Below are 140,292 nucleotides of genomic sequence, written 5' to 3' on the forward strand. Positions count from 1 at the left end.
TTGCTAATCCCCATGCCATGCAGCATCTGCCTTGATGTAGTTTTTGCCTTTATGTGGAAGGAGAGAAGGAAGGAAGTTAGGAAGGAAGTTAGGAAGGAAGGAAGGAAGGAAGGAAGGAAGGAAGGAAGGAAGGAAGGAAAGAAGGAAGGAAGGAAATGCTATCTTTGCTCAATTCCTGGGCAAGCAGGCAGAGTCAGAGGGGAACAGCTGCTATTTTCTTTTCTTCCTTTTTGTTCAACACTGCAGCTTATGAAGAAAGAAAGTAAAAATAGTGCGTTTTATGAAGCTACTCATTAATACAGGGTTTGTCTCTGAATTCCTAGCTGCTGTTCCAATGCCTTGTTTTTCCTGATCTTTCTGGACTCATGATTAGTTCTGTCCTTCAGGATCAGGTGACTGCAGAGGTCAGTAAAATGCAGGCAGAGACACCAGGCCTTGTTTTGAGGCCCAAATAAGTCATCAGTGCTTTTTAGAAAAAGTAGTTTGGGTTTTATTAATTAAATTTTGTTGACAAGGTGTTGTGCAAAAGGGGTACAGTTACATAATAGGGCAGTACATTTCTTGTGATATCTTACACCCTTGTTTTTCTTTCCCTTCCCCAGATCAGGTAGGCATATATACAATACCCAGTGTACCAAAAACATATACAGTATCCATGTGTCATACACCAAAGGAAATTCACCTAGAACTTTAAATATAACGCCAACAATAGAGTTTGCTTATCCTTGTTTTATATGATCATACATATATAGCTTTTGAGCTATTGTGATCCACTGAGAGGTCCATTTTAGACCTTTTTATGTTTAGTAGTTGTTTGGTTTTAGTTACATAATGTAAGGTCGCTGACCCACACCTGTGGGAAATACCATTTGACAAGAAGTTTTTTGTTTCACAGACCTGGTTTCTAGTGTCCCTGTCCCCCCACCCCTCGTCCCCCCCCCCCCCCCGCCCTTAACAGTCATATTTAGGAGATCATGTCCCTTTGTTTTCTGTGTTCTAGGCTTGTCTTGCTCAACATTATTTGTTCAAATCTGACCATTTCCCTGTGAATACCAATATTTTATCATTTTAATCACTATGTAGTATTCCATTGTGTACAGGTACCACATTTTTTGGATCCATTCATCTGTGGAGGGGCATCTGGGTTGTTTCCATATTTTGGCTATTGTGAATTGTGCAGCGATAAACATGGAAGTGCAGATGTCTTTTTGATATCCTGAGACCTGTTGTTCAGGATAGATGCCAAGGAGTGGTATGGCTGGTTCATAGGGTAGGTCTATGTTGAGTTTTTTGAGGAACCTCCATACTGTTCTCCAAAGTGGTTGTACTAATTTGCACTCCCATCAACAGTGGAGAAGGGTTTCTCTTTCCCTGCATCCCCTCCAGCATTTGTTGTTGCCTGAGTTCAGAGTATAGGCCATTCAACGGGAGTTAGGTGGTATCTCAGGGTTGTTTTTATTTGCATTTCCTAGAAAAAGTAGTTTTAATGCCTATTATACTTTGGCCTTTGGTTGGAAAAGGTATGTCCTACTCAGAGAGAGGAGCTGCTCCCAGGGCAAGCGGGACAGTACCCTGACCCGGCCAGAAAGAAGAAGACCGAGACAAGCCATCATAAAGGCTCACAGACTGGTCCTTCATCCTCCCCGAGGAGGGCTCCTGGTTCCTGGAGGAGGAAGCCCCATGGCCCAGTGGTCTCTCCCAGTGCTAAAGGCGCAGTCTCCTTCTCCAGGGCCAGAGGCTAAGTCTAGGGGTAAGAGAAGCCTGTGCTTGTTATAGCTGGCCACAGCCTGGTCACAAGGTTCTTGCACAACTGTTGCCTTGGCCTGGACTTCCTTCCTCAGCCAGGGATGACTCAGCAGGTTTGAAAAGTGGCCCAGGGAATACTCCAACTCCTGGCAAACACTTGGTAGGTAACTGCCAGGATCCAAGTTCACACCTGACTGGGAAGTGTAGATGGTCACCAGGGCTTTGCCTGCCATACCCAGGTGAGGCTGTGTGAATACACAACTGACCCAGGTCCCCACAGGAGGGACAAAGAACGTCCTTGAGACTACAGCCTAGTGTTGTGAAATGCTTACATACATTTAACCTTACTACACACATGATGAAGGCAAAGAAGGAAAAAAAAAGTCAAAATTTAGAAGAACACATGATCAGGAGACAAAGTAGCAGTATTTAAACAGCAATATAATTATGGAGAATGGAAAGAGAGTTCACAGACCACAGAAAGCAGAACCTTAAGTGTGCTGGAGGAGTGTTTGTGCATAGCTAAGTACACACGAGTACCATATACAGTCTAAATGATTCAAAATAGGTTAACTTTTCTAATGTCCCCAAATTCTAGAAGTTTGTATTAGCATTTTGGAGACAAGGCACAAAGAGAGATTCAGCACTGTGTCCTAGGTCACACAGTGGCATTTGGACCTCTGTGGGGTGGGTGTGAATCCAGAGAGCATTCTCTGCACTGAAGTTAGGCATCAACTTGAGTGCTGCTGGCTCACGGCTGTGATTCTAGTTACTTGCAAAGCTGAGATCTAGAAGATTGCAGTTTGAGGCCATCCTGAGCAGAAATAGTCACTATATTCCATCTCTAAAATAACTAGCAAAAAGCCAGGCTGGAGGCATGGTGCAAGTGGTAGAGTGCCAGCAAAGCAAGCAAACTTGAGCAAGTGTGAGGCCCTGAGTTTAAACTCCAAAATTATCTCAAAGGATACTAAAGTAATTTGTTGAAAGTTTGAGGATACATAGGATATTTTCAGTCTTAAAGTATGTCAAATAATACACTGCTGAATTACAGAAGAGAAAACAGTAACTTGGTGGTAAAGAAATGCAGAAACTCCCTTAGCTACATGGCAACAGTTAGCATTACTAGCAGCCAGTCATACTGATATCATGACATTGTGGCATACCAATTGCTCATATGATGCACTGACAAGGATACATTACCACTGTGGTGTTCTTGCAAAAACCTATTTAATAACTCACTGTAATCATGAGGAAAACATCAGACAAATCCCAATTTGGGGACATCCTGCAGAATAACAGCATTCTACAAAATTGTCAAATCATCAAAGATGCAGATTAAAGACCTATCCCTAAGAAGATTCAAAATAAATAAATGAAATGTGGGATCCTGCAGAAATAAAATACTGGCAAAATCCAAAGTCTGTAGCAAGAAAATAGTTGTGTACCTAATCTAATTTCTTAGTTTTCATATGTTAACCAGAAGGGAAATTGAGCAAAAGTATTCAATGTAACTATGAATTGTTTGGCTGCTATTCTATAGGTACAAAAGTATTTCAAAATAAGAAGTACCAGGGGGCTGGGGATATAGCCTAGTGGCAAGAGTGCCTGCCTCGGATACACGAGGCCCTAGGTTCGATTCCCCAGCACCACATATACAGAAAAAACGGCCAGAAGCGGCGCTGTGGCTCACGTGGCAGAGTGCTAGCCTTGAGCGGGAAGAAGCCAGGGACAGTGCTCAGGCCCTGAGTCCAAGGCCCAGGACTGGCCAAAAAAAAAAAAAAAACAAAATAAGAAGTACCAAAAAAAAAAAAAACCCCAAAATTATTTCTAACCTCGAATTTTATGCCCAATCAAAACACAAGTCAGCCATGAAGACAATATTTTTTTTCAGGCATGAAAGAGATCTTGCATCTTTGGTTAGGAAGCTACTGGTAGTCATGCTCATCTAAAAGAATAAATCATGACATGGCACCAAGGCAGCATAGAAACCAACACTAGAGAAAAGCAAAGGGGTTTCTATAAAATGACTATGCAGCAGCCTCCAGAATAATCTGCATAACTGGGAGTAAGAGGCGGAATTGCTCCCAGAAAAATGACACCAAGTAATCAGTCAACAGAAACAAAGACATTTACCTGCCTAGCTGATGATAGGGGTTGGATTATTGATAAGGATGTATGTGGAAAATTAAGGGAGAGGTAGGAGGAGAAAGAGAAAGAGGAGGTGGGGGGAGGAGGAGGAGGAGGTGCTGGGAAAACAAAAGGCTGTGCTGACTGGAAATATAATCATATCACAAATGGCTCATTTGTGAGCTATTTTTATATACTCACAAAACTGCGAATTCTTATACTGGAAGGAGGAATTCGTGTGTGTGAATGAGCATAGGGGAAATGAGATTTAAATTCTTGTCTTCAAAGTAAGAGGACAATCACTGTCCAGTAGGCTCCCAGTCTCAAGGTGCTCTGAGTGCCAGTTTGAGAGACACAAGAAAGATGGTTTGGCAGACGTGAACACCCAGTCCCTGCTTCCCTAGGCTAATTTTCCTGATGGGGAATAGATAAAGGCCAGAGTAGAGTGGGATCAGAGCTGGAGGGTGGGCCAGATTGAGCTGGCTTGGATAAGAGGAGCTCAGGTTCTCTTTGGCTTAGTTGTGTCCTAGGTTAGTGTCCTAGGAGATGCCATCTGAGATACAGTGCAGCCACAAGCTAAGGCAGCTGACAGCAATCACGAGGTGGCCGTGGCCTGGTTTGCTAGTAGGGATCTGTGAAGTACTTGTGCTGCTGGGTATGAAGAGATGTTGACTTGACAAGAGGGCTTCATGTCCCAACAAATGTGGGAGACACTGGGTTCATAGACACTGAACACATTTTTCCACTGTAGGAGGTCTTAGAGCCATCAATCTAGACTTGTACCATAGCAGTTATGAGAAACTATAGCCCTTTCCATACAGAACATTACACCAGGCCAGGAATTATGGACAATATTTCCTAGATGAGGGATGAGGCAGCAGTTGGGGCTGGCACTAACAGGAACAGGATCTGATTACTTGTATTTTGCTACCTTCACCACAACCACCACCACCACTGCCACCACTTAGAAAGGCCTTCAATGCCCACAAGCAAGTGGATGGAGGTTTGAAGGGGCTCTGCCTCCATGGGTAACTAAGATACAAACAAAAATACAGGTAGAGACATGTTTTGAAAGTCTGTGGGCATCCAGCAGGGAGGTAAGGACACAGTAGGCCTGCAGATCTATAGTGGCTTAACGGGTCCACCCTAGAGCAAGATCAAAACCCACCAGCCCTTCGCTACTAGCCCGAGACCTGAGGATCACAGTAGCTGGCCTTGGTCAAGCAAACATTGGGAGGTGGGATGGAGACAGCTCTGGGAAGGAGAAAAATCTGGGGTTCACTCAGCTGATCTAGTGGCATATAAGAGATAACAACTTATACACTCTGTCTCCGCCTTATTCCCTGCAGGAGATTCAGTCACATTTCCCAATTTCTTCAGATGTCAAGTGACGGTTCCCTGTAGCCAACACCTTTATATCCAGGGCCCAAAGACAACCGGCTTCCCGGAAGTACAGGCAAAATGTGTCTTTTTGTTAGAAAGCTAACAAAAGGGGCTGGGGATATGGCCTAGTGGCAAGAGTGCTTGCCTCGTATACATGAGGCCCTGGGTTCAATTCCCCAGCACCACATATACAGAAAATGGCCAGAAGTGGCGCTGTGGCTCAAGTGGCAGAGTGCTAGCCTTGAGCGGGAAGAAGCCAGGGACAGTGCTCAGGCCCTGAGTCCAAGCCCAGGACTGGCCAAAAATAAATAAATAAATAAAGCTAACAAAAGGCTGGGCATGGGGGTGCACACATGCAATTACAGCACACAGGAGGCTGAGGCAGGAGGGGTATAGGTTCCAGGGCAGCCTGGGTTACACAGCAAGACCCTGTCTCAAATTTTAAAATAATAACAATAAAACAGAATCATTATCCAGGTGCTGATGGCTCATGCCTGTAATTCTAGCTACCCAGGAGGCTCAGACCTGGGGAGTTCGGTTCAAAGCTAGCCTGCACAGAAAAATCCATGAGACCCTTATGGCTAACTAATCTCTCTCTCTCTCTCTCTCTCTCTCTCTCTCTCTCTCTCTCTCTCTCTCTCTCTTTCTCTCTCTCTGTCACACACACACACACACACACACACACACACACACACACACAGAGTGGAGCTGTGGCTCATGTAGCAGTGTGCCAGTCTTGAATGAAAAAGCCAATCAAGAGCATGAGTACCTGAGTTCAAATTCCAGTACTGGCACAGAAAACAAACAAATAAATAAATGAATCTGCTTAAAAAAGTATAAAGGTAATATAAACCAGTCTCAGGTGTCCAGGAGCTTCCCAGGTGGTAGACTTTTAATGTTTCTTTTCTTTTTTTCTCTTTTTGGCGTTGGTCCTATGGCTTGAACTCAGGGCCTGGGTGCTGTCCCTGAAAAACTTTTGCTCAGGTCTAGCACTTTACCACCTGAGCTACAGCTGCACTTCTGGGTTTTTTGGTGGTTAAATAGAGATAAGAGCCTCCTAGACTTTCCTACTTGGGCTGGGTTCAAACTGTAATCCTCAGCTGGGACTGTGGCTTAGCAGTAGGGTACTTGCCTAGCATACATAAAACCCTGGGTTTGATTCCTCAGCACCACATACACAGAAAAAGCCAGAAGTGGAGCTGTGGTTCAAGAAGTAGAGTTGCAGGACTTGCAAAAAAAAAAAAAAAAACAACCAAAAACAAAACAAACTATAATCTTCATATCTCAGCTTCCTGAGTAACTAGGATTACAGGCATGAACCTTTGGCACCTGGCTCAATGATTTTTTATTCTCTCTGATGTACCCTACAGAAACTGCAGGTTTCCACAATTGTTCTAATAACTTCCCTGAGCTCCCTGGCACATTTTACAACTAGTCTTGGGATTAGCCCTCACATAAAGACAGTAATATCATCGTACCTTCAGAGCCTGTGCTGTGGACTATTCAAGTTGGACTTATGTACATAAGCATGATTCTGAATAGGGAGGCTGAGGGTCCTGATCTCCCCCAGCCAGGGGCAAACACGGTTCTAAATCAGTGCTGCTGAGCAGACAGCTGGGCTCCAGCCCCTCCTGTCCTGCTCAGGCAGTCTGGTTTCAGGCTGTGCTTCTGTTCTCTGGGCACTGGGCAGGATGCTCACATTTCACAGCCAAGTTCTTTGGTAGAAGACAGCAACCCTGTCCATAGATTATCATAGATTAGTGTGAGGTTGTGTAATTCAGTGCACAGAACAGTGCTGCAGGGCACTAACAGCAACTCAGCATCCCAATGTGGACATGCTTTCTAGTTCATTACAAACTGCCCAAGAAAAGGAAAGGGGCAGACACACATAAGACAGAGCATTGCTTCTATAGTAGCCACCTCCCCTGCCCTAAAAGCCAGGAACCCACAGGACCTTAGGGATAGGCCCAGGCTGTGAACTCAGACCATGGGAAGGCAGATATCCTGGGCCCACACCACTGCGCCCTCCCCCAGCTCTCCCTTAAAGGCTACAGCTGCTAAAAATACTACGGCCACCTGCTGCCCAGGGAGGCTGAAAAACATTGGCCTTCCAGCACCAGAATCGGGGCCAGACCTGGCCTAAAGTGGCAGCGGGCATGAACCCATTGGGTGAGTACTTGTCTACCAGCAGCCTGATGAACTCATGGCCTCCAGGGCAGAGAAAGCCCAGAGGGAGCAGGGCCAAGCTGAAGCAGGGAGACTAGAGTGGGTGTTACTTAGGAGGGGGGGGAGGGGAGGGTAGAGGGTCCAGGGAACGGGTAACTGATTTGGTATATAGAATAAAGTCATCATCTCACAACAAAGCACCAACTGTTGTCTTGCTACCCCAAGGCCACCAGATGTCACTGTTACAAGGAATATATATATTTGTGGTCATATCCCAGGATGGGAGGGAATTTCTGTACTCAGGCCCACATCAGTAAAATGCACTCCCTGTGCCAGTTCTTACCAATTAGACCCCATCCTCATGACCAAAACTAGCTAGACTCCCCAAACATAATCAAGAAATGCTCAAGATTGGCTCATCTTCATTCTCAACACAGTACCGTGAATTACAAATAAGAAACACAGACAAAAGGTGATTTTGTACCAGCACTGGGCCTTGAACTCAGGGCCTGGGCATTACCTCTTAGATTTTTAGCTCAAGACTACTTGTGCCACAACACCATTTCCAGGTGTATGCTAGTTAACTAGGAGTTTCATGGACTTTTCTGCTTGGGCTACCTTCAAACTGCAATCTTCAGATGTCAGCCTTGAACTCATAATCTTCCCACCTTGGCCACCTAGGATTATAGACTTAAAATATACAAGCTAGAAAAAAATACTCTTTTTTCTTCAGTAATTGGGTTTGAACTTGGCTTTACATTTGTTAGCCAAGTGGCTTGACCCTCTCCTCCAGCCCTTCTCAATTTGGTTATGTTTGATATAAAGTCTCACTTTTTCCCCATGCTGGCCTGGACTGAAAACCTCATTTATGCTTCCCTGCTGTGAATGACATGACATATGAACACTACCATCCCAGATATTGATTGAGATTGGGACTTTGTGGACTTTTTACCTAGGCTGGCCTCAAAACCTGGTCTTCTCCATCTCCAAGCAGCTGGGATAACAGGTATGAGCCACCAGGGCCCAAATGACATTTGGAGAAAAGATCTCAGTAACTTTTCCCAGGCTAGACAGCTCTATTTAATGCACTAACTAGAAAATCCATCCTTTTTTTAAAAAATTTAATTTTGTCGATAGGGTTGGGAATATGGCCTAGTGGCAAGAGTGCTTGCCTCGTACACATGAGGCCCTGGGTTCGATTCCTCAGCACCACATTTACAGAAAATGGCCAGAAGTGAAGCCAGGGACAGAGCTCAGGCCCTGAGTTCACGGCCTAGGACTGGCCAAAAAAAAAAAATAATAATAAAATAAAATAATTTTGTCGATAATGGAGATTGATCTCAGGGCCTTGGCACTGTCCCTGAGATCTTTTGCTCAAGGCTAACCTCTGTTGAGTCATAGCATTACTTCCGGTTTTCTGGTGGTTAATTGAAGAAAAGCGTCATGAACTTTCCTGCCTGTGCTGGCTTTCCACGGTGATTTTCAGATCTCAGCCTTCTGAGTGGCTAGGATTACAGACCTGAGCCACCAGCGTCTGGCCAGGCTGAGTGTTCTTAACCTAAAACTCAAAATCTGGAAAGACTCAGAATTTCGGATTTGGGATTTGAAGATTAGAGATACTTCACCCTGCTCATCAGAAATTCTAAGCAAATATTCCCAAACCTAGAAATCTCTAAATCTGAAACACATGCATCTCTAAGCATACCAGATAAAAGATGTTCAACTTGTATCTGTTTGTGAAATTAAATAAATGATGCAATATATACTGCTTTTGTCTGGTCTCTTTCACTTATTACCACTGTGCATTCTCCTATGTTGTTAAATAGCAGGTTAATTTTCCTTATTTTATTTTATTGATACTGGTACTGGGGCTTGAACTCAAGGCCTGGGTGCTGTCCCTTAGCTTTTTTACTCAAGACTACTGCTTTGGAGTAGTGGAGCCACATCTCCACTTCCAAGCAGGTTCATTTTCTTTGCTGCATAGCAGTCAACTGCACATTTTCATTATATGTGCCTATATCCATTTAGGTTGTTTCCAGTTTGGGGTAATTATGAATAACCCTGTCTAGTGGCTATGCCAGGCATGTTTCTGGGCACAGAATACATCATGAGCTTTAAAGTCTAAGAAAAGCAGGTATTGCCAGACTATAATCCTAGCTGAAATCTGGAGGATTGTGGTTCAGTCAGATGGGGCAGAAAAGTTCGAGAGACTCGCATTTAGAAAACAACCAGCAAAAAAAAAGTAGGGCTGGAAGAAATACAGCTCAAGGGGTAGAGGGCCAGCTGAGCAAGCAAAAGGAGGAGGAGGAGGGGGAGGGGGAGGGGGAGGGGGAGGGGGAGGAGGGGAGGGGGAGGGGGAGGGGGAGGGGGAGGAGGAGGAGGAGGCAGATATAAACCAATCATCTGTCTATGTGGAGTCCCAGCATTTACCTGTGATGTTAGCCAACTTACAACTTCCTATTTAAAACCACCTTTTTTGAGGGGGAAGAGGGAACAGGGAAAGGATCTTCCAATGTAGCCCAAGCTAGCCCAGGTTAGTCTAAACTCACAAATACTTCAGCCTCCTGAGAGCTGAGATTACAGGTGTACATCACCATAATCGGCACTACAGTAAGTTTTTGTGGGATTCACAAATTTTAGAAGAGCACAAATAAGCTGAGTGCCGGTGGTTCATGCCTATAAGGCTAGCTACTCAGGAGGCTGAGATGAGGATCATGGTTAGAAACCAGCCTGGGCAACAAAGTCTATGAGACTCTTATCTTGAAAACCAGAAGTGGCACAAGTAGTTTTGTAGTACTAGTCTTGAGCCAAAAAGATCAGAGACAGCACCCAGGCCCTGAGTTTAAACCCCACAACTGACAAAATAAAAGAGCACAAATGTAAAACAGAATCACTCCTTTTTTTTTCTTCTTTTTTTTGCCAGTTCTGGGGCTTGAACTCAGGGCCTGGGCACTGTCCTTGGCTTCTTTTTGCTCAGGGCTAGCACTCTACCACTTAAGCCACAGCACCACTTGGTGCTTTTTCTGTTTATGTGGTACCGAGGAATTGAACCCAGGGCCGCATGCATGGCAAGGCAAGCCCTCTTCCTCTACGCCACATTCCCAGCCCTCCTTCTTTTTTTTTTTTTTTTTAAACGATTCTTTTTATTTTTTGCCAGTCCTAGAGCTTGACTAGACTTAGGGCCTGAGCACAGTCCCCAGCTTCTTTTTTTGCTCAAGGCTAGCACTCTGCCACTTGAGCCACAGCACACTTCTGGCATTGTCTATATATGTGGTGCTGGAGGAATCGAACCCAGGTCTTCATGTATATGAGGCAAGCACTCTTGCCACTAGGCCATATTCCCAGCCCTCCTTCTACTTCTTGTATTCCAATGATAAGTAAAAGAAAATATTCAGTAGATTAAAAGAGGAAGCAACATGTTCTTTGGAATTTTTAAAAAAATAACACAATACATTATAATTTTCTATGATATTGACTTTATTAGTGTAGAACAATTAATACCAGCCATAAAAGTATATAATTAAATGCAATTATTACAAGTTAAAGTTTTATTCTCTTTCCTTGTTTGTGTGTGTGTGTGTGGGTGTGTGTATGTATACCTTGTGCTTGCTATTCAAGCACTCTATTACTGAGCTATACCCTCAATTTCTCCCTTTTCTGTGTATTGTCCTTTAATTTAAAAAATGAAAACAACAAAACGTTGTTACTTCACAACCAATTTGAAACAGGTTATTCAGGAGCAATAGTACAAAAAGACAGTTTAGATTGGAATGCTAAATCTATCCATTATTAAGCAGAATGGCAGTGCTTATGATCTTGAAAATTCACCTCTTTTTCCTCAAATCAGTTCCTTTGTAATGCATTTTCTTGAGTTCTGCCCATGACTGCCACAGTAGCAGTCCTGGGATCAGAACCCACACCCCATTAAAGAATACCAGATAGACCCAGAAGTACAGCCAGCTGTTGGTGTTGAGGTTGGGGCTTCCGATAAGCCACTCTGGGAAGAAGGTCATCCAGCCACCATAGAGTTCACAAACGCACAGTGTGATCTGTATGAAGTGCCTGTCGGAGAGAAGGTAGTAAGGAATGAAAATGCCTGCTGGATACAGCCCACAACCCTGAACTACTGCAAACTACTGCATCCATCCACCCATCCATCCACCCATCCACCCACCCACCACCTACCTACCTTTCTTTCCTTCTCTTTCTCTCTCTTTTGGGGGAGAGTGGTCATTGGGCTTGAACTCAGGGCCTGGGCACTGTCCCTTAACTTTTTCACTCAAGGCTGACGCACTACCAACTTGAGCCAAAGCTCCACTTCTGGCTTTACTTAGAGATTAAATGAAGAGTCACCCAGACTTTCCTGCTTGTGCTGGCTTTAAACAGTGATCCTTGGATCTCAGCCTCCTGAGTAGCTAGGATTACAAACATGACTCACTGGTACACAGCTCACTGCATCTTTTCTTTTCTCCTTCCTTCCTTCCTTCCTTCCTTCCTTCCTTCCTTCCTTCCTTCCTTCCTTCCTTCCTTCCTTCCTTCCTTCCTTCCTTCCTTTCTTCCTTCCTTCCTTACCTTCCTTCCTTCCCTTCCTTCCCTTCCTTTCCTTCCTTCTTTCTTCCTTTTTCTGTCATTTGTGGGGCTTGAACTCTGGGCCTGGGCACTGTCTTTGAGCTCCTCAGCTCAAGGCTAGTGTTCTACCACTTTGAGCCACATTGCCACTTGCAGTTTTTTTGGTGGTTAACTGGAGATAAGAGTCTCACAAACTTTCCTACCCAGGCTGGCGCTTAACTTCGATCCTCAAGATCTCAGTCTCCCGAGTAGCTAGGATTACAGGTGAGCTACCGGCACCCGGCTTGCATCTTTTCTTTTCTTTTTTATTGTCAAGGTGATATACAGAGGGGTTACAGTTGTGTACATATGGCAGTGAGTAGATTTTTTGTCAAACTTGTTACCTCCTCCCTCATTTCTCTCTCACCTTCCCTCCCCCCACCCCCCCCCCCAACCTCCGAGTTATACTGTTAGTTGCATCTTTTCTTTAAGTCAAGTCTTTGCTATAGAAAACCTCTCCAGGGTTGGGATATAACCTGATGGTAGAGTGCTGCCTACCAGGCATGAGGTCCTGGGTTCCATTCCCAGCAACAATAATACTTTTGCAATGTTGGGAGAGGTTCTGTGTTCTCTTGATGAGGTAAGTCAACATAATTAATAAAAACTCTCTTTGGGGCAAGTAATGTTACCTTTTCCATTCTCAGATTATTCTAGGTTTTAGTGAGTCTCATCATGAGCTACAATTGAGATCTACGGATAAAGGGGCAAGGCACTGTATGTACCTAGCACATAGTAAGTTCATGACAATGCACACGTTAGGCATGTTTGAAATAACAAACTCATAGGTATATGTAGTAATCTATAATTAGGTCAAGGAGCCAAAACTATGAGAAGGAACCAAGAAAAAAGTGTAACCTTTTTTTCCTTCAGTACTAGGGTTTGAACTCAGGAACTGGTGTATACTAGCCAGGCCTTCTACTATTTCAACCATATCCCCAGATCCTTTCTGCTTTAGTCACTTTTTGAACAGGGTCTTGCTTTTTTTTTCTCTCAGGACCCTAATTCTCCTATTTACATTTCCTATGTAGTTGAAATGGCAAGCATGTACTACCACATCCAGCTTTTTATTGAGATGGGGTCTTTGCACACTTTTTGCTCAGGCTACCCTCAAATCATGATCCTCCCAATCCCAGCCTCCCATGTAGCTATGATTAGAAGCATGAGCCACCACAACCAGATGAGAATTTTAATTTTTACTGCTATTACTTCTGTAAAATTGGATGAGGAAAAGTGGACCAAATGGCTTTGAAAACCTCTTTCAAATTTGAGATTTTTTTTTTTTAATGCTGAAGCTTTGTATAAGACTTTTTTAGTACAAGATCGAAAATACAATGCAGTTGTGTGCTCTGGACACTGTTTTAGGGACTCACCCTTCCCCCCCCAGTACTCCCATCTTTTTACCTTGGGTAACCAAGATATTTCCCAGGAGAGGAAAAAACTAGGGAAAAAGACAGGAGAGCTGAGACATTTCACTCTGACTCGGAGGATGATTAAATTCTCATCTTTCTTCTTCTCTTAAGCAGCAGGAACTTGCTTCTGAAAACTTCTCTTCCCTTGAATATCTAACTATATCTCACACAGAGAATTCACTTTCTTTCATATGGGAAAGGAGTTTTCTAGAGCTATTTAGAGGATATAATATGGAATATTTTTTTACTCTTTTATGCTTTTACGCTCCAAAATATTAGTGGTTAATCATTCAACACTGTTAACACCATCTTGTCTCCATAGAGACACTGCTGTTCCCCATATTGCATGTCTCCTACTTTTAATTCTGAACGAGCCAAAATTATCCTGGGGCCCCCATGACTGGTATGAGATATCGAACAATTTTCACTTCCATTCTGCTTCGCATCTCACAAATACAAGTGGTCACAATCTACTCTAAATGTTAGGCATGGAAACAACTCAAATTTTCCTTCTTTTTACCTAGACACTAACCATCCTCACTTACCGGTAATATTGCTCCTTGACAATGGCATAAATGAGGAGCAATGCCAGGAAGCCATCTAGCACAACGGTGAAAATTTCCAAAGATACGATATGTGGATCAAAATGGAGCCATCGCACATCAGCTTTTCCATACTCTTTCCCTAAAATCAAATCCTGCCGTCACTCAACTGGGGAGCACAATTACGATAGTTAACCGACATGACCTTTATCCCGGAAGGAGAGCAAAAGAATACTTGTCCCTCTCTCCCCATAATGCCCAACACAGGTATAATAGTAATATCAGATTTGTAGAATACTCAGCAATCTCCAAAGTTCATTCACACATTCTCCCTCACCACCTTTGACTCTTTTCACTTTAAGGAGCAAAATCCTAAATTAATTTAATAGCATCAGATTTTGCAAAGACAATCTTTTTTCTTTCTTTGTGCCGGTCCTGCACTCAGGGCCTGGGCACTATCCCTAAGCTTCTGTGCTCAAGACTAGCACCCACCTGGAGCCACAGTGCCACTTCCAGCTTTTTCTCCCCCCTTGGCAGTTAATTGGAAATAAGAATCTCAGACTTTTTTCCTGCCTGGACTGGTGATTCTCAGATCTCAGCCTTCTGAGTAGCTAGGATTATAAGTATGAGCCACCAGCACCTGGCTGCAAAGGCAATCTTTAACAATGATCTTGGTAAATGCATTATAATTTTGTGCTTTAAATTTTCAACATTGTCGGTTGCTGGTGCCTCTCTCGTAACCCTAGCTACTCAGGAGGCTGAGATCTGAGGATCACAGTTCAAAGCCAGCCCGGAAAGGAAAGTCCATGAGACTCCTATCTCCAATTAACCACCAGAAAACCAGAAGTGGTGCCCAGGTCCTGAGTTCAAGTCCCATGACTGAGATTTTTTTTAAAAATTTTTCTTCAACATAAAGACTAAGTAATTTAGTTGAGGAAAAATTATTACTAAGGAAATTTTTAACTAAACAGACATTTTTCAAGGGGGGGGGGATTCGTTTTATTTCATTTTGTTTGTATGTAGCCCAGGTTGGCCTGAAAATAAAGATTCTCCTGTCTCTACCTCCTGAGTGCTGAGGTCACAGGCAGCAGCTACCATACCCAATTCAAGAAATTTTTTTTTCTTTTGGTGCTGGTACTGAGGCTTGTTTTTTGGTGGTTAATTGGAAATAGGAGTTTCATAAATCTTCCTGCCTGGCTGTTTTTGAACTATACCCTCAGATCTCAGCCTCTTGAGTAGCTAGGATTACAGATATAAGCTACTGGCATCTGATTTTCAAAGGAAAAAATATAGCCTATGAAGTGAATTAAAAATAGACAAAGGGGCCCTGCTGCCCCTCAGTTGTTCTGACTGGGAAGTAAACATAACCTAAGAATCTTTCTAGACCCATGATCAGAATGTTTCTTCTAGAAGCTGGCATGGACACACACACACACACACACACACACACACACACACACACACACACGGCAGAGGCAGGACAATCTCAATTTCAGAGCTAGTCTAAGCCCTGCCTGAAGCCATGCACAGCTGAAATCTGTCCTTAGCCACCTGCTGTGCTTCAATGTAAATGCAGTACCTGAGAAACTGCAGAGTAAGTGAAAGGAAAAATTTCCCCCTAAATTTACAATAGGCAAAATGTACCAGCTGGTGCATCCAAAAATCTAAGGAAATCACTTAGGTAAATGCAAATTCTTTAGGAGCAAAGAGATTAGTGGTGTTCAGACACTGAAAACAAAACAACTCCACCATCCATTCAATCTTTATTCCACAAATGTTTTCTGGGCAGATGGGATTCTCTGCTGGGCCTGGAGAATGCATCAGGCCCCAAAGTGGCTCACCTGGAGGCCAAAATCTTCAGTAAAGCCTAGTGACAGTGGCTCACGCCTGTAATCCTAACTACTACTTAGGAAGTTGAGAGCTGAAGTTCCATCCTAGGCAGAGTCTGTGAGACTCTTTATTTCCAATTAACCACCAAAAAGCTGGAAGCAGAGTTGTGGCTCAAGTGGTACAGTGCCAGTAGCAGTCATTCAGTGATTTTTTTTCCGCCCAACTTTTTTTTTTTTTTTTTTTTTTGGCCAGTCCTTGGCCTTGAACTCAGGGCCTGAGCACTGTCGCTGGCTTCTTTTTGCTCAAGGCTAGCACTCTACCACTTGGGCCACAGCGCCCCTTCTGGCCATTTTCTATATATGTGCTGCTAAGGAATTGAACCCAGGGCTTCATGTACAGGAGGCAAGCACTCTTGCCACTAGGCCATATTCCCAGCCCTTCCCCCTACTTTTTTAAGGAGAGCACATAAAAGTGACAATGACTGAAAAAGACCATGTAAGACATCTACATTGAATGCCATTGAAATGAATCTGGGCAAATCAGTTTCTCTGAGGCCAGGCAGTAAATAGGCTGCAACTTTCTGGGCTCTGCCTTCCATCCTCAAGCAAGGTTTTCACATAAACTCTCACCAACAAGGTGTAATGCTGCTAGGCCTGGGGATGAAGCAGCAGCATGCCCTCCCCAAATTGCTCACACGCCCCGGGTGACCACTGACCTGTTTTCAGAAGCACTGACTGTAGCAGACTCCATTCTCTAGAAGTTTCCTAACACTAGCAATGCACAGGAGAACCCACATAATTCCTGGCTGGAGGACACAAGTGACTCCAAAGAAATGTATTAGGCTGGGCGTGGTGCTCATAGGTGCAGCAGGAGCTTAGTGTGCATGAGGCCCTGGGTTTCCTCCTAGACTGGAAGAGGAGAGAGGGGAGAAGGGAGAGGAGGAGAGAGAGACAGGAGAGGGATAAAGGGGACAGGGGAGAGGGAGGAGAAAAGAGGGAGAAGGAGGAAGGGGGAAGGAGGAAGGGAGAGAGAGGAAAATTGCAGATGCAAAATCTGAGGGCAATCATCTTGAGCAAAGCAGTTTTACAGGTGGCTCATTGGTCTGTCAAAACAGACCACTTGATTGCCTGCTGATTGATTTACAGTGAGGGTGAAGGAGACCGGTAACTGGATACTACCTCAGCAGGACAGGAGGAGATTGGGAGATTATAAACAAAGCTGATACTAAAAGTATAAAAGAATACCCATTTTTAAATACTCCACGCTCTTTAATCTGTGCATGCACACATACATTTTTTTTTTGTTTTTAATCTTTGTTTTTGCAGTGCAGGGCCTCACATATGGTAAACCATGTTCCACCACTGGGCAAAATCCCCAACCTCATATATATATATATAGTGTGTGTGCGTGTGTGTGTGTGTATGTCCAAGCGCGCATGTATGCACGCCAATCCTGTGTGTGTGTGTGTGTTCGTGTCCAAGCGCGCACGTATGCACGCCAATCCTGCGGCTTAAACTCAGAGCCTGGGTGCTGTTCCTAAGCTTTTTGGCTCAAGGCTAGCACTCTGCCATTTGAGCCACAGCCCCACTTCCAGCCTTTTCTGTTTATGTAGTACTGAGGAATGGAACCCAGGGCTTCATGCATGTGAGGCAAGCACTCTACCACCAAGCCACATTCCCAGCCTCCACTTTCAGCTTTTCAGTGATTAATTGGAGATAATAGTCATACAGATTTTCTTGTGAGGTCTCTCTCCAAACCATGATTCTCAGATCTTGGCCTCCTGAATAGCTAGGATTATAGGCATGAGCTACCAGCTCTAGGCTATGATATATGTTTTTAATATACCCCTTTATTGAGACTTAAGTTACATGGCATACACCTTCATCTGTTTAAAGAATGGGTTTTAATGTATTTACAGATTCGAATGACCACAATCTAATTTAGAATATTCTTTTTTTTTTGCCCGTCGTGGGGCTTGGACTCAGGGCCTGAGCACTGTCCCTGGCTTCTTTGTGCTCAAGGCTAGCACTCTGCCACTTGAGCCACAGCGCCACTTCTGGCCGTTTTCTGTATATGTGGTGCTGGAGAATCGAACCCAGGGCTTCATGTATGGGAGGCAAGCACTCTTGCCACTAGGCCATATTCCCAGCCCCTAATTTAGAATATTCTGTTGCAACCCAAGAAGAAACTACTATCTATTAGCAGTCCAATCCCCTACTTCCCCCCAACACTCCTACCCTTACTTCCAGCCCTTCACAACCAATAATCTATTATCTGACTACTGATGGACACATGACACATACATGAAATCAAACAAAATTTGATGTAGACACTCATTTAATCTACAGCTACACTGGTGATTCATCTCTGCCAACATTTCAAATGCAAATGTTTTTAATTACTTACATAAAGATGCAATCAAGCCTTCCTCAGAATCTGCAACATTTCCCACTAAAGACAAGTAGACAAAAGCGCCTTCCTAGAAAGAAGAAAACAAGACAGGCTCCTGTTGATTGGCACAGCTAGAGGAGGGCACTGAAGACCCGCACACTGCAGGGCAGCATCCTCAGTGTTCTGAGTTCCATACCAGCCACAGCTTTGTGGGGTGAGATTCTGGAACCTGGCTACGAGGACTTGAAAATGAATAGGCCCAAAGCTAGTGTGTCAGAAATACCTATTTTTTTTAATGCAAACTAGTATAGCCATTATGGAAATCAGTATGGAGTTTACAGAAAAAGACTAAAACTAGACCTCCTCCATTTATAACCCCCGAATACACTACTGGACATTTAATTAAAGGAGAACAAATCAATACACTAGAAAGCCACCTGCATAGCTGTGTTTACTGCAGCACTATTCACAATGGAATCAGCTGAGGTGGCCAACAACAGATGAATAAAGAAGATGTGATAGAAGAGAACAGATAGATGTTATGTGTGTGTGTGGGGGTATACATATATACAATTGGGGAAAATATAAATATTATATAATATATCTTATATATGTATATCATATATACATATATCTATATCTATTTATCTATACACTGTTGAAACAGTTGGTTAGTAGGGAAGATTGATTGGAATATATTGTAATACTAATGGAAATGAAATCCTACTCTGTGTAACTAATCCTAAGCTAACAAAAATGCTAAATATTAAATAAATACCATTCTTGGCATTATAAAATCATAGATATGTTGCGCAAGAAAAAAAAGCTTCACTGATCTATTAAATATTTCAGGGCTGGGAATGTGGCTTAGTGGTAAGAGTGCTTACTTAGCATGCATGAATCCCTGGGTTCGATTCCTTACTACCACATAAACAAAAAACAAACAAAAAGCCGGAAGTGGAGCTGTGGCTCAAGTGGTAGAGTGCTAGCCTTGAGCAAAAGAAGCTCAGAGACAGTGCCTAGGCTCTAAGTTCATGCCCTAGGACTGGCAAAAAAAAAAGGGAGGGGGGAGGGATATTCCAGGAATTTTATATCTTGGAGAACAATCTCATAGTTTTGTTTTTGTAACAAAAACAACTTCAAACTCATCTTAACAAAAATATTTAATGGCTATACTAAAGTATAAATTGTCCACATGAGGGCACTTTTTAACATTTTTGGTCCTTAAGCTCAGAGCTGGCACTCTACCAGTTGAATCATGTTTTCAACTTTTTTTAAAATCAGTCGTGGGGCTTGAACTCTGGGCCTGGATGCTGTTGCTGAGCTTTTTTGCTCAAGGCTAGCACTATACCACTTTGCACCACAGTGTCACTTCCAGTTTTCTGGTGGTTTCTATTGGAGATAAGAATAGCAGGTACTTTCCTGCCCAGACTGGCTTTGAACCTCGATTCTTAGGTCTCAGCCTCCTGGGTAGCTAGGATTACAGGTGTGAGCCACCAGCATCCCACTTCCAACTTTTTGCTGGTGAGAGATAAGTTCTTTTAATTTGTCTGCCTAGGCTGGCTCTGAACCATGATCCTCAGATCTCAGCTTCCTGAGGAGCCAAGATTATAGGTGTAAGCCACCAGCATGATTCCATGAGGGCAAATTTAGAAAGATTTAAAATGCCTGGGCATTCTCTTGATACTTAGGTAATGAGATATCTACAATTATACTTACAATTTCCCTGTCACTGAAATGTTCCTTTCCCTAAGCGTTAAAGAACCAAGCATCTCACTGGATATCTATCGTGTCGTACCGCTGAATAAACGTTGTTGATGTTCATCATGTGTTTTTAACCAAAACAACTGTTTGTACAACATTAACCTTGTGTGCATGTCCTTTCATTCCTTTCAGTACCACTTCCCGGTGACCACTTCTAGCCACTCCATCTGTCCTTCTAGTGATTTATCTTATTAAGCTCATAATATACTACTTCTTTAGACCAGTCAAGCTCAAAAACTACTTAATTTATATTGCTTTCTAGTCCTTCAAGTTCTTGATAGTTCTATTATTCTTTTTCTGGTTATTTAAGTGTGTAACATAATAAACTGACATTTTCAGGTTGTTTATTCATCAGGTACAGTATATAGACTTACCTTGTAGAAGAAAAATAATCACACACACAAATATACACACACACACCATGGTCCCTCACACCCTTTCCTACTCTCACCTTCTATCCACTGCTTGTGGGGATATTGCTGAGATCGATTACATGTCTGTCCTTGTTTTATAAACATATATGCCTTGCTTGTTCTATGTGTCGATGGATTTAAAAGCAAAGCCATTCAATAGCATTGTGACTATAGAAATATTGTTCTCTTCAATGGGACATAATTTCTTTCTCTACAGATCCAATATCTTGAGCCCTGTGTCACTTAAGGGGAGTGCCTTCAATGGAATATCCTCTTACTTCAAGAACTTCCCTAAGCTATACTCTTGTATTACATCTGGGTCATCATCCATAAGTTACTTGTAGTACATTGTTTCACTTATAGTTTGTAATAGCCTTTTTCCCCCCTGATCAAGAGAAGAAAACTTCCAGGTGATGGTGGCTCATGTCTGTAATCCTAGCTACTCAGGGGGCTGAGATCTAAGGATCACAACTTGAAGCCAACCAGGGCAGGAAAGTTTGTGAGCATATCATCCCCAATTAACTACCTACCTAAAAAGCCAAAAGTGGAGCTCTGGCTCAAGTGGTAGAGCATTAGCCTTGAGCAAAAAAAGCTCAGGGACAGCACCTAGGTCCTGAGTTCAAGCCCCAGGAACAGCACCAAAAGGGAGGGGACAGCTCATAAATGTCTTCTAGCTTCTTATCCATTTAATCCTGGCTTCACAGAGTCTTTGAAGGTTTATTCTTTATTTATTTTCAGGCCACCAGTACCTGGCCGGAAGGTGATTTATTTTATTTTTCCCTCACCATCATCATAAGCACTAAATTGTATGTATGAATGAATATGTATGAGATATGTTCATACAAATAAATGCCCCATACCATTTCCTTCACTTGGTCAGGGAACTTTCTAGACAAAGTAACACTGACCTGGTCTGAAGAGGCAAAGGGGCTGGGCTGAATTTGAACCTCTTTAGGCCTCAGGCCAATTTATCTGTAAGATGAAAGGCCTTCTAAAATTAGATAGTGGATCTCATCCAAAAACTGGATGTGACTTCCACTGACAACCTTGCTAACTGAGCAAAATATAGATTCCAGTGCTGGACTGGGGACCTCTCCTCAGAAGGAACTCTGTGGGTAAGGGTGAAAAAGTGACCTGGGGATGAATTATATGCAGGATCTAATGAGTGTCTAACACATGTATTCCATTTTATATCTGATTGAAGTTCTACTCCTATTTCAAATCTTAGCTCAAAACCTCCTTCTTCCAGGAATCCCATGAAGATTCATTTCTCACCCTGCTCTATCTCCATGTTTCTAGCTTTGTGTTACTGTAATGACCAGTTGCCATTAGATCACACATCTCTGGGGGCTGAAATCCCACCATCATCCTCAAAAACCTAGGAAGATACTTTGTGTTGAGTATACAGGCTCATATCTGTAATCCTAGAGGATTGAGGTTCAAAGCCAGCCTGGCAGGTAAGTCCATGAGACTCTTCTCTCCAATTAACCATCAAAAAGCTGGAAACTCAGCTCAGCTCAAGTGGTAGAATGCTAAGCTTGATCAAAAAAGCTCAAGGCCGGTGGTTCAGGACTGCCACCAAACACCACAACAACCAAACAGGCCCATGTGTTGATTACATGCAATAAACAGTACATACACATTTGGTGAACTTCTACAGACAGCCTGAGACTAGTTCTCCTGACCAGCTATCCTTGAGCCCTATAGTACTAGCTGGGTCACATGATGGCTTTATTCTCAGGGTTTTTTGTTGGGTTTTTTTGGTTGTTGGTGGTAGTTATGAAGTTTGAACTCAGGGCCTGAGTGCTGTCCCTAAGCCTCTTTGTGCTCAAGGGTAGAGCGCTAGTGCTCTATCCTTGAGCCACAGTACCACTTCCAGTTTTTGAATGGTTAACTGGTGATAAGAGTCCTCAGATTTTAGCCTCCAGCCTCGTGAGTAGCTAGGATTACAGGTGTGATCCACAAGCACCTGGCTTGTTTTGTTTGAACCTACAGTAGAGATGGAATGGATTCTTTCAGAGTTTTCAAAGGACCTGGGCTAACCCTGTGCTTCATGGAGAAAAAGCTCTCTGTGACAGGAGATTTAGGACCACTGCAAACATGGTGCCGGGCTGGCATTAGCCAGCATCTGCTGTTTAGATCATGTTTTTCCCACAGAGTACAGTGGCTCTTCACAGGGACACTGCCCTCATGTTTTATGTACAAGAAGCTAAACCGACTCACAGACACTTGGCTTTTCCCCCCCTGCATACAGCAAGCAACCACTAGAAATGGTATGAGCCAGTCCTCAAAACAACTCTGAAAGCTTAACCCTGTCTTATGCCATCAAACCTGTCTACTTTTCTATTATTCCCTGTTTCCTGACTATAATCAAATATCTGAGACAAGCCAACTTTACCTTACAAAAAGAAAAAGCTCACACTTAATTGTTAGGTCCACCCAGGGAAAAAGGCTCCTTTCCCATTGTTCTCCCTCACTCACATAGTCCCTACTCTAGAAGTCACCACCCCAGCCCAGGTAACTGGCATACCTGGGGTGCAGTGGGAGTTCTCCCAGGCTCTGAGGTCTTTACTATGGCCACACCTCCTCCCCACCCTTTCCTTATGTATCATCTCTGTTAGGAAAATGGAGGAGAATGGAAAAGGAATAACTGGACTCGACTGTCAATAGGCTAGGACTGTTTATTGCCAGTGAGGGGCACAGACCTTCCCACAGGTTTGGAGGTTGTGCAAGGGACTGGATTTGGGGACTGGGTTGAGATGGGTCTTAACAGGGAAGCAGAAAATAAAAAATGGGCTTTGGTCTCTTGGGGTCAAGGGCAGCGTCCCTGGCCAGGCCCACATGGAATGAGTAAGCACGTACCTGGTGTTGTGTTTGACCTGGGGAAATAAACCAGGAGTCAATCCTTCAGTCTCTATCATTATTAGTTCCATCCCTTTTTGCCCCTGGCCCCCTCGCAGCCTTTCCCCTGCCCCTAGCCCCCTTTCCCTTTCTCTGCAGCCCTTGTACCCCCTGCATGCTTCCATATTGTACAGGCCAGATACATGCTCGCCCCACAATAAACTCTTTTCTGCCTGAACCAGGTGGCAATCTCTTTTAGCTGAACCTCACAACCCTTCTGAAAGCTGCAAGACCAAATGGCAATGGTACAGGCTCTGGCCTCATGCTGGACAGTGCAGCCTGGATATACAGAAAGGATCACAGGCCAAGCTAGAAAAGGGAGGAGGGGAGAGAAGAGGGGGAAATGCAGAGGCAGCAAAGGTAGGAAGTGCAGAAAATATTCGACCTGTTCCCAGTCTCTCTTCATTTGTGAATATTTGAAATTGAAATCTAATTAGAAAGCTGCACAGCAAGTTGTTAAAAGTGCAAAGGCAGCTGGGCGACCATGGCTCATGCCTACAACCCTAACTATTCAGGAGGCTGAGATATGAGGATCACAGTTGGTAGCCAAGCCTGGGCAGGAAAGCCCGGGAATTAACTACCAAAAAAATATTGTGAAGCTGTGGCTGAAGTGGTAGAAAACTAGACTTGTGCAAAAGAAGACCAGGGATAGCATCTAGGCCCTGAGTTCAAGCTCCAGGCCCACACACACACACACACACACACACACACACACACACACACACACACACGTTCAAACCCAGTCAGAGCTCACAGAAAGGAACCTCTATCCTTCATTCCAAACTAGAGATTGAATTCCTGTGTGTTCTGATCCTGGCAGGCAGGCAGCTGGGACCAAAGTGGTGGGAAGATTCTGAGTGCCCAGCTTTGCTCCTCCCAGGCTAGGTGAAGCCAAGAAGCCTGGATGACTTGGTGTGTAGCAGTCTAACCCAGCCCAGGAGCCATGCTGACAGTACAGGAGGAGCAAGCAGTCCTTTGCAATACTTCTGCCCTACATGTGTTCTTTTCTACCTCACAAGCCTAAATTTCATCAGTCAGCAATACCAAGAGTCCCTGGTTACTTGAGTCCCAACAAACCACAGGGCAAATGTACTTACGTTCTGCAGGCACTCCTGCCAGGAAAGAGGTACTTAAATATACAGCCTTTTGTCATTCTAAGTGCAGGTGTGCAGATACTGAAGCTTGGCTTCAACCTAGTGGCAGGTTCCAACACTATTACCAGGAGCCAAGAGAAATTTTCATATTGAGTTTGGCAACATGCCGAAGATTAAAAGTCACTTGTGAGAAGAGCTTGCAATAATCATCAATAAAAATTAAGAAAAACGTGTCTTCTGAACATGGTGATGCAGAGCTGTAGTCCCAGCATTCAGGAGGTGGAGGCAGAGCACCTCAAATTCAAAATCAGTGTGTGCCACACAGTGAGACCTTGCCTAAACTTAAAACTAAAGCAATCAACTTTTGGGAAATGACCAGGCATCATAATGCCAGCCCGTGTTTGCTGGGTGACATGCTAGACCTATTTCCTCTTGCTGCTCCAGAAGACTAGAGAAGATGGCAAAGAGGTGGGCATTTTATTCACCACAACATGGGTGGCATTCTTGTTTTTTTTATTTTTTGGTACCAGTACAAAATTTGAACTCTGGGCTTTACTACATCACTCGACATTCTTGCTCACAGATGGTTTTCTACCATCTGAGCTATTCCTCCAGTCTGGCATTTTGCTGAAAACTTGTAGACTTTTCTTCCCAAGCTGGCTTTAAATTACAATCCTCAGATTTCAGCCTTCCTATGTAGTTAGGATTATGAATGTGAGGCATCAGTGCTTGGCTGCAATTTAAAAAATATGAAATAATCCATGAGCAAAGTGTGTGTGTGTGTGTTCCAATGCCAGGGCTAAAATCAGGGCCTGGGTGTGATCCTTAAGCTTTTCTTTTCCCTCAAGGCTAATGTTCAACCCCTTGAGCCACAGCTCTACTTCTGTGTATTTTTGGGTGGTTAAAGTGGGCATAAGAGTCTCACAGACTATCCTGCCCTGGCTGGCTTTGAACTAGATCTCAGCCCCCCAAAGTAGCTAGAATTATAGATGTGAGCCACTAGGGCCCAGGTCCAGCTAATCCTAAAGTAGGTAGTAAACACACAGATACAGTTTAGTGTTTTTATACTATACATGTCTAGAATATATTTTATATAATTTTTGAGTGGGCTTAGCAACCTGTTTAACTTCCCTGTTCAAGAGATCCTGTGTTCAAGTAACAGCTTAGAGATCACTTCTATAAACAAGTTAAGAACGATAATCACTATCTCCACACATTCTCAGGAAAAGCAAATTACAACATTCCAGCAACACTTGTTATACCCACATTCGTAATTGTGTTTTCTTCTTCTTTTCAACATTATGGACTTTGATTTTGAGTCAGCATAGAGTAGGGAAAAGAAAGCATGGGAAATAGCTAGGAATTCAGAGATAAATACTATATTAATAACTTGATTCATAGTATTGTTTTTGCTTTCAGCCTTATACTTGCTTATAAACTGCAATATTTAGTTATAAGGAAAAAGAAAAGTCTTTGTCTCTCTCTGACCCTGCCTGCTGCCTCAAATAGTTAGTGTGCTCTGGGAACTGAGGTAGGCTTTCTAGGAAGGAAGGAAGGAAGGAAGGGAGGGAGGGAGGGAGGGAGGGAGGGACATAGAGAGACAGAAAGACAGGGAGAGAAAAATTATCCAGGGAATAAGGGAGAAAACTTATCTTAGAGATGGACACCCATCTTGGTTGGAGCATGTGACTAAATCAATCCTTTTCTTGAAAGCAAGGAAGTCCAACCATCAAAACCCAAGTTTAACCAGTTGGCCAAGCTCCATAAATCTGGCTCAACTGATAAAATTATGTTTCAGAGTAAGGATGATGCAATGTACCATGTGTTGGATCAAAGGGAGTGCTTATATCTAAGGTAAATTTGAGTCAAACTGCAACCTACTTTTCAAAGCATTCACTGCACCTGTTATCAGATGGGCCAGCATCAATGTCTAGGTTGTGTATGATCTATCTTTCCTTCACTTTGCTTTACTAATAAACTTTCTTGGTTTCTACCTCAATATGTCCTCAAAGTCTTTATAGTGCAACATCGAGAGCTCAATGCCCAATGGCCAGGCAGATGCCTCCTCCTGGGAGTATCTCTGGTTACCAATCTAGGGTTTGTCTAGATTCAAAGCTGGTGAAAGTTTACCAAAAAAAAAAAAAAAAAAAAAAAAAAAAAGAGCATGGGCTGAATTTTTAAAGCGTGTGTGTGGGGGGGGGGGGGGGGAGTTGGTCGTGGAGCTTGAAATCAGGGCCTGGGAGCTGTCCCTGAGCCTCTTTGTGCTCAAGGGAGCACTCTACCACTTGATTCACAATGCCACTTCCGCCTTTTTCTGAGTAATTTACTGGAGATAAGAGTCTCACCAAACCTGATCCTCAGATCTCATGTCCTGTGCCCAGATCCAAGTGTGTTTCTTAAAGCTTAGAGTAATGAACAGTGCAATCTTTAAAGTCAGGATTAAAAAAAAAAAAAAAAAAAGCACTAGGACGGCGCTTAATATTTCAGGGCCTTTTTCACCTCTATGAAATAGGGACAATAACTACTAGCTTAGACAGTTTAAGCACAATATTGTGTCTGGTACATTGAAGGAATGGTGGTTACCACTGAGGTACAGGATTTTGTTGTGGCCAGCCTGGACTTTGTGATTACACACACACACTTTGTGATCACACACACACGCACATACACACACACACACCAATCTCAACTCCCAAGTTTTTGTTCTACTCAACATTTAGGTGCAGGTTAACAGAGGAGATGATGTTCTTGCCACTGGGTAGCTTGTAATCAACGACGTCAACACAGGCAAAAATGGGGGGGGGGGGTAAGTTTAACAAAGGAATGAGCAGCACCTGAGGCTAGGTGAACTCGGGGTGTGCGGCCTCCCACCACAGTCTCGCGTGCCCAGGCCTCCAGTGCCTCCCGTGTCCCCGCAGGCTCCCCGCCTCAGGGAGGCGTCGCGAGACCACCCAGGCCTCCGGAAACCCTCCGGGAAAGGCCGGGACGCCCCATCCCCCACGAGGCACTTACCAGCACGAAGTGCACCAGGGCGTCGTAGCAGAGCCAGGCCAGGGCCCCGCGGTCGGCCGCCCCGCGCCCACGGCCCAGGCGCAGGCCCAGCGCGCAGCCCGCCAGCAGCAGCGCGGAGCACAGCAGCAGCGAGCGGCCCGCCGAGGCCCCCAGGTCCCCGCCGGGTTCCATGCCGCTTGCGCGGACACGAGGAAGGCCGGGAAGGTGAGGCTGCGGAACTGAGGCGAAGGCTGAGCAACCTCGAGCCCCGCGGAGGGGCGGGGCGTCCAGGTGGGCGTGGCGAAGCCCTACCGCAGACGCCCTAGGATTTGCTCGCTCCCGGGATGCTGGGTACCCTGACTATCATGGCTGAAGAATCCTCTTAACGCCAGGCGCCGGTGGCTCTCGCCTGTAAGTCTAGCGACTGGAGAGGCTGAGATCTGAGGATCCCGGTTCAAAGCCAGCCAGGGCAGAATAGTCCGCGAGAAAACCGGAAGTTGCGCTGTGGCTCCAAATGATAAGAGTACTAGCCTTGAGCAAAAGGACAGCGCCCAGGCCCTGAGTTCAAGCGTGTCCCCTTGCACCCCCACCCCATTATTCGCTTCAGCCAAACCTGTTTCCAGACCAAACCCAAAGGACTGAAAACTGGAACCACATCTATCAGTGAGGTTTGACTTCTAACAAGACATGGCAGGGTGGTGGAAATTTGGCCAATGGAAGAGGCAGTAAATTCTGGGACATAAAAAGGTGACAAGTCTTTCCTTACAAGGCTTGCCTGAGAAGGGCAAGGCAAAGATGTTTTCTGCCACTACTAGACAACTTAAAGCTTGTTTAACTGACTAACCATAATCTCATTTCTTAAAAACCCAGAAATATAGCAAAAGCCTAGTGGAAAGGAGTTCTAGGACATACTGGCTTGATGCTAGGTGCTTTTAACCTATTTCCTGTGATATTTTGTTTACTTCACAACCCTGTGGGATCAATGAAATAAGCAAGCCACAAAAAACAAATACCATATGATTCCACCTCTGAGGCATCTAAACTAGTCAGATTCATGGAAACAATCTGAAGATGGGTGAATAATAATGTGAACATATTTTTTGTGAGGTGTATTTTCATCAATTAAGAAATTGAGCCAAGTGCTGATGTTTTACACCTGTAATCTTAGCTATTCAGGAGGCTGAGATCTGAGGATCATGTACTGAAGTCAACCTGGGCAGGAAAGTCTGTGAGACTTTCACCTCCAATTAACCACTGAGAAGCTAGAAATGGAGCTGTAGAGCATTAGTCTTGAGCAAGAAAGATCAGTACCTAGGACTGGCAAAAGGAAGAAAAGGAAGAATAGGAAGGGAGGGAGGAAGGGAGGGAGGGAGGGAAGGAGGGAGGGAGGGAGGAAGAAGGAAGGAAGAAGGAAGGAAGGAAGGAAGGAAGGAAGGAAGGAAGGAAGGAAGGAAGGAAGGAAGGAAGGAAGGAAGGAAGGAAGGAAAGGAAAGGAAAGGATGGATCAACAAGTAACTAGAAGCCTGGAGTTGGTGGCTAATGAATGTAATTAATCCTAGCTACTCAGGTCTGAGGAACTGTTTCAAGCCAGCCCAAGCAGGAAAGTCTGTGAGACTAATTTCCAATTAACCCCCAGAAAACTGGGAGTGGCACTGTGGCTACAAGTGGTTGAGCACTAGTCTTGAGCTGATGAGCTCAGGGACAGCGCCCAGGCCCACAGTTCAAGCCCACGACTGACAAAAAGAAAAATAACCAAAAACCCTTTGCCCTAGTCATTTCCTGTATCTTTCTTATGTAGCTGATAAAATCTGATGATAAAATCTGTTTACACATCTATTGCTAGTCTCTTGCAATTAGACTATAAACTCTCACAGGAGCTTGTTTACTGCCATTATCTCAGGCACATACAGTTTGGCATATACTCACTGTCAAGATAACTGCTAACTGAATGAACATGGCCCATCCTGAATCTATGCCCTGGATAGTTTCCCGTAGTTAAGAAAAATTGACAATTATTTTTGAATATTAAATATATTCTCCACCCCCACCTCTTGCTTGCCAGTACTAGGGCTTGAAGCCTTCTGCTCCTGCCTTGCTTTTTTTGCTCAAGTGGTGCTTTACCATTTAAACCACATCTTCATTTCCATCTTTTTGCTGAAAACTACTTGATTGGAGATGAGTCTCATGGACTTTCCTGGCTGGGCTTTGAACCCCATCCTCAAATCTCAGGCTCCTGAGTAGATAGGATTACAAGCATGAGGCACTAACACCCAGCAGTGTATTTCTCAATTGTAGTTTCCCTACTAATTTGGTTACATCATCCTTTAACAGCTTGTCCTCTTCCAGAACAAAATAAAAACTGGACTAAAACAGATTATACATTGTCTTCATATTCTACTTCTGTTCCTCAGTCCTTTCTACTCTAGAATATCTGCTTTCATTTTCACACTGATATAACTCACTAAAGTGACTCTTATTAGAGTTTGTGTTCTTATCTTGACTATTAACAGTACCACTGGACCCCGATTTCCACTTGGTTTTCTGACAAGATTCCAAAGAGTTTGTTTCCACATCTTGTTTCCTTTGTAAGCACATGCTCCACTCCATGCTCAGGGAATGTTGGAGCCCTGTTCTCACTCCAAACCTGTGCACTGCCCATAGATATAGGCAGAACAGTCAAATCTCGATGCCTGATCTCTCCAGAAAGCTCCAGAAAAGAGATTTTCTTCTTTTAGAGTGCCAATCCTGGGACTTGAACACAGGGACTAGGTACCATCCCCTTTTGCTCAAGGCAAGCACTCTACCATCCTAGCCACAGCTCCATTTCCAGCTTTTTGGTGGTTAACTGGAGATAACCGTCTCACAGGCTTTTTTTTCCAAGCGGTTTTGAACCACAGTCCTTAGATGTCAGCCTCCTGAGTAGCTAGTATTTCAGGCATGAGCCACTGGTGTCATTTTCAACTGCTCTACTTGACAGTCATTTGGTTATCTCAAGTTCACCATCTTCCACTTTCCATACCTGGTCCTGTTTCCTACTGCTGTTCAACTGTTGTAATCAAAACACTTAGGAATCATCATTCGTAATTCCCTCTCCTCAATGTATCTAAGACATCACCACCCTCATTCTGCATTTGTGGCCAAACATCCCTTCATTTCTGAACATCAAGGACCAACTGTTTACCATCTCTTGCTAATATGACCAATTGCCAGCAACCTATCACTTAAAGAGACATTTTCCTGTTTTTGTGTGTTTAACATATATATGAATGTGTGTATATACACACACATACATATATGAATGTTTTCGTACTGGGGCTTAAATTCAGTGCCTAGGCACAGTCCTTTAACTCTTTCCTAGCCATGTCTAGCTTAACAAAAGATGGTGTGGTACCATGTACAGTTCCCACAAATGATTTGAGGAGATAAGGCTAAGGGTATATCTTTTTTCTTAAAATACAGAAAGAAAAGGTATCTTTGTTTTGTGTGTATGTGTGCAAGTGTGCACATGCCGCTGGACCTTGAATTCAGGGCCTGGGCACTATCTGTTAGCTTTTTTGCTCTACCACTTGAGCCACAGCTTCACTTCTGGTTTTGTGGAGATAAGAGTTTCACAGACTTTCCTGCCTGGGCTGGAAACTATGATCCTTAAAGCTCAGCTAGGATTACAGGCCTGAACCACTGGCACCAGGATGTTTCCTCTTTTATTATGCATCTGGGTAATACAACCTGAAACTGTTCACACAGTCATGATTTAGACTGCCTCATCATTTGGGTGATGTTTTCTACAGAATTTATTTTGGCCAGTCATTCAAATCCAGGAAGGTTTTGGTCCCCAGGGGACATCTGGCAATGTCTAGAAGCACTTCTTGTGTTGACTGGGGAGGAGGAGGAGGGACCACTACTGAATACTACTTAGAAGAGTGCAAAGATTCTGAAACATCCTGCAGTGCAATGGGCAAACTTCACACAAGAAAGTTATTTAGACTAAAATGTCAAAAGTCTAGGGTTTGAATTTCTACCTGAATACTCTGTTTGGTAGATGGATTTGGCATGGAGTACCTAAACATGAAGTATTTCTAGTCTCTTAACTCTTTCATTCCATTCCTCACTATAGTAACATAAGAGTTATACAGAGATTATAAATACTATGTATACAAACTACACAAGTTCAGACTTGTAGTACACAGCAGGTAAGTAGGTACAAACTAACAGTATTTTATCTTTGGAATTGATTCCCTCTACCCCAAGGCCTATGCTTTCAACAAATACCATATGCCATTATTAAAACCAACGTTTGATGAAAAAGTAGGGTTTCAGAACCCCCCAAGTGGTCCAAAATTAGTTGAGGCATTTCTTGAGAAACAAATTGTTAGAACAGACTGCATTCTATATTCCTTTTCAAATACTTTCTCCTGCTACTATATATAAAATACTTTGAGAATCATTTTCTCACTGTTTTCCATTATCTATTCAAGTATAGTACTTAAGTGAAGAGTTGCTTTTAAACCTAGGACAAAATGATAAGTAGAAAGAATATTAAGTCATATGCCTTAACACTAATAGCTTAATGTACAAAAATTACACTTTCTTTCTCCAAGTAAATTTAATTAAAATTCCCCAGAGTTCAACCATGGTTAAAAAAAAAAAAGTTAACAAATAATCCCCTGAAAAAGATGCCCCTTCTAAATGAAATGATGGCAAGATTAAATGAGTACTATTACATTTATTTTTTTATACACTGACTTCTTTCAAAAATAATTTGAAGTGGCATTATACAAAAGTAAAAATATTTCTATACTCAAAAGTTTGGCTGTTCCTTTGTTCTTTTAATTAATCGAATTTCATTTAGCGCCACAACCTCTAACAGGCTAAAACTTTCAGAGTATACTTCAATTACTAGTCTCTATGCTACAAGTTACACATTTTCAAGGGTTAGGTAGGCCTTAAAATTTGATTAGACTACTTGATTCAAAAGTCATCATACAACCCTCCCAAACAGCCCCCATTTTTGGGAAGGGGGGTGTTGGTGGTACTGTGGTTTGAACTCAGAGCTTTGCACTTGCTAGGCAGGAACTCTACCACTTGAGCCACATCCTCACTCCAAACAGAATTTTTTTTTTTTTTAAGTTACAGTGTCTAACTCTGAGATACATGAGTATAGGGCCATGGAACGGCAGGCGGAGAATTGAGTAATACAACCAACAAGTCAAGGAACATGAAGATTACCAAGAATCTGAGAAGAGAGAGGCACGGGCAAGGAGAGTGCCTAAGCTGGCCCAGTATCACTTGGGAGCTCAGACTTCTAGACTATAGAACTATACAATAATTTCTTCTGTTTGAAGTAATCTGGTTTGTGGAACTTCATTACTGCAGCTTAGGATATTAATAAAGATGTCGGTGCTTAATTGCCACTTTAACATAGTTAGTGATCATCCTTGTTTGTTATAGTATGAGGGACATGTCAAAATGCAATGAAATTTTAATTTCTGATTGACTACCATTGTGGCTAACTGAAAAGTAATTCCAAATTTAAATTTAAACATACAGAAAATGAAGCTAAGTAATAAAATTATTTTCAGAAATAAATCTTTCAATGTTTTTATCATATTTGATAGCAGCTTTTTTTTATTGGTTACAAAACCTAAGCCCATATACAAAATTAGGAACACGTTTAGATGCCTCTTTTGAAAGAACGTTTTAGTTTTTTTAACTGAGTTTAAAAAAAATAAAAACAATGCAATTTTAAAACACTGTTTTGAAAACTTAAAAGTGCAGCAATATACTTAGTTTCCTTTATCTACGAAATGGTGCAATTCCAATTCAAAACTGGTAAGGTCACAACAAATTGAATCAAGCAAATGCATACATATGTCTGCACTACTTGATGCTAATGTTCACTTAAATGTTAGTTTGCACTTAAAACATCAGAGGAAATAGGAATCATCACAGTAGAGGCCCAATTTTAATCTCAATGTGTGCAACATTTAAAAGGTAACTGTCAGTTAAGTATAGAGAGTGGAAGAAACTAAACTGGAAGGGGGACAATTCACAATATCAAGAAGATTTGGACTTTCAGGGTTTCACCGAAGTTTGTGACCTTAATTTGCTTTGACTTTGTTATTCCTACTTTTAGTGAACACCACACAGTTTCAAAAATTTAGACAACAGTGTTTGAACAGGATGCAGTTACCATATGAAGCTTCAACTCAAAATCTGGGTAAAGAAAAAAAGGCACAATGAACTTCAACTCAATTTTATGTGCACAAGAGTTGAAAAATCTGAGCCACCTTAAAGAGAAATTGATTCTAAAATTTATAAAACCTATAAATAATCAGAGGCCAAACCACTATATTAAAACAGATTCTCTAGCAAGTAAAAATCTTGCAGTTTAAACATACGCTTGTATCCACTTAAGATACAAGACAAAACTCACTCTTTAAAGTGGCTCCACCTTGGCAGATACATATATTTGTAATGAATGCACACCTGCTATGTGTTGTTTATCAGTGAAAACACCCCAGCTGATTCACAAAGCTCTGATGGCAGCTATCTCATCTTCATCACAGTAAATACACCCCCTGTCCAATAACTAACTTAAGTTTAGATTTTCTAACCCTTCACATCAATGCATTGGGAAATTATACCCAGTAAACAAGAGCAACAAAACCATTTCTGTGACAGCAAAAATTTAGTTTAAAAAATTTCAAATCCACATCCGTTCATTAATAAATGGGTCAGACAATTTACCAAAAGCAATGACATATTAAAGCCAGATTTTGCAGAATTAAAGATCACTGAAAATCAGGCTTATGTTAAATAGCTGCAGATTATTCCTCTACCCAGATCCCTCTTTGAATCTTTTAATATGTGCAGATGCTTTTAGAATAGGATCTGAATGAACTTTTCCAATACTCAAAGAATGAAGTCTTATAACACTTCTAAGTAGTTGCTGGTTTGTTGCCAACCACATTATCAAAAGCACTGGTTACTAAGTAAAAAATGTTTTTAAGACTAAATTACAGTAAACATGAAAGCTCCACAGTTTAAACCCAATATAAATCAACCATATCCAATTATCAAATTAAAACAAAATATATTAACTCCTGAAAGCTGAAAGCAAGATTTTTTTTTTCAAAAAAAATCACTGAGTACTTCAGACTTTTGCTATTTTTAAAATGTAGTTTTGTTTTTTGCATTTGTGTTTATTTTTTATTTGTTGTCAGGGACTCTTGCTTTCAACTTAAACAGAAGTTCAAGTCTGTAACAGGTTGCAGCTCAGGTAAAATACCATGCACAGCATTTGATTACTTCAAAACAGCAGGAACACACAGGCTGAAGTGAGTGGTCAAATAGGGCTTGCTGTTCTCAAAAATTAGGTATAATGGCAAAAGCATTACCATCGATATCTAAAGTTCTCCAACCCTGGCTTCTGAGGCAGATAATAAACACATCAATTACTGGTAGATGAAGTACAGTTTTTTTTTTTAACTTATCTGTTTAATCAATAACCAAGTTTCTTGTTTTTAAGTTACTTTTTTGTGTGTCAGTTCCACCAATGAAAAGCATTTGGCTTGTAATTTAAAATCTATTCTTCCACATAAAGAATATGAAAATATGTTTGTGGAGGACAATGATGGAGGCTCAGATCACACTGCACCTCTTTAGTCTTCCAACGTGAATATGCATCATACCAAAGTGTCTTGATCCACAGTGCACCATTTTCCAAAGGAATATCAGTGGGCAGCTGACATGCCACCACTATGGAATATTCTAAACTGGAGACTGCAGTTGTCAGCAGGTGGCACCAGGGAACGGGGAAAATAGGATAGTTGAGATTGTTAAGGAGAATTCTAAAACAGTTCAGGAAATCATGCATATGCATTTACAGTCCATGTGAGAGTGACTTTTGGCAACTGCAAAGTGACTGAGACATGGCTTGCTTTAGAAGCATTGAAACGAAGAGGCATGTGTGTTGGGAGCCTTTTGTTGCTGTTGTTCTTGTCATTTGGTAGCCATCTGGTGGTGCTTCATATTGAATGTGAGAAAGATGCTGCACTCAGTTGACCTTAAAAATTAAATTCTTTTGTTTGTAGGTTGGCTGTTGGGTCAAAATTGTAAGTACCTCCTTGTGTTGCTTCAGGAATGAGGCTAGGATCTTCATCAATCTATGAAAAGGAAAAACAATATTATTATATTATAGTACTATATGTGAGGATAAATTTTTTTTTTTTTTTTACCTTTTAGGAGAGAATTCTGTATGAATTACTTTAATCGCCTAAAAATATTTGGGTAGGGCTAGGAATGTGGCTTAGTGGTAGAGTGCTTGCCTAGCATGCAGGAAGCCCTTGGTTAGATTCCTCAATACCACATAAAAAGAAAAAGTGGCAGTGTAGCCCAAGTGGGAGAGTGCTAGGCTTGAGCAAAAAAAGCTCAGGGACAGTGACTAGGCCCAGGAGATCAAGCCCCAGGACTGACACGTGTGTGTGTGTGTGTGTGTGTGTGTGTGTGTGTGTGTGTGTACTTATTTATATTTGGGTAAATCAAATAATAACTTTATTGGGAAATGTGGTAATTTTAAATAGAATGTGCACTTAAAAACTGCCCATTCTTCTTAAAAAAATTATTATCTGAACATCATTTCTTTCTTTCCAGTTAACAGATTATAGATGCAACAAAAATTGTTTTATGATTTTGTTTCATGATGTAATTTTGGTCAAGCCAAGCACTGATGAGGGTTTTGTTTTTTGCCAGTCCTGGGGCTTAGACTCAGGGCCTGAGCACTGTCCCTGGCTACTTTTTGCTCAAGGCCAGCACTCTGCCACTTGAGCCACAGCGCCACCTCTGGCCTTTTCTATCTATGTGGTACTGAGGAATCGAACCCAGGCCTTCATGTATAAGAGGGGAGCTCTCCTGCCACTAGGCCATATTCCCAGCAAGCCAAGCACTGATGGCTCAGCCTGTAATCCTAGCTACTTGGGAGGCTTAGATCTTGAGGATCATGGTTCAGAGCTAGCCTAGGCAGCAAAAAAATCTCAGGGAGAACACACAGACCCCAAACCCAAGCCCAGTACCAGTACAAAAACAAAACAAAAAACCAAGCAATAAAACATATATATAATCTTTAACAAAATATTTAAAAGAAGAGGTTGGTGGTGTTCCTAACAGACATGCAGAAAAAACTTAAATCATATTAATAAAGGGGAAACTCCATATATTTATAATACACATACATTTTAATTTACATGCAGACATACCATAGTTTAATATACTTACATCATCACCAGAGAAATATTGATCTATGATTTCAAATGCTAATTTATATATGTCTTCATTTTCATGTTGTTGCAAAACTTCAATTTTTTCCAAACCTGATAAAAATCAAAGTAATTAATGAGATACTCATCATAACTGTGTTTGTTCCAATTATGGAAAATCCCTATGGATCTCAGCGCATGCCTCCACCCATTCAAAGATGACATAAGTCCATGGGACTCTTCTCTTCAATTAATCACGAAATAGAGCGTTGGCTAAAGTAACAGAACACCAGCCTTGAGTGAAAAAGCTAAAGAACAGAGTTCCGGCCCTGAGTGCAAGCCCTACTATCCCCCCCCCGCCCAAAAAAAAAAAAACAACAAACAACAACTAATCTCTAAGAAGGTGATCTTCACAATCAGAATTAATGTTTTCAGAAAAATCTTCTTAGAATGTTAAGATAGCAAACAAAGAACAGCAATGTATTGTCATTTAATAACAATGTACTCTATTAATTTTCTTTCTAATCAATTGACTTTAGAGGAACTAGTATTTTAAGAGTGCCAAATTTCAATGTTCCATTACTTTTCTACAATCAATATACTCTTACCTCCACATTCTTCTATTATTTCAGCTATTGTGCTTGCTTCATCTCCAGCCATTATCAGAATGTTTTTTAGACCATCTAGAACCACCTGAACCACTTGAGAATCTTTTACTGACAGTAAATTACAGAATGGTGGTATTACATTCTGTTGTACAAGGTACTCAACCTACAGAACAAAAGAAAGGAATTATTTTCATTTAAATAATTACCTTCTCCCCAAGAAGAATACAGCATAGCGATTAAAAACAATCAGTAATTCATAAATGTAAGAAAGTAGTGTACTTTCCAAAATAATAATCCTAACAGTTAATATATTTTCAAACTCACTTGATCTTTTCTGCCACTTATCGTTAAGTTGCTAATTGCCCAAGCAGCTTCTTTCTGGGTTCCAAAGTCCCCCTGAAGGTAAAAAAAAAAAGAAAAAATGATCTTTATGCAAAAAGTCTCAGTTAAAACAGATTCAGGGGTAATGACTCATAATATAACTGACCTTAGCAAGCTGATGAATAATCATAGGGATTAATCCAGCATCTATTACAGCTTGAACTTGTTGCTGGTTGCCTGCTGTTATGTTGGATAGGAACCATACTGCTTCCTATAATTGAACAAAATTAAGCACTTTTATTTGAAAAACTGCAAGTTTAATGTTTTTATGTTTAAAAAATTGCATGTATCACCTGACTTGTGCTAAAGTAATGTCTAAAAAGCAATTTGGTTATATAAGATCTCTCCTTTTAATAAGGTTACAAGAAAACTTTTTTATTCATAATACTTGCGCCACATTAACCTAGCATTAATCTATTAAAAAATACACAAGCCTTCTGTAAAGCTTGGCATAATTAGGCAATGGTGACAAAGCAACAAAAGATATCAAAATCCTTATTAAGTAGAGCTTACATTTCTGTGCATTAGTTCCCTCTAAAAAAACAAGCAGAAGTTTACAGTGGCTCACTACTGCAAACCTAACTACTTAGGAGGCTAAGAGTGGGAGAATTGAAGTTTGAGGCCAGCCTGGGCAAAAAAAGCTCTCAAGACACTAGCAGCAAGGAACATAAAACAGAAGGGCTGTGATTTAGGCTGGCCCAGACAAGAACTGAGACCCTCACTCAAAACTAAGCAGACTATAAAAAGGGTTGAAAGTGTAGCTCCAGTGGTAGACCATCTCACTAGCAAGTATAAAACCCTGAGTTCAAATCTTAGTATCACCAGAAATAAACAGAGCTTGCTATTAGAGGCTGATTTCTGGAGGAGCCAGATTTGAAGCCAGCCAGGTGATAAGTCCATGAGACTCCATCTCCAATCAATCAGCAAAAAAGCTGGGTTAGGCTGGGAATATAGCCTAGTGGCAAGAGTGTGTGCCTCATATACATAAAGCCCAGGGTTCGATTCTCCAGCACCACATATATAGAAAATGGCCAGAAGTGGCACTGTGGCTCAAGTGGTAGAGTGCTAGCCTTGAGTAAAAAGAAGCCAGGGGCAGTGCTCAGGCCCTGAGTCCAAGTGCCAGAACTGGCTTAAAAAAAAAGAAAAGAAAAAAGCTGTGTTAGACACATGGCTCCAGTGGCAGTGGCAGCCATAAATAAGCAAGCTAAAGAGCATACCAACCTGAACAGAAGGCCCTAAGCTCAAACTCCATCAGCAAAGTAAAATAAAAAAGGGGAAAGCCAGGTGCTGTTGATTCATACCCATAATCCCAGCTACTCAGGAAGCCGAGCCAAGATTGACCCAGGGAACAGAGTTCCAAACCAGCTCAGATAGAAAAGCCCTTAAGGCTAAGACATTCCATCCCCAAAATAACCAGCCAAAAAAACAGGTACTGGTGTCTCACGCTTGTAATCCTAGCTACTCAGGAGGCTGAGATACGAGGATTGTGGATTTTCAGAGCCAGTCCAGGCAGAAGTCTGTGAGGTTCATCTCCAATTAATAAGCAGCAAATAGGAGGTGGTAGCATAGCACCCTTAAGTGGAAAAAGCCAAGCAAAAGCATAAGGCCATAAGTTCAAGCCCCAGTACTAGCACATATATGTGTATATATACACCAGGAAAAAGCTGGACTGGAGGTGTAGCTCTGGTAGTAGAGTGCCAGCACAAAGCCTCCAAGTTCAAACTCTAGTACAAGCAGGAGTGGAGAGAAGAGGTAGAGCAAAAAAGAGCCAGAGGTGAAGCTCAGCATCTGAATGCCTGCCTAGCCAAGTATAGGTTTTGAATTTAAGAAACAGTAAATTAAAACTACTATGGGACACTACTTCACACCAACTAGAATGGCCACAATAATACTGTAATGGAAAATTGATGCTAGGGAGTTAAATTGCTGGTGGAAATGTAAAACTGTGTAGACACTGGAAAAAACTAATAGTTCTTCCAAAACCTACCATTACCATAACCCAGCAATTCCTAGCTATATATACATTATATTCTAGTGTTCATTACATCATTACTCATAACTGCCAAAAGGTGAAAACAACCCTGTAAAAAGGAATGAAGTTCTGATACTACCAAATGGAAAACACACTATGTGAACTAGGACATGAAAAGACTTAAGTACCTAAATTACACAAGGCATAACAAATTTGTATATCAAGCTTGAAATCTGAAAGAGAACAATTTTATGATATCTGAATTGAGGCACTCAATTTTAAGATAATGCATCAGCTGGGCACTGGTAGTTCATGCCTGTAATCCTAGCTACTCAAGAGGCTGAGAGCTGAAGATCATGGTTTGAAGCAAACATGGGGAAGGAAAGTCTGTGAGATTCTTATCTTCAAGTAACTACACAAAAAGCCAAAAGTGGAGCTGTGGCTCAAGTGGTATAGCATTAACCTTGAGCAAAAGAAAATCAAAGACAGTGCCCAGGCCCTAAATTTAAGCCCCAAGATTGGCACACACACAAAAAAAGATTATGCTTAAAAGCCCGTACCAAGCCAGGTGCTGGTGTCTTATACCTGTACCCCTACCTACTCAGGAGGCTGAGATGTGAGGATTGTGGTTCGAAGCCAGCTCAGGCAGAAAAGTCCCCTCAAAAAATTTTATTTATTTTATTTTATTTTATTTTTTTTGCCAGTCCTGGGCCTTGGACTCAGGGCCTGAGCACTGTCCCTGGCTTCCTTTTGCTCAAGGAAAGCACTCTGCCACTTGAGCCACAGCACCACTTCTGGCCGTTTTCCATATATGTGGTACTGGGGAATTGAACCCAGGGCTTCATGTACACAAGGCAGGCTCTCTTGCCACTAGGCCATATTCCCAGACCCCCTCAAAATTTTTATCTCCAATAAACTACTCAAAAAAGCCAGAAATGGTGCTGTGGCTTAAGTGGTAAAGCCTAGCTTTGAGCACCCACAGGCTCAGGGACAGTACCCAGGTTATAAATTCAAGCCCCAGGATGGGCCAAAAATAAAAAACACCCTACCTAAGACTATACTTTCAGGGATCATTTCTATAGTATGTTACTAGAGAAAAATACCCCCAAACAAAAATGACAACAATAAACTCAGCCTCTCTCATGGGGAATTTTATATGTTCTTTTGCCTAATAACTATTAATTTAATGGTTGTTGCTACTACTCAATCAATAAAACCAAAGTAGTCTAATCTTTTCTTACTTTTTGATGAGCAGAAAAAGTACTAATAAGAAACAATTAAAAGTTGAAACAAATCAATTACAGATTTATTTCAAACAATTCTCATTTTAACTCTAGTAGTTTTAAAGAAACACACAGGAATTCATGAAGCAACAGAAAAAAGGGGACAGGTTAAGAAGAATACATACAAAGTGAGGACCATTACATGCCTTACCTTATTTATTTTCTCTTTTGGGTGTGATAAGAGATTTGGGAAGTGTGACAGGACATCACAATTGAGAACAACCTGGGTCTGTTCATCAGTGCCAGTCACTATATTGCCAACTGCTCTGAGTGCTGCAGTCTGGGTGGAGATAAAACGTTTTTCTATCAGTTGTTTTTTTTTTATAATAAAACAAATTCTGTGTTTTTCACAGTCATGGGAAAATGTATAAAATGTAAAAGGCAAATGATAAACATGTGTTTCACTTTCCTGGACAAAGCAATAAGTAAATTCAGTAATTCTGAATTTTAAACCCAAGTCTTCTGCGAAGAAATGGAAGTTCATGGAGACAAGGGGAAAAAAAGTTAAGGAGATTCAACCTCTATATATCACCTTTATAATAACAACTTAAAAAATTTAATAAAAAGAGACTCAAAAAATAAAAGCATATTAAAATAAATATGATAAAGTTGTATTTTCTTAACGTTATTTTTATCCTTTACTAAATTGGTAGCATAGAAAGATTTTTTTTTTTTGGCCAGTCCTGGGGCTTGGACACAGGGCCTGAGCACTGTCCCTGGCTTCTTTTTGCTCAAGGCTAGCACTCTGCCGCTTGAGCCACAGCGCCACTTCTGGCCATTTTCTGTATATGTGGTGCTGGGGAATTGAACCCACGGCCTCATGTATAGGAGGCAAGCACTCTTGCCACTAGGCCATATCCCCAGCCCCTAGAAAGATTTTTTTAAAGGCCTGAAACAGGCCTACATTTTCAATTCCAGAAATGTGATGAGCAGATTTAACAGCACCTACCTAATAAGAGCAGGAAACAAAGGATACATAGTTAGAAGGCTACTATAATTATTTGGGGGACAGAAAATAAGTCTGAAACAAAATCGGTGACTCTCAACAAGGACAGACAGATTTGAAAGCTCTATAAAAACTGAAAGGGAGCCCAACGTATGATACTGTAACCTCTCTGTACATCAGTTTGATAATAAAAATTTGAGAAAAAAAAAACTGAAAGGGATTGCTAACAGAATGAAAAATGAGAAGAGCCTAGACCAAGCTGTCCACTGAAAGGGGTACAGTAGGTAGAGGAGTAAGTTTGTAAGAAAAGATGATCAATTTCCATTTTGTTTGGCTGAAATGACAATAAAAGGCTTCTTACCATTTCTTTTTCTTTTTTTTGGCCAGTCCTGGGGCTTGGACTCAGGGCCTGAGCACTGTCCCTGGCTTCCTTTTGCTCAAGGCCAGCACTCTGCCACTTGAGCCACAGCGCCACTTCTGGCCATTTTCTGTATATGTAGTGCTGGGGAATCGAACCCAGGGCCTCATGTATACGAGGCAAGCACTCTTGCCACTAGGCAATGTTCTTGGTGGATATCTCTAAGAGGCAATGTTCTTGGTGGATATCTCTAAGAGGCCAAGAACAACTAGCTGAAACTCATCAGAAAATGTCTATAAGTAAAAAATGTGGACATCAACAAAATCAGGCTCAGGAAATTAGCTGTTGCTAGTAGACTTAACTAAAACTTCATTGACTAAGCTATTAATGTATCAAAAATAATTGCATAATACTGAGGAAAAACTAAAATTACTTACTTGGACTTTCACTTCCTGATGGCTCAGAAGGGGCACAAGGAATGGCACAACACCTGAATCAATAACCATCTGGATCTGTTCATTACCTCCATCTGTCAAGTATGACAGCGCCCAAACAGTGTCTACAAGGATCTACAGGAAATAAAGAGAATAATTTATTGGCTTGTCTTCATAAGACTCACAACATATCTCAAGAGTAGTGGCAGAAAAAGTAACCCAATTTTATGTTTTAGCTTGATGGCAAGGATGTTTGTGAGTAATGTGGTAATGGAAGGTACTTCTCCATTCCAACCCCTTAATCACTCTTCACCATCAGAAGACACAGAAGTCTGGGATACTTCTACTTAAGTTCTGAATTTATGTGTCAGATGGATAAATTTGAAATAAGATAGAAAAGTAATTGTTTAGCCCTCAAAATTTGATACTGAATAATTAAATGAAATACTCATATACATTATAAGGCCAATACACTATGTTGCTTTAAATCTAGAAGACAAATTAAGAATCTTTTTACTCTAGTGGTTTTCAACTTTTTTCAGCAGTGTAATATTTCAGACTAAAACAAGAAGCATGACCATGACTTGGTATTTTAACTTTTGGGGGAAAAAAAAACTGTTAAACTTACTTTTAAGACACACTACCAAATAAAAAATATGCCCTTGCTGGAGGTGTGGCATAGTAATAAAGTACCAGCCTTAAGCAAAAAAAAATGAGCAAGAGCATGAGGTCCTAAATTCAAATCAAGTACCAGCAACAACAACAACAAAATCCACAGATTCCAACGACATTTTCTACATCATAAACTTTATTCATCTAACAGATGACCAGGGAAATATTAATGAAGGACTGATAATAAACATTTAATAAATTAAAAGTGTATTAGATGAAGGACTAATACAAACCTGGGGATAGAGTGAAAAATAATTTGTGAATGTTCTGGAAAAATACAAACACTGTAACATCAAAAAGGGAAGGATAAAAGTTGTGCTAAAGAGCTCAGCACATCTATCACTCTATTCAGCAGTGAGATGGTCATCTTGCAGAATGTCTCTCTATAGCTGTTTTGAGGGTGGAACTGCTACCATCTATTCCAGCAGTAATGAGTAATAAGATTTACACAGAAACCAAAGTCTTATAATCTAATCCCCAAATGAGCAGACTACAACTGAAAATAACTTGTCATGCTAAGAACCAGGAAAATCTTAACACAAACGACTGTCAACAGAAGCTAATACTGAGATAAATCTCTGACAGGTACTGAACAAGGACTTTAAAGTACCAACTACAAAAATGTTTCCATGAGCAAGTATGAACATGTTTGAGACAAAGAGAAAAGTTTAAAAAAGAACAATATGATGGTCGGTGGGAAAGCTGGGTGTGTGGGGGGAGACCAATGAACTCAAAGTTACAACAATAGCAAGAAAATATGATATATCACACAATGGAATTTTACTCACTCATTAGAAAAAAATATTGTGCCATTTGTAAAGAAATGGAAACATGTAGAAAAAATTATGTTAAGTGAAGTCAGGCCCAGAGACAAACGATGCGTATTTTCTCTTGTATGTGGAAACTAGATTTAGCTTTATAAAGTTATAAGTAAATGCACTGGGGGGTATGTAAGTGCATACAAATGTATTTAATTGAAATATGATAGATTCAAGGGGAAACTCAAATAATGAAATTCCTTAGAAAGGCAAAGGCAAAATCCAGCAAAATAAACACCAGGAAGTAGGTACTTGAAAGGGGTGAGATGGGGAAAAGTGTAGATGAATAGTGAGAAGAGAGAGAGATTTCAATCAAGATTTCAATGTATATCTTACAAAATTAAAAAGAGGGAAAGGTTAGAGAGGTTAGAGAATTTTGAAAGGGATGACATTGATCAAGATACATTGTATTCATAAATGGCTTTGTTAAATGGCAGTTACTTTGTACAACTACTTAAAGATAATTTTTAAAGTTTAGATCAACAATTTAATCTGAATAAGAGAACAAACAATATTGAGCAGTGAATAGCACTTCAGAAATTTGCAGAAAAGAATAGATCTTTTATTTATATCATCAGAGTTCCTAGATGCAGAGCTAAAAAATACATTCGAAAATAGCAGAAAATGTTCCAAATGAAGGGATAAAGCATGAAACACTAGAATAAGTTCACTGATCACTACAAAGGTAACAGAAAGGAATAAAAAGACCCATTTTAAACTGTAAAAAAAAAAAGTATTGTCAAAAGTTAAAGATAAAGGCAAACAAAACATTAAGCCTCCCAAAATACGAAAAGAAAATTTAAAAAGAGAGAGAAAAAAGAAACTAGGTAGAGAATCAAGCATATAGGTCATTATAGAAAATGTCAGTTGAAAGGAAATACATCAACCTATAGATATAAATGGACTTTCAATTGGTATTCAAAGTGAAACCCCAAACTATGCTTCACACAAGACATTATCAGCCAGGTACCAGTGACTCATGCCTATAACTGTAGCTAGTTGGAAGGCTGAACTCAGGAAGATCATGGTTTGAGGGCAGACTGAACAGAAAAGTTGTGAAACTATCTCCTCTGAGGTAAGGGATGCAGTGATGTGAATTTATGACCCCAGCAACAACAAAAAGCCTAAAGGAGGTGGAATGGGGCTCAGGTGAATACCTAGGCAGGAAATAAGGCTTCATCTCAAATACAATCAGCAGAAACCAAGGCTAGTGGCATAGCAGAAATGGCAAATGGTGAGCCCAGCAAGCTCAATACTCTGAGTTCAAACCCCAGACCCTCTTCCCCATAAAAAAATGACAAACCTAAAACAAAGTAATTTGGGAAGTCTAAAAATAGTGGAAAGCACAAAAATACACCAGTTAACTGATAGAAAGAAAGGGATGTGATTCTGTTAAAAGACAAGTAGAATTTAGGAAAAGCATGACAAAGAAGAAAGGATAATTCATAAAGTTTATAAAGTTAAATGCACAATTACAATGGAGATACAACAGATATAAACACCCTTATCATGGACAATACAACCACATATCAGCACAAGAATTTTGTTAGGTCCAAAGAAGTATCAGTAAATTAATCAGAAATATTACATACAATTCTCAGAAGGCAATAAAAGCAGATATGAATAAAATAAGAACTAAAAAAACCTTTTTCTATATGGAAATTTAATAGACATATTTCACAGGTCTAAATAAAAGGAAAAAGTACATAAAAAACTTCCTATAAAGTTTCTAAACATTATGACATTACTGATCAAACTCCATGGGGTTTATCGAAAACAATGATCAAAGGAAAACTCATAGCCTTAAAAATCTTATTAAGCTTGTCCGAATACATAGAATGTATATGCCAAGAATAAAGTACAATGCAAACTGTGCATCTGTGTTTATATGTGTATATTGGTTACTGTGTATTGATCTTTTAGCTTCCTGTATGCTAGGCAAGTGCTCTACCACTTGGCCATGAGTATCACAGACTTTTCTGCCCAGGATGGCTTTGAACCATGATCCTCAGATCTCAGCCCCCTGGAGTAGCTAGGATTATACTTGTAAACTACTTGTGCCCTGCTACTTCCATCATTTTGCCTGTTAATTAGAGATATGAATCTCTTGGATTTGTCTGCTGGGCTAGCTCTGAAACACAATCCTCAGAACTCAGCCTCCTGAGTGGCTAGGATTATAGGTGTGAACCACTGGCACGCCACATGCTCTAATCATTTTGATCTCTGGGAAGGTCTGTAGACTATGTAATTAAGGTCAATTCAGACCACCTAGCTGACCCTCCAACAAAACTTCTGGACACTGAAGGTTCAGGAACTCCCTTTGTCACCAAAACTTCACACATCACAGATCATTGCTGGAAAATTAAGTGTTGTCTCTATGAGTCTACAGGGAAAGTACAACTAGACATTTACACCTGGCCTTTCCTGAATACCAGTCTATCTGCCTTTTGTCTCTAGCGATTTTAATCTATATCCTTTCTCTGTAATAAGCAAGCATGAATCAAATAGCTTCTTGAGTTCTGTGAGTCCACTTAGCCAATTGTTAAACCCAAAGATGTTATTGGGATTCCCCAATATATTTAGCACCAACTGTCACTATCAGGTGTCAGCACATAATCGATCTGCTAAAACTAGTAAATTACATTTAATACCAAAAGAAAATTAAAGCTAGATTTATTTCAGATATTATTAGCCACTGGAAATTGACTAGTCTTCTCAAGCATGGCTGCATAACTTCAAAATGAGCAAGAAAACCAGATGTTCCAGAATTAATGTGATTGCAAATTAACTTTCTACAACAGACAGAGAGTAAACCAATGTTGACTCTAGTGGCTCATGCCTATAATCCTAGTACTCAGGAGGCTGAGATCTAAGGATCTTGGTTTAAAGCCAGACCATGTAGAAAACCCCATGAGACTCTTATCTCCAATTAATGAGCAAGAAGCCAGAAGTAGAGCTTTGGCTCACATGGTAAAATGCCAGCCTTGAATGGGAGGTTAGGGAAAAGCCAAGTGAGAGTGACTTTGGAGCCTTGTACTGGCAACAAATAACCTCAAAACAACAACAAAAGTACCACAGCAATACTTCCTTATCTGTGAGGAATTCCATGACATATACCACAATCTCAGGTAGATGCTGAAACAGCAGATACTGCTGAATCCTATATATGCTATTTTTTCCTACACATACCTATGGTAGTTTAATTTATAGGTTAGGCACAGTAAGAGATTAACAATAGAAGTAACTATAACAATATATTTATGAATCATTTCTGGAATTTTCCATTTGTTTTCACACTGCAGTTGTCTGCAGATAACTAAAGCATAGGAAAGTAAAACTGTATGGAACTGTTGTCTCTAACAATGAAACAATGTAACTATAATGTAATAGTATTTTTGCTTAATAAGTGATTTAAGCTACAAAACTAATTTATCCTTAATCCCATTTTCAAAAAGAGTAAACAAATACGGCAGTGGTACTCACTAGACACTGTATTAAAAGTGAACTAAACAGGGCTGGGAATGTGGCTTAGTGGTAGAATGCTTGCCTAGCATGCATGAAGCCCTGGGTTTGATTCCTCAGCACCACATAAACAGAAAAAGCCAAAAGTGGCACTGTGGCTCAAGAAGTAGAGGGCTAGCCTTGAGCAAAAAGAAGCCAGGGACAGTGCTCAGGCCCTGAGTCCAAGCCCTAGGACTGGCAAAAAAAAATAAATAAATAAAAGAGGGACCTAAATGACTCGTGGGTGAAGATGGAAGGGAAAAACTGAGAAAGGGTGGCACTGTCCACCTGACTTATATAACTGTAACCCCTCTGTATACCACCTTTATAATGATACTAAAAAATTTTTAAATTCAGTGCTAAAACAAAAAAAATACATACACATTACGGAGGCTGACACATTGATAAAATCTATTGACACTTGTCTAAAAAGCCCTTTTCAGTCCTATCAAGAGTTCATTCCACATCTTAGCTCATGTTTACTTACGTTTATGTCTGTATGATATATGAGGACACATAAAGCTGGCAAGATCTGAGGAAAGAAGATAAATAATAAGTAACACTAGAGTTGATGGATATGACTTTTTAAAAATAAACAATGGTGACAAAAAAAGCAGTAAACACTTTGTAGGGCAAAAAAACCCATTAAATTTGTTTGAATATCAGAAAAATGAAAGGCTGATAAATTAAATCTAAGAAACCAAAAGCCTATTTCAAATGTCCAATCAAAATATTCAAATAAATCTGGCAGAGATTACCTTACAGGAAAACATATGTCTTCAATAACTTTCTTTATGACATAAAGTGTCAAGTGGGAAGAATGGAGATGCAAGTATACAATTATTGCTATTTAAAAAAAAAAACTACTGTCATTGTCTCACTTACCTGATTTAAAATAAAAATACGATTTTTAATGAACTATATGAGCCATCTTTTAAGCTTTCTGTGTGTGCTGTTAGGGTTTAAACTCAGGGCCATGTGTTTGCTAAGCAGGTGATCTACCAGTTTTGTTATGCCTCCAGCCCAAATTAAAGCTTTTGATCTTAGTTTTAATCAAGATATTATAACCAATGAAATATAAGGCTTTGTTGAATTCAAGCCTTATACATCTTTTTAAAAAATCTGATATTTAAAAATCACACCCATAAGCCCTTGTGCCACATAGCTTGGGCCCATCCTTTCCTTTAACAGCACACTTTCCTGTCTTTTTCTATTTAAATTTTTGCTCTATATGTACTTGAAAGTATTGGTTGGCAATACTTTGTCACAGATCATTGTGATAAGGATGGCAACCTTATATATGAACAGATCCTTTCCAAAAATCTGCAGTCATGATCACTCATTTTGCTAAAATCAATCCACTATCATTACTACAAACTCTTCCTACATTCTCCAAGTCCAAGAAAGATGAAATTTTCTTTCTTTCTTTTTTTTTCTTTTGGGGGCGAGGGCAGTCGTGGGGCTTGAACTCAGGGCTTGAGCACTGTCCCTGGCTTCTTTTTGCTCAAGGCCAGTACTCTGCCACTTGAGCCACAGCGCCACTTCTGGCCGTTTTTTCTATATATGTGGTGCTGAGGAATCGAACCTAGGGCTTCATGTATACGAGGCAAGCACTCTTGCCTTTGGGCCATATCCCTAGCCCAGATGAAATTTTCTTAACCACATGTTTTCTCTTGAGCAACCTACCTCAAGCTCCTGTTTCCCTTAATGGTATATTTCCCATCTATTAAATTTGCTTTGCCACTTAAAAATTCCTCCCAGAAAATTACACTAAGTACTTTTTCATAAGAACAGAGGATAGTAGACACTGGCTAAGGAAGTGAACTGGAAAGATACATAGTCAACAATTCTCATTAAAGTCATCAGTGTACTCACTAATCATATCTGAAGCAACTCCAACTTTTTTCCCCCTGTGCTGGTACTGGGGCATGAACTCAGGGCCTCAAGTTATTCCTCAATTTTTACACTCATGGCAGCCCTCTACAACTTGAACCACACTTCCAGTTTGAGCTTTTTGCTAGTTAATTGGAGATAAGAGTCTTATGGATTTTCCTGCCAAGGCTGGCTTGAACACTGATCCTCTCAAATTTCAGTCTCTTGAGTAGCTAGGATTATAGGTGAGAGCTACATGGCTCCAACATATATTTTTGTAATATTCAAGAGGCAAAACAGTAATAAAACGTGGAGATTCTGTTCTCCTTTTGTATTTTTCTTTTCTTTTTTTTTTTGGTGGTGGACCTGGGAGTTAAACTCAGGGTCTTGTGCTTGGTAGACAAGTGCTATACTAACTACTAGAGCCATACACAAGTCCCTTCCCTTTTGAATTTTTTTCTCTTTCAAGTTTTTCTGTTTTCTTTTTATGAAAATAATCATTAGAAATGGATATTAAGAGGGAATGACCTTCTTTCTGATAGTGTACAATACCCAACTTTTATTTCACAGGAATCAATAATTACTTATAGTATGTTACTTGCAATATAAGTAGAATATACACTATTTCATTCCCTGTGCATGAACACCTAAAGTATAAACATAAGGAAAATATTCCATCTGGCCTTTACAATTCTTCATTTACCTCCTGAACTGTCTCCATAGGCGGTGGGGGGTCCTTATTCCTGCAGAGATTGACAATGACCCATGTGACGTTCCGAAGGAAGGTGATGGGAATGGAGGGATTGATGAAGGACAGAAGAGGTTTGACAACTCCCAGTGATATGACATAATCTCTACATTGAGGACCATCACCTACAGAAATGAAAATTGTATTTTAAAAAAAATTACATTCAAGATGAGAAAGTTTGAAATGTATGCAATGGCTTATGTTGGGACACTGATGTTTCTATGTTTCCTCGCCATTACTCAAAAGCATCAAGTGCTGTTTGTCATTCTTAATTTGGGAACACAAATTTAACTTACCACTACTGATACAAATTGTATCTTTCTATACCTTTACACTTAAGAAGTACCACCTTAAGTTAGTTTTTTATGAGGCAAGACTATAGTCAATGCACATTAAATTCAGAGGAAACATAGTAGGTAATGGCTATGCCAATGTAGGGAAAAAAGTTAAGATTCTTAATTTAAGTCTTTTCATCCTTAAATTCAACTTACCTATAATATTTCCCAAAGCCCATACTGCTTGTTCACAAACATTCTGATGTGGTGAATGAAGAAGTCTCAGAAAAAGAGGTACTGCATCTGTTATTAAAAAAAAAAAAAACAAACACCAATATTTACACTGGAAAAATGTTGACAAATTAACAGATTTCAGCCTAAATAGGTTAATAAAATATACAAGTCTGGCACACTGTAATACAATTATAGTTCGCTGGATAAATGTGGAAGGAATTGATACTTTAAGAAATAACTAATATCAGTGTTTCCCTGTAGTACTATTTGAGTAACATATCAATTGACAATGTATCACTGACTAAAAGAAACCAGTAGCATGAAATCTTTCCAATAGTTCAATGTAACTTTATTTTTATAACTGTAATTCCTAACATAGGATTACCAAAGATCTGATTAATCTCATATCAGTTCCACTTTATAAATAAGTTCCTTTTTAAAATAAGGAATCATTCTTAGGTGTCTCATTAGCATAGTAGGTAGAATGCTAGTCACTAATTTTCACTTTCCACATAGCTTACACACTTTATTCATTTCTACCAGAATAAGCTAGGTCACTTTGTCTTCAATTTAAACTCTATGTTAGTCCCCGGGGTATTTTTGCTCAACACCTGTGCTACATTATTAAAAATGATTCATGGAGTTGGGAATTTGACCTGGTGGTAAAGTGCTTGCCTCGCATACATGAAACCCTGGGTTCGATTCCTCAGCACCACATATACAGAGAAGCCAGAAGTGGTGCTGTGGCTCAAGTGGAAGGAAACCAGCAACAGTGCTCAGGCCCTAGTTCAAGCCCCAGGACTGTCAAAAAAAAAAAAAAAAAAAAGATTCATATCTTGCTAGGGCACCAATGGCTCACGCCTGTAATCCTAACAATTCAGGAGGCTGAGATCTAAGGATCACAGGCCAGCCTGGGAGTTCTTAGACTTTTATCTTCAGTTAAATACTCAAAAAGCAAAAATGCTAGAGGTGGAGCCATGGCTCAACTGGTAGAGCACTAGCCTCTTAAGCAAAAAAATAGATAGATAGATAGATAGATAGATAGATAGATAGATAGATAGATAGATAGTTAGATAGATAGATAGATTTTAAGAATTAAAAAAGCTCAGAGGGAATGCTCAGGCCCTGAGTTCAAGCCCTAGGATTAGCACAAAGAAAAAAGATTCATATCTTAAAAGAATTCATCAGTTGTAAGTATAGCAAGCAATGCTTTTCAGCACTATTACAGAGAGTTCTGCGATCATTGCTACACTCAAACTTACATTTCCACCATCTTCCTACCCTATACCCCAAGAAATCTCACATCTATGGCAATCACTCCTAATTTTCTCCTTTGCTACCTGCTCCCCAGTCCTAGGTAATCATTAAATACCTGCTCTCTACCTTTCACATTTGCCTGTTCTGGACATCTCAGATAAATGAAATAAAACTATGTATACTTTATTGCTTCATGGTCTAGATACCTTCACTTATTAACATAATGTTTCTAAGTTTCATCTATGTTATAACAAGTATCAGAATTTTATTCTTTGGACTTCTGAAGAGTACTCTACTGTGTATACATTTTATTTATCCAATCATCATCTAACAGATATTTAGGTTATATATGAATAACGCTGCCATAAACATTTGTGTACAGCCATTATGTGGACACTTCCACCCGTTCTGTTTTGTCCAGGAGCAGAACTGTTGAGTCATGTGGTAACTCTTACATTTATCCTTAGGAGATGCTTTTTCAAAATAGCCACATTTTATTTTTGAGACAAGAGGCTCACTATATTACAGCTCAGGCTGACCTTGAACTTATGATCCAACTACATCATTTTACACTACTACCAATAATGTATGAAGGTTTTAACTGACTCATTTCAATTGACACATTTTTGTTATAACTAATTTCATTTACTTTTGTAAAATAAAAGACTAGTATCATTTACAAGTAAGAAATAAACAGGAAATAAACAATGAAAGGAAATATTTTTAAGTTTTACATCCTACATCTATTAAAGCACTATTTTAACTGTTAGCCTTTCTTAGAAGTAACACCAAACTAGAATCTATAAAAACCTGGGTCCATTTCTGTCACATACCATATTAATTGGCCCATCTTGAGGTAAACAAACTTTTAACAATACAACCTAAACAGTATAATCTAAAAGGAACAAGCCATTCAGCATACTTTGAAGATAATAAATATAAAACCTTTAATTAAAAAAAAGAAATTAGCCAGGTGTCAGTGGCTCACACATAATCCTAATTACACATGAGGCTGAGATCTGAGGATTGAGGTTCAAAGCCAGCCCAGGGAAGAAAGTCACAAAACCCTTATCTCCAATAAACTAAAAAAGTTGGAAATAGAGCCATGGTTCAAGTAGTAGAGTGCTAGCCTTGAACAAAACAAGTTCAGAGACAGCACCTAAGCTCTGAATTCAAGCCTCAGGACCAGCAGGCACACAACAAAAACAAAAACAAAAACAAGCCAGGCACTGGTGGCTCATGTCTGTAATATTAGCTACTTAGGAGACAGATCTAAGGATTGTGATTCAAAGCCCTCTCAGGCAGACAAATCTAAGAGGTGCTTAGTTCCAATTAACGAGCAAAAAGCTGGAATTAGAGGCATGACTCAAGTGGAAGAACACCAGCTTTGACAAAAAACTGAGCAGAGCATAAGGCCTTGAGTTCAAGCCCTAATATTTATCTGCATGTGTGTAAACACATGCGAGCGTGCACACCTTTAAATCCTGTTATTAGAAAATAGTTTTTACCCTGAATGTAAAATTCTACCTCATTTCCAGTAACTGAAACTAAAATTATTTAATGACAAGTGAATGACAGTTTTTGGAAGGAGTTCAATCATTAAATAACAGAAAATTCACCAGTTAAAAATATTAGCTAAGATTCCGTCTTATATAAAATCTTGACTATCATTAAAATAAAAAAAATTCAGAAGGAATTTAATTGACTTACTAGACTGTACAACAGCTTGAGTCTGTGCAGAAGTTCCTGATGCTATGTTAGTTAGTGCCCAAGCAGCTTCAAACTGTAATGAAGGACTGTAAAAAACAATAAAAAAAAAAGTCGTTTTAGACACTTAACTACCACCTAAATTTATAAGCCTCAGATTTATATCTCTTACACTTGAATTAATTTTACCTTGTTATATTGAACTGCCTACTATACACTTCTGTCTGAATGTCTTACTGCATCTCAAACCCAGTCATTATAAACCTGTATTTTTTTTTAATTTTTAATTTTTTTTTTATTGGCCAGTCCTGGGGCTTGGACTCAGGGCCTGAGCACTGTCCCTGGCTTCTTTTTGCTCAAGGACAGCACTCTGCCACTTGAGCCACAGCGCCACTTCTGGCCATTTTCTGTATATGTGGTGCTGGGGAATTGAACCCAGGGCCTCATGTATACGAGGCGAGCACTCTTGCCACTAGGCCACATCCCCAGCCCTAAACCTGTTTTTTTATGTCCATTGTTAGATGGAATGTTTAGCCTATCACCATATCCCCTGATGTCTCAATCCCACAGATTACAGATCTAATCAGTCATGGCCATTTAACCTCTTACATATTTCTTGCATTTACAGAATCATCTCTAATGTAACTATACTAGTTGAAGTCCTTATAATTCCACTTGATTCACTGTCATAGCCTCTAGATCGTTCTGAAAGCTGGGACCCCCATCTTATTATACAACATGGTCTGTATTAAATGTTAGAGCTATTTTAATGCTGCATAATTCTGTAAAAAGTCGAGGTCATTACAATTTGGAATAGTATAGAAGGCCTCACAAAGTGAAAACTGAATTGTCCTTTCAAAAATGGATTCTCAAAGATAGGCATTAACAGCTGTAATTAAAAAAAAAACTATCACAGGTAGAATGCTGTATATGGATGGTATGAAACAGATTTAGAGAATTAAAGCCAAGGAGATGAGAAAAAATATAACGTATATGACCATGAGAACGTCTGTGTTTTAAGGTTTTGAGTAGGAATGAGGGGAGTGTATTTCAAAAACTATGCTTCAGAACTTGGAATTTATTCCAGAGACATACCAAGTACAGGGTGCTATTGAAAAGGAGAGTAAAGGAAATGTTAGTCAGATAATAGGCAGAATGGATTTTTAAAAAGGTGGCAGATGATATAGGAGAGGTTGTCAGAAGGGAATTACATACAATAAGTTAGGACAGGTAGATGAAAAAATACAATATCAAAAAGAATACCAGAGGAGAAATAGGAATAGCCCACAAAAACAAAAAACTAAGTTGAACCTAAAGCTAGAGAATTGGAAGAAAAGTCTGTGAACACTGAAAATATTAATGAACTTCAAGAAATAATATATTTTAGGGAAATTAAATAGCGATGTAACAAGCAATGGGGATGGAAAATATATTGTGCAGGTTAAAAACACAGTGTAAATGAGAAAATGCAGTAGCCAAGAAGAACTTATAAGATAAATTCTAGTAGAAAGAAGAGAATAAGTATCAGAGATAAAAGATGGATAAAAGGACAACTGAGTTAAAAAGGTCTAAGATGATACTGGGAAGGGGAGAGTTATTAAACTGGTTGGGAGGTCTAACAAATACTGGAAAGGAAAGCCATAAAAGAGAAAATAGAAAGGTATAAAAAAGTATAAATTTGGGGAAAGGAAAAGTGGGAGAAAATGAGGGAAGGGGGTAACAAGTTTGATAAGAAATGTACTCACTACCTTACATATGGAACTGCAACCCCTCTGTACATCACTTTGACAATAAAATTACATTTTAATTATTTTATGAAGTCAGGGAAAGTCTTCTACAAAATCATGTGAAAATGGACAAGATACACTTAGCATAAAAGAAATATTAATATTAATTCCATTCTTCACAAGCACCTAAATTTTATACATGAGGTATCTGAGGGTTTACAAAACACACACTTGGGTTTTAGTCAACAGCAAATCCTGGATTAAAACCAGGGTATGTGGCTTCCAAGTCTATGTATGATTTTCATACTGCAACACAACTTTCCATGAAAAAAATCCATAAAGTCACATATAAACCATTTCTGCTCTTGAGCCTTGAGTGGTTAAGTCATATTTAAACCATAGGTATATTCTACTTCTGCATTGAGTATAGTTATATAGGTCTATGTCTTATAATTATTCATCAAGCTGTATATATTTTAGCGTATTTTTCTGTGTAAGTGCTGTTTTATAGATAGACCTATGTAAGTAAGTTTATGCTAAAGGTTGGAAAGAAGAAAAGATGGGGAACAAGCAATCAAACCAATAAGCAAACAAGCAACTACACAAAACTCCAAAGCAGAGACCAAGAACAAAGTAAGGTCTTAAAGGTGGCAAGAGGATAAAATTTATTTGTAAAATAGCTACAATAAAATTTACCTTAATTTAAATAAATATTGTTATAGAAATTACAAAAAATATATATTTTAAAGTTATAGGTGCCCACGATTAGGGAGTGGGGATTATAACATATGGTAGAAACAGAAGATATTTTTAAATACCAAAAAGGCTTAGTAGCAACATTTATATACTACTATTTTTATCTAGTCAACTAAAAATTTCCTTGGACAATGCTTAGAAAACTATCCCATGTTCCAGTCCAAATATTCTTAAATATAAAAATAACATTTGTTTTAAAGAATTTTGGAGTTCACATTTATATTTTTCTCCACTTAATACAAAATGACAAAGTTTAGAGACAGTCCTTAAAAGCAAATGGAAATGGAGCTAATACCTCAAAAAATAGCAAGTTGCATTTTCCCCTTCTCTTCTGGATAAATTCAGCCTGCCCTCTTATCCTAACATACCACAGAAAAAAAAACATGATGTAGGACAACTGATGGTGGCTGGATTTCTATGATAGAATACACAGAAAATCAGTGGTCAGCTAGCATACTCCCAGGGTACAGAACAGCCACTTAGTTTGGAAACCATGTTGACTTGTCACGAGGTTAAGCTATAAATAGAGTCATGAGCAAAGGATGACTCAAATACTATTTAGGATGTTTTAAAATATTCCAAAGAAAGAAACATAACAAATAAAGACTATAAATAATTAAGATTAATTAGAACAGTCAATACCCAGAGAGAGTTAAGTCTTTCCTTTAAAGTAAACTTTAGACACTAAAAAGAGAGGTATTTTACCTCTGCTGAATATGATCCCAAAATAAGAAAAATACATTAAAATGCATGTTGATTTAAAAAGGTCAGGTGATAGAGCACCTGAGTAACATAGGCAAGGCCTTGGGTTTGAGCTCTAGCACCACAAAAAGATAAAACAAAAAGTAAATACAAATTTAAACTGAACTGAACCTCTTGGGTAAGTAACAATCCTAAGTCTTAATTTAACCCCCCAAAAGGGAATTAAATCCATACTTACTTATCATCCCTTTCTAGACATTTTACTAGAATTGGTAAAATCCCAGATTTTATTAGGTCATCAATTGGTGGGTTTCTGTCACTGGATAATAGTTTTCTATAAAAAGAAACACAAGAAATGAATTGCTATAATTTTCAAATTATGAACACAATAGTACGCTGCTTCTAGACTGTCAGCTAAAACATTCTAGGTAGAACATAATTATCTCTAGACAAATTAGTATTTACCTTGCTGCCTGAACAGCACTCAACTGGACCACTGGGTTATCACTTGTGGCATTCTGCAACATCAAATGTAAGTTTTAGAAGTTTTAAAAAAAACACAAAACACCTCTATATAAAACACTTCAAAATGAGAATATTAAAATAACATACCTGCAATATAGCTTCTAGTGTTACATTTTGCTTAAAAAGAAAAAAAATGTAGTTCAGCAGAGTTTAATTAACAATATTTATTGAATAGTTTTTATATGCTAAAGTTAGAGCAAATATACCTCAATTATCATTAAATTGACTTAATTACCTTAATATTAAAAATGAAGTTCTCCTGGCTACTGTAAAAAGTATTTCAAAAATTATTTTATAAAAAACGGGCAACTTAGTTGGGCTCCGGTGGTGCACACCTGTCATCCTAGGTACTCAGGAGGGTGAGATCTGAGGATCGTGGTTCAAAGCCAGCCCAGGAAAAGTCCTCAAGAGACTCTTATCTACAGTTTAAACACTCAAAAACCTGGGGCTGGGGATATAGCCTAGTGGCAAGAGTGCCTGCCTCGGATACACGAGGCCCTAGGTTCGATTCCCTAGCACCACACATACAGAAAACGGCCAGAAGCGGCGCTGTGGCTCAAGTGGCCGAGTGCTAGCCTTGAGCGGGAAGAAGCCAGGGACAGTGCTCAGGCCCTGAGTACAAGGCCCAGGACTGGCCAAAAAAAAAAAACACTCAAAAACCTGTAGTGGTGCTGTGGTTCAAGTGGTAGAGTGCTAGTCTTGAGCACAAAGAGGTTCAAGAACAGTGCCCAGGCCCAGAGTTCAAGCCCCACAACTGACAAAAAAAGAAAAAAAGAAAAAGAAAACAGACGACTTACTGCTTTAAAATCAGCATCAACATCTGAATCTTCTAAACTTTCTTCTTGGGGAACATTTCTCTTTTTCAATAAGTGTTCGTCTCTTTTGTTCTGAAAGGCAATCAATGAATGTTTAAGAACTCATACAGGTTTATTGTTAATGGAAAAGCCACCAAAAATCATCACAACTTTATCAATCATAAAAAACATAACATATATATGGATAATATTATTACATTTAAATGTGTACAATTGCAAACCAATGACAAGTCCTCACTTGGGCGTTGGTCATAAATTTTGCTAAACTATACAGCTTTTATATATAGAAAAGATTCATTAAGCACCAACTGTTTGACCAATGTTCTATAGTGAGGATTTAAATTTAAATCTGGGGTGAGGGTAGGGATGGGAAGGTTAGAAAAAAGAGAGAACGATGGAAGGGGTAACACTGATCAGGAAGTATTGTGCTCATAACCTGACTTATGGAATTGTAACCTCTTTGTATAACTACCTAATAAAGAAAAATTTAAATTTGAGAATGTATTATTATTATTATTGCTCCTCAAGTATATATCAAAAAAAAAATTGTTTTGCTAGTCCTGGGGCTTGACCTCAGGGCCTGCGCACTGTCCCTGGCCTCTTGTTGCTCAAGGGTAGCACTCTGCCAACTTGAGCCACAGCGCCACTTCTGGCCTTTTCTGTATATGTGGTGCTGAGGAATCGAACCTAGGGCTTCATGTATACGAGGCAAGTACTCTTGCCACTAGGCCATATTCCCAGACCTAGTATGTCAATTTTTATCTACTTATTGCTAACATTTGCTTGAAGTAACTTATTAAAATGTCACTTAACCAGAAGAGTTTAAGGTGTGTACATGCTTGTTGGGGAGTACAGGGATTCATTAACATAAATGCCACCAATTCACCATTGACTCAGATTAAACCCTTGCTATCTGGCTCTTATAAATAATTCTCTGCAGTCTACATTTTGTGGGACTTAAATATCTTGAAATTGTAACCTTTCAGACATTATGTAACCTTGAGCTAATCACCAATTTTTCTCTAAGTTTTTTAGTTTGGGTGTTAGAATTAATTAAAAAATAAATAAATTAGAAGCTGGGTTCCAGTGGCTCACACCTATGACCCTAGCTACTCAAGAGGCTGAAATCTGATTTGAAGCCAGCTTGGGCAGGAAAGTCCATGAGGTTCTTATCTCCAATTACCACAAAAAAAAAAAAAAGCTGGCAGTAGAGCTGTGGCATAAGTAGTACAGTGCCAACCTTGAGAGAAAACACTAAGGGACAGAGCCCAGACCTTGAGTTCAAGCCTCAGTACCCATACAAAAATTTTTTTATAATTAGAAACAAATAAATATATTAGATCAACAGATTAGATGAGATGTCAAATGTGGTGGAACATGCTTGTAATCTCAGCTATTCAAGTAGAAGAGACAAAATGACTACAAGGGTGAGACAAACCAGAGCATGGTTAATAAAAGCCCATTTCAAAAACTAAAATATTGCTAGGCACAATAATCCTAGCTAGTCAGGAAGCTGAAATCTGAGAATCGAAGCCAGTCTGGGCATAAAAATCCACAAGACTCCTATCTCTAATTAACTACCATGTAGCCAGAAGTGGAGCTGTGGTTCAAGAATTAGAAGAGTGCTACCATTGAGGGGGGAAATAAAAGCTCAAGGACAGCACCCAGGCCCTGAAGTCTCAGCACTAGTACACACACACACACACACACACACACACACACACACACACACACACACCCCTACCCCTAAAGGACAGCACCCAGGCTTATCTATATGACACCCATTTTTGTTCTTTTTGTGTGTTTGTGTCAGTACTGGCGATTGAACTCAGGGCACAGAGCACCTGGGCACTATCCCTGAGCTTTTTTGGTCAAGGCTTGCACTATCACTGAGCCACAAGTGCCACTTCCCGTTTCTGGGAATAAGTGTCCCACGAACTTTTTTTTGCCAGAGCTGGATTTGAACCATGATTCTCAGATCTCAAGCACCTGAATAGCTAGGATTACAGGTGTGAGCCACCAGTGTCTGGCCTGGCTTAATTTTTGTTCTTAGTAAAAGCAAGCAAGCACAGCATGAGGGTGTGGCTCAAGTTGTAGAATACCTGCCTACAAACACAAGGCAGAGTTCAAACTCTACTCCACTAAAGCCAAGCATGTTCAAACAAACTGATGCCCTCACCACTCTCCCTATATACAATACTAATCATGAGTTTACTAACTCCCTACTATTTTCATACCATATTTCTAGTCATATTCAAGTAGCCAATTTTTAATCATTTTCAAAGTAATATTCAAAGAAATATCACAAATATTCAACCTTTTTATAGTACCACTACTGGGGCTTGAACTCGGGGTCTAGGCACTGACCCTAACTAAGCCTTTTTGCTTAAAGCTAATACACTATACTACCACTTGAGCCACAGCTCCACTTCTGGATTTTTAGTGGTTAATTGGAGATAAGGTTCTCACAGACTTTTCTATCCAGGCTGGCTTCTAAATAAAATCTTTAGATCACAGCTTCCTAAGTAGCTAGGGTTATAATCAAAGAGTCACCAGCATCAAGCAAAATTCAACCTTTTGTACTGATATCTACATAATAGCAAGTAGCTTTCCCACATAACACTTATTCATTTATAAGGCAAAAATTTGGCAGATGGCATTCTTGACCAAGTAACATCACTAGCAATGAGTCAAATCAACAGTGTGTGTTCTCTGGTCTGGTACACTGAAAAATCATCATTTTTATGGTTATTCCTGACAAAAATAAGTAAACTGAGAAAACTGGACAAACCCCAAACTATCATTCTACATAAAATAGCATTCAAAGATGAAGTCAGGAAAGATAAAGACTGAACAGCTCCAGAATGGAAGAAACTAAAGAAACACGACAACCACATTCTATGTCTTATCTTCAGTAGGATTATCAGTTTATAAAAAAAAATTACTGATGCCAGGGCACTGATGGCTCATGCTTTGTCCTAGCTATTCAGGAGGCTGAGATGTAAGGATTCGTGGTTCAAAGCCATCCCAGACAGGAAAGTCCATGAGACTCTTATCTCCAATTAACCACCAGAAAAGCAGAAGTGGTACTGTGGCTCAAAGTGGTAGAGCACTAGCTTTGAGCAAAAGAGCTCAGGGTCAGGGCCCAGGCCCCAAGTTCAAGCCCTATTACCACCACCAACAACAACAAAAAATTACTGGGAACAATTTGTAAATTCTGAGTCCACAAATTGGATAATAGAATTTTTACCTGTGAGAGATACTCTGAGTAGTAATGACTAGATTATTCACAGTAGATAATATATGAAATACAACATTTAAATGCCTTAATCCACAAACTTTATCTAACAAAACCATGTGAAGGGCTGGGAATATGGCCTGGTGGTAGAGTGCTTGCTTTGCATACATGAAGCTCTGGGTTTGATCCCTCAGCACAACATAAACAGAAAAGGCCAGAAGTGGGGCTGTAAAAGCCAGAGACAGTGCTCAGGCTCTGAGTCCAAGCCCCAGGACTGGCAAAAACAAACAAACATGTGAAGCCCATATATATTTAGAAACTGATTTTGTTAGTATAAAGCTGAGATCATTTAATAAGGCTGAAATTATGTATCCAATATCTGCTTTACTTTTTAATTTTTTTAGTGCCAGGACTAGAAATTCAACTCTACTCACTGTTGGCATTCCATCTGCTAGCTTTTTGTTGACTAACTGAAGTCTCACTGATTTGTCTACCTGAGCTGGCTTTGACTTTCAATCTTCAGATCTCAGCCTTGTGCCTATTATCCTAGCCTAGCTAGGATAATAGGCACAAGCCACTGACAGTGGGCTACAATTTTTTGTGTGTGCCAGTACTGGGGCTTGAACTCCAGGGCTAGGTGCTATCCTTTAGCTTTATCCACTCAAGTTTAGCACGTTGTCACCTGAGCCACAGCTGCATTTCTGACTTTTCGCTGGTTACATGGAGATAACAGTCTCACAGGATTTTTTTTTTTTTTTTTGCCCAGCTGGCTTTGAACCACAATCTTCATAACATAGCCTCTGCGTCTCTAGGATAAGCATGAGCCACCAGTGCCCAGCTCTTTCCCCCACCCTCCTTTATATATGACTACTACTTTTCTTTTACAAGAGGGGTATAACAGTATATTTTTGGTTGATATTAATTTGTTTATAAATCTATTTATGTTTTTCTGTGTTCTTAATTCAGTTGGGCAATTTTGTTTTCCTCCTACCAGGAAACTGCTACTTCACCTGTTTTCAAATTTGTTGACACTGAAGTTGCTCATATTGACACTGTCCTGGTTCTTTGCACAAATGGTAATAATTTCCCCTCCCATTTCTGTGCTTTGGGGTAGTATAGTCCTGCACTGATCATAACTCACTGTGTGGCCTGCTTTGGCAATGAGATATTAAGCAAGTCAATCTGAAAAATGCTTACACAAAGGGGAATATCCATCCTCTCTTGCAGTGTTTTTTCTGAAAGCAGTGACCCAGTGAATGTGGTAGCTATGTGGAGGACAATCAAGGTCCCAGACAACAGCCAGACATTTACACACGACCATCACAGATTGTCAAGTCACCAATTCACCCACCAAATGACCAGAAACAAGAGGAAACGCCAGAAGAAAGGTAAACTCTACCAGAGCAGAGAAACCTTCTACTGATAAAATGGCCATTATTTTAAACCACTTACATTTATTTGACTGATGCACTCACACTTCAAAATTTGTCATATTTAAATTAATATTCCTTTAAAATTCCTAGTATTCATTTAATCTCTCTACTTGCTGTCACATTTTGTAATAAAGTATCATCTTAACTGCATGAGATTTTATTGATTAGAAGTGCTTTGAAACTTCACAGCTATAAAGGTGTAATGGTCTTATTCACTGATTTCTAAGTTAATCAGATTGTGGTCAGAGAACATTGTATAACCCACTGAAGTGGTATTTGCTTTATATTAGAGACTCCCCAATTTTCTCAATCTAGAGTAGGTCAAAAGAACAGTTTATTTTATCATGCAAGTAGATCCAAAAACTTAATAGGGGGAAAAAAGGAGAACATATACCATTTGAAAGGCAAAATTATTGTAATATTAGAAAAAGAATGGAATACAGAGTACTCCAACATTCAAAATGTAAACTACTCCAAAATCTAATTGTCCCGTGATGGCTTCAATCCACATTCCTCAGATATCAGCCTCCTGAGTAGCTAGGATTAGATCATTTGGTTCACTCCTAAGAATGGTAACATCAATCTTTCCCCTTTTTTTTTGGGGGGGGGGACTAAGTTTTGAAGTCAGGGTCTCACATTTGAATGGCAGATACTCTACCACTTGGACCATACCTCCAGCACCTTTTTGTGCTGGTTATGTTGTCTAAGCCACCTGAACTGAGCTCCTCCTACTTATACTTCACCATGTAACTGAGGATGACAGGTGCACAACACTATGCTCAGTCACTGTGATTTCCTTGTAGCTATGATAAATTTAGTAAAGGGAAAGAAGGGCTGGGAGTGTGGCCTAGTGGCAAAATGCTTGCCTCGTATACATGAAGCCCTGGGTTCAATTCCTCAGCACCACATATATAAAAAGTGGCAAGAAGTGGCGCTGTGGCTCAAGTGGTAGAGTGCTAGCCTTGAGCAAAAAGAAGTCAGGGACGGTGCTCAGGCCCTGAGTCCAAGGCCGAGGACTGGCCAAAAAAAAAAAAAAAAAGAAAGGGAAAAAAGAGATCAATCTGGTCCAGAACAAAGCCCACAGAAAGAGATGCTGTGAAACTTATAATGATGGTAAAGAACTTCTAACAGCACCTACAACCATCAATAAATGGAAGTATATACCACTATAAACTATCTTAATGGTGTATTTTATGCTAGTTTTAGGAATAACCTCTGTAAAAATTTGTCACAGAATTTTTATTACTCAAGTGATACAAAATTTTAACATCAGAAAACTTAATTCATTATCTTAAATGCATCTCATCCTTACCTTCCGCAGTTCAACTGTCACTTCATTTCTATGTCTTCGCATTGTCTAAGAAGAAAAATAAAGATTACATAAGAATCAAAATATTGATACTGTTAGTAAATAAAGTCTTAAGTGTTTGAGACTTACATATATGTTTGTTTGTTTTTGCCAGTCCTGGGGCTTGAACTCTGGACCTGGGCACTGTCCCTGAGCCTCTTTGTGCTCAAGGCTAGCTCTCTTATCATTTGGAGCCACAACACTACTTCCAGCTTTTTTGGAGTAGTTTATTGGAGATAAGAGTCTCATGGACTTTTCTGCCCAGGCTGTCTTTGAACTATGATCATTAGATCTCAGCCTGCTGAGTAGCTAGGATTACAGGTGTGAGCCATTGGCACCTGGCGCCTTTTTTTGGTAATTTTTTTCTTATCTTTAAGTAGTTGGACAAAGAACTTACTATTCAACAAATCAGCTTTTAAGTACAATGTATCTTGATTAGTTACCAACACCTTTAACCAGTGTAACAAAGGTGTATCTCTCTAAACATTTAAAATACTGCTTATGGAAATGAACTGCAAGAAATGGAAACATGGGGTTTTTTTGCTATTGTTATTGCTGTTGGTGGTAGTGGTATTTATTTTTGCTTTGGGTGTTTTTTTTCCTCTTGGGGGGGCTAAAGAAGGGGCACATAAAAGGAGGGAGCGAGGAAGGATAAACAAATGCAGTCATGCTATTCAGTATACACTGTTGTAGCTTGTTGGCAGGGATGGGGAAAAACCAAAGGAAGGGGTGACATTGTTCAAAAAAAGAAATGTACTCATTAGCTGACTTACAAAATGGTAACACGTCTGTATAACACCTTAATAATAAAATTATTCCTACAATATAATGCAGGAAAAGAAATATGAGGTTTTTCTTTTTCTCCTGTAGAGGTAGGCTTTGCTATGTAGCTACTCTGACTTTAAATTCCCAACCAACTTCCCAAGTGAAAGCATCACAGGTGAGTGCTACCATGACCCGTAATTCATCCACTTATTTACTGATTCATTGTGATAATGGGATATGAACTCAGGAACTTAAACTTACTAGGCAGGCACACTACCACTTATGATTCTCCTACCTATGTACCTGTTCAACTGAGCTCACAGGCAGTGAATATCTGGTTTATTGGGCAAGACTAAGGATGGGCTAACTTTAGCACAGGTTGACCTTGACTGCTGGTATGTATCACAGAAGCCAGCTAGATCAGTTTATTTTAAATGATGAATCAATTAACAAGCCAAAACTCTGTTTAGTGAATATCTGTTGATTAATTTTGTGAAAGGAAGAAAGTAGGGTTTGGCTGCCATCCTCCTATTCTAACTGCACTCAGGGTTTTATTTTTGTTTGGTTTTTAGATAACTATATCCTTCTCACTGCATATATAGTCTTTATAAAACCTCAAGTGCAATAACTTCTCCTAGACCAAACAATACCAACAGACTCTCTATAATAATCCTAAACAGTGTGAAAACTTGCCCATTAATTTCTTAAGAATTTGCAGAATGAATAATGCCTCTATGACTTGCTCTCTAATTCCCAATTTTTAATCTACAAGTTAACTCATTCTTCCAACAAATTATGGTTTTGTGTAAGTCAACCAGAACTGGAATTTTTTTTAATGCTTACAACCAATAAAGTTTACCTCTTAGCTACTTATGTTCTTAAAAAGTAACTAGTTGCCAGGACCTTAAGCCATATGAAAATGAGTAAGCTTTTGTACCAAAGATAAAGAAGTATCTTTCTAAGTTTGAAGCTCCATCAGGTATACGATTCTTTTCAGTATGCCTTATCAGAAACTACTGGAATAATTACACCTCTTTCCCTCTGACATTATGCTATGCTAGATTCTTTTATTACACATGTATGATTACACTTTTATGTATTTAATAAAGGCTATACACTCATGATTTATTTATCTTTATTATATTGCCAGATACCATTTTCCATTACTTAATCTTCCAATTTAAAGTCAGAGACTGGTAAAATAAAATTTAAAAGCAATTCATCTATATGACAACACAAGCAAGTTGAAAGCATTCAACACATTTTTGGGGGGAGGTTTCCAACATCCTTGAAATAAAAAGCCAAATGAACCTCAAATAAGAAAGAACTAACATGCATGAAGCCCTTGGTTTGATTCCTCAGCAACACATAAACAGAAAAGGCTGGAAGTGGCAGTGTGGCTCAAGAGGTCTAGAGTGCTACCTTGAGCAAAAAGAAGCCAGGGACAGTGCTCAGGCCTTTAGTCCCAAGCCCCAGGACTGGCAAAACAAACCAAAAACAGAAGCTATAATTAAGGATAGAAATTGAAAACAGAAAAAAAGTTGTTTCTTTGGGGGGAAAACTAACAAAACTGAACAAGATAAAGGGAAAAAAAAAGAGGCAAATGATCAGTATTAGATATCAAGTGGCTATGACTACAGATACAGAAGACGAAAAGAGCAATAAGGGAAGAATTACAAATAACTCTAAATAAATAAACTTAGAGGAAATACACCAACTCCTTAAAATGTAAACTACTATGTCTTACTACTATGTCTTAATATTAGATATTTTATATGAACAGTAATGAATAACAAAATTTATAAAGTCCCTTACAAGCTCAGATTACCTAAATGAAGAATTGAAACCTGAGAGAATTGTACACATTTTTTAAGAAACAAAATTATAAAGCTAGTATGACTCTTATAATGAAATCAAGGAGTACAAAGAGAGAAAACTGCAAGTAAAGCCGATATTCCACATGAATATAAATGCCAAAAATCCTCTGCAAATGATTATCAAGTAAAATTCAATACACCTTATTTTCCTTATATATAATTTTGCTTTCCAAGGCTTCCGTTCCTATTTTCAATTGCAGACCAATTTTTAAATAAAAAGTAGTAACTCGTAATCTTAAATTGCGCAACATTCAGAGAATAAAATCTCATGCTATCCTGCCCAAGAAATGAATCACCCCTTTGTCTAGTGTCTTCTTACTACACACACTATCGGCCTAGTAATTACTTTGCACCATCAGGAGTAATAAAGTGGTTGTGTTCAAATACTTCTTACACAGTAGTCCCATGATACATCACAACGTATGTCTTTCACCTTACTTCATCTTAACCATGTATGCACGGAATCACCTCAGATCAGAAAAATAAAATATATTTGGAGGGACAGCTTACTAATTTTTGTGACATCTGTTTTATTATTAGTTATTATTGTTAGTCTCTTACTGTGACTAATTTGCAAGGTAAACTCTATTGTAGATATACATGTACAGGAAAAAGACAAGTGTTTAGTAATACCCACATTTCAGGTAACCAGTAGGATCCTTGGAACAAATTCCCCACAGATAAAGGAGAAATACTATACAAAAGAACAGGAGGAAGAGAAGGGGAAAGAGGATAAAGAGGAAGAAGGAGGAAAAGGAAGAAGATAATAATCATGTTAATCATTCAGAAAATGCCACCACAATACATTCAGCTGACCATTTTTAATAACTGTTCTGTAGGACTCAGGATGAAGGGTCATCTGGTAGGCAAAATAGAGGTGACAACCAAGATGCTTAGTCTTCTTGGACAGGGCATGTATGCAGAGAACTACATGATATTGATGAAAGAATTCAATGAAGGTATAAATACATATACTGTACTCGTGGACTAGTCAATTCAACCTGGTAAAGAAATTAAGCCAGATGGGCACTGGTGATTCACACCTGTAATCCTAGCTATTCAGGAAGCTAAAATCTGAAGATTTTGGTTCCAAGCCAGCTCTGGCAGGCAAATATGAGAGAACCTTATCTCCACATAGCCACCGAAAGGCTGAAAGTAGAGGCATGGCTCAAGTGGTAGAGCACCAGCTTTGAATGACAAAGCTCAGGTGCAGTGGCCGGGCCTTGAGTTCAAGCCCCAGGACAGACACCAAAACGATGTGAAAACCAGCTACCAATGTTTCACTTGAACTAAGAACCAACTAGAATAGGTCCTGAATATTTTATATTTCATTCAAAAATGATAAAATGATCAACAGTTTATATGCAAGTGGTAAGATTTCCATTGAATACTTCTGCACACTGTTCTTTCCTTTGAGGATTCCCTGTCTGTAGCAGCAAGATTATGAGGACTTCCCTGATCCAATTTAAGGCCTGGACAATTTCCCATAAATTAGTCATTCGACCAATTGACCTAGATTCACAGACTACTTAAATTCCCTAACTCCTGATTTTCTCCCCATCTATCAACGTCTTTATGTTTGGGCTTCCTTTTTAATGTAGTCCTCATACTTTTAACAGCTCTACCTCCTTTACTTATATCTTGTCATCCTGGTTTATTTCAACTCTTACTCCCAAGTTGGGCTGTGAAGTGTTACAGTAGAAAAAGAAAATTCAGGGGCTGGGAATGTGGTAGAGTGCTTGCCTAGAAGGCATCAAGCCCTGGGTTCGATTCCTCAATACCACATAAACAGAAAAAGCCAGAAGTGGTGCTGTGGCTCAACAGGTAGAGTACTAGCCTTGAGTAAAAGAAACTCAGGGACAGTGCTCAGCCCCTGAGTTCAAGCCCCAGGAATGGCAAAAAAAAAAAAAAAAAAAAAATCAATCTTCATTATGGGTATTAAAATTTCTGTCTTTATTCACCTCAATCAAGCTCTCAATGCTCTCAATGCTGCTGTTTAGAAAGCTTTCCAGGCTTCCTTGGTTAGATTCCTGCACAAATGGCTATGATTCTCAAGCCCCTTTCCATATCCTTTCCTCTCAGCAGAAGACCAGGCCTCATATTCATTGAGAAAATAGCAGTTACTCAACTTGGTATCAGAAACTCCAAATCTCCCCAATCTCACTCCCAACAGTTTATATCCTTAAACTCCCTGTCTCATTCCATCCTATCAAAACAACAGTGCAGGGCTGGGGATATAGCCTAGTGGCAAGAGTGCCTGCCTCGGATACACGAGGCCCTAGGTTCGATTCCCCAGCACCACATATACAGAAAACGGCCAGAAGCGGCGCTGTGGCTCAAGTGGCAGAGTGCTAGCCTTGAGCGGGAAGAAGCCAGGGACAGTGCTCAGGCCCTGAGTCCAAGGCCCAGGACTGGCCAAAAAAAAAAAAAAAAAAAAAAAAAAAAAAAAAAAAAAAAACAACAGTGCAAATAAGTACCAGCAAAGGTGAGGGGGTGGGAGGGTGTTGGGCCAAGGGGAGAGGAGAGATGAAAGGAGGAAGTAAAGGGGGAAAATGCAATCAATAATTCATTGTATATACCACAAAGATAAGAAAACTAAGGAGTGGGTTGAAGGGGGGTAAACAGATCAAGATGCATTGTATACATAAACTGCTTTGTTAAATGGGAGAAGAAATTCAATGTATACCCTAAAAAAATTTTTTTTAAAGGGCCTGGGAATATGGCCTAGTGGCAAGAGTGCTTGCCTCCTATACATGAGGGGAAACAGTGGGCTGGGAGGGTTGGGTGAGAATGTTGAAATCAGTGATAATGATCAAGATGCAGTGTGTTCATTAACTGCTTTGCTGAATGGCAACTATTTTGTACAACTACTTGAAGATAGTAACATTTTTTAAATACATAATGAATATAGTCGAGTCAACTAGTGTAGTTGCTTGCCATCATGATGATATTGATAAAGATAATAATAAACATTTGCAGAATGAAGGGAAAAAAAGAAATGCAAAAAGCTATTTTTCAGTACTGGGTATTAAACCCAGGACCTCAAGCTTAGCAGGAAAGTAATCTACTATTTGAGCCACACTCTCAGCCCTTTTGGGAATTCTGTTTCTGGGATAGTTTCAGTAAATTTTCTCCACCTGCCATATCTTGCCTCTGCCTCCTCAATAGCAGGTATTACAGCAAATACATACCCGATAACTGGCTATTTCTGGAGATGTGAAGTTTGAACTCAGGAACTTGTGCATGCTAGGCACTATTTGAGTCACATCCCAAAAACTTTTTTGCTTTCATTGTTTCATTATTTCTCAGGTAGGGCCTCCCCTTCTTGCCAGGGGCCAGTTTCATACTGTAATCCTCCTACTAAGGCCCCTATGTAACTGGGATTGCATGTCCAGATTGAGACTGGGTCTCAATTTCTTGCCTGGTCTACTATTACGGTTTTAATTCATATAGTTCTGCTGACTAATGATGTTTGGCATTTTGCTATATGCTATTACAGACCACTCATATATCTTCATTGTCTAACATCTAATTTAAATATTTGGACATTGAAAACATTAGTTTTTGCCAGGCCAGAGGCTCATGCCTGTAATCCTAACTACTCAGGAGGTTGAAATCTAAGGATCACGGTTCCAAGCCAGATGGGACAGACAAATCTGTGAGACTCTTATCTCCAGTTAACCAGCAAAAAAGGCAGACAAATCATGAGACTCTTATCTCCAATTAATCAGCAAAAAGAAGTGGCACTGTTGCTCAAGTTGTAGAGTGCCAGCAATGAGTAAAAAAGTTGAGCAAAAGCTTGAAGCTGAGTGCAAGCCACAATACTGACACACACACAAGTGTACACACACGTGTGCATATATATATATCTTACATATATGTGTATAATTTTAATTAGGCTTTATAAACTTCAATTATTAGTTTAAAAAATAATCTGAATGCAAGTTCTCTGTCATATACATGGAAACATTTCCCCCATCTTTGTTGTCTTCATAGTATTCTTTTTAAAAAAAAAAAACGAAAGTTTTGCCAGGCACCAGTGGCTCACATCTGTAATCCTAGCTACTCAGGAGGCTGATATCTGAGAATCCCAGTTTGAAGCCAGCTGGGAAAGCAAAATCCATGAGAATCTTATCTCCACTTAACCACCAGAAAACCAGATATAGTTCTGTGGCTCAAGTGGTAGAGCATTTGCCTTGAGTGAACAAGCTCAGAAATAGCATCTAGGCCATGATTTCAAGCCCCACAGCCAGCAAAAAAAAAGAAAATGTGTTTCACTTTTGAGAGTTATTTTACCCCCATTTTTCTATTATGGCTCATGTTTTATGTGTTTTACCTAAGAAGTATTAACTATCTCTAAGTTTCTGTTATGTAAATTTTTTCCTATATTATCTTACAAAATTACATATTACTTTATGATGGCATTTTCAGTTTATATAGCCAGAGTAGCATACATAGTACCTTTTCTCATATAACAAGAAGACATGGACAAGATACATTAATTTAAAAAATAAATTTCTGGATGTGGTGGTTCACATGTGTAACCCTAACTATTTGAGGGTGGAGGTCAGAAAGTCATGGTCAGTGGTTGGCCAGGACAAAAAGTGGTAGTCTCTACCCTAAGGTCAAACCCCAATACTCCCAATTTAGCAAACCACTGAAGAGATTAAAGGCAGACAGACACCTGGATAACCTACTCTTAAAACATAGCTACCTGGTGAAATAAGAAGTTGATAAGATTTTGTCTGAGTGTATTACATAACCCTCTTGCTACTTGGAGTAGAAGACCACAGTATTAGTGGCTTTAAGTGTAAGTCTAGTACTAGTCAAGAGAACAGACAGACATTTAAGGGAAAAAATCTTGGAAGAGAGTGAAATGTAGAAAAAAATGAGTCTAAAATTGTGTATCATATCTGCCAAACCCCTATCAATTTGCAAATGTATGCAGGTAGTAGTGGTGGGTGTGCATGTATGTACACAACAGGTATGCTGGGACTTTTAATTTGCCTCTAGTACTATCATATTAATTCTGAATAGATTTAAAGTGAAAAACTGCAATCTCTAATAAGAAAACTAAGATTCAAAGATAAACCTAGAAAGTCAACAGAGAAATCAAATGAAGTATTTGAAAACTTCGATTATTCTAAAAGAAGTCAGGAAGAGAAAAAAAATGCCAGGATAGGAAACAATAATAGCACAATGAATGATATTAATTTGAATTATATCAATAGTTATATTTCTAGCTTTCAAGTAAAGCCAAAGACTGTCAGATGGGATTAAAAAGCAAGGCCCAACTAAACACTCACTATCGGTGACAGCAGCATTTTAAATACTACAAAGATTCAAGAGTTTGAAAAATAAAAATGTACAATACAGGCATGCATAATTTAAATTTTAAACATTCTTGCCAGGTGTTAGTGGCAAAAACTTATAGTCCTGGTACGTAGGATGTTGAGACACAAGGATCATGAGTTCAAGATCCTGTCTCAACTCTGATCCTACCTCCTGCAATTCTTTTTTTGTACTAGCTTTTAACTTGCTAGGCATTCTAATGCTAAGCTATGCCTTCAGCTTAGCTTTTCTTGTTTGTTTGTTTTTAAGATGGTCTTTACTCCTGCCTAGGCATCTTCCTGGACCATGATCTTACCTGTTTTAGGTTTTCTGTTGTTGCTGGCATGATAGGCACATACCACTGTGACCAGCTATGGGTTGAGGAGTCTCATTAACTTTAGGCTAGCCTGGAACCAAATCCTTCCAATCTCAGCATCCCAAGCAGCTAGGATTATAAGTGTGAGCCATCAATGACTAGCTCCATTTTGTTGTTGTTGACAGTCTCACTAGCCCAGGAAGAGAAAAGGGAAATGTACTTCATGCTCTTGTTTCAAAATTATAAAACACACTGGGAAATAAATCTACTGTAGGTAATACAAAGACACTGAAAATATTAATCCTAAGGCTAAGAAATTCAACAGTAAAAATACGAGAAACATTATAAAATATCTTTTAAAATGATTGAGTCAGAAGGAACAAAACACATAAGGAAGAAAAAAGGTAACTGGTTAAAAACAAAAACTAAAGTCACTTGTTTTTAAAATGTCGTGGACAGGAAAAGCAATGCAGGTTGCAGCCTATAAGCAGAAAAGGGAAACGAACATTGATGACCACCTACTTTGTAACAAATTGTGCAAGGTACTTAAAGATGTCTTATTACTTAATTTTTGTGAAGTAGTTTCCTACTTTTCGAGATTACTATTATTTACAGATAGGGTAAAACAGTAAATGAAGCTAGATCAGTGGTCAGTGACCACCTCCGTTTTTGAATATCATAAGGAACTTGTAGGGATTTCTGGGAGAAGTGTTCTGGAAGGCACTTCAGCTCAAAAGAGAGATCTAAGCTTAAAATGTTAAGCTTCTTAAATTCCCAAGATTGTCTGGTTTGCAGAATACACCAAAATCTGTTTACTTACAAATACAAAAGTTTAGCAGTCGGGCTGGGAATATGGCCTAGTGGCAAGAGTGCTTGCCTCCTACACAAGAAGCTCTCGGTTCAATTCCCCAGTACCACATATATGGAAAACGGCCACAAGTGGCGCTGTGGCTCAAGTGGCAGAGTGCTAGCCTTGAGCAAAAGGAAGCCAGGGACAGTGCTTAGGCCCTGAGTCCAAGGCCCAGGACTGGCCAAAAAACAAAAAAACAAAAAACAAAAGTTTAGCAGTTTAAGATGCTGACTAAAAGAAACTATAGTTAAAGGGTGAGTCAAGTCTGATAACTGAAATTTTCTATCTACATTGGCAAATCTGTAGAGACTAAAAGTAGATTATTGCTTGTGTGAGACTGAATTGGGGTTGGGTAAAATAGGGAATGACTGTTAAAAGATACAAGGTTTCTTTATATAGTCGTGAAAATATTCTAAAATTGACTGTTTCTAAAAACCATTGAATTGTATACTTTGTTTGTTTTTGTGGCTTAGGTTGGCCTAGAACTTAGGATCTTCCTACATAAGCCTCTTGATGACAATCTACCATGTGCTACTTGATGACTATCTACCATGTGCTACCAGTCTGAATTATATAATTTAAATGGGTGAAGTACATGCTAACTTAACTATATCTCAAAGAAACTCTAACAAAAAAGCTTTTTTGTATTTTTATATGTTGATTCATCACAAACAAAACTATATATACAAGTTAGTAAGACAATACTTCAATGTCAGAAACAAGTATTTCTGCGTATTTGAAGATTAACTAGATGGTTCCTAATACATGTAATTAAGTATTCTCCTAACTAGGCAGCATAATCAGGATTCATGAGTAAATATCCACAAGGTCAAAAGTTATTAGTATGTAGTTGTATTTGAAGCTATGGAAATATTTATGATAACATGGAGGCGAGGCGCTGGTGGCTCACTTCTGTAACCTGGCCTCTCATAAGGCTGAGATGCAGAGGATCATGGTTTGGTCAGCTGGGCCAGCAAAGTCTAAGACTCTATCTCCAAAATAACTAGCAAAAAACTAGGCTGGATACATGACTCAATGGTCGTATGCCAACCATGGGCAATCAACCAGAATGAGTATGGGGTCCTGAGTTCAAGACCCAGCATCAGCAAATTAAAAAGGTTTAGTGGGCTATGGACAAAACCTGGGGAAGAACAACCTGGATAGATGGAGGGGAAAAGCTAAACCAGGTGCTAGCTTATACTTGTAATTTGCTGCTACTTGAGAATCCTATTTTGAGGCCAGCCCGGGCAGAAAAATTTGTAAGATCCTATCTCAACCAGCAGCTGAATGTGGTGTGAAGTGCGATCCTCCCAATTCCCACTTCCCAAATAGCCAGGATTATTGAGCTACAGAGTCTGCCTCAGGATGTCTTATAAATATATTCTAGCCACTTCTGACAAAAGCTAAACAATATACCAAAGAACAAGAAACACACACACACACATACACATACACACACACGTCAGATGAGGGGGCAACAATGGGGATTGAACTCAGGGCCTTGTGCTTGCCATAGAAGTGCTATGCCACTTGAGCCAAATGCCAGCCCTTTATACTTTCTATTTTAGCTAGTCTCCCTTTTGTCTGGTGCCAGTCTGGGACCACTGTCTTACTGTTTACACTACAGGCACTGCACCTCCACCTCAGGAAGAAGAAAAATAAAAAGTAAGCTAAGATAGTGTTTGTCATTCCTTGGAAACCTGGCATGTACAGATAAAGTTTATTACAGAGCATATTTAGATAAAGGTACAGGCTACCATCCAGGTCCCCAGCGGACCACCTCTACAACACACCAGAATAGAAATACTGATACAACAGACTCTCACGTGCTAATCTCTAAGTCACCAAAATAAAAGGAAAAGTTCATCCTTATAGTTGTATACTATCACAAGTAAACTAGCTTAACTAAAAGAAAAAAAACACTTATTCCTGCTGTTCTAATCTACATGTTTTTCTCAAACCTTGACAATTCAGGTTTAGCCTCCAACTAGAGAACTTTCTGTATCTTCCTCCTCAGGGCTGGGATAGCAAATATGTACCACCATACCTGAAAACCTTCTCAAATCCTTAACTCACATCTGTAACTCCATGTTTCCAACCACGTTTATTTAATTTTTGTGCTGGTTCTCCCAAGTAACTAGGGGCTTGAACTAAGGTCCTAACACTTGTTTATTACCTTTTTTGTTCAAGGCTGGTACCTCTTGAGCCATACCTCCACTTTCAGACTTTTGCTGGTTCATTGGAGGTAAGAGTCTCTTGGAATTGTCTGCGAGGGCTGGCTTTGAACTCTGATCCTCAGATCTCAACCTCCTGAGTAGCTAGAATTACAGGCACAAGCCAGCAGGGTCCAGCCACATTGTCTTATAATTACATATTCTAACTATATTATTCACCTACTTATTTACCCATATTATTTATTCATTTAATACATTTTTAAAAAATTTTTCTGAACTTCCAAAGGTTGTACAAGGGAGTTACAATGTAACACATCCATTTAAATGAACAGCTAATCCATTTTTATTTCATTCTCTTCTTCACTATTATTTTAAAAAAGTAATCTGAATATTATTGTTTGTCCAATCTGAACGTGGAGTCATATTCAGTAACAATGCTGTTTGTACTATACCATAATCACAGTATTTTCTGTGTACTTTCTCCTTCTGTGTCCCAAACTGGACTTAATTTAGTTCCAAGTTTCTCACTCCATTTCTCCAAAGTCCTAAAAGTTCCAGAGAAAATACACAAATATTTCTATCAGACCCACATCCAAAAATTTAGAAAACAAAAAGTGAATGGCTAGCCTTTATAGAACTTTAGTATTCAAGCACTAATTCTTTTCTCCAGGCAAACTATAAGTAGTTAGCCATAGTCACTGGTAGTAATTTTAAATTATCCAGGGAGGATTTGGAAACATTTTAAATGGTCTTCATTTCTACTCAAGTATTCCAGCCAATGGAAATTTATAACCTTACATACAGGAAAAAACTTACCTTTCTATCTTTAAGTGACATGATAACCCTAGTTGGGACCTGGTAGTTTACAAGGCTCTCCTTAAGATCTGTGAATATATTTAAACAGAAGACTTTCTCATATAGAATAATAACTTACTTTCATCTTCTCTTTCCTTTTTTTTGTTCCCTGACCGGGAATTGAACTTTTAAAAACGATTTAACCTTTAAGTACTAGTAAGTACAATAAATAGAAATGTAGGGGCTGGGGATATAGCCTAGTGGCAAGAGTGCCTGCCTCGGATACACGAGGCCCTAGGTTCGGTTCCCCAGCACCACATATACAGAAAACGGCCAGAAGCGGCGCTGTGGCTCAAGTGGCGGAGTGCTAGCCTTGAGCAGGAAGAAGCCAGGGACAGTGCTCAGGCCCTGAGTCCAAGGCCCAGGACTGGCCAAAAAAAAAAATAAATAAATAGAAATGTAACTAGGTGAACAGATACCTAAATATCAATAGGCAAATATTTTCCTGAAATATTCACTGAAAGCCAAAAATGGTGGTACATGCCTATGCTGTAGTCTCAGCTACAAAGGAGACTAAGGTAGGAGGATCATTTTGGCTCAGTAGTTCAGGGCTAGGCTGGGCAACATGGTGAGACCTTGTCTCAAAAACAAAACAAAAAACATTCAATGAAAATATGCTTCTATTCCTTTCATATAGTTTTCTAACTCTTGTTTAAATACAAGGTGCTAAAATAACTAAAATTTAAACTGGGCTCTGATGGCTAGCACCTGTAATAATCCTAGTTACTCAGGAGGCTTGGATCTGAGGATCATGATTCAAAGCCAGCCAGGGCAAGATAGTCCATGAGAGACTCTTATTTCCAATTAGCCACAAAAAAGCCCAAAGTGGAGCTGTGGTTCAAGTGGTCTTCAGCATAAAAGGTCAGGGATGGCACCCAGGCCCAGAGTTCAAGTCCCAGGACCAGCCCCCATCCTCCCCAAGGAAAAAGTTAACTCAAATTTATCTAAATTATCTATTTTAAATTATCTAAATATAAAAGGACTAAAAAGCCTCAAGTCATTGTTCTTAATGATACTTCAAGTTCACAGAATGAGTTCAAGTTTAGGAAAGAATACAACCTGTAATGTCCTTGGCTTTCTGTAAGCTAGAATACTTTGTATAAGACTTGAGTTTCTAGGGATTTTTTTCCTCCATCATATTAAAAATATTATTTATCGCTACTTAAAATTTTCCCCCAAGGAGTGGTTTTTCACAATCTGGTCCCTATTTACTTACCCTATCCAACTTTCTAATCACTCCATCTATAAGAAATAATTCTATTATTTTAGAGACCCCAAATATACCATGGTATCTCTTACTCCAGGCCTACCCAAGATTTACTACCAAGAAAACACCTGCACTTTGCTGTACTTTCAGCTTAAGTACAATCATGTCCATGGAGCCTTTCCTTACACACCTAGGCCACCTTGGGTAAGTAATCCTTTCCCTCTAAAAGCAAACTGCCCCTAACAGGTGCACACTTTCATTTTAGCAAGTATCTCGTTTTTTCAACAGTTCCAAACTAGTCTACACAACTCTCATGTAAGAACCCTGAGTCAGAAGTATATTAAGAGCACGGGGTTTTAAAGTTGGAAATCTGAGCATGAATGCCAGTTCTCCTGCCCCGCCCCCCACCCCCCCCCCCCGCCCCCCGCAAGAGTAAGGGGGAATCTGAGGCTTGAACTCAGGACCTGGTGCTGCTACCCCTTATCTTTTTTCCTGAAGTTAATACTCTACCACTTGTGCCACAGCTTCACAGATTTTTGGTGGTTAATTGCAGATGAGTCTCATAGATTTTCCTGTCCGACTTGCTTCAGACTATAATTCTCAGATCTTAGCTTCCCAAGTAACCAGGATTATAGATGTAAGCCATTGACACCTGGCCAGTTGCATTTTATTAAGCAAATTACTTACTCATTTTTCACCCATATTATTTAAAATTGTTAGGATTATTTAAAATTATTCTTATGGATGCCTTGCATATAATGAAGTATTCAATAACTATTGGTTAAAATTATTTCATTGTTTTACCTTCAAACTTAGTTCAGGATTCAAATAACTGCTGAGTAAAATAACTTTCGTTGCTAACTTTAGCTAGTCTATTTTCAACTGCATTTCTTTCTAAACATTTGGATTTTAGAAATCATTATCTTTATGTCCAAACGATTTCCATTAGAGTGACCAACTTGTCAAGGTTTGCCCAAAGCTTCTGGTTTGAACATTTGAAATCATGAACCCTGGGAACTCCCTCAATTCCAGGTAAATTAAGTCAGTTGATCACCTTAAAGTATCAGTGTAAAACAAGAGAAACTGAGTTAATTTAAGAGAAAAAGGAGGTGGAAGGTACCGGAATTTCCTGGAAGGATACAATTCACAGAACTAAACAAGAAGCTGAAAAATCAGGTCAATGAAAATACCGGGGTGAAAAAGCAACTCCCACAGGTATACATGAAAGGATTAATGTGTGGACACATCTTCAGGGTAGTTCTAACAGGTCTAAGTATCAGTTCATTCAAGATTTAAATACCAGAGACAGAACTTTATTTGCCAAGTTTGTATTAACCAGGAAAGGGTGAGACATTTTGAATAATCAAAGGAGGCAGAAGCAGCATCTGGATTTTTAAAAAATCCCACCAATGCAAAACCAGATCTAAAATACACCAGGACAAGATAAATTACACAGAATTCTAGGTATTCTTAGAGGAGGAACACAAAGGTAAAATTGCCTATGTGCCTCTGATTACATAAAATAATATTTACCAAAATAAACTTCAGGAAATGGAAACAAATGGTTTTTTCTTTGTTGTTGTTTTCTTTTTGTCTTGTTTGTTCATTTATCTGTCTTTGGGAGGCACAACAGAAATGGAGGAACAAAGGGTGAACAAATGCAGCAGTAGTACTCACTATACCCTATGCTAAAAATGAACTACACAACTAGTAGATGGGCAGGGGAGAGAAAAACTGGGAGACAGCAAGGGAATGGGTGATATAGTCCAAAAAGAAATGTACTTTATTACCTGACTTATGTAACTATAATCCCCTTGTATATCACCTTTATAATGACAATAAAATTTTAAATAAAAAAGAGATAAAAAAGGAAAAACTAATTTAAAAAGTAAATATATACATATTTTTTAAATCCTAGCAACAAGCCAGGTGCCAGTGGTTCACACCCGTAATCCTAGACTGTCAGGAGGCTGAGATGTGAGGATCATGGTTTGAAGCCAGCCTGGGCAGGAAAAGTCCATGAGACTCTCATCTTCAATTAACCACCAAAAAAACCAGAAGTGGGGCTATGGCTCAGCTAGCCTTGAGCAAAAAGCTCAATGACAGTACCTAGGTCCTGAGTTCAAGCCCTCGAACTAGAGGGGGGGGGAGGTACATGATGCATGCACACGCATGCACGCGCGCACACACACACACAATCCAACCAACAATAATGACAGAAAAATACTTCCAAGAACAAGAAGAATGGTGTTTCCAAAAGAGAGAAATGGGTAAAATACCAATATGTAATTTGTTGTTCACATATGCCAGGACAAAAAAGACCAAATCATCACTGTAACAATGCCATTTTTTCTTTCTGATTGGGCAAATCCTCCTTTAAGACCTTAAGCATGACTTTCGGTGCAAAAAGAAAAATTACTTGATTTCTTTAGGTATGATCAGTCACTCACTTTCTTTATACTGCCAGTCCTTACAAATGGCATACCTGTAATATAGAACCGATCATATTGTATCATTTGTGTGTATGCACATGTGCATGCATGTCCCAGTACTGGAGCTTGAAATTAGGGCCTTTTGCTCTAACTCAGCTGTCTCTACTCACAGCTGGTGCTCTACCACTTGAGCCAAGCTTCTGGTCTGAATTTTTGCAGACTAACTGGACTTTTCTGCCCATGCTTTGAACCATGATCTTCAGCTCTCACTATCCTGAGTAGCTAGAATTACAGTCATAAGCCACTGGGAGTAGAGAGCAGTTGGTAGTGGGGTTTGAACTCAGAGCCTTGTACTGTTTTAACACTCAACACTGATGATCTACCAGTTGAGCCACACCTCCACTTCCTGCTTTTTGCTGGTTAAATAGAGATAAAGTTTCTTGAATTTGTCTGCACAGGGCTTTGGACCTCAATCCTCAGTTCTCAGCCTCCTGAGTAGCTAGGATTGAAGTAGCTAGGCATGAAGCACCAACCTTCAGGTCATTTAGTATATTCTGACACAGCAATCTCTCCCAACTGAAATGAAATACCCCTGATCAGAAAAAAAGATTTTCATACTTATAATCCTCATGACCTGTCTGCCGAATATATAGAAAGCACTAAATAAATGCCTGTTTTTCAGTCACTAGGATATGTGAATCATCAAATAAAAAAAGGAAGATGAGGCTATTAGAAGCAACTGATGGTATCAACGAGAAAATGGATAGACTTAATGAAGTACAGGCCAAAATATTATGAAGAGCGAAAATTCCACATCAATAAAAATTAGGAGAAAAAATTTAACTAATCTAAGAACCTGAGTCATCACTTATTTAAACAAAATTAAAAAATCTCTCCAATATCCACGTGCATAACTGCTGAAAAACCCAAGAAAACACCAAATATATTCTATTTAAAAGGGCAGAGAAATGTATAGGACACTTTTAGAAACACTAGCATTTCAAAAGAAATGTTAGTATGTTAAAAAGTTCCATAACCCAGAAAACCTAGCAATAGTCATTCCTTTTCTCTGACAGTACTTTGAAAATTATATACCTGTATTATAGAATACATTGTGCCATATATACTTTAAGCACATGCTCAGCTCTCAGTATATAACACTAAACGGAAATTCCTAGATCAGAAAAAAAACTTTTATATTTTTCATCATCTTATTCATTCAAAATCTTCAATTCAAGCCAGGTACCGGTGGCTCCTGCCTGTCATCCTAGCTACTAAAAAGGCTGAGACTGAGGATAGTGATTCAAAACCAACCTGGGCAGGAAAGTCTGTGAGACTCCAATAGAAACCATCAGAAAATTGGAAGTGGTGCTGTGGCTCAAAGTGGTAGAGTGCTTGCCTTGAGTGTAAAAGCTCAAGGACAGTACCTAGGCTCTGAGTTCAAGCCCCACTGCTGACAAAAAATAATTACAATAGGGGTTGGGAATATGGCCTACTGGCAAGAGTGCTTGCTTGGTATACGTGAAGCCCTAGGTTCAATTCCTCAGCACCACATATATAGAAAAGGCCAGAAATAGTGCTGTGGCTCAAGTGGCAGAGCGCTAGCTAGCCTTGAGCAAAAGGAAGCCAGGGACAGTGCTCAGGCCCTGAGTTCAAGGCTCAGGACTGGCAATAAGAATAACAACAACAATAATCAATTCCAAGTGAATAACATCACAATTTATTTTACCACATTGTAGATGTTAGTATTGGCTAACTTGTAATAAATTTTTTCTTTATCTCTCAGATAAAGAAAGACTTAGAAATGGTAACAGTCAAACCTTATGCTAACAAAATAAGTCAATTTAAGAAGGATGTCAATCATAGAAAGAGAATACCATTGACTCCAAAGTTACAGACTTTCTAGAAATTCATTTTGTAACTCCTTCAATGGATACCAAAAGGTTATGTTACTTTTTTCCTTCAAATGTCATCTAGTATGATACATCCCACTTAAATAACAAATTCATTTTAGCAAATATAAATTTGATATTCATAACATTAAAATATTTATCACATGAACCATCTGATCATTTAGTTTCTTTTAAATTTCTTTTCATTAAAAAACTGCAGCTAGGGGGCTGGGGATATGGCCTAGTGGCAAGAGTGCCTGCCTTGGATACACGAGGCCCTAGGTTCGATCCCCCAGCACCACATATACAGAAAACGGCCAGAAGCGGCGCTGTGGCTCAAGTGGTAGAGTGCTAGCCTTGAGCGGGAAGAAGCCAGGGACAGTGCTCAGGCCCTGAGTCCAAAGGCCCAGGACTGGCAAAAAAAAAAAAAAAAAAAAAAAAAAAAAAAAACTGCAGCTAATCAACCTTTATTTTATATTTTGTGTCTATACTGAGGCTTGAACTCAAGTGTCTAGGTGCTTGTCCCTGAGCTTCTTTTGCACAGAGTTAGCACTCTACCGAGTACTTGAGTGCCAGCTCTCCTTCCAGCTTTTTTGGTAGTTAATTGGAGACAAGAGTCTCACAGACTTTCTTGCCTGGGCTGGCTTCAAACCACAATCTCAGATCTCAGCCTCCTGAGCAACTAGGATTAGAGGCATGAGCTGTTGGTAGCCATCACAATTTTTATTTTTAAATTAATCTTTGAACTTAACTTCCAAGGCAAGAGGCATGGCTTAGGTAGCTGAATACCACCTAGGAGGTTTGACTCTCTGGTTTTAAATCCAAGTACCACCCCCCAAATAACTAAAATAAAATAATTTTAAGTAACGGAAAATTATGATGGTGAAAAACAAAAGGAAAAAAATAGCACAAATAAACAGACAAATGCTGTAACCAGGACCTTCTATTAGGTTAAACTAGATGAAATTATAGAAATAGAAATTTCACATGGTATAATATAAGAAAAATGATGTTTTCTTTTTTTGCCAGTCCTGGGGCTTGAACTCAGGGCCTGAGCACTGTCCCTGGCTTCTTTTTGCTCAAGGCTAGCACTCTACCTCTGAGCCACAGTGCCACTTCTGGCTTTTTCTATTTATGTGATGCTGAGGAATCGAACCCAGGGCTCCATGTATACGAGGCAAGCACTTTACCACTAGGCCATATTCCTAGCCCCTCATCTGTTTTCTTTAACAAATTAATGGCTTTTTTTAAATGATGGGAAAGCAGGGCCTGGTGGTACAATACTTGTAGTCTTAGGAGACAGGCAGGAGGTCTGCAAGCCTGAACTCTATATTGACACCTTCACTCAAAAAGCAATGACTGAATGAAATGAATGACAACAGCCAAAAGTAGAAAGTAACCCAAGTATTCCTTGATGAAAAGATGGATAAACAAAACGTGGTATATACATAAAATGAAAGCTTGAAGGAAAAATTTAATCCATGCTACAACATAGATAAACTTTGAAATATTAAGCTAAATGAAAATAAAGTAGGTTCAAAAGGCTGTGCCTTAATCACTAACCTATTATGTACATAACTTAATCTCCCAATACTTTGTTATAGTAAGAAGTCTGGACTTAATCTGGGATGCAGTAGGAAAAGACATGGCAAGACTTAAAAGTTTCAATTCTAAAATACACTGGAAAAACTGCACTAGTGGCAACTAGTATAGTATTCAACGAATATTTTGGTGCTTTTGTTCCAGCAACTACTAAACAACAAACAATGAAGACATAGTATCTATACCCTCAAAAGACACAATCAAGTATGAGAGACAGACAAATATAATTAAAATGCATTGCCATAAATGAGAAAGATCTACTTAAGGGTTCTTTCAAAAGCAAAGAAAGATACCCAACCTAGAGTTCAGTATTTAAAAGGGACAGGAATTAGCTTCGTAACAGGAGGCGGGGAAGGATACTCCAGTCAGCAGGATAGCCCTGAGAATAGAAATAGCACTGGCAAGAAGGGGTGAGCAGGATTCCAGATTATGTATAAGCATATAAGAAGTTCAGTGTTGCTAGAGCTTAAAGGGAGAGAGAGGGAGACAGGTTGAATATGGATAAACAATCAAGCATCGGGTTTGCTCAGAAACCTCATAAACCAGAGGAGGAACCACTTTGAAGGCAATTTTTAAACTGCCAAGTGATGGGTAACAAGGCCTCAAGTTAAGATGTTAACAGAACATCGGAGAAACAGGGTCCAAATCCAGAGATAGTAAAGAAATTTGAGCTACATGACTTGCATCAAACTGAATGTGGAAGATGATGGAGTCCAAAGCAGGTCTCAAATTTCAAATTTAAGTCATAGTTAGGGCACCAATATCATCAACAGGGAAAAGAGAGGGGAAACGGGAGGAGAGAGGGCAAAGGAAGGGAGGAAACAAAGGGAAGGAGGAAAAGGAGGAGGGGAAGGGGGGAAAAGGAAAAGAGAGAGAAGGGAGAAGGGAGGAGGGAGACAAAGGAGGAGAAGAGAGAAAGGAAGAAAAAGAAGAAAAGCAGCATATGGCTTGAGAAGTTATTGAGATGTTTTATACAAATAATAATTTCCAACTGACTAAAACAAATATAAACACAAGTATATAGGCTGGTGCACACACATCCCTCAATACCATAAAAAAAAAAGATAGCTTAAAGCTAAGAGAACTGTTGACATGAACAAGAAAACATCTACAGAAGCATCCCATCACATGCCTACACTGAATGGGTAGAAAGAATTGCAAAACCAACTAAGAAATAGTTACCCAAATATTAGAAAGACTAGAAGAGGGCATATGGCCCTCTTAGTGATTTCTAGGAAAATCACTGTCTTCTATATAACATTTGGATTCCTGAAATTTTTCATGTTTTGCATTTAGGAGGAAAGAGGTAACACATTAGGATAGTTGCGGCAATAGCATCTTTTAAAACATCACATCTGATTAAATGGAGCCAGGGGCAGGGTATGGATGAACAACAATGTAAAGTAAAAACAAATTATTATCTTAAAACAATAGTGTTCTGTCATCTCTAAATGCATAGTTTTTAGACTTGTCACTAAATGACCAATGGCATCTCAAAATTCCTACCTTTACTAGGTTCTTTTTTGTTTGTTTTTGCTCAAGGTTAGCACTCTACCACTTGAGCCACAGTGCCACTTCTGGCTTTTTCTATATGTGGTGAGGAATCGAACCCAGCTTCATGCATGCTAGGCGAGCACTCTACTGCTAAGCCACATCCCCAGCCCCCTAGGTTCTTAACGTATACATATACATATAGAACATGTCATATAGTACAGTAACCTAACTCAAACAGGTGAACTGAAGGAAACAAAAATCTCTTAGGAGGGAAAAAGAAAAGCCATTGATAATAGGAAATATGCCACCAAGAAAGGCTACATGGTGAAATATTTTGTTGTTTCTTAATTACACTAAAATGATATGGAAGAATTGTAATGTTGGTATTATAGAATTGTAACCATGGTATGAAGGAGTCTAAGCAAATAGTTTTCCACTGTGAACCCCAAACAAAAGACAGACAAAAAAAAAAAAAAAGCACATAATAAAACCATTGAAGAGAAAACTGTACTGGTTACTCAACCATCTCAAGTACTTTTTTTCGGGGGGGGGGGGGAGGAAGATAGTTTCACATCATTGTCTAGACTAGCCTTGATATCTCAATCTTCCTGCCTCAGCCACCTGAATATAGGTATATATTATAGGTATACCACCATGTAAAGCCATTTCAACTACTCTATCTGACGTTCCTGAACTTTTTTTTTTTTTGGCCAGTCCTGGGGCTTGGACTCAGGGCCTGAGCACTGTCCCTGGCTTCTTTTTTTGCTCAAAGCTAGCACTCTGCCACTTGGGCCACAGCGCCACTTCTGGCCATTTTCTGTATATGTGGTGCTGGTGAATCGAACCCAGGGCCTCATGTATATGAGGCAGGCACTCTTGCCACTAGGCCATATACCCAGCCCCGTTCCTGAACTTTTTTCCTCAGGTAGGCTAGTACTTTACCATTTGAGCAACAGTTCCAATTCCAGCTTTTTGGTGGTTAATTAGATATAAGAGTCTCACAGACTTTCCTGCACTTCAAACCATGATCCTCAGATCTCAGCCCCGAGTAGCTTGGATTACAGGTGTAAGCCACCAGCACCCAGAAAACTTGTTTTTCTATCCTGAACAGCAAAGCAGCATAGAAAGATTTTAGAAAGGCACTGGGGCAAGAAAACACTGAAAATAGGAAAGCTACACAATTACATTTGCAGAGAAGAGAATAATAAAAGCTAAATTAGGAGCAGTGGTGAGAGGGCTGGTAACAAAGGTACAAATATTAGGTAGGGCCTTTTGGATGACTGAATAATACTAAGAATGGGAAGGAAAGTAAAATATCAACAATAAACTTGGAAAGTCAGATCATACCACTTAACCAACAAAAGTTCCACAAAGAAAAGTTGAAGAAGCTAGATGCCAATGACTCACACCTGTAATCTTAGCTACTCAGGAGGCTGAGATCTGAGGATCATGGTTCAAAACCAGCCCAGGCGGCAAAGTCCCAGTGAGACTCTTATCTCCAATAATCTACTAAAAAAAAAAAAAAAAAAAAAAGCCAAAGTGGCAGTACGGCTCAAGTGATAGAGTGCAGCCTTGAGCATAAAGAAGCTCAAAAACAACACACAGGCCCTGAGTTCAAGCTCCAGGACCAGCAAAAAAAAAAGTGGAGAGTACTCGTTGAATTTTGCAGGGGAGAAACTATATTTCATCACTAGTATTAGAAACTGAAGTATAGATTATTGGGTTTTGATAAAAATCAACTATCCTTTTTGTTAATTAAAAAAACTTTTCAAGAGTAAAGAAAGGGGGCTGGGGATATGGCTTAGTGGCAAGAGTGCTTGCCTCGTATACATGAAGCCCTGGGTTCAATTCCCCAGCAACACATATACAGAAAATGGCCAGAAGTGGCGCTGTGGCTCAAGTGGCAGAGTGCTAGCCTTGAGCACAAAGAAGCCAGGGACAGTGCTCAGGCCCTGAGTCCAACCAAGCCCCAGGACTGGCCAAAAAAAAAAAGAGTAAAGAAACGGCAAATATATCAGATGTAAGTAGTATTTTAATAGCAAACTTCTAAAATTACCAAAATAGTAATTTCTGTCATATCATCCAAGATTTCTTCAATATTTTCTTAAATTATAAACTCCCCCTTAGTGGAGGACAGCAGAATGAGCAAGAGGCCTGCAGAGTCATAATGCTCTGACTTAAGTCCTTACTTTGACCCTTACTGTTCTGTGACTTGACTAGTTACTTAAGAATTGTGGGCCTCAAGTTTCCTCAACAGCAAATGGGGATAATAATAGTTCATACTTCATAGACTAATAATCTATATAAAGTACTAAGTAGCATATTGCAAATACTCAATAAGTGTTCAGATTTTTGAAAAATTATTACTTCCTGGTCAAACTGCCACATCCTTGAGAAACACAGGAACAAAAGAAAACTGAACTTGAACAGTTATCTGAATGTTTTCAAAATATTCTTTAAGCAGAATATTTCTGTTCCACACATTTTCCTAGAAGTGCATTGAAAAGTTTTAAACATCTTTTTTGAGAAGGAGCAAACTTAAGAAAATCAATCCCAGAGCCAGGGGGCAGGAGGATCTTGGTTCAAGGCCAGCAAGGACAAAGTTTGTTAGAGACCCAAGGTCCTTGATCAGATCGGGCCCGTTGATCTGCTAGTCACATCTCTAGCACTTTCTTTTTTCCACTCCTTCTTCTCTCTGTTTCTCAATCACAGCAGTTCCCCCTATTATCTCTGAATCCCTCAATTAGCACTCTTCCCCTTCCTTTCACTCTTCAGGACCTGCTTACTCCCACTCATCTATTAGGCAGCAACCGGGACATGTCACCGGACAGCTAACTTTAAGGTAGTATAGTTGCATGAATTTTCACCCAGCTACTGAGGGCTTACACCTGAAATCCTAGCTACTCAAGAGGCTGAGATCTGAGGATCACAGTTCAAAGCCAGCCAGGAAAAGAAGTTCTGAGACTCTCATCTCCAATTAACTACCAAAAAGCCAGAAATGAAGCTGTGGCTCAAAGTGGTAGAGCACTAGTCTTGAGCACAAAAACTCAGGGACAGCACCCAGACTCTGAGTTCAAGCCCCAGGACCAGCACACACAAAAATGTCTCTATCATTAACATTTATTGATGTATGGAGTTGCGGCTACCACCCCCATTGGACTGTAAACTCCTTGAGGTTGTTGACTCTTACTCCAAGACCTAACACTACTAGACCTCCAACAATTAGTGAATGAGTTCTCATACCCTTGCACAACATGCACACACTACAAAAGTGCTCTGTATTTTCCTCTGGTAAAGTGGAGATAGCTGGGCACCAGTGGCTCACGCCAGAAGGCTGAGATCTAAAGACTGAGGTTCAAAGCCAGCCCTGGCAGTTAAGTCAGTGAGACTCTTATCTCCAATTAATTACAAGAAAACTGGAAGTGGCACTGTGGCTGAAGTGGTAGAGCACTAGCCTTGAACTGAAGAGCTCAGGGACAGCGCAGAGGCCCAGAGTTCAAGCCCCACGAAAGACAAAAAGAAAAAGAAAAAGAGATAATGCCCTGTCTAATGCATAAGGTTTAAAAAAGATTTCATGAGGCTTGTTACACAGCACAGTGTCTGACACAAAGAACTTCCATCTGAATCTCTGCTATTTTGTGTCTTAAGTTACCCTAATGTGTCCTTGGAAATGTAATGTATAACCAGTATGAGGCTGATGGATTAGCAACCATCCTCTTTTTCATGCATACAGAGGTCACTAGTTACCTTCTGAGAGGCAGCTAGTATTTGCTGTGTACCTATTTTATTATATGCAGGAGTCCTTGCTAGATATCACTAAGCTCCCCCCAGAACACAAAATAGAAAGAAAAAAACAACCCTGTATTAATATGCAAGAAAGAATGTTACATTTTCTGTTTAATCAATGAGTACTCCTCAAACGACATAAATGTTGCTTATAAGAGTAAGCTTAAATTAGCAGTAAAGGGGGAAAACTCCAATATTAACTTTTGTCATCAAATGGAGCAAGAACAGGAGGCAGTTCTTATTCCTAAATTTCACTTTTGTTCACAAATATTTCTTACAGAGAGGTGATCTTTGTCTTACTCAATTGGGATTTCCACATATATTCCCCTAGGATCTTCCCAATTAGTATTTAATTTTGTAGTTCTAAAAAATGGCCCGAGTTTGCTGTTTTTCCACAAGACAGAACACTCAACGGTGTATTTACCCCATGCTCTTCTCTAAGACTGGATAAAATAAACAGTAGTCCCACAGTAAAATACAGTACTATAGAACTGTAAATCATGTCACCTAGTATTAAGACTGTAGACCTAAAACCATTTGCCCCTTCAAATTCAGAGGTCAGAGTCCCAGAGAAGTTTATGTATTATCCTACATTGCTTTTACTAGCTGCAGAGAGACCTCTAGCGCTACCTCAATAAGCCGAGTTTGCAAATAGTAGCTGCTAATGTCACCTTAATGAGACAATGGCAACATGCTGAGTAGCAACGAACTGAGTGACCACAATGAATGTTTACAGTTTGCCACCACTGGAAAAACTAGCAGCCTGGTGCACGAGGTATATATACCAAGACGTGGGAATGTATGTATCCGGATTATTTTCAGCCAAAGAAATTATTATCCTAACACACACACACACACACACACACACACACACACACACACACACACACACACACACACACACCCCACTCCAAGAAGGGCTAAGAAATTCTGTCCTAAAAGCGGAGGTCGGAACAACCTCTTTTCGAAACCCTCAACACAATGGATGGTAAACTATTGTCCACCTCCAGCTCGCTCCAAAAGGCAGCAGTAACAGGAGCGTACGCTGGAAGAGCTCAGCACGACCGGTCCAAAGGATAGCATTGGAATACAAGAATATGGTCTTGGCGCATCCTACCCTCCCCCATCCACCACCCTCAAACAAGTCAGTTACCCGGCTGGTCCCCACCCCCCTCTGCGGGCTGCCACCGCCCGCCTGGGCCCCGCTCTCAGAAGGTAGGCGCGGGAGAGCAAGAGCCCGGGCTCCATGTGCGGCTGCGAAGGGAGGCACAGAGGGAAGCCGAGCCGGGCGGAAGGTTGCACGGGTTGCGAGGGCGAGCGGCGACCAGTGCCTTCGCTGGTGCGGTGGGTGGCCCGGGGCGGCAGCATCTCCGCTCGCTCGCCCGCCCGCGCGGCCCCGGCCCGCGGACCCCGCCTCAAGCTCCACATCCCTTCCTCGCCGACACCAGGCCGCGCCCGCGTGACGGGGCCGAAAGCCCCGGCATTTCCCGGTCCCCGCGCCGGGAAAGCCCGGAGGGCGGCTGCAGCCCGGCCTTCGCATCCCGCGGTCCACAGCGACCAGCGCCGGGGCCACGGTGACCGAAGGCGGCGGCCAACTCCGACTGACCGCAAGCCGGCGAGAACCAGCCCGGCGCTGGCCCCCCGCCCCTCCCCGCCGCCGGCGAGCCGGCGCGGCCGGGCGGGCCCGGACCGCGGAAGCATACTCACTTCCACATCGCGGCCCTTGTTCTTGAAGCTCTTGATGCGGTGGTTCTCCAAGCTAGGGTTCTCGGCCATGGCTGCGCGCGGCTCCGGCGGCGGCTACTCCTGCGGCTGCGGCGACGGCGGCGAGTCTCGGCGCGGGAGGGGGGGGGGGAGGCCGTGAGGGAAGGGAGGGGGAGGGGGAGCACGTTCCGTGACGCCTCCGAGCGCGAGGTGGCAGCAGCGCCAGGGGAGGCGCCGGCCCACGGGCGGGGCGGGCCGGGCGGGAACGGCGCGGAGCCGGTGTGCTCCCGGAGAAGCAGGGGACGCGTTACCAGAGGCGGCGACCGGCCTGGCTATTCGCCCTGCCGATTCCAGTGACGACCCTTTCCCCCACCCCCCAGAAAGGCCTCCCTTCAGGGCCGCAAGTCACGTGCCAGAAATGGACTTAGCGGCTTTTACGCGACCCTCCCCCCCCCCGACGCGGATCGACAGGCAGGAACTACACTTCCCAGCCTGCCAGGCGCTCGCTGGAGTAGTTTTCCACACCCAGAGAAAGCGAAGAGCATGCTGGGATCGCGGTGCGCGCGCTTTCTACGCGGCTCCCACCAAGGGCCGGGAGGTGCAAGGCCCGCCTCTGGGCGTGAAGAAGGCGGGGCTTCCTGCGAGACGGCCTCTCGCGCCTATCCGGGTGGACGGGCGGGGCTCTTTGGCGGCGCACTTCGTTCTCTGCAGCCTGGAAAATTAGAAAAAGAATCACGGCGGGTGCTTTGCTCTTTCGCCACTTTGGGGTCTCCTCAAATAGCAGCCACCCTCTCAAACACGGTTCCTTTGCAGTGCTTCGGTTTTATAAGTAGCATTTATTTCCACTCCACATGTGCATATGTGTGACATGCGTGTCGGTGCATGTGGTGTCTCTTTCCTGCACTGGAATTTTATCTTTAGTTGTATGAAGGGGTTGCGATTCGACATGTCAGTTTTCCAGTACAATACATCTTAATAACACCCTTTTCATCCTTCCCCCATTTTCCAGTGTCATAGGATGTGCATTGAATCTTATTATGAATGTTGGGAAAATGGAGAACAGAAAAGAAATAGGCCGGATTCAATCCTCAACAGGTGAGGACTGTTTATTGAGGAACAGTTAGTGGCACAGACCTTCCTGCGAGATTGGAGGTTGTGCCTGGGACTGGATTTGGGGCTGGGTTTATATAGGACTTTACAAGGAAGCAGAAAACAGAAAATGGGTATGGGTCTCTTGGGGGCCCAGGGCAATGTCCTTGGGCAGGCACACAGTGGCATGCTGCACCTGGGGTGTGGGGCTGTTGTCCCCTGGGAACCAAGGGTGGTGTCCTTGGTCAGGCCCAGATTGGAGTAACCCGCCTGCAAACAGGCATGTGGTCTAGCCTATTCGTGTGCACCTGTTGTCTTGCTTGGCCTTGGGGAATAAGGCAGGAATCAATCCTTCAATGATTACATTCTCCCCAACACTTTAGTGCCTGAATTTCTGTACTTTTCCCCCCAAGCTACACTTCTTGTACCACTATCACACAATCTTTGCCTTCAGGCAGCAATTAAACCCTGGTTCAGGTCTCTCCAGTTTGCTTCTCCCTCTAGGCTCATCAAAGCAATGACATCAGGAAGTTTGGGAAGCTAACACTAATAGCTGTTTCCCGGGCAGGTGGGCTGCATTTGATTATATGGAAAATAATTCTGTTTCGGTATCTATCAAAGATATAAGCAGATTTGTGGTGCTATGTTACACATAATTTCACTGAGCTGAGGTCAAAGGTTGGTAGAAAGGTATTATAAGGATTGAATTTAGCTAAGGCAATTTTCAAAAGAAAAGAGCCCAAGGTCCCAGAGTTAAGAATTCCAAGACTTTGAATATCCAGACTACTTCACTGACATTTGTTGTGTGAGTAGTGGCTGGCCTCTTGGTAAACACAGGCCCATTTAAAGTCTTCAGACCATGGTAATCATACTGCATTGTGATGCACTGATGCCAGAAAGGACAATTTTTCAAGGGTTTTTTCCCTTGAAAAGGCTGCATTCTTTTTTTTTTTTTTTTTTCCTTTGCTGGTCCCAGGGCTTCAACTCTGAGCTTGGGCACTGTCCCTGAGCTTTTGTGTTCAAGGCTAGTGCTCTACCATTTGAGCCACAGCTCCACTTGCAGCTTTTTGTGGCTAATTGGAGAGAAGAATCTCATGGCTTTTCCTGCCTGGGCTGGCTTCAAACTGCCATCCTCAGATCTCAGCCTCTGGACTAGCTAAGATTACAGGAATGAACCTCAGGCACCCAGCTCAAAGGAAAAAAATTTTTTTTAATGAAAAATCCCTCCTGACTTACAATAAAGTCATTGGCTCAATTCTTAGTTCTTCAGAAGACAGAACTTTTGTGTTTGCCATTCTCTTTGATTAACTCTGAAAGGAATTCCAGCTCACTACTCAATTTCCTTTATAATTTAGTAGGTATTCTTCTGCCAGAATGTTGTACCCCTTCTACCACTTCCATATTGACAACCTCAAAGACTTTTCTGCCCAAGCTGACCTGGAACTGAAATCTTCCTATTCTTAGTTTCCCTGCATTACTTGAGATGATAAGCACATGCCACTATGCACAACTATGAGTTGAGAAAGCATCTTGGGAACTTTAATTCCCTGGGCTAGCCTCAAACCTTGATCCTTTCATTCTCAACCTCCCGAGTAACCAAGATTACAGGCCAGAGCAACTGACACCCAGCTTAAGTCTTTCATCACAATTTTTTAGACATATTTTGTGAGCATTTACCATATGTCACTCATTGCACTAATGCTAGGGTCCTTTTTTAAACAAGGTAGTCTGAATCCTGCCTTCACACCCTGTGTGTGCCAGAGACAGACAATAAAACATGTAGTTACCCAGAAAGTGTGAAAATTGTTAAGAAAATAATCCAGGCAAGGTATCTCAAGCCTGTAATCCTAGCTCTTTGGGCCAGCAGATATAAGGGGATTGTGCAGATATCAGGGATTGTAGTTTGGGACCAGATTGATATAAAAGTTCTTGAGACTCCAGCTAAACCAATGGCAGGGCATAGTGACACATGTCTGTTGTTCCACTTGCAGGGAATGCACAAATGTGTGTTTGAAGTGACACCATCCCTCATCCCCAGTGATACACAGAAGTCTAAGTAGGAAGATTATAGCCTAAGCATAAAGCAAGACCCCACCTTAAAAATAACTCCTTAAAAAGGGACTGGAAGCATAGTCCAAATGGTAGAGTACTTGCCATGGAAGTGTGAGGTCCTAAATTCAACCCTCAGCACAACCAAAAATGGGTAATAAAAAAAAAAAAGGATGGGAATGTGGCTGAGTGGTAGAGTGCTTACCTAGCATGCAGGAAGCCCTGGGTTTGATTCCTCAGTACCACATAAACAGAAAAGGCTGGAAGTGACATGTGGCTCAAATGGTAGAGTGCTAGCCTTGAGCAAAAGAAGCTCCGGGACAGTGCCTGAGTTCAAGCCCCAGTACTGAGAGAGAGAGAGAGAGAGAAGAAAGGGAGGGAGGGAAGGAGAGAGGGAGGAAGAAAGAAAAAGAAGCCGGGCAATGGTAACTCATGCCCATAATCCTAGCTACTCAGGAGGCTGAGATCTGAGGATTGTGATTCAAAGCCAGTCTGGGCAGTAAAGTCTGAGAGACTCTATCTCCAGTTAACCACCAGAAAACCAGAAGTGGCTCTGTGGGTCAAAGCAGTAGAGTACTAGCCTTGAGCAAAAGAGCTCAGGGATAGCATCCAGGCCCTGAGCTCCAACCCCACAAGAAAAGAGAGGGGGAGAGGGGAGCTCAGAGCTCATAGGCCTTTCTAACGTACAAATTCTTTGGCTTTTTCATGTCTGAAGGTCTACAGATCACATATGTATTTAATAGGTATAAATCAAACATAAATGTATTCTAACAATTAAATATTGACCAATGTACCTTAACAACTTGAAAAATCTAGGTTTTAATTTAAATTTCCTAAGTGCTGGGAGTTCTGCTTCAGAATGAGGCAGCATAAGACCCAAGTACCAGCCTGCAACCCTCTGGTTCTCTTCTCTCCCATGTCCTACTTCTATTCACACTGGATTAGACCCTAAGAACATGTATGCCTATCTCTACACACAACAGCCAAGTACTGTCCACTCCATCCCAAACTTCTAGCTGCATTCCTACCTCAAAAAGTACCTATTGACCACTGTTCAGGCATAAGGGTGTACAAATCAGTGGAATGGTTAGGTCTCCAGGAGGATAGCCAAGCAAGAGGTCCGAGAAGACCCCAGGAACAGGATTGGCCAAGTGAGCAGAGGTTCCTGGGGCTCAGATACCTAGAAATCATTCTGTAGCCACCAACTCCAATGGTATGATTCCCGAATCATTGCTGACATTTACTTCAGGTACATGTTTTGCAAATGTTTGTATATGTGCAAGAGGTCTATAAGCTGTCTAAGCTTGACTTTTGACTACTGAAACAAAATTTATGCCCCTCCACTTTAGCTTAGAAATAAAGCCTATGCAAGTTACACATCCTTTAATTTATCCAATCAGCTCTTCAGCCCTGCCCACTCTCCTTCCTTTAAACCAATAAGAGACTGTAATAGTATCTGAAGCTGAGCTACAGAGCTATGGATAAAGTGCTCCCAGATCTTAATTCCTGATGTCCTCTCTGAGGGGAACAGTTATTGTTAGGAATGCCAGCAGCCAAAGCCAGATAAGTCCAGAATCATTCAACCCCAACTATGCAAAACAGCCCAAATAAAAATAACTAGGACAAGCTGGGTACCAGTGGCTTATGCCTGTAATCCTAGCTACTTAGGAAGCTGAGATGTGAGGGTGGGTGGTTCAAAGCCAGCCAGGGCAGGAAAGTCCTCATGAGACTTTTATCTCCAATTAATCACCAATAAACCAGAAGTGGTGCTGTATCTCAAATGGTTAGCTCAAATGTAGCTCAATGGTTAGCATGCTAGCCTTGAGCAAAAAGAGGCTCAGGAACAACATCTAGGCCCTGAGTTCCACAACCACCACCAATAACAACAAGAAAAACCAGGACAAACTGAGTAACTACAGCTCATCAAGACTTGAAAGCCATCCACATCATTGCTAATGTCATCCTTCTTTGGATAGCTTTGTTTTCCTAAACAATAAAATGTGCAGACAGATGCAAGATTATACAATGAGCCAGATTCTTGTGGTTCATGCCCATAATCCTAGCTACCTAGGAGGAGGCTGATATCTGAGGCCTACACTTCAAAACCAGCCCAAGCAGGAAAGTCTGTGAGACTCTTATCTCCTAGAAAATAAGAAAACCAGAGTAGCACTGTGGCTGGAAGTGATAGAATGCTAGTCTTGAGCAAACATTGCTCAGGGACAGCACCCAGGCCCCAAGTTCAAGACCAAAGACCATATATATGGAGAGAGGGAGACAGAGAGAGAAACAGAGAGATGTTAAAAAAAAACCTAGATTACAAAATGTACCAATTAAAGAACCCTTTAGGTTGTATCTCTCCTAGGCCTTCAGTTGTGCTGAATGCCAGTTTTCCTTCCTACAAAAAAGTACACATAAAAGGATTTATACTGTTGGAAGCCCAGTAGCATCAAGAAACACATGAAGACCAGTGAAAGCACATGACTGAGTGATGTCAGGATGTTGTCTGATCCACAATATGTGTGAATACAGTTCTAACCACTCTCATTTATACAGAATTATCTGCACCAAGCTAACCTCTATTACCTAAAATAATCATGAAAATATGTCTTTACTAGCGATCATCTGATGACTACAGAAATGAAAATAAAGCAATAAAGCTGGTCCTGATGGCTCATTTCTATAATCACAGCTACTAAGAAGGATAAGATCTGAGAATCCCAGTATGAAGCCTGCCTAAGCAGACGAATGTATGAGAATCTTATCTCTAATTAATCAGCAAAAATAACTGAAGACATGGCTCAAATGGTTGGTAGATAAAATACCAGCCAAAAGTGAGGACGTGGAGTAAGAGCTAGAAACCTTCAATTCAAACCCCAGTACCAGCATCAGAAGAGGAGGAGGGAGAAGAAGACATGACAACAATAACGGCTAAAGTTAATTGCATTAAATGGGTGCCAAATTTGCTCCAAGCATTGTTTTAAACGATTCACATGTATCCTCAACAACACTACACAGTAGGTAGAGAATATCACCGACCGCGCCCCCCCCCACCCCAAATCTACAGATGAGTAAACTGAAGCATGGAGAATTTAAACAATCTGCCTCTACTAACAATCACACAACTAGTAGTTGTAAATAATATATATCAAGGGGCTGGGAATATGGCCTAGTGGCAAGAGTGCTTGCCTCATATACATGAAGCCCTGGGTTTGATTCCCCAGCACCACATATATAGAAAATGGCCAGAAGTGGCGCTGTGGTTCAAGTGTAGAGTGCTAGCCTTGAGCAAAAAGAAGCCAGGGGCAGTGCTCAGGCCCTGAGTCCAAGCCCCACCAGGACTAGCCAAAAAAAAAAGAGACCAACACACACACACACACACTCACACACACAGCATGTATACAACACTCTCTCAAAGCAACTTCCCTGTGTAAGTCCAAGGCTGAGATATCAGCCCAGTCTTTTTCTAGTCATGGAGAATCCAAACAACCATACTCCAGACAATCAGACTTCTGTTGAACCTAATTTTGGTTGTAGACTTACAATCGAGGAACAGGAAGCCATCCATCTGTCTCATCCCTAGAGTCCCAGTAGCTCTGCTGGGCTTCCTATATGCCAAGCATGCATCCACCTTCTGGGGCTGACACCATTGGGTGCTCAGCATTGTGCTTTCTTCATCTTCAGTTTTTGAGCCACAGCTCCACTTCTGTTTTTCAGGTGGTTAATTGGAGATAAGCGTTTCATGGACTTTTTTGCCCAGGCTAGCTTGGAGCTATGATCCTTAGATCTTAGCCTCTTGAGTGGTATTACAGGTGTGAGGATTGCAGGCATGAGACATCTCTTAAGGACAACTACTCAATCCAACATCCCCACCAAGAGCCTCTAATTTCTTTCTCTTCTTCAGATAACAAACAGGAACTCAGATTTCCACACAATAAAAGTAGCAGTGTTTATAGCATACGCCTACATTAGGTATTTCATAGGCACGACCTCTAATGCTTTGAATCAGGTACCATATTTGATGTTGATCTTAACCCTTCAAGATCCCCAGAACAATCCATGGGCACCTAAAGTATTCTTGGATCAGTTCAGTTTCAACAGCTTCTCCAGAAGGCACAGAGCAGCGAGCTATGCTGTACACTCAACCAAAGCATCTTGTCTCTGGTTTCCTCTTCTGCTTTGCTACCATCCAGTCTCCCCTACCCATCACCTGCAAGGCCTAGTCTCTTCCATTTTATGTTGAAAGCATAACAAAGCAATGGGTAATGGAGTATGTAGCAGAATATGGCTTATGTCTGGGAATAGCATTTTCAAATTTGGTTAGTTCAAAGGCACTCTAATATTATCATACACCCAATCAGGTGCTTTCTACTTTTCTTCCTCTTTGCCATCCCCAGTCTTTGAGGCTTCTTTCTTTCTTTTTAAATTCTGGTACTGGGGTTTGAATTCGTGGACAAGAGGCCCTCCCTTAGATTTTTTTCACTTGAGGCTAATGCTCTAGAACTTGAGCAACACTTCCACATTTTGTTCTTTGCTGGATGATTGGAGATCAGAGTCTCATGGATTTTTCTGCCCAGGCTGGCTATGAACCTCCATTGTCAGATCTCCGCCTCCTTGAATAGCTAGGATTACAGGCATGAGCCACATGAGCTCTCTGAGGTTTTCATCCTCAGAGTTGTTCCTCATGGTCATTAGAAAGCTGCCATAGCTCTGGATTATAGTTACCTCCAAATAACTGCATCTAAATGTAGGAAGAAAAGCATGTCTTCTTACAAGCCACCATGCCCCCATTAGAAAGATAATCCTTTTCTAGAAACATCTCAAAAGATTTCCATGTAAATCTACTCATTCAGGCTAGATTTATGTTTGTGCTTTAATAACAAAAGTACTTTACCCTTTAGAGTACGGAAGTGGGTTTGGGTAGCAAGGATGAACTATTGTGAGAAAGGCTGATGGGAAGGGAACATGAACCTCAGCCACTTGGAAAAGCTTGATAACCTACTCCCTTCTAAGTGCTGTAAAGTGAATGTCCTGCCGTTAATAGACTATGCTGTAACAGCTATCTAATATTATGTAGGAAGGCTTCATAGATTCCAACCTACCCCCTGTCCTCTGCCCACTGCCTGATGGGACTGTCACAGCAAAGGATATCAAAACTCCTCCTTATAGAGAGGTCCAAAAATAGCTTTTCTTGTCACCTCTCACAGTCCTCAAGCTAAGAATCACCCTAATTTGCATGTTAAAAAAAAACATTCAGGAGACATAGAAAGTGACTCTCAGAGTCCATGATTGTAGCTCAGAGCCTGAACCCAGGGCTGCCAGACTTGGCAATAGAACAAATCCAAACACAGTGAGCCAACAAAGACAGAAGGGCTTAAAATTCTCCAGCAGGAAAATAGCTTCTTGACCCTCTAATTGTAATGGAAAGCTAGCCTAAGATTCTTAAGAGAGCTGCCATTTCTGTCCTTGGCCACAGTGGGAAGATGAAGTCCAACATCCCCACTTGGCTGCTGACATGCTTGTGTTGAGGCATCTGAAGCACCAGCTGCCAAGGTCCGGTCACCCAGTCCATAAGTGCGGCCTAGAGACTCTCAGCCCCAGACACTTGGGAGGATGAGCAAGGGTGCCTGCTCCCAAGCCATGAAACTGGATAATTGGTGTTAGTTTTTTTTTCTTGGCCCGGTGTGGCAAATGCTATTATAGATGTGTGACTTGAGGTTTTGGACATACAAGTGGGCTGAGGGACAGTGAAGACGGCTGTTAGGAAAGTCCCTGCCTGAGGTCAGCCTGGATTTCAGGGCAGTACAGTTACTCAGGCTCAAAACAAGACCCCTGAGTCATGAGAAAAGAGCTAGATAGAATTCAGTAGATCCATTAAATATGGAAGAAGATGGGATGCTGGAAAGGTGACCTTTCACTTTTCAGAATGGTTTACAGAAAAACATTTTGGCAATTTGTGTGTGCATGTGTATGTGTGCGTGCACACGCGCACACACGCACACACCGGTACTGGGGCTTCAACTCAGGGCTGGGCATTGTCTATTAGCTTTTTCACCCAAGGCTGGCTCTACCTCTTGAACCAAATCTCTATTTCAAGCTTTTTCTTTTTCTTTCTTTCTTTCTTTCTTTCTTTCTTTCTTTCTTTCTTTCTTTCTTTCTTTCTTTCTTTCTTTCTTTTCTTTCTTTTCTTTCTTTTTTCTCTCTTTCTTTCTCTCTCTCCCTTCCTTCCTCCCTCCCTCCCTCCCTCTTTCTTTCTTTCTTTCTTCTTTGTGGTTAAAAGGCCTTGGATTTCATCCCCAGAATCACAAAAAGTAAAACAAAATAAAACCAAAACACCAAATCAGATTTTTTAAAATCACCAAAAGTAGTAATAAACATTGCATGCCCTGTCAGTAGGGCAGAATCTTTCCTACAAAATTTAGATTGTCCAGCACTCTACAACACATTATTGAAATTGAAATGAAGACTTCACTGAAGTTTCTGTAATTTACTATTTATTGAAGAATCTGTATTTAATAAATTTTACTGCCTTGATCATTTGTACTGTATTTTTCTATAACTTAGGTTTCATAATAGTAACCAACAACACGGAGTTTGGAGCCTTCTACTCAGAAACTTATCTGAGTCCTGATTATTGCTCATTAGAAATGAATGTCCTAGGCAGAGCACTGGTGGCTTATGCCTATAATTCTGTCTACTTAGGAGGATGAGATGTAAGGAATTTAATCCAAGGCCAGAGTGAGCAAGTAAGTCTGTGACACTCTTTGCTCCAAGTAATCAGCAAAAAGCTGGAAATGGAGGTAAGTCTCAAGTACAATTGTAGATATTTGGGAAGTGGAGATTGGAAGGGTCTAGGTTCAAGATCAGACAAGGCAGAAGTTCACAGCCCCCACTCAACCACTACAAATCTGGTCATGGTAGAGATACCTCTCATCCCAGCTATATAGGAAGTATGATTAGGAGGAATGGTGTTCAGCCTGGCCTTGAGGATTGGAGGACATAAGACCCCAATGAAAAATAAGAAAAGGTAAAGGTTCTGGACACCAGTAGCTCACACCTATAATCCTAGCTACTCAGGAAGCTGAGATTTGAAGATCTAGGTTCAAAGTCAGCCTGGGCAGGAAAGTCCATGAAACTCCAATTAATCACACACACACACACACACACACACACACACACACACACACACACATACACAGAGAGAGAGAGAGAGAGAGAGAGAGAGAGAGAGAGAGAGAGAAACACAAACACACAAAGCTGGAAGTAGAGCTGTGGCTCAAGTGGGAGACCTTTTAAGTCTAGAGCAAGAAAAGCTCAGGAACAGTGCCCAGGCTCTGAGTTCAAGTTCCAGCACCAGCACACATACAAAAAAGTCTGATGACATGGCCTAATGATAAGGCACACAGCAAGTTCAAGGCCCAAAGTTCAAACCTGAATCAAAGAGAGTGAGAGAGAGAGAGATGCATGTCCTTGGGCCTCTCCACAGACCTCCCATAGGAATGTGCTATGTTTGAGCCAGAACTTGTGGTTATTTGTATGCACATTAAGTTTGAGATGCTTGCTGCTCACAGTAGACACCTCTCCCTGGCAGCTTCCTTCCCATCATACAAAATGTTCTTAGAGTCTCTGTAAATCAAACACAAGCAGCAGGTCCTATTGTGGGCTGCAAAAGACTAATTTTACATCAAGCAACTGAAGTTTGTTATGTTTTTAACTGAGTTTAACTTAATTAATTTATACTTCATAGATTTTAGGAGGATTTGTGGTCATACACAAAAGAGAGGAAAGTGGAGCTGTAGCCTTGGGCAAAAGAGCTCAGGGATAGCTTCTAGTCCCTGAGTTCAAGCCTCAAGACTGACAAAAAACAAACAAAAAAAAACCCTAACAATAATCAAATTCTGTCACCAGTGGCTCACGCCTGTAATCCTAGCTACTCAGGAAGCTGAGATGTAAGGATCACACAGTTCAAAACCAGCCTGGGCTGAAAAGTCCCCTTGAGACTTTTATCTCCAATTAACCACCCCAAAACAGGGAGTGGCGCTGTGGCTCAAAGAGGTAGGGCACTAGCCTTGGGCAAAAGAGCTCAGGGACAATGCCCAGGCCATGAGTTCAAGCCCCACAACCAGCAGACAAAAAATAAGGAAAGAAAAGAAAAAGAAAGGAAGAAAGGAAATAATAGTGGAAAATAAATCAGTAGGAAGGAGAAGGAGAGGGTTTTCTTCAATGGCACAAGTGGCCCCATCATGTGACCCCCTTCATGTGGTATCCCATTCCTTCAGGGGTCAAGTATGAGGTCCAGCACTTGGCTTGCCCTCTAGGTTACATGACAATTAACAATGGCTCCACCCACTTAGGACTGGTTGCTATTTTGTAAATGTTTCAAATGCTTTGCAAAGCAACAAAATGACAGGTGGTGAGTAGTCTCATTTTATATTAATAGAGCAGCATAGATCCATCCAGGTCCCTGAATACTTTCAATAACAGAACACCTCTCCTTGCGGAGGGTACATTAGCTACTTTTTCTCCTAAGTGTGACAAAAATACCCGATAGAAAGAGTTTAAAGGAGGAAAGATTTATTTTGGCTCCTTGCTACAGAAGGTTCAGATCATGGTTGCTAGGCTACATGCTTAGACAGAACATCATGGTGGGAGAGTGGCTGATGGAAGAGCTTCTTCACCTCATGGTGGACAGGAAGCAGATTGAGAGACAGTAGAGTACAAGAACAACTTACCCTAAAGGACCCACTCTGAATGGCTTACTTCAACATTTCCAGAACCTTGCAAAATAGTACCACCAGCTGGAGACATGTATCACACACACAGCCTAATGAGGGATATTTCATTTCACATCTAAATTATAGCAGAGAAGAAGATACAGCACATTGCACCACAAGATATCAGGCAAGAAAAGAGCCCTTTACTTCAGACTAAGTTCACTGGCCTCTTGCAGATGAAAATTCAGCTCCCTTAGGCTACAGAAAGGTGGAGGAGAATAATATCTCTATTAAATCATTGGCTTTCATCTGTGTAAAGAAAGAACTAGAAGACATAAAGATTGTTTGTCTTTGGCTTCTTTTATTTGTTATTATTGAAGACTGAAATCTGGGCTTTATACATGCTAGGCAAGTGATTTGCCACTGAGCTATATCATCAGCCCCTTTGTTTCTGTCTTTAAGACAGAGTTCTTGACATTACATTTGCTTGAGGCTGTCCTTGAACTTGTAATTCTCTTGCCTCTGCCTCCAGTGGCTTGATTACAGGCATATATGCCCAGTCCAACCTCTGCCTTCCTTTATGTTTAGTTCTTTCTATGAAAGAAAGGTAGAGATGTCAGAAGATTGGAAAAATATAAGCTGCTTTTAATTCTAGGATTAGCCAATGGTTTAATATCAGTGATATCAAATAGAACAGAGTGTGACAACACCACCAACTAATGAGGACCAGTGCCAAGAGTATTTTCCACACCCAATAGAACTGCAAAAAACCAAGTACAACCTGTGATTACAAAGACATTCCCTTTGCTGGGGGATTTCTTCAAGATGCATAGCTAGAAACAGGGATGTAAGATAGAAACTGTAATGATTATATATCTTAGCCAATTATAGTATCACTGGAGGAAAGATGAAATATTTTGATGAAGGAACACTTCTCAAGACTCTTTCAAAGCATTTTTAATCTCCCAGAGAAAAGTAATGCTTTCTTTAATATTATTTAACATTTGCTAAAGCTGAAATGGGAATTCCTGCCCCAATTCTTTAGTGTGGAATACATGGAAGTTGCTGGAAGGGAGTTATTAGAAAGTAAGTTTCCCACAAGTCTCTAGAGTAAGGAAGCTAGCCTAGGACCCAACATATAGCCATTGTGAGTGGTGAATGCTGACATAGGATGGAGGGATGCATGAGGTTAGGTAAGTCTACCCTCGACCTTTTATTTGAATCACTGAACTTATGATTAATTTTCTTTTGTGAAATGGGATGGGGCACAGGGTATATATTCATAGTCAAATACTCTTTGGGTTTCTGTGAGGGTGTCATTGGATAACACTAACACTGAAATGAGGTCCTTGGATGAGCAGATATGCCTCCTTAGTCCAATGAGTCCAAGGCCTGAACAGAAGAAAAGACTTCCATCCCCAAAGCCAGACAGAATTCTCCCACTCAATGATCTTCAGACACAGACTGTAACCCTTGGTCTTTCTGAGTCTACAGCTGTCCAGTCCACTCTGAAAATATATTTTTTAGTCTCTTTTTTTATTTTGGTGGTACTGGGTTTGAAGTCAAGAACTTGTGCTTGCTAGGCAACTAGTGTTTTGCCACTTGAACTACACCCCTAAATCCTCGACTTCCCAATCTTCCTAACAGAGAGAGCTAGCTCCTTTTTAGTCTTCTTTTTCCTTTTTTTTTTTTGGTGGGGGGGATGAGTGGTCATTCAGCTTTAACTCAGGCCCTGGGCACTGTCCCTCAATATTTTTTTTTTCTTAAGGCTAGCGCTCTACCACTTTGAGCCACAGTGCCACTTCCCATTTGTTAAGTGGCTAATTGGAGATAAGAGTCTCACAGACTTTCCTGCCTAGGCTAGCTTTGAACTGGGATCTTCAGATGTCAGCTTTCTGAGTAGCTAGGATTACAGAAATGAGTCAAAAGTGCCTGGCTTTAGCCCTTTTTTTTCTCTATACATATTCGATGCCTTCGGTTTTTCTGGACATGAGTAATGCAGACCAGATTGCTACTTTTTAGAAGAAATGTTTACTGAATGCCTTCTATGGACCCACCTGCAGCCTCTTCTTACACAGTTGCACAGACATACAACATTTTACATGTGGCTTCCAGGGAATCAGTCATACAATTCTGCAGCCCAGCCGTGGGCAGCCTCCTTCAGAGTAATCTCTTTGGGCCTCTTGCTACTGAGAGGAGTATGTCTGATTCCTTCCATCAAAACAGAGAGAGCAGTTATACATGGTGAGTGGAATAAGGAGTCTACTGCACAGTTACACAAATGCCTGGAAAGCATTCAACCTAAAATCTCCCTCTCCCTCCCTCTATGACAGCCAGGAATTCCTCCTCTGAGCATCAGGTTCCCAAATCAGCTAGTCAACCTTGCTGGAATAAAGCTTGGCTTGGCTGAAACCAGCTGCCTGCCACTAAACATCTTTGTGGTCTGTCATTTCCTCACTGGGCTGGGAGGGCAGGTGATGGGTATCAGCTCCAGTCAGAGGTCATTGAGATGGGGATATCTTTTCATGCTCTGTCTTCCCTTTCAGCAAGTCTCAATCTTCTCTGAGTGATGACAGAGCCCCAGAAGTAAGGGACATGAAAAAAAAAGGGGGCCAGCTTCCCTTCTTCCCTTGCCCTATATTGAACTAGAAATAACCTTTTCATTTTGCTAAATTGCAGAGATCTCCAAGTTGTTTGTCAGCCAACCGTGACTAATACAGAGAGTTTGCCCTTAGGATATTACTGGGAATATTAGGTAAATACCTATTTAAAGATCTGAGATGATTCAAGCTATTGTCACTCATGACATTTGCAGATATTAAAGGAGGGTCCCACGGAAACAGCCCTGATGAGAAGTGAGGAGTCCAAATGCAGAGATGGATGGGGAGGCTAGGCCCTTGTCGCTGCTGCCATCCTGCACCAATTGAAGGGTTCTGTTCACACAGGCTCTGTTGTCCTCTGAAGTTGGGCAGGGCACAGCCTGTCCATCTGAACAAGGCAGACCTGTCCCTGAGAGTGGCAAAGAAGTACAAAAGAACTAGAAAGATTGAGAGAGGGAGAAGGGTGGCCCAAAGGCACCCTTGTCTTGACAAGGGTGGGCATCTTCATGGCTGAAGCCTTAGAAGGGCTCAACTAATAAGATTCCAAGACAAAACTCCATGAGTCAGCCATTGTGTCCATGGAAAGAAACATTATCTTCCCTGAAATAGTTCTTCTCTGGTCTTCCTTCAATTATTGGTTATTAAAGTAACATCATACTTAAGGGTGACCTTTGTGTTAGCTCTGCAGTTGGAAAATAGAAACTATTGACATCATTTGTCAGGAACCATTCTTTAGGACGCCTGTGTATGTTCTTCAAATCACTCCACTCTCTTCTTCTCCTCTTTCTTGCCTCCTCCTTCCCGCTCCTTCATTTCCTCCTCTCCCTTCTCTTTTTTTTTTTTTCATATCTGTCTTAGCATTAAATATTTTAATTCCTCAAGGCCTGGATGCTGTCCCTGACCTTTTGTGCTCAAGGCTAGTGCTCTACCACTTGAGCCACAGCTCTACTTCTGGCTTTTTGGTGATTCATTGGAAATAAGAGTCTCATCGACTTTCCTGTCTGGGTTGGCTTCAAACCACATTCCTTAGAACTCAGCCTTCCGAGTAGCTAGGATTAGAGACACTGGTGTCGAGCCTATAGGTCTTCTTTTTAAATTGAAAACACATGAGAAGCGTCAATAATGTAGTTATCTACACGTGGAAATCCCACGTCATTTGTTTCTCCCCACATTATCCAGCCCTGACTTCCTATGATCTCACTGGATTATTTTGACATCATGTCATGTCATTCATATTCATTTTAATATGTAGCTAAAAAAGGCTCTATTAAAAAACATAACTAGGGGGGCTGGGGATATGGCCTAGTGGCAAGAGAGCTTGCCTCGTGTACATGAGGCCCTGGGTTCGATTCCCCAGCACCACATATACAGAAAATGGCCAGAAGTGGCGCTGTGGCTCAAGTGGCAGAGTGCTAGCCTTGAGCAAAAAGGAAGCCAGGGACAGTGCTCAGGCCCTGAGTCCAAGGCCCAGGACTGGCCAAAAAAAAAAAAAAAAAAAACATAACCAGGGGCTGGGAATATGGCCTAGTGGCAAGAGCGCTTGCCTCGTATACATGAAGCCCTGGGTTCGATTCCCCAGCACCACATATATAGAAAATGGCCAGAAGTGGCACTGTAGCTCAAGTGGCAGAGTGCTATCCTTGAGCAAAAAGAAGCCAGGGACAGTGCTCAGGCCCTGAGTCCAAGGCGCAGGACTGGCAAAAAAAACAAAAACAAAAACAAAAAACATAACCATAATTTGTTATTAGCACACCTAAAAATTCAAATATCTGACGAGCACTGGTGGCTCATGCCTGTAATCCTAGCTACTCAGGAGGCTAGATCTGAGGATTGAAGTTCAAGGCCAGCCCAGGCAGGAAAGTCTGTGAGACTGTTACCTCCAATTAACTACCAGAAAACCAGAAGTAGTGTTGTGGCTCAAACTGGTAGAATACTAGCCTTGACTGAAAAAGATCAGAGACAGTACCCAGGCCCTGAGTTCAAGCCCCACAACCAACAAAAAAATTAAATATCCAATCTGTTCAAATATCCCCCAATTATAATTATATCTAAACATGATCCACAGACTGCTGTTGGCTGATAATGTTTGCAGACTCTCTTTAATTTACAAGCTTCCTCCTCTGCCCTCTTTTCTTTTGCCTTCCATTTTATTTGTTGGAGAAACTAGGTCATTTGTTCTGTGGAGTTTCCTACATTCTGAATTTTGCTGGTTGCATCCCTGTAGTGTCATTCAGTGTGTTTCCTTAAGCTCTACCTTTTCTGAAATGTCCAATTAGGTCTACAGCCTTGATCAATTTGATTCTTATTTTTTTGTGTTTGTGTGGTTGTCGGAAACCCTTTCACCCTCGTGCGTCTTCCGCCCCGTCCCGCTGGGCGGAAAGCTGGAGTGCGGCCCAATGTGCAAACCTTGGCGGTGTGTAGATGCGAGAATGCCCCCCCCTCCTGCCCCTGAAATGAAGGACACAGGACACCCAGGCATCTTGGGGTAAGCTTCTGGAACTTCCACCGGTTTACTCAGGGGAGGGGTTTATATGACAGTAATGGCGGCAGGAAGGGGAGGGACCTGGAGTCACTAGTGATGGGCTGATCTGGACTGTCCATCAGAGTGATGTCACGGAACTTCCCCCAGAGGCAGAGATCACAGCCCACAGGACCTTGGGCTCCTCTCGGCACCATTATGATATCCATGTGCTCCAGACAGGAAGTGGGGCTGGTTTGGGCAGCCTTTCCAGTTCTAGACCCTGGGAGAAGGCAGGAGTGGATAACAGCCATGCAGCCCCAGGGTGGGAGAAGGGGCGGTCTCTGCCAAGCTGATCCCCAACATGTGGTAGCGTTGGTATTTGAACTCAGGGTCCTGGTTTGCTAGGTAGGCACTTGACCACTTGAGACATGCCCTAACACTTTTTACATTGGTTGTTTTTCAAATCAGATTTAAATTTTTCCCTGGGCTAGCCTTCAACCACAATCCTCTCTATATAATTGTGTGGCTAAGATTACCTCTGAACAGCTTATTTGTTGAGATGGTGTTTTACTAATATTTTTTATCCAAGTAGGTCTCAAACAACTGTCTTCCTAATCTTTGCTGGGATTATAAGTGTGCACTACCCTGCCTAGCTTGGGCATGATTTTTGTTGTTGTTGTTTGAAACCATAATTCCTAGGTGGTGCTATAACCTTCTGGCAACTTCACATCAGGCACATCTGGTGTTTATTTATCTCTCCTTTGTGATATTAAGATTAATTAGTGGGCTCAGGTAGTCCCAGGTGGGTTCATGAATTACTAAGTCCCCATCAGCCTATCCCTCAATATTTCCTCATTGATTGTTACTCAGATCTATTGTTGTTGGTCATTATAAAATTGTGGCATTCTAATTCCACCATTCCTCCTCCACTATTAGCTGGAATGGTTCTAAAAGAAGATCTCCTCAACAACAGTGCAGCTACCCTGAAATACCATCCTTATAGAAAAGACAAATGCTTGATTTTCTCCCCTTTTTAAACCAGTTTTCAGAGCAATGAGTTGGTTCCCTAGCAACCTATGAAGGTGACCTATGAGAGATTTTTTTTCCTGGTATAATTATAAACTCATGGATTTTTAACATATTTGATGTATTTCAATCCATTGCAGATGCTCAAATGATTTCATCTTTGGACAGTGAGAGGCTGTTTCCATTAGTTCCTAACTTTTTGATACAACCCTTTGAAAGCTCTCTTGCATTCTGGTTTCTTGTTCCAGGTCAGGAATCAGTGATTTCCCAAGGAAACCCTGCTTCCCCTTAGTGATGGATGGGATTCCAAGACCATGGGTGGTGCTGGATTGCCCACTGTTCCTGGGGTGCTCCTCCAGACCTTGTTGTCTGAGTGCCTGTCCCTTCTGGCCTCATCTCTGCTTTGGCCTCTACTAGCCTTCTCTTCTGGCTTTCCCTGTCCCTAAAGGAAGAGAGCAGGCAACAATTTTTCTTGCTCTCCTCTGTCCCCCAACACACAACTGTCTTACTTCCTCCTGTCCTTCCGTCTTCATCTAAATGCTGCCTGCCCAGAGAAACTGCTGCTGGGCCCCTCACCTCAGAGCCTGTAGACTCTCCCCATCTCCCTTTGAGGTGCCAGACTTTGAAGTCAGGCCCCACCACGTGAACCCCATTTTAGAATTAAACCCTGAGCCAATCAGATTTGTACCTGTGTCCTAATCTTGCCTGCACACCTGATTGTTGTAACCTTGTTCTTTGCCTTTATAAGCCCTGTGTAATCACAGCTCGGGGCTCCCTCCTAACCTCCGCTGTGTCGGTGTGTAGGACGAGGCCCGAGTTGGCAGCTCGTTAAATAAAGCCTTGCCTTGCTTTTGCATTTCGGAGTGTCTGAATCTCCGTGGTCTTCTTGGGGGTGGTCTTGCAACTTGGCACAACACCTTCCTGAGTTTTCTCTGAAGCACTTATTCCCCATTGCTACATAGCTCACTTGCTAAGTGTGTGTGTGTGTTTGTGTGTGTGTGTGTGTGTGTGTGTGTGTGTGTGTGTGTCTTGGGCATGAACTCAAGGCCTGGGAAGTGTCCTTGAGCATTCTTTGTTCAAGGCTAGCACTCTACCACTTGAGCCACAGTTCTACTTCTGGCTTTTTTCTTTTTTGGGTGGTTAATTGGAGATGAGAGTCTTAGGGACTTTCCTGACCACTATTCGCACATCCCAACTGCCTGAGTAGGTAGGATTATAGGTGAGAGGCACTGGTGCCCAGCTACTTGCTGACATTTTGTTTGCCATCTCTTTTCCTCACTGGAATGTCATCCTTAGAAGGAAGACTGTGTTTTCTATGTCATTCAGAGCTAGATGCTGGGTAGCTAGAATGAGGATGGACATAGAGAGTGAACAGAGAGGGAATGAAGCTATTGTGACCAACCTAAGCCCATTTGGTTGTTAAATCCCTTTGGCAAATACCTGTATCCTACAAAATTCCTTAGTATGTCCGGAAACATGGCTAAATTCAGTTATAGACACATTAGCATCATAGGTTTTTATAAATATTCGCTATTTTAGGCTGAGATGGTACATGTAAGAGAAAGAGTCCAGGGGGATGGGGGAATGAGGGAGGAGGTAACAAACAGTACAAGAAATGTATCCAATGCCTAATGTATGTAAATGTATCCGTTTGACAATAAAAATTAAAAAAAAAAGAAATTTCTCGTGTTTAGGCTAAAAAAGAAAAAGAGAGAGAGAGAGAAATAGTCCAGAAAAACTCCAGGGTTGTTCTCTCTTTCTCTTTTTCCCTCCTTCCCTCCCTTGATATCTCCCTCCCTCTCCTTCTTTCATGAGATAAGCAGGTTGTGAGGGTAAATTAGAATCATAGACCAATGATGTGTTGGATTGCCAAGTGGGCAATGTGCTAGAAGACCCAGAGAAAAAGGCCTGCCTAGATACACATATTTAGGAGACATCATTATAGAAGAAAGATTTAAAGCCATAAGCCTAGATGAGAAGAAAAAGAAAGAGGATTAGGGTCTGTAATGCCAACTACTCAGGAGGTAGAGATCAGAAGGGTCACAGCTTAAAGCCAGGCCAGGCAAAAAAAGTTAGTGACACCCCATCTCAATTAGTAAGCCAGAGTTAGTGGTCTGTGCCTATCATTCCAGCTACTTAGGCCATAGGTAGGAGCTGCCTCAAGAAAAAGAGACTGAGGAGGGAAATGAGGGAGGAGGTAACAAATTGTACAAGAAATGTACCCACTGCCTGACATATGAAACTATAACTCCTCTGTACATCACTTTGACAATATATAAGTAATTATTCAAAAAGAAAAGAGAAAAAGAGACCGAGCACAAGAGAGACAGAGACAGAGAGACAGAGAGAGACCTGAATGGATTGAGGATATGGTTCAAGTAGTAGAGAGCCTGCCTCGTAAACACAAAGCTTGGAGTTCAAATCCCAGGGCTCCCAAGACAGAAAGAAAGGGATGAAGGCTTTGAGACACTTATACCCTCAAAGGTCAGGAAGATGAGGAGCTGGTGAAGGGGGCTGAGAAAAGAGGCAGATGGCAAAGAGAGCTGTGGTGCCTGCGATGTTGTTCCAAGGAGGAGGGAGGGACTGCTTTCTCCACTGTCACCAGGTCATGTAAAATGACCCCTGGATTAAAGAAGGTGACCCCTGGATTAAAGAAGGTAACCTCTGATCTATGATATGAATGCAGATCTACTCACACATACCTATCACATTCCTCAGGGCCCCGGCACTGTCCCTGAGCTTCTTTTGCTCACAGCTAGTACTCTACCACTCGAGCCACTGCCCCACTTGTGCCTTTTTCTGTTTATGTGGTACTAAGGAATGGAACCCAGGGCTTCATGCATGCTAGATAAGCACTCTATCATTAAGCCACAGCCTAAGCCAACCAATCTCTTTAAAGCAAATCGCAGACATTAAGACAAAGCACAAGACAGAGTTTGTCTGGGGTACCCCTTCCTGGATGTGGGAAAGGGAGTGCCAGATGACAACACAGTCCTCCTCTGACTTGGCTGGAGTCAGCAGGCTCTGAGGTCTGCAGGTAGCATTTAGGACAAAGCAGGCAATGGAAAGCCGGAGGTTCCCTCCCTCCAGAGGGAATTAAAATGCCTTTCTTATTTGAGAAGCACTTCTCCCAGGTCTCCTCCCCCCAGAACGTGATAAGTGAGGTAGAATGTGCTCTTCTAGGGTGAGGGCGTGGCACTACCTGTCCCCCCCACCCACTTCAGGAATTTGTCTGCATCACAGCTGAAAGGAAATTGAGACTTGCAAATAGTCTTGTCTTGATGTGAGTGCGGATTGACAGCTTTCTCTTTGAGTCTGTTCCCTTTCCCCTTGGGCAGAAGGACTCTAAAATTATAGGTCCCCAAACATGGAAGTGGGAGGTGAGATCAGGATGTAGCTTAGTGGCAAAGCACTTGCCTACCAAGTGCAATGTCCTGGGTTCGATCCCCAGTACCAAAAAAGAAAAGACCAAAAAAAAAAAATAGAGTTAAAAAAAAAAAACACCTCAGTTCCTCTATATATGGTCAGACACAGTGGCTTATGCCTAGCAACTCATGAAGCTGAGATCTGAGGATCGAGGTTCAAAGCCAGCCCTGGCAGGAAAGACCTTGCGATTCTTTTTTTTTTTCAAATTTTTATTATCAAACTGATGTACAGAGAGGTTACAGTTTCATATGTTAGGCATTGGATACATTTCTTGTACTGTTTGTTACCTTGTCCCTCATACCCCCCTCCCTATTCCTCCTTTCCCTTCCCCCCCTGAGGTGTTCAGTTCACTTACACCAAATAGTTTTGCAAGTATTGCTTTTGTAGTTGTTTGTCTTTTTTTACCCTGTGTCTCTCAATTTTGGTATTCCCTTTCAATTTCCTACTTCTAATACCAGTATACACCGTTTCCAATATACTCAGATAAGATTACAGAGATAGTGTAGGTACAACCACAGGAAGGTGATACAAGAACATCATCAATAATAGAAGCTACAGATACAGATGGGACGTTGAAAGTAGTTACAACTGTGATATAACAATCGTTTCCATAGCATGGAGTTCATTTCACTTAGCATCATCTTATGTGTTCATAAGGGTAGACCTTGAGACTCTTATCTTTAACTACTAAAGAGCCAGAAATGGAGCTGTGGCTCAATGTGGTAGAGTGCTAGCCTTGAGCACAAAAGCTTAGGGACAGCACCCAGGTTATGAGTTCTAGCCCCAGGACCGGTACAATCAATCAGCCAACTAATCAATCAATAAAACCATAAAAAAAAATACAAGCAAAACATGCTCGCCATCACAGCTGCTTCCCTGATCATCTTGCAATCAAATGTCTGTTGGAGTATATATCTCTGAGCACTTTTGCCTGGAAGATTTTATCCATACATTTAGTGCATGATAGTGAGATGTATGATCTAAAGTCATAGGTTGGAGAGATACCTAAGGCATCCCCCAAATGCAATGTTTTTGTAGCCACAAAAAAAACCCAAAAAACAAAAACTTTAGATTGCTGGATGTTGCTGACTCATACCAGTCATCCTAGCCATTCAGGAGGCTGGGATCTGAAGATTGTAGTTGAAAGCCAGCCTAGGCAGCAAAGTCATGAGAAGCTCAAGGACAGCGCCAAAGCCTTGAGTTCAAGCCTCAGGATTGATACACACACACACACACACACACACACACACACACACACACACACACACCCTTCAGAACCTGCTGGGTGGTGCTAGTTAGCCTTGAGCAGAAGAGCTCAGGGACAATGTCCAGGCCCTGAGTTCAAGCCCCATGACCAAAACAAACAAGCAAAAGAAACCCTTCAGACCTACCTCAATAGGAGAGGATCCAGCAGGTAGACTTCCTCAGGTGAAAGTATTTATTATGTTATCAGTGTGTCAAAGGGAAAAAGTGAGCTTGTATGACAATGTACATTGCTGAACCTGTAACAAATGGTAGAGAAGTAGAGGGAGACATTTGAAAATGCATGCTTTTATAATGAAATAAGCTATTGGTAAAAATTAATTTTGAAAAATCTAATGAACGAGGTGCTGGTGGCTTGTGCCTGTAATCCAAGCTACCCAAGAGGCTGAGATCTGAGGACTGTGGTTTGAATCCAGCCTGGGCAGGAAAATCTGTGAGACTCTTGTCTCCAATTTACCAGCAAAGAGCCAGTAGAGCTGTGGCTCAAGTGGTAGAATGCCAGATTTGAGTGGAAAAAGCTAAGGGACAGCACCCTCCCCTGCCCCAGGCCCTGAGTTCAAGCCCTAGTACCAATATATCCATACCCCACTCCTAATGAAAACATCAGAGAATCACTAGTGTCCAACTGATGGACTAATCTCACTTTCTAAGGAGATCCATAGAAGGATTAGAAATTCTGTTTTCCAGCAGACTGAAAGAAATGTCAACAGAGGCCGTTATGCTGGGAAGAATTTGTGAATTTCTGACACCTAGAAAGCTGTCCCTTTTTCTGTGATAGCATTGTAAACTGTGCTTGTTGGAAAGCCCAAGGCATCTGGCCTTAGGCTCTGGAGCCTGGCCAGTGAGAGTCTCCTCTCCATGCCTGGAAGGGTTGTGTCAACTTCATCCACATCTTCTCAATGAACATGCATCTTTCTCCAGCAATACAGTGAAAAAACACAAAGATTTAGAGTCCAGGCCAACATGGCTTTGAACTGGGGAGGATTCTAACACCTTCTCTCTGGTATTTGCCCTCTGGTGGGGAGTGGCAAAGAGGAAAGAGCTTGGCTTATTCTTAGAGAAATGTCCAGAGGAGACCTGTAGTCTCAGGTCATCCTGAATTTGGGATTTGGTTCTAATAAGATTCTGGATTTTTTTCCTTCCTTCCTTCCTTCCTTCCTTCCTTCCTTCCTTCCTTCCTTCCTTCCTTCCTTCCTTCCTTCCTTCTTTTCTTCCTTCCTTCCTTCCTTCCTTTCTCTCTATCTTTTTGTTGCCAGTCCTGGAGCTTGAACTCAGGGCCTGGGCACTATCCCAAGTTTCTTTTTCTCAAGGCACTCTACCACTTGAGCCACAACACTACTTGTGGCTTTTTCTGTTTATGTGGTACTGAGGAATCGAACCCAGGGCTTCATGCTTGCAAGGCAAGCACTAGGCCACATTCCCTATTCTCTTAGAATTCTATCTGCTGTGATTTCTTTTCTTTTTTGTGTTTGGTCATGGAGCTTGAACTCAGGGCCTGAACACTGTTCTTGAGCTCTTTTGCTCAACCACTTTGAGCCACAGCTCTACTTCTGGCTTTCTCATGGTTAATCAGAGATTAGAGCCTCACAGACTTTCCTGCCTGGGCTGACTTTGAACTATGACCCTCAGATCTCAACCTCCTGAGTAGCCAGGATTATAGGCATAAGCTACCAATGCCTTTGTGTGTGTGTGTGTGTGTGTGTGTATGTGTGTGTGTGTACAGCACTAGCCTTGCACACAGAGAGGCTCAGGGACAGAGCCCAGGCCCTGAGTTCAAGTCCCAGAATTGGAAGAATCTCAAAGATTTTTCTGCCCAGGCTGGCTTCAACTACAATCCACCTCCAGGTCTCAGTGTCCTGAATAAATAAGATTACAGACATGAGCCACCACTACCCAACAGTTTTTATTTTGTTTTAAATATTGATATAGAAAAAATAATTTTATTATTAAAACTTTAGAAAAAACACAAACAAGAAATTTCCCTTTGTACAAAAGGTGATCTTAAGATTTGTATCTAAAACTCAGTGCTTATATATTACTAAGTAGTGTTGTTTAAATTTACTTTTGGCTTATAGAATAAGTCATAAATTCATCAATATAGAATTACTCATAAGATACAGTTGGTCCAATTTTTACTTGTGAGCATCTTAAGTTTGTAAGAGGAGACATTTCAAATTCCTATGGCCATGAAGCATTCCTCAGCAACTCTAGGTGAATGTGATCACTTTCTCAACACTGAACTAATTTTAGACAGGCCCAGTGGCTCACATCTGTAATCCCTACTACTTGGGAGGTGGAGGTAGAAGCTTGTGGTCTGAGGCTGGTCCTGGGGTGAAAAATGGGAGACCCTATCTGAAAAATAAGTGTGAGGACCCGGAGTTCAAAACCCCAGTACTGGGTGGCTTAGTGGGAGAGTGCTTGTCTAGCATGCTTGAAGCCCTGGGTTTGATTCCACAGTACCACATAAACAGAAAAACTCCAGAAGTGGCACTGTGGCTCAAGTGGTGGAGGGCTATCCTTGAGCAAAAGAAGTTCAAGGATAGTGCCCAGGCCCTGAGTTCAAGCCCCAGGACTGGAAAAAATAAGTAAATAAATAAAACTTTCCAGTTCCAAATAGAAATAATAAATAAATAAAATAATAAATAAAAATAGGTATACTTTATTTTTTAGAAATTTTACAAAATACCAAGATAGCACATTGTTCCCACAGGCTCTCCATTTAGCTTTTCTTATTAGTATCTCACATGAGGATGATTAGTGTCACACTTAACTATTATTGACACATCATTATTAAGTTCATATTTTATTCAGATTTCCTTAGTTTTCACCTACTGTCCTTTTTTCTTCCAGAGTATATTGTATATAATTACCCCATCTCCTTGCCTCCTCTTGGATGTGAAAGTTTCTTAAGGTTCTGCCTGTTTTTGATGACCTTGACAGTTTGAGACATACTGCTTTGATTGGGTATTTTGTAGCTGGACCTCTATTAGTATTTGTTTGACATTTTTTCATGATTAGATAGGGAGTTATGTTTGGGGTGGGGGTGGGGATAAAAACACATATGCAGCCAGGTGCTGGTGGATCACATCTTTAATTTTAGCTATTCAGGAGGCCAAGATCTAAAGATCATGGTTTAAAATCAGCCAGGGGGGCTGGGAATATGGCCTAGTGGCAAAAGTGCTTGCCTCCTATACATGAAGCCCTGGGTTCAATTCCCCAGCACCACATATATGGAAAATGGCCAGAAGTGGCGCTGTGGCTCAAGTGGCAGAGTGCTAGCCTTGAGCGGGAAGAAGCCAGGGACAGTGCTCAGGCCCTGAGTCCAAGGCCCAGGACTGGCAAAGATAAATAAATAAATAAATAAATAAATAAATAAATAAATAAATAAATAAATAAAATCAGCCAGGGCAGAAAAGTCGGACTTTTTTTTTTTTTTAAACAGCTCCTTGGGTAGGCACACTGACCACTACTTTCCCAAGGAGGGTTCTTGTTGTTTTTGTTTTTTTCTTATTTCTGTTTATGTGATGCTGAGGAATTGAACCCAGGGCTTCATTCATGCAAGGCAAGCACTCTACCACTAAGCCATTTTCCTAGCCCAGGAGAGACTCTTATTTCCAATAACCTACCAAAAAACCAAAAATGGATCTGTGGCTCCAGTGATAGAACACCAACATTAGGCAGAAAACAGAAAAACAAAAAACAAATAAGAGCATGAAGCCCTCAGTTCAAATCCTAATATGGCAGTAAAAAAGCCTCCCAAAACTACAGATGCAAAATGTCATTTTCATTATATCACATCAAATGAACACACAAAGATATCATTACTTTTCATTTTGACCTTGGTCATCTAAGGAAGTGTTTGCTAAGTTCCTCTACAGTGCCATGCCTTCCATACTCTTTGGAAGGAAGTCATTATGCCCAGTCCAAACTCAAGGAGTGGGGGGGTTCTTTCCACATGCTTAAAATATCTGCATAAATAACCATAGTCATTTGGAATTCTGCATGGGATATTTGTTTCATCTTCACTCTTGCATAATCATCTACCTGCTTAATCCTAATCATATAACATGTAGACAGCTGGGGGCCCGTGGCTCATGCCTGTAATCTTAGCTACTCAGGAGGCTGAATCTGAGGATCCAGCCCTGGCAGGAAAGTCCATGAGATCCTATCTCCAATTAACCACCAGAAAACCAGAAGTGATTCTGTGGCTCAAGTGGCAGAATGCTAGCCTTTAGCACAAAGAGGCTCTGGGACAGTGCCCAGACCCTGAATTCAAGCCAGTATACTTTTAGCCCTTTGTCTGAAAATGGTGTTCCTGGTTACTTCCATGACCAGAGCCAACCCTGTGGGTGGAGCACAGAGGCTGCAGAAGTTTCACTCCTCACATCAAGTCACCAGTTTCAGCCAAGGATTCCTTTCCCAAAAGGTACATTTCAAAGTAAACATTTCCAGTGTGTAGACTGTAAACTGATGAAAAGAATGAATCCACATAATTCATCAAGGCATTATCATTTAATATGAAAGGTCTCCCCCAGGTTCATGTGTTGAACATTTGGCCTCCAGTTGGTGGCTCTACTTTGGGAAGTTCTACAACCTAGGCAGTGGGACCTCACTAGAGAAAGTAGGTTTCTTGGGGCAGATCCTTGGAGATGTTTTGTCCTTGTTCCCTTCTTGTCTCTCTCTCTCTTTCTATGCTTTCTGTCTGCCATGAGGTGAACAAAGCACAAAATGTACTAACACCAAAAGCATTACTGTTATTATTCTCATCCTTATTTTAAGTGCATAGGCAAGAGAACATGTCTGCAGCCCCCAACGAATCTCATTTTAAACCCAATGCTTCTCTGCCATGAGTTCCAGGTGATCACCCCCAATCCATGAAGACTTTTCTCCTTCTCAGTGCTCAGCAGAACCAAGGTGTCTATGGCTCAGGGTTAAAAAAAAAAAAAAAGACAAACAACTACAAAAGCAATACTTGCAAAACTGTTTGGTGTAAGTGAACTGAACACCTCATGGGGGGAAAGGGAAAGGGGGAGGAAGGAGGGGGTATGAGGGACAAGGTAACAAACAGTACAAGAAATGTATCCAATGCCTAACGTATGAAACTGTAACCTCTCTGTACATCAGTTTGATAATAAAAATTTGAAAAAAAAAAAAAAAGATGTCCATGGCTTCTGCTTCTGGTTTGTCTCTGTCTCTCCTGCACTTCTTCTTTCTGTGCCTCATGCTAAACAATTCTTTTTTTGCCAGTCCTGGGCCTAGGACTCAGGGCCTGAGCACTGTCTCTGGCTTCTTTTTTTTGCTCTAGGCTAGCACTCTACCACTTGAGCCACAGCACCACTTCTGGCCGTTTTCTGTATATGTGGTGCTGGGGAATCGAACCTTGGGTTTCGTATATACGAGGCAAGCACTCTTGCTACTAGGCCATATTCCCAGCCTTAAATAATTCTTGAGTATCTACAAGAGTAGAGAAGATTTTGCTGTCACTAGGAAAAATGTAAAAGGTAATATTAAATGTCAGTCCCTCGGCTTGCTCCATCTTTTTTTTTTTTTTTTTTTTTTTTACAAATTGTTGGTACCTCATACTTCTTCCAGTACCATCCTCTCAAGACTCTAAGCCTCTTCCTTTCTCCTAAGCCATCCTCGATGGACCATTCCTAAATGAAATATTCACTTACATGTTCACAGGCACTCTTACAAATGAATTATTTATTTGCCAGGCACTGGTGGCTCATGCCTGTAACCTAGCTTCTCAGGAGGCTAAGATGTGAAGATCATGGTTCAAAGCCAACCCAGACAGGTAAGTATGTGAGACTCTTTACTGAAAAACTGGAAGTAGAGCTGTGGCTCAAGTGGTAGAGCACTAGCATTGAGTACAGAATCTCACCCAAGCCCTGAGTTCAAGCCCTATGACCAACAAACAAAAATCAACAACTGTGTAACAGTATGTATCCTACTGGGCTTTCTAAGAACAAGCAGTTATGTTAGATAACTTGGATAAAAATTTCAACTTGTTATCCTTCTCTGATGACTTGTTTAAGTTAGTCAATACCTGGGGCTGGGAATGTGGCTTAGTGGTAGACTGCTTGCCTAGCATGCATGAAGCCCTGGGTTTGATTCCTCAGTACCATAGAAGCAGAAAAAAACAGAAGTGATACTATGGCTCACTGTAGTCGAGTGCTAGCCTTGAGCAAAAAGAAGCCAGGGACAGTGCTCAGGCTCTGAGTTCAAGCCTCAGGACTGGTGAAAACAAAACAAAACAAATGCAATTTTCTCTAACAAGTACTCTAACAACTGTCCTGGGAAGAAAACGGTTTTAAATTAAACACTATGGAAAGAAAGTTCTATCCTTCTAAGCAATCAGAAACCCAGCTATATGTGGTCCCAATGCAAATATGTTTAACTTAAATTTTATGGTAAATAGTATGCAAATGTTCACAACCTTCTCCCTGACTGCTTTGTACACTCAGGGCAGTTATACCAATTGTTTCTCATTGAGTGTTATTTTAACTTTAGGCATAAGTTCAACAATGGTATAAACTCTAATGGAATCAAAGCATTTGAAGAGAGCTGGCTTTAGCCTTTCAATATTCCAAATCCAGCCTTGTCCCCCACCCCATCCCCAACCCCCAGCCTAAAAGGAAGCTTCGGATTCTGAAGCCTGAGGAGTAAAAGGCTGGCATCCAGCACAAGGGCATGAGCAGTACGAGCCAATGATACCAGCTGGCAGCCCAGAGGCTGGACAGGGCACACACACTGTTTTATTTGTCTTTATTTCAATTAATGGCCTACATTGAGAAGTGAGGAGTTTTACAAAGAGAATCAAATTTTTGGCTGCCCTTATGTGGGGGTGGGGAGAAGTGGATAGCTCTTTCAACCCTGAGCTTGTAATCCTGTATGATGGTAGAAGCAGGTATCAATGGCCCCTCCCCCAGCAATGCCCTCCCCTGGGGTTCTAGAATGGCTCCTATGGGAAGTTAGAGAATGTGACCAAGAACAGATCAAAGAACACACACACACACACACTCACGCATGCAGCCATAGCACCCTTGCATTCTGAGTTCCAGCTATAGTAAAGTTCATTCCCTGAGTTCTTGTAGCTTTCTTTTTGTTTCTTCTCAGTCTTGGCTCAAGTCATCAACATGGTTAACTTCTCTTCACCTTTCATGACATCAACTCTGGAGGGAATGTCCCCATGTCCATTGAGGAGTTGCAAAGACTGACTTAATTGACACATAAATGTTTGTCGGGATATTAGAGAGACCCGGGATGGTTTGTTTGGTTGTTATTTGTTTGTGCTCACACTGGGGCTTAAACTCAGGGCCTCAGCTCTGTCCCTTAGCATTTTTTACTCAAGGCTGGCACTCTACCACTTGAGCCAATACTCCATTTCTGGCTTTTTAGTGGTTAACAGAGATGTGGGTCTCACAGACTTCTCTGCCTTAGCTGCCTTTAAATTATGGTCCTCAGATCTCAGTCTCCTGAGGAGCTAGGATTACAGACATGAGCCACTGATGCTTGGTATAAGACTTTTATTTTAAGACAGCACTAGGAAAAAAAAAAGACAGCACTATGGTCCTCCATGGGAATCATGTTTCAGGAAGTAGCTCCAACACCCTGCCCTTCTCTCTAGCCCATCTACCCATTCATTACCCACAGTAAGCACACTGCCCAGGGCCTGTGGTATTTGGGGGGAGGGGCATAAAATAATTTTATTTAGAATCAGAAAGGGGAAAGGTTAATAATAATGAATCAAAAATAACTCCATCTTGGATTACATTTGTCATATCAGTGCTGTAGTAAAACAAAAGTTTGGTTTTTTGTTTTGTTTTGTTTTTTGGTTCTGGTATCGTACTGAGGTTTGAAATCAGGACTTGGAGTTTTCTCTACATGTTTTCATTCAAGGATGATACTCTACCACTTGAACCATACCTTCACTTCTGGCCTTTCCCTTGTTAATTGGAGATAAGCGTCACTTAGATTTGTTTGCTTGGACTGGTTTCAAACTGGGATACTCAGGTCTCAGCTTTCTGAGGGGCTAGGATTACAGGCACTAGTCACTGGCTAAGTACAAAATTTTTTTTGCTTTTAAAATTTCGGATTTATTTATTTTATATTGTTATTACTCAAGACTCAAGTACAGTGTTTCTTGGTCAATGTCATCCTTTCATTCTCTCCCATTTTTCCCCTTCTCATTTCTATTTACCCTCAAGTGACATTGCTCAATTTTTACATAATGCACCTGGAGTATAATGACTGCATTTGCTCACTTTTTCTCCCTCCACTCATATGCCTTCCCCTCATTGCTCTTCCACTGAATATGTTTAATCTAATTTTTTTTAACAGGCAAAGGCTAAGATTCTCAACACCCACAATTCTGCCTTGCCATCACACGGGGCTGTTGTTCCCCTCACCTATGGGGTCCTCCCTGACCTAACACCTCAGTGAGGGGAGAGAAAGAGAAAGGAAGGGTTTGAGCCTTCATTTTAAGGGCTAATCTAGAAGTTGCATGTGTTATTTTTGTCTTTCAAGTCATGGTCCAAACCTTCATCCCATGACCATAACCAGCTAAAAATGCAGCATTATTTGAGTTGCTGTGCTCACTATAGTAGCTATTGTAGAAAACTAGTTCCCTCAACTCAGTGATCATTCTAGATTTGTCCATAGACTGACTGCATCTGTCTCAAGACATGCAAGATCTTAGTTGGTTGGGACTAGGTCTATCTTGCTCTTTGCTGCATTTCTAGAATTTACCATGAAATCGGAGACATAGAGGATTGAAAAAGCCATTTCATCCAAACATCTTCCTGAAATTCCAATATTACATTTAAGACCCAACGTATATGATTTAGAACCTGCAAAGCCTGTGATGGCTTGAGAACCAGAAGCCTAGATTTTTCTTCCCTTTCTTTGGTTCTATTTTCTTTACTGACTTCTTTGGTCCTATTCTAAGGTGTGTGTGTGTGTGTGTGTGTGTGTGTGTGTGTGTGTGTGTAGACATAAGGGTTCTAATGTGAAACTTTTAAGAGTAAGTTAAGCTGAATGTGGTGGTGCACACTTGAAATCCTAGCATTGATAAGGCTGAGGCAGGAGGATCAAATTGGGAGTTCAAGACCAGCCTGAGCTAAATAGTGAGATCCTATCTCAAAAAAAACCAAAAGAATGCACTATATTACAGAGGATAAGTTTTTACTTCTTTTGCAATACTGACTCATTTTTTCTCATTTTTATATTTGTGGTAATATGCAAAATATAACAAACACAGAACATAAAGTTTGCTAACCTTTTCAAGTATCCAGTTCAGTGCCATTTATACCTATTGTACAACTATCATTATCCATCTCCAGATTGTTCATGTCTTGCAGAACTGAAACTTTGCCCATTCACTACTCCCTATTCCCACTCCCTCCTGCCTCTGGCAATTACCACTCTACTTCTGAATATTGACTTATTCTTTAAAACTTAGCTGAGTGTCAGTGGGTGGCTCACACCTGTAATCTCAGAAGGCTGAGATCTAAGGATCATGATTCCAAGCCAGGCAGGACAGGAAACTCCATGAGAGTCTTATCTCCAATTAATCACCAAAAAGTCCAAAGTGGAGCTGTGGCTCAAATGATGGAGAGCTAGTCTTGAGTAAAAAATCTCAGGGACAGCACCCAAGCCCTGCGTTCAAGCTCCAGGACCAGCATTAAAAAGCAATAACAAGGGGCTGGGGATATGGCCTAGTGGCAAGAGTGCCTGCCTCGGATACACGAGGCCCTAGGTTCGATTCCCCAGCACCACATATACAGAAAACCGCCAGAATCGGTGCTGTGGCTCAAGCGGCAGAGTGCTAGCCTTGAGCGAGAAGAAGCCAGGGACAGTGCTCAGGCCCTGAGTCCAAGGCCCAGGACTGGCAAAAAAAAAACAAAAAAACAAAAAAAAAGCAATAACAACCCAACAACCCACAAACTAAACAGAACCCCTTACTCATCATCATTTGGCTTCAATAGCTATTAATTTGATTTATAACCAAATTTATTTAATCTACTTCCTTCCTACTATCAGATTGTGTGTGTGTGTGCGTGTGTGTGTGCGTGCACGTGTGTGCGCGTGCACACATACTCTCTCTTAGCTTTTACCACCTAAGCCACAGCTCTACTTCTGGCTTTCAGGTAGTTAATTGGAGATAAGAGTCTCGCAGACTTTCCTGCCAGGGCCGGCCTCAAATAACTATTCTCAGATCTCAGCCTCCTGACTAGTGATTAGCCTTACTAGATTATTTTTAAGTACACACAGGGAAAACTATCATTTCATCTGTAAATATTCTGACATGTATCTTGGTACCAGTTATTCAACGCTATTTAACAAGCCCCCCTCCAACACAGTGGCTTACAACGCCATCATTTTTGCTTACCATTCTGCAGCCAAGAGGGGCTCAGCAGGGCAGTTCTTTGCATGGTCTTTTCTTCAGTGATTCATGAACCTGTATCATGGCCGATATATCTCGGAGGGGGGTATTTCTTGATTTGGGGTGGAGCTTTTCCTGTGACTTCTTTCTTATTGAGTGTGTGTGTGTGTGTGTGTGTGTGTGTGTGTATGCTAAATAACACTGTGACTGAGCTATACTTCCATCTCCCTATGTAATTATTAATAACAGACACACTTTATTAACTATCAAGGTAACTAGCCTATCAATAGCAAAGTGTCTCTTAGAAAAGGGGCCAAAATGGGTGGGTGGAGGACTGGGGAGGGAAGGTGGGAGAAAAATGAGGGAGGAGATAACAAGTTTGACAAGAAATGTACTCACACAAAAAAAGAGAAATGTACTCACTACCTTATGTATATACTGTAACCCTTCTGTACATCACCTTGACATTAACATTAAATTTTTTAAAAAGAAAGAATTAACTCCAAACATTTTACCATGTCCAAAGAACATCAACTCAGAGTTTTAACTTTACCAGCTAAACATCTTATATATGGTCACTCCCATGTCTCATCCTGCACAGGGCACCCCCCTCTAACTATGTAAATCTTCCAGACTGCTCTGAATGATGGGAGGGAAGGACTTCAACTTTAAATGGAATTATGGTGTTTGTTATTAAACTGAATTTCTTTAAAAAAAAAAAAAAGAAGAAGAAAGAGACCAAAAAAGGACAGTCTTGGGAGAAATGCACCAAAAAGTAAGACCCAAGCACTAAAATAATATACAGACTGAAAAGAACTCCAAAGATAAGGAAACAAAGGACCCTCTTTTTAATTAGTCTTATAGTATTTAGAAGACCCTACATTCTTTACCTCACATATGGTGTATATATGTCATATCTGAGGGAAGCTGGGAAGAGGGCACAGAATGAATGGAAAGCGAGTGAAAAAAATACAGTAGAGAGGGCCCAACAGCTGCAATGGACATTGATGAAAGCCAACTAAGCAACTCAAGAGCAGTGGGGAGGAGGGAAGAAATGAGAGAAAAAGAGGAACAGATTATACTAAGCAAAAGGAAAGACATGTACATATCACCTAACCTGGAAGAAATTGTTTTATTGCTAATGTTCATGGACTTCATAAGCAATGTAGACTAGAATGACGGTGTCCATCATAGGGGAAAGGTTAAAAAACATGATGAAATCTGGGGGAAGGGCAGGTGGGAGAAAAATGAGGAAGGGGGTAACAAGTATGACAAAAATGTACTCACTACCCTAAGTATGTAACTGTAACCCCTCTGTACATCATCTTAACAAAAACTAAGTAGAAGTCGAGAGAATATATACAAATAAAGTCTGGTGAGACACTGAGAACGTCTCAGGGAAAGGAGGAGGCAGCATTGTAACATCGCATAGCAAAGATCAAAAGGAGGAATTCCCGCAATCTGACTACCTGTTACTGTGAAATCCTAGATGAGTGACTTAATCTCTCTGAAGTCTAATTTCCTCATAGTGTAATGTTTTGAGTTATATGTATAAAAGTACTTAGGCGCAAGCCTGGCCCATTTGAGCTATTATTAGAACGTCCATAACTGTCATTTTCTATTGCAAGTTCTCACCAAAGTACTCAGTACAATGTAGACGGTCAATTCATGTTCATTCAATTACCAGACTGAATGTGATGTGCCAAATACCCACATCATTTCTTGCCTGGCCATATACTCATCTTCACTGGCTCCTCCCACAGCCCATAGAGTCCCTGGCTGAGGTTTGGCCCCAACTGTTGCACCAAGAGCAGACAGAGACTCAGGACATGGCTGCTGGGATGGGATTGGCCCTAGAGCTGAAAGGCCCTATAGACCAGAGGTCTCTTTCCAAAAAGCAACCAAGCAAGCAAACAAAAAACACCTTAGCATTTATTTATCACATACCTAGGTTTTTTGTGGTGCCCTGAGGAATTCTTTGCACTGCATATTCTCCTTCTGTTCCAGATGAGGACATGGGGCTTAGGGGATAACTTTGCAGAGCCCATGGAGGATAGAGGTTGGAAGGAAAGAAGGAGGGAGAAAGGAAGGGAGGGAGGGAGGAAGGGAGAGAGAGAAGGGAGGGAGGGAAGAAAGGTAGCAGAAAGAAATGTTAGGAAGAAGGAAAAAAGGGAATGAAGAAAGGAGGGACAGAGGGAAGGAAGGTGGAAGGGAGTGAGGGAGGGAGAGAGGGAAAAGGAAAAGGAAAGAAGGAAAGAAGGAAGGAAAAAAGGAAGGAAGGAAGGAAGGAAGGGAAGGGAAGGAAGGAAAGAAAGAAAGAAAGAAGGATAGGAGGCAGAGCCCTTTCCTCTAGCCATTCTAAACCACAAGGAAGGGGCAGCAAATGAAACACTAGCTCCTAAACCTCCCCTAGTACCTCTTTAAAATGGTCATGGAGTCAGTCATCCATTCTGAAGGTAGAGAAAGAATTAACCCATATTGCCTTCACCTCCAGAATAGGTCTGAATGGTACAGAAGGGCAGGGCTACCATGCCCACAATGGCAGTACAGGGTTCAGGAGAGAGGCCTTAAGTAGTAAGAGCTATTCTGGCTTTCCTAGCCCTGGGGTCTTTTGCTGGGCTTTGTGACTAAGTCTGTAAGTCATTGGCCCTCCTCTGCAGGACTGCACACTTGAGGCTCCTTTTAGCCATGAAGGTGTTTTGCAGGCTTTGGAGTCACATAGATCTAGGTACCATTCCATTAGCCATGTGACCCTTTGGAAGGCAGGACAGTAATGTCTAGGGTAAGAGATTAATATGTGGGGCCCTGGCCCACCCTGCAAACTCTGGAGGAGAGGTTGCAGGAGGCTGCAGGAAACCAGGGGAGGCCAGAGAAGACTGGAGGAGGCTGGAGCATCAGAGGAGCTGGAGGAGTCTGGAGGAGGCCTAGGGAGGCTGTAGGCAGCCTCCGGCCCCAAGTCCACAGAGCGGCTATCCAGGTTCTTTCCAGCCACAGGATCTGGAGTTCGCGCGCCTCCTAGAGGCCGAGATGAAGAACAAGACTGCTTCCAGGATAAGGCTGAATTCAAAGCTTTGGGGTGCCCTAGGCCGGTGCCCAGTGTGGTATGTGGGCTACCCAGAGCAGGTCAAGCCTTTTCTTTGTTTCCTGTCTAGTCTTGGTGCTTGCAGTAACTCCAGGCTGCTGAACTGACCACCATGGGCTAAGCTGGAACCCTAGCTTGTTTTTTTGCACTAAACATCCACTGAGCACCTCTATCTTCCAATGTCTGTGCTGGGTCTTTGCTGATTGAAACGACTCAGAAACTGAACGTTTATATTTTGTTTTTGCTGATAAGATCATTGAAGCAGGAAGTTGTTTGCCCACCAGGGAAACATGGCTCGTGGAGATCTGTATTCGTTTGCCAGGGCTGCCCTAACAAGAGAAATGTGTCTTCCAGTTTCCAAAGCTGCAAATCTGGAAAGGTCTTGGTTGTGTCGGCTCCTCTTGAGGGCTGTGGGGGGACAGAGCGCCCCTGCCTCTGTTTTTGGCTTAGACAGTCGTTTGCATGTTAACATGTGTACAAGTTGTGGGTATTTTTGTCTCCAAATTTCCTTTTTTTTTTTTTTTGGTGGTGGTGGTACTGAGGCTTGAACTCAGGGCACTGGGCTTGTTAGGCAGGCACTCTACTTCTTGAGCCCTTTATGCTCTAGTTATTTGCCAATAGGGTCTCTTATCTTTACTCCTCCCACAGAACTGGGATGACAGGTGCATGCCACCATGCTTAGCTTTTAGTGTTGGGATGAGGTTTTTCCAACTTTTTCCCTGGGCTGGCCTTAAACCTCTGTCTTCCTAATCTCTGTCTCCCAAGTAGCTGGGATTCTATACCTGGCCCTCAATATTCCTTTTTTTTTTAAAATAGGACACCAGTCTCATGAGGTTAGTGCCCACACAGATAGTATCATTTTAATTTGATGACCTCTGTAGAGATTCTGTCTTCAAATTCTGAAGTGCATGTTAGAACCTTGGCATACGAATGGGAGCAGATATAATTCAACTCAGAACTCCTAATTCATGATTTGCTGGGGAATCTATCAGTGTCTCTTTTTTTTTTTTTTGGCCAGTCCTGGGGCTTGGACTCAGGGCCTGAGCACTGTCCCTGGCTTCCTTTTTGCTCAAGGCTAGCACTCTGCCACTTGAGCCACAGCACCACTTCTGGCCGTTTTCTGTATATGTGGTGCTGGGGAATCGAACCCAGGGCCTCATGTATACGAGGCAAGCTCTCTTGCCACTAGGCCATATCCCCAGCCCCCTATCAGTGTCTCTTACACTTGGATAATATTGGATTTATCTAGAGAGGGGTGTGTGTGTGTGTGTGTGTGTGTGTGTGTGTGTGTGTATGTGTGTGTATAGCAGCAGCACATAAATTCCACAGAATGTGCCTGGACAGCAGGATATTTGAAAGATTCTCAAGTGACTCTAAAATGCCAAGGTTATACCTACCAGCTCAGCATGTATTTTTACTACCATTTGATGGGTTCCACCACAGAGGAAGGCCAGGAAATGAGGCCACATTTGTTCTTACAGCCACAACCATTTCTCTTCTGCAAGCATAGGTGCTCTTTGCACTTGTCAAAATCAGACCCCAGCACCTTGCCTGCACACCACAAGCTTGACTAATTAAAGCTAATAAAAGATATAAAAAAGATGGCAGTTATGGATCCAAATATATGTATATAATTAAATACAAATAACTGGCCTCACTTGATAAAAGTTGAAAATTTTGATTTAAAAATCAGGCACATACTGTTAATATGAGATTAAAACTAAAGTATAAGGAAATGCAAAGGATGAAAGTAAGAATAGAAATGATATATCAGCAATAGATTAATCAAAATTAGGCTGCTATCTACAGTAATATTAGAATACTGGACTTAAAAACAAAAATAAAAATAATGATTCATAAAGCAGACAGGTACTAAAAGATCACACTTGGAATCCTAGCTACTCAGGAGGCTAAGACCTGGGGGAATCACAGTTCAAAGTCAACCTGGGCAAAAAAGGCTTCAAGACTCCATCTTTGGGGCTGGGGATATGGCCTAGTGGCAAGAGTGCCTGCCTCATATACATGAGGCCTGGGTTCGATTCCCCAGCACCACATATACAGAAAATGGCCAGAAGTGGCGCTGTGGCTCAAGTGGCAGAGTGCTAGCCTTGAGCAAAAAGAAGCCAGGGACAGTGCTCAGGCCCTGAGTCCAAGCCCCAGGACTGGCCAAAAAAAAAAAAACAAAACAAAAAAACTCCATCTTTAAAATAACCTGCAAAATGAAGGTCTGGAGGTGTGGCTCAAGTGATAGAGTACCAGCTATGAATGGGAAAGTAGGAGTGCAAACACACACACACACACACACACACACACATACAGACTAGATATTGGGCTAGGTAAAGAAAGGTATTTTACATCAAACAAATGTTAAATGTAAAAAAAAGATTAATTATAAAACCTTAACTATAAAAAAGTTAACTACAAAACAGGATTGGGCCTGTGAGTGCTAGAGTACTTGTCTAGCATACTTGAGTCTCTAGGTCCAATTCACAACACTGAAAAATATTGAAAAATATTATTATATAATATTAATAACTTTTGCTTATCAAAAGGTACCTTGGGGGGCTGGGGATATGGCCTAGTGGCAAGAGTGCTTGCCTCGTATACATGAGGCCCTGGGTTCGATTCCCCAGCACCACATATACAGAAAATGGCCAGAAGTGGCGCTGTGGCTCAAGTGGTAGAGTGCTAACCTTGAGCAAAAAAGAAGCCAGGGACAGTGCTCAGGCCCTGAGTCCAAGCCCCAGGACTGGCCAAAAAAAAAAAAAAAAAAGTACCTTGGGGAAGGTGAAAAGCTATACATAAAATAAATTTGAAATACATAAAATTTAGGGATTCATATAATAAATAATTCTTACAAGTCAGTTAAAAGAATAAAAACAACAAAAAATCTAGGTACCATGGGACACACCTGTAATCCCAGAGGTGAAGTAGAAAAATTGCAAGTTCCAAGCCAGCCGGGGAAACTTAGAAAATTTAAGGTCTAAAGCTGGTTGTAATGTTGCATGGCTGTCATCAAAGGTGATTAGAAAGTGGAAGGAGGAGGGCTGGGAATGTGATAGAGTGCTTGCCACTGGCTTAGCAAGTGGGAGGCTCTGAGTTCAAGTCTTAGTGCCATCATAAAATAAATGCATAAAACAATGGATAAATGATAAATAGATAGCAGTAAACTATTGCATTATATGAAATGTGATAAATCCTTACCATTTCTTAAATAAGTAAATTCCAAACATTCCATACAATGCAATGTCCTTTTCAAAAAACCTAAAAATGGGCTGGGAATATGGCCTAGTAGCAAGAGTACTTGCTTCCTATACATGAAGCCCTGGGTTCGATTCCTCAGCACCACATATATAGAAAAGGCCAGAAGTGGTGCTGTGGCTTAAGTGGTAGAGTGCTAGCCTTGAGCAAAAAGAAGCCAGGGACAGTGCTCAGGCCCTGAGTCCAAGCCCCAGGACTGGCAAAAACAAAAACAAAAAAAACCTTAAAAATAACTAAGATGAAACAATTTCCTTTTTACGAATACAAGTAGATGCAGCTAAACTTTACAAAGTGGAAGGCACGGAAATAGCTGGCATAGAATTAAGACAGAGGGATGGGATGCAAGGAGAGGGGTAACCATATAGTTAGATGAAGTGTCTTCTTGAAGTTGAAATTCTGCATTAGATAGTAAGTTCATGAGCATTTATCTCTATCTATCTCTATAATCTATATAATTTTATTTCATGGAAGAGACATCTTGAGGGTCTCTTAGTAAGATATATGATAAATAGGATCAGGATAAATCTTGAGCCAATCCTGTGTACTTTGGGCTATCCACACACTAAAATATTTGGACTTGACAAGATTTGCTCAGGATTCTACAAACTGGTATTTCTAGCTTACTTTGATTTCCAAGGCTGGAAACTAGATCCATTCCCCACCCTCAACCCCTATCCCCAAAGCTAACTGTGATGCACAATGTGAGGCATCAATCTAGACCAGGCCTGCAGGTCTGGAATGTTCTAGGCTTTTCTATGCCAACTTAGATGGAAAGTGCAATTAACTAAAATAAAGGCATCCAAGATTGAAAATTCATTAAGTTTATAAGTAGCTCAGTGGACGGGAAAAAGGAAATCAAAATAATTTTTTATATATAAAAAAAGAGAAGACCTTACATTGCCAGATCTGGTTAGAGATGTACAGACAGCAAATAGCTTGGGCAAGAAATAGGAGCCAAAAATGTGAAACCACAATGCTGAGCAATAAGCATTAATCAAAGATTGTAGCATGAATATTAGAAGCTAAACAAATAAACCAAAACATGACTATAACAAAAACAGGTGGTAGAGAACAGAAGAATCTGATCTTCATGGCGATGGCCAGAATGTCATGTTCTAGCTCTCTGTGTGTGTGTGTGTGTGTGTGTGTGTGTGTGTGTGTGTGTGTGTGTGTTTTCTGCTAGCATTCCTACTGTCTCCAAAGATTTGTTTTTGTTGGTGGTGGTGGTGGTACTGGGACTTGATCTCAGGGCCTTGTCTTGCTAAGCAGTCTCTTTGACACCTGAGCCATTGCCCCAACAGTTTTTGCTTTCATTTTATATTTTCATATAGGGTCTCATATTCATGTCTGGCCTGGACTGAGACCCTCCTATTTATGCTTCCCACATCTCTGGAATGGCAGGTATGTCTCACCACCCGATTTTTATTGGTTGAGATGGAATCTCTGAAACATTTGCTGGGGTGGGTTGGAATGGTCATCGTGTTAATCTCCACCTCTACAGTAGCTGGTCTTACAGACAGGAGCCACTGTATCAATTTGAAGTTTTTCTTAGTGTTTTTGTTTCTTGCTAGTCCTGGGCTTGAGCTCTGGGCCTGGACACTGCACCTGAGCTTTTGTGCTCTACCACTTGAACTACAGCTCCATTTTTGGCGTTTTGTGGCTAATTGGAGATTAGAGTCTCACAGACTTTTCTGCCTGGGCTAGCTTTGAACTGTGATCTTCAAATCTCAGCCTCCTGAGTAGCTAGGCTTGCAGGCCTGAGCAATCTCCCGTGAGCCCCATTTGAAGTTTTAAAACCCATATATTTTAGGCATCTTGCAAATACTTTCTGTAGGTCAAATTAACAGCACAAACCCATTTCATTCAACTACATTTAAGAAGTTGAAATTCTTTTAAGGTTTGTCTGCGAGTTGCCCAGAAGTAGTACTCACAGGGAGTCTGGCAGAGCTAAGGATGTTCAAATCCAGGGAGAAGAGGTTTGCCACTACCAGAGTGGCATGGGAACTTGCACAACTCACAGCTTTGGTGCTACCTCCTCACTTGTAAATTCCAGGGCACTTAGACTTTTTTTTTTTTAAAACAAAAACTCTAAGGGAAGGGATCTGAGGAAAGAGAAAGTATTGTAGTTATGTTTCTCTTGTTTCTTTTCTCTTCTACTTTGTAAATATGAGGGCTGAGATATTACCATGCAAATATTCATATTCTTCATGAACATTTGCTTTCTTCTCTTGCTTAGAAATTTTACTGTAGGATAATCATGGTTGTTTACAGTATATATTGCTAGCCTGGAAACTAAACTCTGAAGTATTTACTATGCTTAGGTAAATCATATTTTTCTTATGAGTATAACCTGTTCAGCTTTATACATACCATTGTGTCATTTCTCAAGTGCTCTTTCCAGTTGAAATGCATGAGGTCAGTTGCGTTTGTACAAGTTGAGAGCCTTTCTTCTACATGTGAATACAGCCAAGATGTGGCTGCCAGCTGGTCAAGGGAAAAGACTGCAGGACAAAATCTACCCGCCCAGCACCTTGACCTTTGACTTTCCAGTCTCTAGAACTGTGGAGAAATCAATTATTGTTTCTTAAGTCACCCAACCTGTTGTATTTTCTTACAACAGCACTAGCAGAGGAGAGCATCATTCACCTTCAAACTAGAATTTTGATGCCTTTCAAACTAAGTTGTAAGAAGGAACTTGGGAGGGTGATAGAGGTGTTGAGTCTGATCAAGGTACACTTTTTGTTTTGGGTTGGTCGTGGGGTTTGAACTCTGAGCCTGGGCACTGTCCCTGAGCTTTTCAGCTCAAGGCTAGTGCTCTACCACTATGAGCCACACACCACTTCTGGTTTTCTGGTGGTTAACTGGAGATGAGAGTCTCACGGACTTTCCTCTCTGGGCTGGCTTTGAACCCATGATCCTCAGATCTCAGCCTCCTAAGTAGCTAGGATTATGGACATGAGTCACTGGCACCTGGCTTCAAGGTACATTTTACGGATATATGGATATATCAAAATTAAAATTCTCTTGGACTACAAATTACTCCTTATTAAAAATGCGGGGGGAAAAAACCCAGTGCTGGTGGCAGGCCTGTAAACCCTAGCTCTTCAGGAGGCTGAGATCTGAGGGTTGAGGCTCAAAGCCATATTGGGCAGGAAGCTGTGGCTCAAATGGTAGAGCATCAGTCTTAAGCAAAAAAGCTAAGAGACAACACCTAGGCTCTGAATTCAAGCTCCAGTACACACAAACACACACACATGCACGCACACATGCACACATGCATGCACACACACACGCACACACACTGGAAAAATATACATGTAAAGATCAGCCAAGACTCCAATGATGAAAATCTGGAAATACAGATTAATTATAGAAATATGCTTTTCCATCTGACAAAGAGGCTCTAAGGCTTAAACTATGAGCAAAGTTCTGCCAAGTAAACAGTATATAAAAACTAAACACATGACAATGAAGCAACTCTAAAGCCTCACACTACCTTTAAAATAATTACTCTCTTTGTGTCATTATTATTTTTCATTGTATTATTCTATAATTATTCTTAATAAAAATAAACAATCAAAAACAAATATTTTAAAAATATTTTCAAATAAGAATTACCAAAGTAAGTTGGAGATTATCAGTAAGCTTCACATGAGCATGCATATCATTAACCAGTTCAATATTTGTTCATGGCTTGGTTTTTTTTTTTTTCTGAGAAAATAAACATAGTGGGGAGGAGGGAGGGAAGGAATATAGTGGAGGAGGTGAATTTGTTCAAAGTTCTGTGTAGTTACATAGAATGATCACAAAAGTATGTTAAATCAAAAATAAATATGTAAAAAATGGGCATGGTAGCATATGGGAAGCAGAAGCAGGGGGATCACAAGTTTAAATGAAATCATGTCTCAAAGATTAAGGCTAGGATATAGCTCAGTAGTAGAGCACTTGGCCAGTGTCCACAAAGTCCTGGGCTTACTCTCCAGCACCACAAACCAACAAAAAAATATAGTATATAATTATATGGAAGTTATAAAATTTTTTACAGCTGTGAACTGCTTGTGGCTAAAATGCCACATTTCTGTAAATTGTGCAGAGAACACATGGCCCAGTAGCTACATGGCTAGGTGCTCCCAGTCCTCTGAAAAGAGACCCTGCCCTCTAGGGGACCCTAGAGCTTTGAAACTACATATTTGAGTTAAGTCATGAAGTAGACAGAAAACTGAGCCTAACAGAGAGAGTAAAGGAGCATCCTCAGCAGGAGAATTTTCCAAATGTGGGACTTCAAAGACCTTGAAAGAGCAATGCAAAAGACAAGCCTGGCCTCCAGACCAGCTTCGGGGCCCCTTCCCACACAGCCAGCTTCTCTGTTGGTGGCTTCAGGAGCAGACACCTGCTAGTCCAGTTTCTCTGGGTGCTATCCTTCTTTCAACTAGAAATTGGATCTTTCCTTCCTTCCCTCCCTCCCTCCCTCCCTCCCTCCCTCCCTCCCTCCCTCCCTCCCTCCCTCCCTCCCTCCTTCCCTCCCTCCCTTCCTTCCTTCTTTCCTTCTTTCCCTTTTTTTCCTGATAGGAAAGGAAAGTTACTATTTTGTTTTATAAACAAAACAGGTAGGTGCTGGTGGCTGATGCCTGTAATCCCAGCTACTGAGGAAGCTAAGATCAGAGGATCATGGTTCAATGCTACCCTAGACAGGAAAGGCCATGTGTCTTTTTTTTTTTTTTTTTTTTTGCCAGTCCTGGGCCTTGAGCTCAGGGCCTGAGCACTGTCCCTGGTTTCTTTTTGCTCAAGGCTAGCACTCTGCCACTTGAGCCACAGCACCACTTCTGACCATTTCCTATATATGTGGTGCTGGGGAATTGAACCCAGGGCTTCATGTATGCAAGGCAAGCACTCTTGCCACTAGGCCATATTTTCATCCCGCCATGTGTCTTTTATGTCTCCAATTAAGCACCAGAAAAATGGAAGTGGTGCAGTGGCTCAAAGTGGTAGAGCACTAGCCTTGAGCAAAAGAGCTCAGGAACAGGCCCAGAGTTCAAGTCCCACAACCAAAAAGAAAAAAAAGACACCAAAAAATGAAAAACCAAAACAACAACACCCCCCCCCCACTCCCAGACAAGTTTCTATTGTACATAAGCTGTTCACTCTGCAGTCAAGTTAAAACGATCAAGATCCACACTCTACCTAGGAAATTACTTTGCCAACAATAGTAAACCTGAATTGGGTCAGCCTTCTAGCATTTAGTACCAATTTATAGCAAATTTTGAAGATGGAACAGGAAGGAGGGGTGTGATGATCTGCAAACTCTAGTCCTTGGGAAACCTGTCAGATAAGTCATCCACAAACCACAAAACAGAAAAGGAGAGCAGAAAAGGGAAGTATAGATTTAGAATATATTTTATTTGCCAGTCCTGGGGCTTGAACTTGGGGCCCGGCACTGTCTTGAGCTTCTTTTGCTCGAGGCTAGCACTCTACCACTTGAACCACAGCTCTACTTCTTGCTTTATCTGTTTATGTGGCACTGAGGAATTGAACCCTGGGCTTCATGCATGCTAGGCACTCTCCCACTAAGCCTCATTCCCAGCCCCTAGAATATATTTTAAAAGGCTTACAAATAACTGCAATGGAGTGCTCTATCATCCATCCATCCATCCATTCATCCATCACCTATCTCTGCTCTTGGATCTTAAACTCGGTCAGGGTCTGGGCGCTGTAGCTTAGCTTTTTTGCTCAAGGCTAGTTCTTTACCACTTGAGCTACAGCTCCACTTCTGGCTTTTTGGTGCTTAATTGGAGAGATAAAAGACATTTGGCCTTTCCTGCCTACGGTGGCTTTGAATCATGATCCTCAGATCTCAGCTTCCTGAGTAGCTGGGATTACAGGCATCAGCCACCAGCACCTAGCAAAAACTTGTTTTTGGTTTTATTTACAAAAAATATCAGCTTTCCTTACCCATCAAAAAAAGAAAAAGAAAACTCTAACTTCTAGTTGAAGGAAGGACAGCACCCAGAGAAACTGGACTAGCAGGTATCTGCTCCTGAAGCCACCAACAGAGAAGGGGCCCTGAAGCAGGTCTGGAGGCCAGGCTTGTCTGTGGCATTGCTCTTTCAAGGTCTGTGAAGTCCCACATTTGGAAAATTCTTGTGCTAGCGATGCTCCTATGTTGTCTCAACTTGTTAGACTCATTTTTCTATCTACTTCATGGCTTAACTTAAATGTATGTAGTTTCAAAGTTCTAGGGTCCCCTGGAGGGCAGGGCCCCTTTTCAGAGGACTGGGAGCACCTAACCATGTAGCTACTGGGCCATGTGTTCTTTGCACAATTTACAGAACTGAGGCATTTAACCACAAGCAGTTCACAGCTGTGCCTTTTTCACTCCAATGTTCCCTGTCTCACTTTCCCTTGTCTTGGCTGAAGCCACAGGCAATCTTGGGATATGGCTAAGAGGAAGTTGAGTTGTTCTAGTTACTTTTCATCTCAACATGATCAAATATGCACCACAACAAGGATGTAACAATTAATGAATTAGTGATTTAATGTATTTATTTTTTGGGGGGAGGGTAATACTGAGGTTTGAACTCAGGGCTTTGTGGTTACTAGGCAGGTGCTCAAGCACTCCCTTTTGCTTTAGTTTCATTCCTTTCAGGTCAAATATTCTTTGCCTTAATAATGGACAGAGGGTTGAACAGAGCACATTACAGTCCTTACAGTCAAGGTATATTTTAGGAAGCTCAAGACAGCAAGGTCTACAATGATGCAGGAACTCCACCTCCTTTCCCTTGGGACAACGAGACTTAAAAAACTCACCTGGCTGTGCACAGTGGCTCATACTTATAATTCCAGCAACTTGGGAGATGGAGATTGGAAGAAAGTTTGAAGCTAGCCCCAGCACAAAGTTAGTGATACTACATTTCAACAAAAAAGCTAGACATGGCGATGCTAGACATGGTGGTATGTGCATATAATCCCAGCTAGGCAGGACGATGGAAGTCTGAGGCCAGCCCCAGCAAAACCACAAGACCCTATCTGAAAAATAGCTAAAGTATAAAAGGGCACATAGTGGGTACTGCAAATATTTATTGAATGAACACATTCAGTCCTCTCAAAACAAAATCGTGTTGTATCTTACACAAATGTGATATTAACAGCTAATCACACCATCTCTGTAGAAGAGACTTCAAAGGAAGGGATGAAGTGTTTGTGGAGATTCTACCTTGAAAGTAAGGTAGAGCTAGGGGAACAAGAGTTATTTGGGGGAAGTTGTGGAGGGGGTAGGAAGTGGAAAGCACATCTTAAGGTGTGGACAGGAGCAGCATTCCCATAGGAGAGGGGCCTGTGGGGAAGGAACATGGTAGGGGTCTGGTTTAGAAGAGGCATTGACAGAAGTAAAGGGAAGACACTGAGGGGTCTGTCTTAGCGGGTAGCTGAGCATCAAATAGCAAAACAGGACTTGAGAAATATATTAGAACCGAGGGAAAGCATAGAGTAGTGGCTAGACAGTGGAGTGAGGAGAGGGCCCAGAGGCAGGGGCAGCATGGTTGCAAAGCTTCACTTCTGAAGGAAGTCTGAGTTGGTTCAAATGCCCCAGCAGGAACCTATTGAACTGCCAGAGAAATAAAAGAAGCCTCAAGGTTAAATGGGGCCTGAAGATTATATTTCTGGATAGAATGACTCCATGCCATCAAAGGCTAATTCTTTCCCTAGTAAACTTACACTTTTTACAAAACTGTAATAGGATTTTTTACTTTACTTGTTGAACCTGACAAGTGATTCTATGAGGTATCTGGGAGAATCAATACGTAAAACTAGCCCATAGAATCTTAGAAGAGAGGATTGAAAGGATACCAGCCCTAATGGATGTGAAAACATTCTACAAAGCAACAATGGCAAATCAGCTAACATCGGTGCAACAGGGATGACAGAAGGTTGAACCTGTAGTGGATGGTAGAAATGCCTCATGGTGAATGTCTGCTCTGGCGACATCCAGCTTGAATCCTTATCACTCCACTTTTCCCTATGCACCCAGTGATAGCCTGCCGTGGCCTGACCTACCTTATAAGGCTGTCTTGAGTATTAAATGAACCAATGCTAACTGAATTCTTCCAGTGGTGCCTGGCATGTACATAGTTCATACAAAAGCAACTTTCTATTCTTCTGTGGTCCTTCTGAAATGCAGAAGCAAGTTGCAGTGTTCATGTCTAGAAGTTCTTGCAATTCTTTTCCTTCCTAAATGAGTTAGGTAAATATTTACCTAGTGTCACAGTGTCTTCTTCGAAGCTCAGAGCTGCTTGATGGTAAATTCTGGTCATTTTTCTCTTCCCCCACTTCCCACTCCAACCAAACTGCCATCCTATAGTAAACATATGGAATGTTTCAAAAATACTTGATTCACTGAGTGCTAGTGACTCACACCTATCATACTAACTACTCAGGAGGCTGTGAGATCTAAAGATCTTGGTTCGAAGCCAGCCTGGGCAGGAAAGTCTATGAGATTTCCAATTATCTCCAATTAACCAGCAAAAAGCCAGAAATAGAGGTGTGGCTCAAGTGATATAAACCAGCTTTGAGTTCAAGCCCCAAGGTGCACGCGTGCGCGCACACACACACACACACACACACACACACACACACAGATACCAATCATATTGTCAAAAGTGGTTTTATAATTAGTTTGATAACTGCTTATAGTAATAAACATACAAATGTTAGAAACCTTTTTCTGATTGATCTGAATCATTTTTCCCTGTAATCTATATTATTTGTACTGAAGTGTCCTTCAAAAATAAACAGATAAATAAAATAACACTTCTGAGTTTGAGCCTCCAGCTCTAAGTTCTAGCAAATACCAAGACTTTTTGTAAAGGCCAGTTCAATGGGACAGACAGGGACAACCAACACATTCAAGGATGCCAGCAACAGAAGAACCACACAGGAAAGCCCACGTGCATAAAGAGCTGCTCATTGCCAGCTATTTCCAGGACACATAGTCTGATCTAATTATGAAGATGCAATACAAGGGCAAACCCCATGTGTTTTCTCCTTACCTGTCCTTGGACCACACTGCCAGCAGCAAATAACCCAAGTGAATAATTAGCTGATGTTTGTGTTAATGGAGAACTGCCACACAGATAAACCCCAAAAGGTAATTATTTATATTCTCTCTCTCTCTCTCTCTCCCTCTCTCTCACCTCTACAAATCTTCATTAAAGTAAAGTTAAGAGCCATCTAATGTGAACCTACTGGTCTTTCCTGGCCTTTGTTCTGGGGATATGTTCTGTAGGATTGCAAAACTGTTACGCTTTCAGTGTTGAAAAGGATAGACTGAAATATCTAGTTTCTATTAAAACTGTTTAGGAACCTTCAGAAATTGTCAATGGCACTATCTAATTACATAGCATAGTAGAATGAACTGTATCTGACAGATGAAGTGCTTATAATTAATAGATGAATATTGAAATACTTAGATCTTGCTGTTACCTTGGTCAAGACACCTAACTTCATTTAGGCCTCTGGGTCCATTTGTGAAGTGTGCTTTGGAAAAGAGGTCTTTCCAAAGTCTTCTTGTTTCAAAATTTAGTTTCAAAAGTATGTCTTGGGCTGGGTACTGGTAGTTCACACCTGTAATCCCAGCTACTCAGGAGGCTAAGATGTGAGAATTGTGGTTCAAAGCCAACCAGGGAAGAAAAGTCCATGAGACCCCTATCTCCAATTAGTAACCAGAAAATTGGAAGTAAAGCTATGGCTCAAAGTGGTAGAGTGTTAGCCTTGAGCAATAGAGCTCAGGGGCAGCACCCAAGCCCTAACTAATCATTAAAAAAAAAATGTATGTCATGGGTTGAGAATGGAGCTGAGTGGCAAAGTATTTGCTTAGCACGAGCAAGAACTGTTTTCACATCCCAGCACTGTAAACATTGCTCCTTCTCTTGATGGAGCAATCCCTATTTCTTCCCCTTTCCTTTCTCTTCTTCATACCCCCAGTCTCTCTTCTCTCTTTTAGAGCAGATATTGGGGCTCAAGCTCAGGGCCTGGGCACTATCTGTTAGCTTTTTTGCTCAAGGCTAGTGCTCTACCAGTTGAGCTACAGTTCCACTTTTTTGGTGATAAATTGGAGATAAGACTCTCATGGATGTTTCTGCCTCTGCTGGCTTTGAACCATGATCCTAGATCTCAGTATCCTGAGTAGTTAGGATTATAGACATGAGCTACTGGAATCCAACACTCTGTTTCTTAACACAGCATGGAAGTATAAACTGTTTGGCCTTTAAGCACTTTTTTTCCCCCCAAGGGTTGGAACTTCATTAGTTTCAGGAAATTGAGAACACATGTGAAATCAGAGCCCTTCTTCTCTACCTTCACACTGACCTCCTGCCTACCTTGTGTATTCATTCCAGAACTATCATAAACTTACCTCTTCACCTGAAGTTCA

The 140,292-nt window shown here is 41.0% G+C and overlaps 2 protein-coding genes, 1 long non-coding RNA gene and 1 pseudogene across 4 annotated transcripts; 2 read left to right on the plus strand and 2 right to left on the minus strand.

Annotated features, from left to right (window-relative positions):
- Positions 1-10,881: 10,881 nt before the first annotated feature.
- Ebpl (EBP like) lies at positions 10,882-27,641 on the minus strand. Its single transcript, XM_048341416.1, has 4 exons — positions 27,387-27,641; positions 18,218-18,290; positions 13,985-14,123; positions 10,882-11,484 (listed from the first exon to the last, which is right to left on the minus strand). Exons 1-4 carry the CDS (start codon positions 27,555-27,557, stop codon positions 11,247-11,249), a joined length of 621 nt encoding a protein of 206 aa, XP_048197373.1. The 5' UTR covers positions 27,558-27,641; the 3' UTR covers positions 10,882-11,246.
- On the plus strand, positions 20,062-32,680 carry LOC125348300. The gene is made up of 3 exons (XR_007210344.1): positions 20,062-20,073; positions 20,714-20,719; positions 32,015-32,680. It is a non-coding gene; the product is annotated as an uncharacterized LOC125348300 (long non-coding RNA).
- Positions 32,681-32,967: 287 nt separating this feature from the next.
- Kpna3 (karyopherin subunit alpha 3) lies at positions 32,968-90,838 on the minus strand. Of its 2 annotated transcripts, none has more exons than XM_048341414.1 (17): positions 90,518-90,838; positions 64,194-64,238; positions 58,193-58,282; positions 57,483-57,512; positions 57,336-57,388; positions 57,109-57,204; positions 53,689-53,774; positions 50,704-50,790; positions 50,168-50,337; positions 48,080-48,124; positions 42,605-42,736; positions 41,015-41,143; positions 37,715-37,819; positions 37,552-37,623; positions 37,228-37,390; positions 36,639-36,733; positions 32,968-35,530 (listed from the first exon to the last, which is right to left on the minus strand). In XM_048341414.1, exons 1-17 carry the CDS (start codon positions 90,584-90,586, stop codon positions 35,432-35,434), a joined length of 1,566 nt encoding a protein of 521 aa, XP_048197371.1. In that variant the 5' UTR covers positions 90,587-90,838; the 3' UTR covers positions 32,968-35,431. The 2 variants fall into 2 exon arrangements, with proteins under 2 accessions (XP_048197371.1, XP_048197372.1); XM_048341415.1 differs by lacking the exon at positions 90,518-90,838 and adding an exon at positions 72,519-73,352.
- LOC125349824 lies at positions 40,632-40,729 on the plus strand (annotated as a pseudogene).
- Positions 90,839-140,292: the final 49,454 nt, after the last annotated feature.

Source organism: Perognathus longimembris, chromosome 3, assembly GCF_023159225.1.
Source record: "Perognathus longimembris pacificus isolate PPM17 chromosome 3, ASM2315922v1, whole genome shotgun sequence".
NCBI lineage: Eukaryota > Metazoa > Chordata > Mammalia > Rodentia > Heteromyidae > Perognathus > Perognathus longimembris.

What these genes read in the sequence shown, in the direction of transcription:
- Ebpl (XM_048341416.1), bottom strand. Translation starts at nt 27,557, where the DNA reads ATGGAACCCGGCGGGGACCTGGGGGCCTCGGCGGGCCGCTCGCTGCTG. An exon ending in AGGCTTGATTGCATCTTTAT is followed by an intron (nt 14,124 to 18,217) that starts GTAAGTAATTAA and finishes ATTTGATTTTAG; the next exon opens with GGAAAGAGTATGGAAAAGCT. An exon ending in GTCAAGGAGCAATATTACCG is followed by an intron (nt 11,485 to 13,984) that starts GTAAGTGAGGAT and finishes TCTCTCCGACAG; the next exon opens with GCACTTCATACAGATCACAC.
- Kpna3 (XM_048341414.1), bottom strand. Translation starts at nt 90,586, where the DNA reads ATGGCCGAGAACCCTAGCTTGGAGAACCACCGCATCAAGAGCTTCAAG. An exon ending in ACAAGGGCCGCGATGTGGAA is followed by an intron (nt 64,239 to 90,517) that starts GTGAGTATGCTT and finishes TTTTCTTCTTAG; the next exon opens with ACAATGCGAAGACATAGAAA. An exon ending in TTGATGCTGATTTTAAAGCA is followed by an intron (nt 57,513 to 58,192) that starts GTAAGTCGTCTG and finishes TTTCTTTTTAAG; the next exon opens with CAAAATGTAACACTAGAAGC.